Source organism: Saccostrea echinata, unplaced genomic scaffold, assembly GCF_033153115.1.
Source record: "Saccostrea echinata isolate AGI-Se365-2 ecotype Australia unplaced genomic scaffold, CSIRO_AGI_Sech_v1 ptg000022l, whole genome shotgun sequence".
In the NCBI taxonomy this organism is placed as follows: domain Eukaryota; kingdom Metazoa; phylum Mollusca; class Bivalvia; order Ostreida; family Ostreidae; genus Saccostrea; species Saccostrea echinata.
Genome location: NW_026889771.1, coordinates 17379642 through 17523820, shown reverse-complemented (window position 1 = coordinate 17523820; position 144179 = coordinate 17379642). Strand labels below are relative to the sequence as shown.

The 144179-nt window shown below is 33.6% G+C and overlaps 1 protein-coding gene and 1 long non-coding RNA gene across 2 annotated transcripts; one reads left to right on the top strand and one right to left on the bottom strand.

The window, feature by feature from the left end:
• Positions 1–30704: 30704 nt before the first annotated feature.
• Positions 30705–134726, bottom strand: LOC133190573 (uncharacterized). Its single transcript, XM_061326275.1, has 5 exons — positions 134657–134726; positions 72700–72911; positions 65161–65310; positions 36217–36486; positions 30705–33658 (listed from the first exon to the last, which is right to left on the bottom strand). The coding sequence occupies exons 1-5, from the start codon at positions 134677–134679 to the stop codon at positions 33510–33512; spliced, it is 804 nt and encodes a 267-aa protein (XP_061182259.1). The 5' UTR covers positions 134680–134726; the 3' UTR covers positions 30705–33509.
• LOC133190979 (uncharacterized) lies at positions 86862–88826 on the top strand. Its single transcript, XR_009721641.1, has 3 exons — positions 86862–86964; positions 88073–88137; positions 88746–88826. It is a non-coding gene; the product is annotated as an uncharacterized LOC133190979 (long non-coding RNA).
• Positions 134727–144179: the final 9453 nt, after the last annotated feature.

Below are 144179 nucleotides of genomic sequence, written 5' to 3'. Positions count from 1 at the left end.
TAAATGACGACCTGTTGGCTCTTTGTCTCCTGAATACAATGTACAACAAAGTCATTACTACTTTTCTTTCTTGCTGTATAGATGATTCTACCCATTGAAGGAAGTACACGTGCTTTTTGTTTAACTTGCCAATGTCCGTAAAATATAACATGGGTCCTCCAAAAATGCAAGGATTTTTCAGGATTTATTTAAAACAAATGCAAATAGCGCAGGATTCACGCAGAAAAAAAACATCATTTATAAAGATGAAAACGTAAATTAAAGGTAAAAAATGAGAAAGAAAATTCAGACATAATCGGGATTAAGAAGTTTGAGGTTAGTGTGCGAGGTACCAGCCACCCGAGGAGCTCCGAGTACCGACCTGCTCGTCGGAGTTTACGGAAACAGCCGCCATTTTGGACCCGCTTCAAATTTTAAAATGCGAATATCTAGAGTTTGGATTTATCAATTTTTAAACAAATTATATATTAAGCCTTTTTGGAAATGCCTCTATTAACCCTACTAATATCAAAGAAAAATATTGAAAAACAAAAAAGTTAGAAAATTCAATTTTTTTCAATTCGCATACGGTAACGACCGGAAGTACCGACGACGATTTTTCACGATCTATAATCCCTGAAAGTTTCACATTGATATCTTTTACCGTTCATGAGATTAGTTGCGGACAAAATGTCTTTTAAAATTCAGAAAGTGGTCGGTAACTTGGCACCAGAAGTGATTTTCCAAAAAATCTCTCGGATAAAATAACTTCAGATTAAAACACATTGTTCCTGCAAATTTCATTAAATTTCATCAAGTAGTCTTTGAGAAATCGCGTGCACAAAATTAGATGGGCGGAAAAATAATAATAATAATAAGAAACAGTAGAATCACTATAAGGTCTTCCGTGAAGACAGAAGACCTTAAAAAGTGAAAAATCAACAATAGAATAATAGAAGGGTCTTCCGCAGAAGACGGAAGACCCTAATAATAAGAAACAATAGAATCACTATAAGGTCTTCCGTGGAGACGGAAGACCTTAATAACTAGATGAGATCTCGTTGCGAGCAACGAGTAGGTCGTCCGTTAGATTTCTGATAAGATATTGATTGGGAAATTTTGATTGATAAAAGAAAGTAAAAAATTTTGAAATGAAAAAAAATTATTCGTGTCATTTCTTCAAAATATGTTTAGCAACACATGAAAGAGTGAAATCTATCAATTTCAAACAACTTCCGGTCTATTTTATTCACTTCCGGTGTGACCGGAAGTACTCAAACTGACTTTTAACTCCTCACTGAGTGTGGAGGAATCATCCCTCAAAGTTTCGAGGAAAAATGAGCAATTTTTCGAATATTTCGAATATTTCCGGTTTGGAAGAAATCACTTCCGGTGGAAATAATATGACTCGAAACAGTCTATTTGCCTCTACTATAAACATTTCAAAAAGAAAAAAATAAAAATATACATATTTTTAAACTACTTTCGGTGGACAACGGACGTCACGGCAACAAAAACGATACATGTTTCTCAATTCTACGAGTTACAGTCTATCATCCCTGAAAGTTTCAAGACTCAATCTCAAAGCGTTTTTGAGAACACTCGCGGAAAAATGCCACTTTAAAAACGGAAAATTGGCCGTATCTCGCGACCGGAAGTGACGACGGCAAAATAAAAGCGCATAAGTTCAGATGACTTGCCATCACTGATGAAAGTTTCATGAAAATCTGTCCAGGCGTTCTCCAGAAATCGTCTGCACAAAATCGGTAAGAAAAAACAATAATAATAGTGGAAAAGAAACAACAGAATCAGTAGAAGGTCTTCCGTTGGAAACGGAAGACCTTAACTAGAAACTCATTGCGAGCAATGAGAGGTCTTCCGTCCGAATTTGAAAATAAAAACGTAAGTTCAAGCTGAAAAGGTGATAAAAAAAAATTCAGACACTCTGGAGATTTAACCCTGGTTGTCAGCGTGAAAATATAATGTGCTTACCATTAACCATTCACTTTTTTGCATCACTTCCTGTCACGACCGGAAGTAACGGCGATACAAGATTTCCTCGCGATTCAAATAAACTGATGATTGACTATCAGTTCTGAAAGTTTTAGACTTCAGTCGTTTACTGTTGCCGAGCAATATTGTGAGAACAAATTATAATTCTGAGGACAGGTAAACACGCGACCGGAAGTGAATTTTATAAAAAATCTCTGACTTTTCTCTATACATTTGCAGTATCTACAAAATGCATGAAAACATTTCAAGTACTTTGTCGATAAGCAGTATTTATGAGAAAGTTAAATATCGAAATAACGTAGTTTATCACCCAAAACCGGAAGTTGACGTATTTGTTTCCGGTGGAATCTAACATATTTCAAAACAGCGAAAGAGATGCAATAAAGTGATACAAACTTCAATTTAAAATAGAAAAGTTAAAATTTTTGATTTCTTTGATCACTTCCTGTGACGACCGGAAGTGACGACGGATGCGTTTAACCAAAACAGTTTTGCCTACTCCTCAAGGTCTGCTACTCATAAAAATTTGGTGTTTTAATCTTTTACCTGTTTTTGAGATCTCGCTCAGACAATTTTTCATTTTGAGGACAGAAAAACACGCGACCAGAAGTGAATTTTTGAAAGATATTTGAGGTTACTCTAGACCTTTGGACTCTGAATAACATATTTAAAATTCATTTCAAATATATTATCTATAAAGAATATTTATAGGAAAGTAAATTACTCAAATTATGTAGTTTTTCTCTTATAACCGGAAGTTGTCGTTTTTGTTTCCGGTGGGACCAACACCTTTCGAATCTGCGAAAAAGATGCAATAAAGTGATGCAATTTTTAAATAAAAAAAAAGATGAAATTTTTGATTTCTTTGATCACTTCCTGTGACGACCGGAAGTGACGGCTGACGCTCTTATCCCAAATGGTTTTGGCTATATCTTAAGGTCCGTTGCTCACATAAGTCTGGTGTCTTAATCTCTTACCGTTTCCGAGATCTTGCTCAGACAACTTCTCATTTTTAGGACAGAAAAACACGCGACCGGAAGTGAATTTTTGAAAGATATCTGAAGTTACTCTAGACATTTGCTGTCTGAATAACATATTTAAAATTCATTCCAAATACTTTATCTGCAAAAGATATTAATGGGAAAGAAAAATACTCAAATTATGTGGTTTTTCTCTTATAACCGGAAGTTGACGTTTTTGTTTCCGGTGGGACCAACATATTTCAAAACTACAAAAGAGATGCAATATTGTGATGTAAGAATTGATTTAAAAAAAGAAAGTTGAAATTTAACGATTTCTTTGATCACTTCCGTAAGCGACCGGAAGTGCCGACGACGAATGAAAAGGTGCCCTCTCCAATCTAAAAATCATGTTCTATCATCTCTAACAAGTCTCCAGTTAATATCTTAAGCCATTCTTGAGAACACTCAAGGACAAAATTGCATTTTAAAATCAGAAAATTGTCCATAACTTGGCACTGGAACCAAATTTTATATAAAATTCATATAAATACCTTTTATCCTGAAAATTTCAAGGAAATTCATTGAATAGTTTTCGAGAAATCGCGTGCACAAAATTTTGTCTAAAAAAAAAAGAATAATAACTAGAAACTCATTGCGAGCAATGAGAGGTTTTCCGTCCGATTTTGAAAGTAAAAACGTAAATTCAAGCTGAAAAGGTGATAAAAGAAATTCAGACACTCTGGAGATTTAACCCTGGTTGTCAGGGTGAAAATCCAACGTGCTAATCATTAACCATTCACTTTTTTGCATCACTTCCTGTCACGACCGGACGTAACGGCGATACAAGATTTTTCTCGCGATTCAAATAAACTGATGACTGACTATCAGTTCTGAAAGTTTTAGACTTCAGTCATTTACTGTTGCCGAGCAATATTGTGAGAACAAATTCTAATTCTGAGGACAGGTAAACACGCGACCGGAAGTGAATGTTATAAAAAAAAATCTCTGACGTTTCTCTGTACATTTGCAGTATCTACAAAATGCATAAAAACATTTCAAGTACTTTATCGATAAGCAATATTTATGAGAAGGTTAAATATCGAAGTAACGTAGTTTATCACCTAAAACCGGAAGTTGACGTTTTTGTTTTCGGTGCAATCTAACATGTTTCAAAACAGCGAAAGAGATGCAATTAAGTGATGCAAACTTTAATTTAAAAAAAGAAAAATTAAAATTTTTGATTTCTTTGATCACTTCCTGTGACAACCGGAAGTTACGACGGACGCGTTTAACCAAAATGGTTTTGCCTACTCCTCAAGGTCTGCTACTCATAAGAATTTGGTGTTTTAATCTTTTACCTGTTTTTGAGATCTCGCTCAGACAATTTTTCATTTTGAGGACAGAAAAACACGCGACCGGAAGTGAATTTTTGAAAGATATTTAAGGCTACTCTAGACCTTTGCAGTCTGAATAACATATTAAAAATTCATTTAAAATATGTTTACTTATCTACAAAGAATATTTATAGGAAAGTAAAATACTAAAATTTTGTAGTTTTTCTCTTATAACCGGAAGTTGTTGTTTTTGTTTCCGGTGGGACCAACACCTTTCGAATCTGCCAAAAAGATGCAATAAAGTGATGCAATTTTTAAATAAAAAAAGAAAAGTTGAAATTTTCGATTTCTTTGATCACTTCCTGTGACGACCGGAAGTGACGGCTGATGCTCTGAACCCAAGTGGTTTTTGCTACATCTTAAGGTCTGTTGCTCATATAAGTCTGGTGTCTTAATCTCTTACCGTTTCCGAGATCTTGCTCAGACAACTTCTCATTTTTAGGACAGAAAAACATGCGACCGGAAGTGAATTTTTCAAAGATGTTTGAGGTTACTCTAGACATTTGCTGTCTGAATAACATATTTGAAATTCATTCCAAATACTTTATCTACAATAGATATTAATGGGAAAGAAAAATACTCAAATTATGTAGTTTTTCTCTTATAACCGGAAGTTGACGTATTTGTTTCCGGTGGGACCAACATATTTCAAAACTACAAAAGAGATGCAATATTGTGATGTAAGAATTGATTTAAAAAAGGAAAGTTGAAATTTAACAATTTCTTTGATCACTTCCGTAAGCGACCGGAAGTGCCGACGACGAATGAAAAGGTGCCCTCTCCAATCTAAAAATCATGTTCTATCATCTCTAACAAGTCTCCAGTTAATATCTTAAGCCATTCTTGAGAACACTCAAGGACAAAATTGCATTTTAAAATCAGAAAATTGTCCATAACTTGGCACTGGAACCGAGTTTTCCAAAAAACGGAATTTTATATAAAATTCATATAAGGACTTTTTATCCCTGAAAATTTCAAGGAAATTCATTGAATAGTTTTTGAGAAATCGCGTGCACAAAATTTTGTCTAAAAAAAGAATAATAATAATAATAATAATAAGAAACAATAGAATCACTATAAGGTCTTCCGTGGAGACGGAAGACCTTAACTAGATGAGATCTCGTTGCGAGCAACGAGTAGGTCTTCCGTTAGATTTGGGAAATTTTGATTACAAGAAAGTAGAAAAACTTCAAATGAAAAAAAAATATTCATATCAATTCTTCAAAATATGCTTAACAACATATGAAAGAGTAAAATCTATCAATTTCAAACAACTTCCGGTCTTTTATATGCACTTCCGGTATGACCGGAAGTACTCAAATGACTTTTAACTCCTCACTGAGTGTGGAGGAGTCATCCCTCAAAGTTTCGAAGAAAAATGAGCATTTTCTCGTCTACTTCCGGTTTGGAAGAAATAACTTCCGGTGGAAATAGTATGACTTGAAACAGTCTATTTGTCTCTATTATCTCTATTGTAAACATTTAAAAAAGAAAAAAATAAAAATTTGGATTTTTTTTAACTACTTCCGGTGGACAACGGACGTCACGGCAACATACATTAATCAAAAAATTCAAATCTACTTGTCACAATCTATCATCCCTGAAAGTTTCAAGACTCAATCTCAAAGCGTTTTTGAGAACACTTTCGGACAAAATGCAACTTAAAAAAAAGAAAATTGGCCGTATCTCGCGACCGGAAGTGACGACGGCAAAATAAAAAAAAAAACGCCCTAAGTTCAGATGATTTGCCATCATTGCTGAAAGTTTCATAAAAATCTATCGAGGCGTTCTCGAGAAATCGTCTGCACAAAATCGGTAAAAAAAAAAATAACTAGAGGAAAGCTCGTTGCAAAGCAACAAGTAGGTCTTCCGTCCGATTCTCAGTATCCCTGCTTGTAAGATGGGTAAAGGAAGATAAACCATGCGTTAAAAAGAAGGCCTCTAAACCAAAAATGATGTTCATCAGTATTTAGTATATCACTCAGATTGAAATCTACGCTGATTTTCGCAAAATAAAGCAATTTAAGACTACTTCCGGTTTGACCTGAAGTGACGCCAATCGACAAAAAAATTAGGTCGGAAGTGTTGGGTGAAGTAAATCATTTGATTTTATGTAATATCTGCAAAAATAAGTCATTTCTGGCTACTTCCGGTTCAACCGGAAGTGGACGGAAGTGACGTTCCTTGATCGGAAATACAGTCAGACGTCCTCTGTGACATGTATAATTCAAATTCATGCCAATATCTGTGAAAATAAACATTTTTGACTTCTTCCTGTTTGGCCGGAAGTGACGTCATTGGACGTCTTTGACGGTCTCACTAGCTCCTACTTGTCATTTAGAACAACTTTGCTTCTTTGATGTATTACAAATTCTTAATACTTTTTGAGATATTAAGAGAAAACTTTCGGCCCCTCTAGACCCCTTATTTTAGGGAGCAGCCCCTTTTTCAATGATATTGTTGAAAAGATCTTGTAATTCTGCACTACTTTTGTTCTATATGTTTTAACAAAATCCTTACAGGTAAATAGATATTGTTGAAAAAGTGTTAGAAATTTGGAAATTCTGGATAAGCTATTTTTCGGACCATAGCGAGCGTCGTCGTGCAGTTCTCCCGGTGAAAATGAAATGCGTTTGTCACATCTACATATATTGCCCTATCGTCGCTGAGAATCTCAAGTTTCTATCTTAAGCCATTTTTTAGAAAACTCGCGGACAAACTAACACTCTAAAATTCACGAAAATACGGAAATCTCCGAACCGGAAGTGACGTCATCAAAACGAAAAAAGATATATCTAGATTTTTTGATGTTCTATCAGACCTGAAAGTTTCATGAAAATCGAGCAAGCCGTTTCCGAGAACTCGCGTGCACAAAATCGGTAAGAAAAAGAATAATAAAAACTGTGGAAAAGAAACCTAAGAATAACAAGAAGGTCTTCCGCTGAAGACGGAAGACCTTAATAATAATAGTGGAAAAGAAACAACAGAATCAGTAGAAGGTCTTCCGTTGGAAACGGAAGACCTTAATAATAATAAGAAACAATAGAATCACTATAAGGTCTTCCGTGGAGACGGAAGACCTTAATAATAAGAAACAATACAATCACTATAAGGTCTTCCGTGGAGACGAAAGACCTTAATAAGAAACAATAGAATCACTATAAGGTCTTCCGTGGAGACGTAAGACCTTAATAATAAGAAACAATACAATCACTATAAGGTCTTCCGTGAAGACGGAAGACCTTAATAATAAGAAACAGTAGAATCACTATAAGGTCTTTCGTGAAGACGCCAGACCTTAATAAGAAACAGTAGAATCACTATAAGGTGATTTACACAGGTAACTCATCTGTTTAAAGAAAGCAAAATATCTTCCGATAAAAATATCTCTAAGGTTTAAGAAATTAAAATCTTATCAATATGTGAAACTTAAAATGAGTACAAGTAATTTGATGATGCACATTTGGTGCACAGGTTGCATTTGCAGCATTATGCATGTATGTGCTGATACATGAACCTGAATGTGCCTTTTATAGATTATCCCACCACCACCCTCTAGAAATCTCCAGTTCATTTATCTTACAAAAGCTTAGCTATATTGTTGTAAAATTTGCATAAGATAACTCTGTACTCATATAATCTCCCTTTGAAGGACGTAAGAACAACGATCATTGAAATGAAACCAATATTAATGCATGGTCTCAGTGACGAAATGTCGAGACTTTAACATTAAAAACTGCTGTCAAGGACTACAAAAATTACCTTATATTAAACTCTTTATCACAAAAAGGGATAAAATTTTTTTTTTTAAAAATTTCCCGACAAAAGCAATTTTGTTAGAGCATTTCAGTAATTACAAATACATTTTGTAGTATATTAATTGTCAGGAAAGAAAACAAAACAACAATTTAGAGGATCCATAGAGTATAAAATGAACTGGTAGATGAAGATTTGTTGCCCAAAAGCAAGAAAAATAGGGTGATCAGGATCAACAAAATAATTAGTCTATTGTTCATTAACAGTTCATAAATTAGGTTCTAATCCGTTCCCCATTTATCACTATCACCATACAGTATATTAACAAATTATCAGTGATTCTGTACTATTTTAATTCCTTGATGAAATCTCTTACATTGGACTCTCTTGGTCTTTGATGAACATTGAATAAGAGAAGTTATTTTTGTCTCATTTTTGCTATTGCTTACAAGTCTACCTGATCATTTAAACTATAAAAGTACTTTTTGTATTATACAATAAAAAATCTTGCATAATTCTTTCATTCTATAAACCTTTCAAGTACATTATTTACAGTGATTAATTATCAAAAGTAAATGGCAAAGGGGAATAACTCCTGTCAGTTGAATACAAATTAATAGAGCCCTGGCCAGGACCAGAACACTTGACCAAATGGTCCAGATGTTCAAAAATCTTTATTAAAACTTTTACTCTTTTTGCCTCTGATATGCCCAGGTGCAGAGAAGATTTTCAAAGAAATAATGTATTTTTACTACAGATTCATTATATTATATTATCAGTAGAGCCCCCCCCCCCCCCCCAGTCACCCTTGCTTATCATAACTATGTATTCAGTTTGTTTCAATAATACCCAGGAGTAGAGAAGAAGATTTTTCAAAGAAATAATGCATTTTAATTTAATTAAAACAATATTTTATTATGATTAAACATAACTGGATTGGACAGCAGATGCATTTTCACTATATGATCTATATAGCCCCGCCCTAGCACCAGAACCCCTGACCCAGGGGCCATGAATTTCACAATTTTGGAAAAAGTATCCTTGTGCACCATTACTATGCACTTAGTTTGTTTAAATAATACCTAGGAGCAGAGAAGAAGATTTTCAAAGAATTAATGCATTTTCACTATATAATCAATAGAGCCCCGCCCTACCACCAGAATCCCTGACACAGGGACCATGAAATTCACAATTTTGGAAAAGGCATCAGTGCTAATCATAACCATGAACTTAGTTTGTTTATATAATATCCAGGAGGAGAGAAGAAGATTTTCACAGAATTAATGCATTTTCACTATATAATCAATAGAACTCCACCCTAACACCAGAACCCCCGACTATGGGGCCATGAATTTCACAATTTTGGAAAAATCATCCTTGTGCACCATTATCATGCACTTAGTTTGTTTAAATAATACCCAGGAGCAGAGAAGAAGATTTTCAAAGAATTAATGCATTTTCATTATATAATCAACAGAGCCCCGCCCTAACACCAGAACCCCTGACCCAGGGGCCATGAATTTCACAATTTTGGAAAAGGCATCATTGCTTGTCATAACCATGCACTTAGTTTGTTTAAATAATACCCAGGAGAAGAGAAGAAGATTTTCAAAGAAATAATGCACTTTCACTATATGATCTATATAGCCCTACCCTAGCACCAGAACCCCTGACCCTGTGGCCATGAATTTCACAATTTAGGTAGAGGACCCAATGCTTATTACAATCATGTAAACAGTTTGACTGCTTGACGTCCAGGAGTAAAGAAGAAGATTTTTAAAGATTGCATCAATTTTGGTGGTTTTAGCCCCACCCCTGGGGCCCTAGGGGGGCAGGGACCATGAAATTCACAATTATGGTTCCCCTTCACCAAAATTGGTTGAAATTGGTTGAGTGGTTCTAGAGAAGAAGTTGAAAATGTTCAAAAGTTAACGCACGACGCCGACGGACAAAAACGGATAGCAATAGGTCACCTGAGTGACTCAGGTGACCTAATAAATAAGATCTACAAACAAGTCAAAAGTAGTCTGGAAATTTATATCTATTGTGAATTATTGAGGTTTATTGAACTAACTATCTCTCTCTCTCTCTCTCTCCCTGACTTCATTCTTGAATTGTTGCTTAGTAACAAACAAATCAAAGTCTAAATGTGCAATTTTTTTTTCTCTAGAATGAACACTTCAAATCTCTTATGAACTTATATGCAAAATGTAATAACGACGAAAAATGTAATAAACTGAGAATATTAAATTTTGTGTTACTTAGTATTACATTTTGCGTCGAGATCAACGCGGAATGTAATAACGCAAAATGTAAGTACATACTTTTTTTAAATTAAATATTACATTTTGCGTTACTGCATTTTGCGTCGAGGTCAACGCAGAATGTAATAACGCAAAATGAAATAAGGCAATTTTTTGTCATATTACATTTTGCACTATGTTGCGCCGAGGTTATACATTTTTACAAGAGATCAGCGATCATTACTTTAGAGCGATATTGTATGCTGCGTTATCTTCGACGCAAAAAGCAATAATGCAAAATGTATTAATCCAAAAAAGTGCTTTATGAAATTTTGCATTGACCTCGACGCAAAATGTAATAACGGAAACGTAATTATTTCAAAAAGTATGTTATTACATTTAGTAATCTCATTCATTTCATTTTGCCTCGTTATTCCATTAAAAAATAGTTTGTATGTATTTACATAATTAAGAGTCATTTTATATATTTATATGAAAATTGAAAATTATGTCGAATAAACAACTTTTTCAGCAACCCCATGGCCACTTTTTCGCAGCCAAAATTTTTGTCGAAAGTTTTCGTCGATTTTCATTGATGTCTAGAAGTTTCTAGTTTAAGCTTATTATACTTTCGTTAATTTAGACTCAATTGTCTGTTAAAAAATTTTGCCATTTATGAATGAAGTTGTGAATCTCCCCTTTCTGGGGGTATTGATTTGGTCATTTACATTGTCATTTGTTCCACTGATAACTTCTTCACTTACATTTTTCTGGTTGTCATTTATTGAGAGGATTTTTCACCAGTCTCCCCTTCCCTTTACATAAAAAGGCTGAGTGTTTGAGTTCACTTCTTGATCGAGGTTTAGATTCGTCTGTTTGAAGGGTAATTCATATTTAATTATCTACATATATTTATAGATTTTTCATGAATTACACATTTTTTGCAAAACAGTACGAAAAAAACTTACTGAATAACCCATTTCAAACCACTTATTTCGAGAACTTGTGCATGTGATGTAACAGAATTCAACGCGCCATTATTATGGGTCTTGAAAATATGTAAATATTTCAGTTCACCATCTCAAAATCAAACAAGATGCCAAGCTTAAGATCCACATTTCAGTCACAATGTTTCCAACCCACTCCAATATACATCAGCTGACCAAGTGTGATGGTTCTAGGCCTCACAGTGGGAAAGATCCCTGATACGAAAAAGTTAATGGACAGACATATTGATGGACAGGAAATCTTATTAACCGGGTAAAAGACAGGCATGAAAATGCAGTAAACATCACCAATTTGTACTGTTCGTTGATTTTATTAATTGCTACTTATTAAAACAAATAGCTGACAATAAGATATTTTATTGTTTAAGCAAACTATTAATTTCTTACTTAATTATTAAGTCAATTAAGTACGTTGATTACAGTGAAAATATAAACTGTTTCTTTTCAAGGTTTTGAAAAGAACAATGTAACTCGTTGTGAATAGTGTAGTCCATGGGACTTGTTTTCCTCTAGTTTAAGTTATGAAATATTAAATGTTTTGTTGTATAGGAATACTGAATTGTAGAATTAAGTAAATCTCTTTAAATCTTTAACTCATCAGAGGCAATGTTTTCATGCGAATTTTTAAGAATAGATTTAGGTACAGTTTTCATAAATATCCTTGCTCCGTGTTTTTCTTCTGGACTTGGTTCATGTGCTAATGGTAAAATAAAATGTTCATCAATCCACTGAACAGATTTACGTCTGCAATGTAAATGATGCGGTGAAGATTTTCCCGAGTGAAGTTGTCCTACACATACACTGGCTCTACGTTCTTTTGGTGGAGTTCGTGGTAATGTAGATGAGATATCATCCTCATTAAATGATGTTCTTTTTTGTCTAAGGTGACCCACTCCGTCTAAACAATCCATATTATTTAAAGAATCCCTGTTGTTTACATTTAATTGCTCCAAAACTTTCTTGAAGGTTTCGGACATAGATACTTTTTCTTGGGTTGAAGTAAGAGAGACTTCAGAGTCAGCCGTTAATTCCTTTATTTCACTACACATTCTGAGTATCTAGAACGTTTTTTCTGTCTATGCTTAAAAAAACTTGGTTCCTTCGCTGCATTCCGTGATGTACATCTGCTCCCATGCAAAATTATTCACAAAGAAATATTGACATTCACTGTTTCCAAAAACAAGCGATGATAATAATTATAAATATTGAACATGTTGAATGTTCTTATCCATATTCACGCCAGTGTTTTCCTGTTAGAAGAGAGGTATTATAATGATTGTTATTGAAGTCTGACCTGGAATATTGCCAGCATTTTTCAAGGGCATCTTTTGCACAATAGAATATCAAGATTTTCTTTGATAATCTTCTAATACTTCAAGTAAACACTTTAAATAGTTATGGAACGCTATAGCTGCCTTGAGGTATTGCAATCATAGAACATGGCGTGTTCTAAATAATAAAGGGTAGGTTCCGTGTATTAAATGGTCACCACACCTTGTTATAGGGTGAAAGACACATTAGAAATGGTATGTTTCATATAATAAAGGATCGGTTTCGTAGGTTAAATGGTCAGAACTCCTTTAGGGTGAAAGTACATAAGAAATGGTCTGTTCAGTATAATAAAGAGTCGGTTCACTATCATCAAAAAGTCAACAATCCTTGTTATAGGTTTAAATGTACATATGCATTTACAAATACATATGTACTCATGAAGTGTAGCTACTGTGGAATTACTTTAATTCTAACTTCTTGTTTTAATTTTCCAATTATTTTCTTAATTTCATTTTATTTTGACATTTTTACAAACCTCCTAATTTGTTTTTTTGTTTGTTTATTGTTTAACGTCCCTCTCGAGAATTTTTCACTCATGTGGAGACGCCACCACTTGCCGGTGGAGAGCTGCAAATTTTGATCTATACTCGGCACTCAGGGCCATTGAGCAGTGAGGGATCTTTATCGTGTCAGCACCTACTGCGACACGGGACCACGGTTTATACGGTCTCATCCGAAGGACCGGTCTCCACGTCCCACAGTGGGATTCGAACCCGCGACGTAAGGATCAACTCCTTACTCCGCGACTCTAGAGCGAACGCTCTAACCACTGCGCCACGCGGGCGACGCCTCCTTATTTGGATTCGTACTTTTGAAATACTGTTTCAGTATACCTACTTTTATTTTCAGTAGAAGAATGTTAAAAATAAGAAAGTTCGAATAATACCCTAGATTTAATTTTCTCAGTCGCATCTTCTCGAGCCTTTCCGGCAAGATCGGAAAAACACCTCGAATTTATTTACATCACCGGATGTTAAAAATTTATACAAAATGGAGTCGCTTCCTATTTATTAAAGTATTGGATAGACGGAGTTTCAAAGTCCCTTCTGTAGTATATTTTAGGTTATACGTTTACATTTCATGAAGTTAAACTCCATACTCCATAGAAAAGAGGTTTCCCCAGTCCCCACATTTATTTCTAAGTTTATGAAAAGGGCAGTTGTCATGGACGCCTACATAACACATTAGAAGTTGTTTTTCCGCTTGTCGGAAAGGCCAGAGATTTTCCTAGCAAATTAAGACGAATTGGGGCGCTATGACTTCTTATGCACATGTTGAATATACATTAGACTGTCAACGAAATGTACGTATTTTAATATCAATCAGCCTTTCTCGACTTGACGGAAAAGACGGAGTGATGTTCCAGGTGGTAAAACAATATTTCCCCGGAACATTTAAGTGAACGAATATTTCATTCTGGAAAAGGGTGGGCTTGCAATTTTTTTTCGAGTCAGATTATTTATTTTTATGTCAGTAAAGGACGGATTATGTCTAAAATCTCCCAGCAGTGACGATTTCTCTTGTTTACTAAAAGAAAAGCCATAGGAAAAAAAAGAAACAAAAGAAAGAAATGAGTCCAACTCGAAAACTTAATACCAGTATCCTATTTCGTGGGGCCGGGGGAGGGGGGTATTAAGAGACCCATCAAATTTGAATGTCTACAACAATTTCATGGGGGGGGGGGAGTGTACCCAAATTCTATTTTATTAGGGGGAGATATCACCAATTAAGGTAAGATTTTTCAAAATCCACGTGACTCACTTCTAATGCAAAAGAAAGAGCCCCACCCCACCACAACCCCGTACTAAACAATCTGAGGATGCTTCCTTATAAATATGACTGATCATGGCTTTGCTGTTCTTGAGAAGATGTTTAAAGATATTTTCCTATGTAATTCTATGTAAAACTTTGATCCCCCATAGTGGTCCCGCCTTACCCCCGAGGGTCATGGTTTGAACAAATTTGAATGTACACAATCCCCCAAAAGCTTTCATTAAGTTTTATCTTTTCTGGTCCAATGGTTCTTGAGAAGAATATTTTTAAATGACCCCATCCAATCTTCACTTTATCTTAATTATCTCCCCTTGGAAGAAGGAGTGACCCTTTACTTTAATAAATTTGAATCCCCTCTGCCTAGGGATACAGGTCAAGTGGTTCTGGAAAAGAAGACGAAATGTGAAAAGTTTACGAGGACAACAGACAACGGAAAATTTTTATAAGAACAAGAGGCCCAAGAGCCTTAACGGTCACCTGAGTATGATACAACAATTTAAAGGATGCATAGAGAATAAAATGAACTGGAAGGTGAAGCTTTGTTGCCCAAAAGCAAGAAAAACAGGGTGATCGGGATCAGCAAAAAAATTGGTCTTTATATTCATTAACAGTTCATAAATTAGGTTTTAATCTGTTCCCCATTTATCACTATCACCATACAGTATATTAAAAAATTATCAATGCTTCTGTACTATTTTAATCCCTTGTTGAAATCTCTTACATTGGCCTCTCTTGGTCCTTGATGAACATTGAATAAGACAAGTTATTTTTGTCTCATTTTTATTTACCTACTACTTACAAGTCTATCTGATCATTAAAACTATAAAAGTACTTTTTGTATTATACAATAATTCTCTTATTCTATTTACCTTTCAAGTACATTATTTACAGTGATAAATTATCAAAAGTAAATGGAAAAGAGGAATAACTCCTCTCAGTAGAATACAAATTAAAAGAGTCCTGGCCAGGACCAGAACACTTGACCAAATGGTTCAGATGTTCAAAAATCTGGTAAAAATTCCCTTCCTTATAGAAACTTTTCTTCTGTTTGCCTCAGATATGCCCAGGTGTGGAGAAGATTTGTAAAGGAATAATGCATTTTTACTACAGATTCACTATATTATCAATAGAGCCCCCCCCCTCCCGAAACACCAGAGCTTCTGACCCTGGGACCATAAGTTTGCTCATCATAACTAATCACTTTGTTTATCTGCTTAACACTAAGGAGAAACATGATTATTTAATAGAATTAATGTATTTTCACTATATTATCAAGAGCCCCACCCTCACATCAGCACATCTGACCCAGGGGTCATGAAATTCACTACTCTGGAAGAAGCACTCTTGCTCATCATAACTATACACTTAGCTTCTTTGCTTTTTTTAACCAGAAGCAGAAAAGCATATTTTCAAACAAATTTTGCTTTTTCACTTAATAATCAATTGAAGCCCCCCCCCCCCCACCAAAACCCTTAAACCTGGGGTCATAAAATTCACAATTTTGGAAGAGGCATCCTTGCGTATCATAACAATGTACTTTGTTTAAATAATACCCAGGTGCAGAGAAAAAGATTTTTAAAGAATTAAAACATTTTCACTTTATAATCAATAGAGCCCCGCCCTAACACCAGAACCCCTGATCCAGGGGCCACGAAATTCACAATTTTGGAAGAGGCATCTTTGCTTATCATAACTATGTATTTAACTTGTTTCAATAATACCCAGGAGTAGAGAAGAAGATTTTCAAAGAATTAATGCATTTTCACTATATAATCAATAGAGCCCCACCCTAACACCAGAACCCCTGACCCAGGGGCCATGAATTTCACAATTTTGGAAGAGGCACTCTTGCTCATCCTAACTATGTACGTAGTTAGTTCATTTAAAACCCAGGAGCAGAGAAGAAGATTTTTAATGAATTAATGCATTTTCACTATATAATCAATAGAGCCCACCCTAACACCAGAACCCCTGCCCCTGGGGCCATGAAATTCACAATTTTGGAAGAGGCAGCCATGCTCATCATAACTATGTACTTAGTTAGTTTTTTTAATACCTATGAGCAGAGAAGTTTTTCAAAGATTTAATGCATTTTCACTATATAATCAATAGAGCCCTGCCTTAACACCAAAACCCCTGACCCAGGGGCCATGAAATTCATAATTTCTGAGGAGGCAGCCATGCTTATCATAAGTTTGTTTATTAAATACCCAGGAGCAGAGAAGAAGATTTTCAAAGAATTAATGCAATTTTTTTTTTACTATTTAATCAATATAGCCCCACCCTAAAACCAGAACCCCTGACCCTGGGGCCATGAAATTTACAATTTTGGAAGAGGCACTCTTGCTCTTCATAACTATGTACTTAGTTAGTATATTTAATACCCAGGAGCAGAGAAGAAGATTTTCAAAGAAATAATGCACTTTCACTATATGATCTATATAGCCCCACCCTAGCACCAGAACCCCTGACCCTAGGGCCATGAATTTCACAATTTTGGTAGAGGGCTCAATGCTTATTTCAATCATGCCAACAGTTTGACTGCTTGATGTCCAAGAGTGAAGAAGAAGATTTTTAAAGATTGCATTAATTTTGGTGGTTTTAGCCCCACCCCTCAGGCCCCAGGGGAGCAGGGACCACGAAATTCACAACTATTGTTCCCCTTCACCCATAAATGCTATATGCCAAATCTGGTTAAAATTGGTTAAGCTGTTTCAAAGAAGAAATTAAAAATGTTCAAATGTTAACGCACATCGCACGACGACGGACCAAAACAGATAGCAATAGGTCACCTGAGTGACTCAGGTGACCTAAAAATAAATCCCACCATATGGCATGCCTAAACAAAGATTGTGCTAAAATTTCAAGCATCTGTGATGAGTAGTTGCTGAGAAAACTGTGACAAAAATTTGTTACAGAGAGACACACAGACATACAAGGGTAAAACAGTATACCCCCTCTCCTTTGGAGTGGGGGTATAATAAACCTTAGCCATAACTTTTAAACTGTTAGTACTAGGGTATTCATATTTCATAGGTGTATTTCTTGTGAAAACCTTTCCAAAAATATATATATTTTTGACCTTGACATTTGATATGGACCTTGGCCATAACTTTTAAACTGTTAGTACTAGGGTATTCATATTTCATAGGTGTATTTCTTGTGAAAAACTTTCCAAAGATATATTTTTTTTTGACCTTGACATTTGAGATGGACCTACTTTTAAAAAAGTTTAACCCTGGCCATAACTTTTGAAAAGTTCATGCTAGGGGTTAAATATTTCACACGTATATTTCTTATGACAAGGCCTTTCCCTGGGTACCATAATTTTTTTACTCTTTGACCTTGACCTTGGAGTTTGACCCACTTTTAAAAACTTTAACCTTTGTCATAACTTTTGAAAGGTTTTTGCTTGGGCTTTCATATTTCACAGGTATAATTAATGAGACATGTCCTTTTTTGGGTAACAACATTTTTGATCTCGTGACTTTGACTTGCATTTGAGAAACTTTAACCTTTGCCATTTTAGTTGCCATACGGGCGCATCAGTGTTTCACAAACACGTCTTGTTTCTGTTCACGATTTAGTTTCAGGTTAGATAAAACAATATTTTTGCTCATGCAAACTTTTATGAGGCCAATCAGAGAGCTCATTTCTAATCCTGTCAAAGTCATCTACTTACCCCTCGCAAGGGAGTTGGAGGGGATACATTAATGCAATCGTGTGTGTATGTGTTTTTTTTGTGTTACGTCCTGTGCGAAACGGATCGATGTTGAATGCTGTCTTGATTTATAGATATGCTCTTTGTTAGGGAATGCTCCGCCTTGTGATTCCCTTGTTTATCTTGAGTTTATGTGGAGCAGAGTGGGTCACAAACCTTTGACTTTGGAAGATGCTTGCTGAGTTACAGATCGTTTGCGTTTCACTCTACTTCAATGATTTTTGATGGAAAAATGATCTTTTAAAATTTTTAAGGGGAACCAGATTTCCCTTTCGTTTTCAACGCTTTTTCCCTAAACCCTGCAGATATTGAGCCGATTTTTGGTATGCAAGTCTATCTTGATGAGTTATAGATCAAGTGTGCATTTTGTTCTGCCTCAGTAAATTTTGATGGAATTATGGCCTTTTCCATTTTTAAGGGGAACCAGGTTACACTTGCAGATAGTGGATTAATATTGCTAATACAATACTCTCAGAATGCTTGTTGAATTAAAAAAAAAATTGCACTGAATCAAGGATCAGATAAAAATGTAAATATGAGGAAAGACTATTTTGCTTTTTTTTTTTTTTAAATTATGATGATCATTCAGTTAATCTGATTGTGTGATAATTCAAATAAAAACACTGCAGGTGATTTAGCATATGCAACATAACTTATTAATCACATCATAAAATAAAAAAAAAAGTTTTTCCTTAAGTGAATGCCCTTAAAAACCATCCAGTTACTAAACACATTTGCAGATTGTTGTGAGAGAGAAAATAAAAATACATGTACATGTATCTACTAGAAACGGAGGAACTTTGACCTTTGACTAAATAGATGAATTGCATCATCAATACGTAATTTTAAAACCCTTTTATTCAATTGCTTCTACAAGGAAAAAACACACTGGCACCTATCCAAATCTACATAATGTAAATGTGAAATACTAATCCAGATAAACTTTTTATATACATATTTTTTTTAAAAATAATGAAACACATAAAGTACACTGAATTTTGTTTTCCACATAGTTACTGCATTATGTTATAAGTGGTGTCACAGCTATACATAAGTTGCATATAAATGTTTACGTACAGTGCATATAAATTTATATTATTGAGTTAGATTTATGGAGCCTCTTGAAATTATACAAAAAAGAAAAGAATAATCATGTAAACGTAATTTATTTATTTAGATTTATGAAGCCTCTTGAAATCATATAAAGTAAAGTATAATCACTTTGAATTCAGTTAAAATCTAAGCAGTAAAGAAATAGATCTGATAAAACATAAGCAAGAGGCACATTGGCCTTGATGGTCACCTGAGTATCACAAACCTCTCAGGATAGGACCACTCCGTGCCTATCTGGAACTGGTCTGGACTCATGCCACAAAAAAATTACAGCTTGGTTACTTTAGTCATACATCTTGTCTGCTATAAGCTAAGGTGTAAAGAAGATACAGTCCAACCTTGATATCTCGAACTCAATGGGACCAAGAAAAAACTTCAAGATATCAGAGGATTTGAGAAATCCAGAATGAAATACTTTTAAAAGAGGAATAAATGGTTGGACTTAAAAATCACTTTGACATATCCATGGTATAAGCGATATCAGTGTTTGAGATACCAAAGTTCAACTGCAGGTACAATGAATAATAATTTTCAAAAAAGACTTAGCCTCATCCTGGCCATTCTTGAGGCCTGGTCCCTGGAGACATGAAGTTTATCATTTTTGTAAAAGGCAAACTTCTTATTCTAATCATGCAAACAATCTGTCTGCTATATGTTCACAAGTAAAAAGGGTGCAGTTAACAATTTAATTTACTACCAATACATAACCATACATCTTTGCCCAACCCCAAGGCTTGAAGCATGCGTCAATTTTACATTTGTTTAGAGGGCCTACTAAAAATCATTACCATGCAAAATCTGTCTGCAAAGTGTTCACAAATACATAAGATTTTCAAAGGTGTAACCCTAGGTTTTGAACACTGGACATAGGAGACATTAAATTCATAATTCTGATAAAATATTAAGTCATGCATATAAAAATATTGCCCAATATCTGTCCATGAGGTAAAGAAGATGACTTTCAAAGTTGTATTGATTTTTTTTTCAATCTATGACCAACTTAGGAGATAAGTGTAATTAAGGACATACGCAACGTACCTTACCTACTGATAATTTTTCAAGATATTCTTAATTTAAGATTATTGTGCCATCAGATGTTCATAGACAAAAAATCAGCATACATTACCAGGGGTTTGAAAAGATATCAATTGATGAAATTTTTTGTATAATTTAAAGAAAAATGCACAAAAATTACTAAACATATATTCTAGATGTTTTGTTTATCCAAACTCGTTTTAGAAGAAGTGTACAACAGCATATATAGACATTAAAATGTGGCACACAATTCCTTGAGGTATTGGAACTCTTCCACTCCAGGGAAAAAGACAAAAAAGTTCAAACTATGTTGCGTATGTCCTTAAAACCATGTAAACAGTATGTCTTCTGGAAAAAGTTAAAAAGTGTTAAGTATTTTCAATATATGACCAAGCCCCATTTTACAGCCTGAACCATGGACATAGATACCATAAATTTTACAATTTTGATAAAAAATTGAGTACTCATAATTTTGCAAACAATTGGTCTGCTAAGGCAGTAGTGCTGAATTTTCTAAATTTGTTGAAACTGAAGATGATTATAAAGTAAACCATAAGTCTCTGACGAGACTGTAGCTCTACTGGTTTGTACTTATAACAAAGGAAGAGAAAAGTAGCATTTGGACTCGAAACTTTGCAACAGCAATATAATATAGAAAAGTGAACCTTGGTTTAGTCTCTTTTTGTGGCAAGATTTATTGCAATCAGACTAAAACTGTAGGAAGAGAAGCCTTTTGAGAGAATTTTACAGAAATTTCTATTTTTAGTAACCATGGCAACACCATTCTAGTGTAGTCTACTTGCGTGCCAAGTTATACTGAAATCAGTCAAAAACTGTAGGAGGAGTAGCATTTTGAATGTTTTTCACAGAAATTTCTATTTTTAGTAACCATGGCAACACCATTCATTGAAATCAAAAACTGATATACAGAATTCATGATATACACCATTCATTGAAATCAAAAACTGATATACAGAATCATGTATCCAAGTGTAGTCTACTTGTGTGCCACGTAATATTGGAATCAGACTAAATCTGTAGGAGGAGTAGCATTTTGAATGTATTTCACAGAAATATCTATTTTTAGTAACCATGGAAACATTATTCATAGAAATCAGAAACTGATACACAGAATTATGTATCTTAGTGTAGTCTACTTGTGTGCCAAGTAATATTGGAATCTGACTAAATCTTTAGGAGGAGTAGTATTGTGAATGTATATCACAGAAATTTCTATTTTTAGTAACCAAGGCAACACCATTCATCGAAATCAAAAACCGATATACAGAATTATGTATCTTAGTGTTGTCTACTTGTGTGCCAAGTTATACTGAAATCAGACCAAAACTGTAGGAGGAGTAGCATTTTGAAAAATAGTTTACAGTCAGACGGATGGGCAGACAGACAGATGGATGGACACATTACTTACGCATAAGCTCTTCTGGTCTCTGACCAGTAGAGCTAAAAATATTGTTGACATGAAAATGATACTCTTACATTTTGCCAAGAGTGCAATTAGTAATTTGATGGATTGTTTTAGTGAAGAAAGGGAGATGCTTAAAATGGGTGCCCAGTGAAAGTAATTTATGAAAGAGATGTGTCCTTAGTTGAGCAATTTGTAATGAAAGATCGCCAAATCACAGTGAGATAAATAGTTGAATATCCAAACAATAAAATAATTCTTAATCCCCTAAAATGCCCCTTACTTTTAGACTGTTAACAGATCAGATATGATAAAGAGAAAATGCCCATACTTGATTCACACTGGATACACGACGCACCCAAGACAGGGAATTTGGGTTGCGATGCACACCTGCTCTACTCCAGCATGCTAGAGGTTCATGGCAAGATACCTTTGACATGGTGCCGCGTATCCGAGGTATATAAGGAGATTAGGGTTATTAAGTGATGCTCTTACTGAGAAAAATTATCCTAATCCACCCAATACACTGCAATCTAGACAAGGTCTCATCCGAAGGACCCGCAACTTTCACTTCAAAGTGCTGATCGCATGGCGAAGGAACAGTTGCTACCCATTTTTTATCGACTTAGGTCAATCGCGGCCGAGATTCGAACTCACGACCTCCCGATCACAAAGCGAGCGCTCTACCCACTGAGCTGCCGTGAACGGTAGTAGGTCACTGTGACCTATTTTTCAGTCAACCTATCCAAGGACCCAAGATGCATCAACTGACAAATTTTGATGATTCTAAGCCAAATAGTACCCGAAAATATTAAATAGAGCCATAAAATTTCAAAAGTAAGTCACGGTGACCTACTTTTCAGTTGTTGTACTTTGAAGACCCAAGATACATGGACTGAAAAAGTTTGATGATTCAAAGCCAATTAGTACCCAAAATATTTAATAAAAGCCATAAATTATCAAAAGTAGATCACGGTGACCTATTTTTTAGCTGTTGTATTCCAAGGACAAAAGATGCATCAACTGACAAAGTTTGATGATTCTATGCCAATAAGTACCCAAAATATTTAATTAAAGCCATAAATTTTCAAAAGTAGGTCACGGTGACCTACTTTTCAGTTGTTGTACTCCGAGGACCCAAGATGCATCAACTGACAAAGTTTTAATGATTCTAAGCCAATTAGTACCCGAAATATTTAATCAAAGCCATAAATTTTCAATAGTAGGTCACGATGACCCAATTTTCAGCTGTTGTACTTTGAGGACCAAAAAAGCCATAAATTTTCAAAAGTAGGTCACGGTGACCTATTTTTTAGCTGTTGTACTCCAAGGACCCAAGATGCATCAACTGACAAAGTTTGATGATTCTATACCAATAAGTACTCAAAATATTTAATTAAAGACATAAATTTTCAAAAGTAGGTCACGGTGACCTACTTTTTAATCGACCTACTCCGAAGACCCAAGATGCATCAACTGACAAAGTTTGATGATTCTAAGCCGATTAGTACCTGAAATATTTAATTAAAGCCATAAATTTTCAAAAGTAGGTCATGATGACCTACTTTTCAGTCGACCTACTCCGAAGACCCAAGATGCATCAACTGACAAAGTTTGATGATTCTAAGCCAATTAGTACCTGAAATATTTAATTATAATTATACAAATTGAAAAGTAGGTCACGGTGACCTACTTTTCAGTTGACCTTTTTCGAGAACCCAAGATGCATCAACTTCCAAAGTTTTATGATCATAGGCCTTAAAATGTCCAAATTATGCCTCTAAAATGCTTTGAAATCGAATGCCTACTTTTGAGTCAACATGATATGAGGTCCTTAGATGCATCAACTGACAAGATTTGATGATCCTAGTCCTTATAGTAATCAAAATATCAACATTTAATAAAATGTAATTTTTGGTCAACTTTGAAGTGACCTTGAGACCATGCCCTTTGCCCCAGGGTAAATCCCCGTGCAAATTTTAATCTCCAATATATCCTCATCCTTTTGTGTAAGTTTGGTGATAATCTGCCCAGTGGTTCTTGAGAAGAAGATTTTTTAGCAATCAGTACTTTTGTTTCTATTTTCCTAATTATCTCCCCTTGTTTAAGGGTCACAACCCTAGTTTTAGTATAAATGGGAGCCCTTGGGCCAAGGATACCCTGTGACAAATTTGACAATAATTGGCAAAGGGGCTCTTGAGTTATGGCCCATATTCTAAAAAGTTTACGCACACAGCACAAATGGCCATAGCATTAGCTCTTTGAGCCTTTGGCTCAGAAGAGCTAAAAACTGCTTACAAATTCATAATGAAGCAAGATTTATGAGGGACTAATTCTTGTGGTGGAAGGATATTTAGAGGAAAATTCTTCAAATCTACAAATTTGTTAAAGGATGAATCGTTTAAACGTCCAAATCTGGCCCCCGATAATTTACAAAAAATTAAATTAAAGATTTTCTAAATATTTTTGCCTCAATCTTTCCATCAAACATTGTAGTTGATTAATTTCAATTTCAATTTTTACTTCCTTGCGCTGTAATTAGGTATTTATGTGATTAATATAGCAGGGGTATGTTGTTTACATCGATTTCTCATAGACTTTAATAGGCCACACCCCCATTTTGCAAGCCCATTTTTTATATGAGCGCATGGATGTTTCAAGTTGTCGTAAATACGGTCAATGTAAAGAGTTATACTAGTCATTTACATTCATGAAAGAAATTGAAACAGTCTTGCGCTCATTTGTTATTTTCCTAAAAGGTGCAAAATCACGGGTGCTTGTCTCCATAGTAAAGGCGCCTTATTTACAAATTTCAACCCGTCTTTGACCTCATGAATAACAAAGCACTGAACTCATGACTCAAATCTATTCACTTCCACGCTTTGAGCACACCTACGTGACATATTGGGTGTATTCGATTAAGCGACATGAGTTACACGAGTTAATAGAGTTGTAAATAAAATAAGACATCTTCGACACGGATGACCAACCCGTGTTACGCGAGTATACTCCTCAGTTTACCTGGAGTAACAGGTGAAAAAATGGCGGGAAGTGAAGACGCAATGTAAATGTGAAAACTGTTTCTGCATAAATTTCTCAGTGTTTGTATCAGAAATTTACAACATTCATGAAAAAAGTCTACAACATTATTTTGACATCAGTTTATCTTTTTTAGTTTTCAGATCAACTCTTCAATTTACTTTTGTGTAATCATTGGCAGATTTTTTTTTAAAAGTTTACCTTTCTTTTTTGTTTTGACTATGCCTTTTTGTTGGATTAATCATTATAAAAATGTCTATGTATATTGATCAATAAAATTATTCCTATAGATTTAACAATCGTAACATAGATACGTCGTGTTAATTAGTTAAGTAATTCAGTTTCAAAATAATAAACAGACTCCAATGTGAGAGCACTGACATTCATGTGCATGTAATAATCTTATAAATATGGAGGTTGCATCCCCAGAACCAGCTGGTTTGTTGTTTACAATAAATATACACATAAAAAGGTTATATCTATATGGAAATTACCTTGTCAGCCTTCAATCACAGTCATAATATTGTACCATTAATACATACGTAATTTTTTTTTGTAAAGATAAATTTAGTTAAAATATTGAACATAATTTTTAAAGACTCAAAGTTAAAAGCCATGAAAACCATTAGCTCAAGGTTTATTTCCAACCGGCGTCACAATTTTATGTGGTATAGATCTACAAAAATTTACTCAAGTATACGTCTCTCATATCCTATGACTAACACTGGATTAATGAAAAATGTCAGTTTTGGTACTTTTCTGACCAATTATTATACCCCATGCAAAAAGTTAGAGGGGGATATAATATTTAATATTTTTGACACGTCTGTCATCAGATCTGTATTATTCATTATTTGCTTAATACATACGTATTATCACAATTTTCTTACAGTATACACAACAGAAAAATCAGAATGGTGTGGTATGACGCTTCTATACATGATGAATATATCAAACATTGTAACATATAATAAATACATATATACCGATATAAAGGTAGGACATATGAAGAATGAACCACAACTTTTTTTCATTTCTTAACTTAAAAGCTAAATGCAAAAAAATCCGAAATTACAAAGCTCGGAAAAGTTTTGGACACTCAGTAATTGAACTAGTTTGAATGCGGATGATTTTTTCCAGTAATAACATTAAATATATTTACTTCTCAATTCTTTGTATATAAGGGACAAATCAAAACAAAATGAAATTCACCTTCTATGTTGGTACGTACGGTTTTACAAAATTCACAAAATCTTTGTTCCGTTACAATATTTCTATGACGCCCAGTTTCAATTGCAAGGTTATGTGAAGACATTTTTATTCTACTTTTTTGTTTTTTATAAATAAAAGGTATTGACTTTCTTAAATAATATTGCAAGGTTAAATAATCTACAATATGCCTATAAAAACACATTTTGTTGATTAATTAATTTCAGCCATGAGTTTTTTTTTTAATGAAATTATCTGTTATTCTTTGTTTGATACTCCAGTAATTAGAAATTGTTTATTAGTCATTTGTTTGTACTGTTCAAACCAGATAAATCCAAGTCCATTTTCAAAAATTTAAAACCCAGTTGTCAGAGTGTCTGCTGGAATATACACATTTTCAGGATACAATTGTCAGTTTTTGTTTTTGATCTGTTTTTATACACCTGTTGATATACTGTTTTACCCGCCATATCTAAATAAACACTGTACAACACGAGATGTTTTATTTTGATTTCTAGAGTTCAACTAGTAAGCATGCGCATATTGAACACTAGTGTGACACGGGTTGTCTTAATCGAATACACTCATTGTGTCTAGTGTCTGCGAGCTATTGATGGTCAAATCATATTTCAAATGGGTAATTAAAATTCTGGGAGAAAACTTTATTATGATTAAGATGTGTTAATATTTTCAGTCGATTTTGTTTGATTTTTTTTGGTATATATCAATTTATATTGAAGTCCTGTAGCATATAGCTTGCACTTACTGCTTGTGTCTCTTAAATACAGAATTTTAAAATTTAAATTATTGTGGGTATATATAATTCATTTGCCCTTGTTCCTGAAAATATACATCGGTGCTCCGTTCATTGCCTTGGAAGATATGAAAGATTTTTTTCATTCAGTTAAAACTGTCATTAATTTTATAGTCCGTTATTTGAAAAAACACCAATTCATCATATCTTTAGAAAAATAAATTTTGTTAAAAGTGCACAAATGCATCCTTCCAATAGAAGAAACCTTCATGGAAAGAAATTGAAGTATGGAGCGCTAAAAAAACCTGTGTACCGGATGAAAAGTCACTTGATGAATACATTTGCACAAAAAGCACCCCTAATTTGAATAGAAGGAAGCTTCAGGTTTAATCTGAAGCAAATGATATAACTTTTTACATCGGCACAAAATTAATTTCACATTTTTTTTTTTTAAGATCATGTAAAAGAAAGTCCATGTTCGCAGGTATTTTTAAAGCATAATGTTTAAAAGCAAGAACATGCATTTGTATGACCCTTTCACATGTCCGATCTAGATATAAGTAAAAAAAAAAAATCAGTCGAATGAAAAAGGGCGTTAAAAATACCTCGGAGTGATTTATTATTTATCTTACTACAGGGAGAGAGTTTGTTAAAATCAAAAAGTACAGGAGTGGATTTCGACAATTAATGAATTCCGAAACGAGGAAGATCATATTAACTTGTCTGGCATGAATAAACAGGATTTTCTGAAGCAATGCAATTTGGACTGTACAAAGTACACTGACACGGATGTTTCTTTATCCACCAGCGATGATACTGACGTTAAACTGACGTTTAAATTTTCACTTTAACTATCTATTTTTTATACACCGAGTGTAGTTTTATATCGTAATTCAACCGCCTACGTGTATTTGTTGTAGCACTCGGATTTTGCAAAATTATATATGTATGAACAATTTCTAATTATGTACGTAATAAGCTTAAATGGATTAATTATTTCTTTTTCCAAAAAAAAGGGGTTTCTTTAAAGTGTGAAAAATAGTGTATCCTTCGTTTTACGTTCCGTTTCCAAATTCCATTGTGCATTTAATATATAAATAATTTAACGAATTTCTAGTAAATCATTTCAAATACGACTCGTAAGTTAAGCAGAAAAGAAATCAAAGTTAAGCCAGCCAAATTAAAAATGTATGCTCATATTTTGTCGGTCTCTAGCATGAAAAAGGTTTTTTAGGTGTCAGTTAATCATAAAACTTAGTACACTTCGAACACACGCTCATGTATTCATACTAATCGCACGCTTGAGAGACGCTCCGCCTTCTCATTCAAATAATACAATGACCTACCTAGCTGTAATGGCGAAACCGGAATTTTACAGTGAAGTATAAGATTTTATTTAATCGATATAATGTTTATATTGAAAGTGTCTTTCCCCAAAAAATCTTTTACGAGTATCTATACAGACTATGCTCGAAGACTTTAGCTATAATAATATAACAATGTTCTGATTTGAAAATGTAAAATTCTGCATTTAAAAAGGGGCGAGAAAGCAGTGTTATGAGGATTCATTCTTTAATATATTTGAACTCTAGCCCCATTTATTTTTACTTAGAAAATATCTTTCATTATGCTATGCTAGGAATATTAAATATAGGTCTCAATTTATATCTTTAGAACAAATTTTATACATTCACTCAACAGACTTTGCCAAGAAAGGAAGTTATATTAAAGAAGTCAAGATAAAATTTACACCTTTTTTGTCTGCATGAAAATCGCACATTTTGACCAATATCTCAAAATTTACATCACTAACTCCAACTTTTTCTTTCATTATTTTAAACAACACAATACTTCCAATCGATCAGCACTTTAGTCATAAAAAGTTTGATACAAGAAAATATTTTATTGCCTATTTAGATTTTTTATATAACCCAAATATGATACTTTTTTAGTGCAAAAAGGTCATACAATAATTTATGCATATTAATTTGCATGATTTGTTTAATGATAAATATTATTCAAGCTATTTTATGTAACATAAGATTATATTTATTGCCATAATTACATCTGATAAAATATAATAAAGATTTAAGTGATTAACCAATTAGTTACAATTTAAGTGCAAAAAGGTCAACTTAATTGTACCGTAGCTCAGAAAGATGCACACCGACTCCCCATTTTCTTTTCGATTTTGAGTCATGCTATATGAGTCTAAAATACACTTCTCAAAAAATCCTTTATATAACTAATTTCACGAGTGACGTACCTTAACTATGTTAACGTCTTGACATCTGTGTTAAGGACTTCTAGGCCGACTAATAGCTACAACATAACCACTCTTGTTCCTTTTGATAATTATCTCATCCTTTCGTGACAAGTGTTTTTCATGGAATGCAGTAGATTTCAGTTGTGATGTTTATTTATCACTGTTATCGTCATCATTCTTTTAATTTCGATGCCATTTTTCGTGTAAAACAGATTCTAATGTATAAACCTGACCCGAACCGAAATCCGGAAAAATGGAACCGAAACCGAACCGAACAGCTTGGACCGCGGTTTTTGGTTATTTCAGAGAACTGTGACAGCCCTACCTGTGTTGCATCATCCATGAAAGTTTAGATCAAATAGCCCTTATAGTTTACTTTAACCTGGTCACTCATCTTGTAAATGTCGGTCAGAAACAGCATCCAAAGCAAGCCTGGTAGTGTGCATCTTTATATTTATTATCCATGCAAGTTTGGTCAACATAGGGCTTAAAGATACTTAGGAATGAGACCTGCTCTAAAAGCTTTAACCTGGTCACTCATGCAGAAAATGTAGGTCAGATCAAGCATCCTAAGCAAGTCCAGTAGTGTGCATCCTTAGATGTATCATACAAGCAAGTTTAGTCAATACAGGGCTTTTAGTTACTTAGAAATGATACTGCTCTAAAAACTTTATCCTGCTCACTCATCCGGAAAATGTAGGTCAGATCCAGCATCCGAAGCAAGCGTGGTAGTGTGCATCCTTAGATGTATCATCCATGCAACTTTGTTCAATATAGGGCTTATAGTTACTTGGAAATGAGACCTTCTCTAAAAACTTTAACCTGATCACTCATCTGGAAAATGTAGGTCAGATCCAGCATCCAAAACAAGTCCAGTAGTGTGCATTTTTAGATGTATCATCCTTGCAAGTTTGGTCAATATAGGGCTTATATTTACTTGGAAATGAGACCTTCTCTAAAAACTTTAACCTGATCACTCATCTGGAAAATGTAGGTCAGATCCAGCATCCAAAACAAGTCCAGTAGTGTGCATTTTTAGATGTATCATCCTTGCAAGTTTGGTCAATATAGGGCTTATATTTACTTGGAAATGAGACCTGCTCCAAAAACTTTAACCTGCTCCAAGAACTTTAACCTGGCCATTCTTCAGCTTAAATTGCAGCATCTGAAACCTTGACTGGTACAATGAAACATACTAGAAACATCCTCCGTGCATCTCTGATTAATATAGGGCACAGAAGTACTTGAAAAGAAAACTACACCAACACCGATGGTATTACATAAGCTCCCCCATCTTCATTGAGGTGAGCTAAAAAACCTGCATTGTAAGAAATATAAAACCTTTTTGGGAAAATCTTTGTGCTGCTGTGATCAGTATGCTATGGTGCATGTCATGTGACTGCCTGGATCATGTTTCGTGCCTAGGCAGAACAGTGGCACATGTGCATTATAACTAAAGGGACCTACTTTAAAAATTATAAATACTGAAACCCAATTTGATTTCTTTTATGGAAGTTATTCAATTAGTTTGCAAACCATCCCTTGTATAGTTTACTATCAGAGAGAGGGAGGTCCTTGATATTTGTGAAGAATTTATATAAACCTTCTCAGTCTTCACGTTTTATAGTACAACTTGTGCCTTGGCATTGCAACTACTTAAGGGGAGTAAAAAAATGACATTCGTGTGTTTAAAACTAAATTTGTCTTTATTGAACATACAAGCTAATGAAAAATTTTATGCAAAGAAAGTAAACTTGGACAATTACCATAATCAATATTGCGCTTCACGAATTTGCCTACATGACAGATCTACATGCTTTACATATTGCATTCATAAAACCAAAAAAATTCCTTAAGTAACCATAATTTGAAGCAACAATATGTGCAGTGAATTTAGGGACAGTTTTGTCATTGATAACAATATGTACATTTTTATATTTGTACATAAATAACAATATGTACATTTTTATGTTTTCTTCAGCTGGTTACAAAATGCACAATAGATGACAGTTAATGCAGTGGGGGTAGATATATATTGTCCCCAACAATAATATGAAAACCCCTCCCACCCCCTCCAAGGCCATGATTTGAAAAATACATGGTGAATCAGATGCTTGCTTCTAGTTATGACTTCTCATGCCCTTGCTGTTCTTGTAAAAGGCATTTTTATTAAACTATGATCGCCTATTAAGGCCCCACTCTATCCCTCTATGGCATTATTTCAATAAAGTTAAATCTTCATTACCTATTGACACTTGTATAATTGTCAAATGTAGCCCCATTTTTGAGAAAGAAAAAACAAACTAAAACAAGAGGCCCAAGGGCCTTGAATCGCTCTTCCGATAAACTGTACAAACTATCACTTCTATCTGAAGCTTCCAAGTATCTTGAATATTTAGATAAAGCCTTGAAATTCCAAAGGTAGGTCATCATGACCTACATTTTAGATGAAACACTCTGGGAATCCAAGATGATTCTAAGCTAATTAGTACCTGAGAGTAGGTCATGGTGACCCACTTATCACTTGTCATTCTCTGAGGACCCAAGATGCATCAACTAAGTTTGATGATTCTAAGCCAATTAATACCTAAAATAATTTTTAAATTATAACCATAAAATTTCAAAAATAGGTCACAGTGACCTCCTTTTCAGTCGACTAACTATGCGGACCCAAGATGCATCAACTGACAAAGTTTGATGATTCTTAGCCAATTATTACCTAAAAATATTTAAATAAAGTAATAAAATTTCAAAAGTAGGTCATGGTGACCTACATTTCAGTCAACTTACTCCGTGGACCCAAGATGCATCAACTGACAAAGTTTGTTGATTCTAAGCCAATTAGTACCCGAAATATTTAATAAAAGCCATAAATTTTCAAAAGTAGGTCACAGTGACCTACTTTTCAGGTGTTGTACTCCGAGGACCCAAGATGCATCAACTGACAAAGTTTGATGATTCTAAGCCAATTAGTACCTGAAATATTTAACTAAAGTCATAAATTAGGTCAAAGTGACCTACTTTTCAGTCGACCTACTCCGAAGACCCAAGATGCATCAACTGACAAAGTTTGATGATTCTAAGCCAAACAGTACCCGAAATATTTAATTATAGTTTATAAATTGAAAAGAAGGTCAAGGTGACCTACTTTTCAGTCGACCGACTCACAGGACCCAAGATACATCAACTGACAAATTTTGATGATTCTAAGCCAAATAGTGCCAGAAAATATTAAATACAGCCATAAAATTTCAAAAGTAGGTCAAGGTGACCTACCTTTCAGTTGTCATACTCCAAGGACCCAAGATGCATCAACTGACAAAGTTTGATGATTCTAAGCCAATTAATACCTGAAAAATATTTAATTAAAGCCATAAATTTTCAAAAGTAGGTCACGGTGACCTACTTTTCAGTTGACTTACTCCGAGGACCCAAGATGCATCAACTGACAAAGTTTGATGATTCTAAGCCAATTATTACCCGAAAAAATATTTGATTATAGTCATATAAATTGAAAATTAAGTCACCATGACCTACTTTTCAGTTGATGTACTCTGTGGACCCAAGATACATCAACTGACAAATTTTGATGATTCTAAGTCAAAAAGTACCCTAAATATTTAAATATAGCCATAAATTTTCAAAAATAGGTCATGGTGACTTACTTTTCAATTGACGTTTTTCGAGGACTCAAGATGCATCAACTTAGAAAGTTTTATAATCATAGGCCTTAAAATGTCCAAATTATGCCTCTAAAATGCTATGAAATTGAAAGACTGCAAAGTTCAAAAAGAAGGTCACTTTGACCTACTTTTTAATAAATATGTTTCATGGCCCCAAGATGCATCATCTTACAAGATTTAATGATTCTAAACCTCTCAGTATTCGAATTAATGACCTTAATTGTTTTGAAAAACATTAGCCATAAAATTCAAAAAGTAGGTCAAGGTGACCTACTTTTTAGTTGACGTTCTCTGCAGACCCAAGATACATCAACTGACAAAGTTTGATCATAGGCCTTAAATTGTTCAAAATATGCCTCTAAATCATTTTGAAAAAGAATGGCCTCAAAATTTAAAATGCAGGTCACCGTGACCAGCTTTTGAGTCAACATGATACGAGGTCCTTAGATGCATCAACTGACAAGACTTGATGATCCTATTCCTTAAAGTAAGCAAAATATCATCATTTTAATAAAATGTAATTTTTGTATAACTATAAATATATGGGGATGCTTGTCAAATATAACTACAGTAATGTAATTTGTGTAACATTTCTCTGAAAAAGTAGCATGACCATTTTGAACCTCTATGACAAATTTTGGTTGAAACTACTGCAGTGGCACTGAGGAAGATGAATACATGTACATAAGAAGGTAACAGACCAGCAAACTTACACTTTGATGACAGACAAACTTCCATCAGAGAGCCCTGGAACTATGGCTCAGCTTAACTAATGAATGATGAGAAATCCCAAGAAACCATATGCAATTAAGAGTCACGATCCTGTTTGACTTTCTTCTTCACTTTTTTACTTCTTTCATATCGTATAGTTTCTCCCTCAAGTGCACTAAGTTCCATTAGTCTTTGTTGAAATGAAGCAGGAGCACCAACTACTGGATCTGCATATCTTGGATCAACTGTGCAAAAAAAAGTGTTTCATTATACAAATGTCTTGAAATAAGAATGATTTTCAAAAGTGTCATGAATTTTAAATATATGACTTACATTGCCAATCTGGGGCAGGAATTCTTAATATAGGACTATCTAAGTTCTACACTCTTGTCAGATGAGAAAGCTTTCAAAAAAAGTTTTATCTTTTCTGGCTCAGTGCTTTTTAAGAATGTAACAGGAAAGGAGAAAATGGAATGACTGAACCAGGAATTGAACACAGGACCCCAGGCACTCTAGCAAGTGAGCTATCCAAAACAGTATCCACTGCCTTAACTGTTGCATGTATTCCCCCCTCCTTAAATTTTTATTGCCCTTGAAGACATAATCCAAGTTCATATTGCTCCTGGCAGGACTTTCACCTGCGAGTCCAGGGATGGTCAGTGGCACCAAATACCGTAATGTAACAGGAAAGGAGAAAATATATGGCTGAAGCAGGAATCAAACCAAGGACCTCTGCATCACTAGTCAGGTGCTCTACCTTCTGAGCCACCCAGGCTGATATCCACATTCCAAACCATTACATGAAGATTTATGGCCCAATAAGAGAAAAGGTCATAAATGTAACAAGTTTATGAAGGCCAGAAAACTGGTGATCAAAACAACTCAATTAAGCTTAGAGCTCCAGTGACACAACTATCAAAGTATCCATCATTTCTACTTTTCAAAACAATGAGATACTATATCAAGTAAAATAAAAAAACAGAGAAGGATTTTTCCTATGTAAAATATTGCATGTGTACTTTAAAAAGCAGGCTTCATATTTTGGTGGATTTAGCACAGAAAACAAAGTGTTAATTCATGATCACTATTAATAAATATTTTTGACAATTCATACTCTTGTGTCCACTTATCCAGTCCCACATTTTAAAGACATTCAAAATCAAGCCCGTTTCTCATGTGGCTGTGCTAATTTTTGAATATGTCAATTTAAGTATACATACTGTAATAGTTATACATCCATATTAACTTAAGGAAGTCAACTAAAATCATCTCATAAAGGTTATGAATAATAAAGAGAAATTTTCTTTTAATTTTTTGAACACTTTTAGATAAAGATGTGCATAAAGAATTTATCTAGCTCATCTTTAGCATACTAGGTCATCATCTGCCAATTTTTCTAGTAAAGATGTCAGATACAACAAAGTATGTATACATATGAAGATCATTTGACATGGCATGGTATATCATTCACAGTAAAAAGTTTTCTACTAAAGTTAAAATGTTGTCCTTGTTTAGGGTATGGACACTTGTTAGGGCTCCTAATCTTAAAAATAAAAATGTACACATTGTTTATCACCTAAATGAAGTTTTGAAACAGATGAAAGTATGCCAAAAATATTATTAAAAATTCAAAATTCATAAACAGAAAGAGGCAGCCAAAAAATGGCTGACAAATTCTCACCAAGAGGGAATTTCATGTGATCAAGAGTCATAATCTGTGTTATGGTACCTGGAAGGATATTGGAATAAGACAAACATTCATCTTCATGAAAAATATGAAGTCAGAGACTTGAAAACATTATTATGCTTATGATTTACTTGGTCTCTCAAACTCCAGGGGAGCAAGAAAAAACTTCGAGATATCTGAGGACTCAAGATTGGGATTTCAAAATCACTTTGACATATCCATGGTATTTAAGATACCAAAGTTTATTTGACATTTTCACAACAAATGTATCAGAGCTGTTGTTGCAAAAACCTAAAGTCCCCCATGAGAATTTTCAAAAGTTGGCATTTATATATGTTTCTGAAGGTAGTTTCCGCACACCAAGTTTGATTGAAATTGGACTAAAACTGTAGGAAGAGTAGCATATTGAGTTGTTTACAGACAGAAGGTGAACCAAAGGTAATTAATGCTCTCTGGTCTTTGAGCAGTATAGAGCTAAAAATTTCAATAATCATCTATGAAAACCAGGAAATTATAAATAAAATGAAGATGCATATTTTAAAATTCCAGAAAACAAGATGTGTTTGTGAAACACTGATGCCCCCTTATGGCAACTTATAGCAAAGATTAAACTTTCTCAAAAGCAAATCAAATATGTTGGTACCCAAAGTAAGGTCTTGTCTTGAGGAATAAACCTGTGAAATATGAAAGCCCTAGCACCAACCGTTCAAAAGTTATGGCCAAGGTTAAAGTTTTCCAAAAGCAGGTCAAACTCCAAAGTCAAAGGGTCAAAGTTAATGGTATCCAAAGCAAGGTCTTGTCACAAGGATTACACATGTGAAATATGAAAGTCCTAGCACCAATTGTTCAAAAGTTATGGCCTAGGTTAAAGTTTTCCAAAAGTAGGTCAAACTCCAAGGTCAAAGGGTCAAAGTTGTTGGTACCCAAAGAAAGGTCTTGTCACAAGGAATACACATGTAAAATATGAAAGCCATAGCTCCAACCAATCAAAAGTTATAGGCAAGGTTAAAGTTTTTGCGGACAAACAGACGGACGGACAGGGCAAAAACTATATTCCCCCGAATCTTTGATACGGGGGCATAAAAAGACATGTTCATAAAGAAGTTGGATAAATACCATCTTTTACATTGGAGTTTCTTGATGTTTGAACCAGTATTGGTCTCATTCCTGATATGGTGTAGCGCCCTCTACAAGTCTGAGGTATTCCTGTTGAACTATTCGATCCTTGTGTTGTATACATTTGCATATTTCTGCCTGTGACATTTGTAATAGCACTGTTTGTGACAGTACTAGCACTACTTGTGCTGCTGTTTAATTGTTTTGCAGGTGTTTGAGCATTTGGACTCCATATTGTTCCCATTGCAATTAAATCCTCAGTATCTCTTCCTGTGAAAAAAAAGTTTTCTACATCAAAAGTATAATAACACATACCAATAAAGTTATAAGAAACTAGAAGTCTCTGACAAGACTGCAGCTCTACTGGTGTGTACTTAACATAAAAACATAGCATATTATACTGTACTTGTGTAAAAAAGTCTAATCAGACCAAAACCAGCTTCTATTTCACCTTACTTCATTGAATTTGAGAGATTACATACCAAACACATTGTTCTATATTCACATTAAATATTGAGTTGTTTAACACGATTAATAGATGCTTCATATACCGATCTGAATCAAAATGCTTTGACATATAAGTATGTATATCCTAAAACCTTGAAAATAAGCCGCAGCTTATTTTAAGTTTTGGTAAGAAAGTGGGGGCTTATTTTCAAATCGCGGCATATTGTCAAAACAAAAAACCTGTAAGTGACGAGAGCATAATCACGGCTTATCATCAAAACAATAAAAAATTATAATCGATCGATTGTGAACTACAACATTTGGCCAAGTATATTTACATCCACTGAATATTATTTCCTTTATTTCTTATAAAAACCACTGCCGTTAATCAGTCCATAAACAACACTAAGCAAGCCACCTGCATAGATTTCTTAAGCAATGGCTGTTTCATCAATTATGCATACAATGATATACACATCTATAATACAATATTTAACATATTTAATTTACTTTGACTGTTTTTTTTAAAGATATAAATATAAACAATAAAATGTCTTTGGTTGTTAGTGTGGGAATTAACGTCGCAGCTATCGCAGAAAAAATTCACATAACCCGCTTACGCGGGTTATGTATTTTTTCTGCAACAGCTGCGACATTAATTCCCACACTAACAACCAAAGAAAGCATTTTATTGTTTAAATAATACGCACGGCTATCATTCGGACATACTGTAGTATAACCAATTTCGTGATGTTTATAGGTATATTTAAAACCTTACTAGATTATTGTTAGAATGTAAACATGTTGAAAATGTTAGATTTATAATCTGTTGATAGTTAAATAATATTTTAAAGTGATTTAAAATTAATTTTAGCTTCATATTCAAGCCGCCATATAACGATGATATTTATAGACGTTTACACATTCCTTTGCCATGTGCTTGCGTTATCATAGTGCAAATGTATCAAATCAGTCAGACACTCTGTTTAAAAAAAGAAAAGCGATTTTATAATAAAATATAATGAAACTAAATTTATTTTGATTTTAAATAACTCAGTGAAAATTCAATTCAATTTTCAATGTAAACACCCCTGTATACGTCCCAATTAAAGCCATTGTTGTGATGATCTCAACACCCTTATCAATGGCTTTGATTATTTTTATTGATATAATTGAGGGGTCGATTTATAACCTTCGTACGTTAGAGTAATTTAAAAAAGGAAATATCAAGTCTATTAAAACTTAATTGTTAAAATAACTCGAGCTCTGTTGAAAATAAGATATACAGTAGCGCCGCGTTTATCCGGACGCCATTTATCCGGACGCTTCACCATCCGGACGATATTTTTTGGGAACCGATTTTTTCCACGTTAATTTGTCTCATTAATCCGGAAATTCGCGTTCCGTATCCGGACGGTCAATTTCTACTACAAAACATAATAGTTCATTGAAAAATGACTCGTTTATCCGGACGATAATTTTTCAAGAAACGACATTTTCACACTTATTTTGCATTCGTGTTAATTGTTGTAAAAACATTGGCCATGTAGTGCGGTTACCTGTGACCTACAAACAATAGTGTCTATAATTAGCGTGTGTTTACCCCAATTCAATCACACGTTTATCTTTATTATGAAGCTCAAAGAATTTAGTTGACACTGTGCATTAATTAAATAATAATCCGTTCAAAATCATATTGCTAACCGTATATACATCGGTAAATTCAGGAGAATTTTGGAGAGTTGTAAATAAAATGAAAAATAAATAACGAGCGATTTCGTAATGTTCTTTATCATGACGATTGCGTTGGTTTAAAACACGATGCTCCATTTAATTGAAGAAATATCTCTATTTAATGTACTACCGTTTACAAACGTCCATTATAACATATAAAACTGGCGTTACGTACAGAAGTTGATTACGTTTTTCAGGGTATTTTTTAATGATCGAAATTCAAACTTAGCGTCTGTAGAAAAAAATGATATTGATAATCATGAAGATAGCTTGTGTTTACGAATGTCTTTTTTAAATACTTTGTTTGAGTTAGTTTGCAGTGTTCAGTTAATTTTATAGTAACCCTGTGTAATGAATATACGGGAGATATACAGGGTTAGTTTATATTTGAACATTTTCAATGATGGTGCTGAACAGTTCTGTCATATCATATGAGCTTCAATAATTATAATATATGGCAAAATAAAACAACAGTAGATCAAAATTTGCTCAACCCATGAAGTCACATGCCAAAAAGAAGACGAATTAAAAAAGGAGGTTGCGGCATAAAATTGCCCATCCAATTTTTTTATTGTGTAAATTACATTTTAATATATTTTTTCATTAATCAATTACTGCTTTTAAAACAATTAACCAAAATATTATTTAAAAGTTTTTTTTCTTTGCTGTCACATTTGAAACAAGAATGTGCATATATACATGCTTAGAGAGTGCTTTTTGAGATATGATTCAATTATCCGGACGATTCATTTATCCGGACGATTTTGTTGGGGACAGAGGCGTCCGGATAAACGAGGCGCCACTGTATCTGCAAAGATTACCTCGATGTACAAAGTCATGATTACTGTTGCTAAATAAAGATTTAAGTTGATCTGTTCAAACTGAAATTCAACAGTTTCTCGTGCTTTGTTGAAATAAAATTATTTCTGTGAGGATAAAGACAACACGTAATGAATTTCAAGATTTCCATTAGCTAAAAAGAAAAAAAAAATAATGCAATAATATCTCGTGCTTTGTTGAATAAAATCATTTTTGTCATGGAATGTTTATAATAAAGTAAAATAATTAAAATAACACTCTGTTCAATATCTTGCATGTAGAAAAAAGAGAAATACTTTTTAGTTTGAATTTTTTTCCTAAATGGCATTACTTTCAAACAGGCTTATTTTCGAGTAATTTTCAATGCAAGAAATAGGTGGCTTATTTTCAAAACCGGCTTATTGAATCCAGTTTATTTTCAAGGTTTTAGGGTATTGTATATACATTCAGAAGATAAGAAGTAAAATAAACTAGAAATTCCCAAAATGGACAAAAACCCTCAGAAAAGGTACCAAGTCACTAAAAGTATTTTATGGATCCAAGAGATGTTTACAATTTATTTAAAGACTGAGAATAAAAAATCATTGCTCATATATTTTTTAACGAATGATAAACTACAGTACAGGCAACGTGGATCCCGTAGTAGACCACGTCCCTTCCGCGGTGTGTTAATCCTTTCCGCATTACACCATCGCGGGTTTTGATTGTGGTACTACCTAGCTGCGACTGTGTTCACACCGCGGCTGGGCTAGTTACTGTTTTTCTTCAGCTTTGATGTTGCTACCTGTAAAGTGTTGACGTCGATTTTTAATCGCGACGGAAAAAAAGGGGGGGGGGGGTATTTTATTAAAGATCATGGCCTACATTTATATCATGAATACCATTTAATGAATTTCAAATTTAAGTATTATCAGATTGTATAATAATTATCTATTTTCTATGTTTTTTATCAATAGTCACTCAAAATTTATTATTTCAAATTAAAAAAGAGCATATAATTGCCAGTACATCCGGTAAAATTGGATGAAATATCGTCAGCTCATATACCGTATATGTTTATTTAAAAAAACAATAATACCACCATAAATTATCTTAAAATTGCTAAATAATCCACCTTATAATAGTAGCATTAGATTTTTAAAAAATGCCAGCGTTTCTTAATGCATTAAAATGTAGTGTCCACAATTAGCCTATGCAGCAGTTGCGTTCTCAGTTACATGTAGCTAATGCGTTTATTTTTCTGCGAGATTCGATCACAGACTTTGGTTTCTTGAAAAACAATGTGTCTTTGAATATGTATCTGATATAAATATTAGAATGAAAAACAATGACAGATAGAGATTGTGACAGTATTTAACGCATGTACATTTAGGAGTATGTTGCACCATTAACTGTGGTATTATGCGCTATATATTTAAGACTATAAAAGTAATATCAACATGATATTTTTTGCTATTATTGTTGTTAATAAAATCATTACATCCTATATATTGAAGATAATTTCATAGCTAGTTTTTCCATTTTCTTTCTTTTTGAAATTAATATGATCATACTCATAAGTATTTTCATTTACATGTATCGTCAAATTGGAAAGACCCTCTTTTATCAGCTGATTTTGGGCCCTAAAATAATTTGAACATACAACACAGAGACAAAATGTGTTAGAGCAATAGGCTGCGAGTTTTCAGGTGTCTACGTAACTGGCCTATACCCTTATGAGATACCTGCAATACCTTCAGATTGCATAATCTTACATCGTGAAGCAATAGTGGCGATCTAATAAATAAATGTCTTGGAAGCAGTTAGTTTAGTAAAATAGTGTCTGTGACTGTTACTGTTTCCGTGTTTTTCAGAAACTCGATCGTAGAATTAGACAAAGTCCACAACTGGTCAATAAATTGATAAATCAGCTATAGAAATATCTGTTCACAGAAACGATTATTTTGAACTGAAAAAAATATTAATCCAGAAGCAACCCATTTCATTGAAATTTTTTCAAGAATATTTTGTTTTAATAAATGGACTCGATAAATCAATAAACTTATTGAACATGTTGAAGGAAAAACGATGCACGTACCGTAACATTCTGTACGTTTTTTTTTCTTTTCTTTTCTTAAATTCTACTTACGTAATAAACAGAGACATAAATATCAAGCTCGTGGGCATTTAAAGAAAAGAGTGATAAAACATCATTTGATTTATTTTTTTTAATTTCAGCTCTATTAAGTTGTTTTACAAGTATGATTGATCTAATTTTCCTTTTGATATTCACTCAAGGTAAAGAATATATATATATATATATATATATATATATATATATATATATATATATATATATATATATATATATATTTATAAGGAATAACTGTTTAATTTTTTGGTTTCATGATGTGATCAATCGATTGGCTTGCGTGATAATTTGCATAAACGCCGAAGGCGTTTATGCATAAAATTATCACGCAAGCCAATCGATTGATCATCGTCATGAAACCAAAAAATCTGACAGTTATTCCTTATATTTACATGCTCTTGATTCTGCAAAGTCACATGCTACAAGCCCCGCTTCTGTCTCTATTTGTCCTGCCCCGCATGTGATTTTTTTTTTCACCACGCCTTTCGATGAACCAGTAGATTTATGTAGAAATAAAGTATTTTTACTATTTGAAATTTTATCTCGGACAAAGACATTGGAAATGTAAAATATATATATATATATATATATATATATATTGACACGAGTAAATTTTATGGTTGTAATCTCATGTGAAAATGAAGAAATAATGAAACATTGAAGGAACTGGTGTGTTAATGGCTAAACAAAGCCTTGCACATACAGAGAGATTTACCCTAGGACAGGTGTGAAACCCCCCAAGGCATGCCGTACATTTCCTGCTCTTGGTCTGCTAATCCCTATACACAGGAAATGATCGCGACTAATACTTAATACACAAAAAAACAGAATATGTTGAAGTAAACTTGACATTATTTTCTTGAGTATTATTGAGAATAATAATTTTTAGTGATATCCCCCCCCCCCCATCCTCCGTTTTAATTGTTTTGTGGAGTTCATCACCATGCACATCCTATTTTATGTAATTCGAGAAATAAATTGAATCAACAGGCAAGTTGGAGAAAATACATTGTATAGCAGAATTCAAGGAAGTTTCAACTAAAGAAACTTTTTTTTTAATATATAAAACACTACTAAAATGTTTTACTCAAAAAATACCATTTTATATTCTCAATACGATAATATCACGGGGTAAGCCAAGAAGTTCACATGTTCTGATACGTAGTATCTACGTAAGAATCTCTAAAAAATCGATAAACAACGCCTCGTCCTATGTTCCGAATTCGTCCTATCTATGGATTTTTTTAAAATTAGAGCTAAAATTGAGCCTTTCGACCTATATACCCCATCAACGTATACCCCAAAAATTATGGTAGTTATTTAAGACTTTCTTTTAAATAGAATTCCTTGCTGAAACATGCGCCATATATCTCTATTCAGTTGATATAGGGAACATGGATTGTTTTAAGTCTAAACGTTGAGATGCATATATTTCTGCAGAATTAAGGATTAAACATACATATCTTGTGCATTTACACATGTATTTTGATCTGTGGCTCTGGTCTAGCAAGACATATAATGAATTCTAAAACTCTTTAAAAGAGAAGTTACTTGAGTTTTTAAGCAAGATGAGTATAGTCCCTGAAACGTTCTCCTTTCCAATTTTTCCGTTTGCTCACTGTTCGTTCACCGTTTGATCTCCGTTTACAGTTAAGCGCTCAGTGTTCACTGTGCGCGGTGTTCACCGTTCCCAAAGCGTTCAGCGTTTGCTCGTCGTTCGTTCTCTTTGCGATCACCTTGCGTTCAACATTCACTCATCGTTCAGTCTTCACTGTCATTCACAACTCTGAGGTGAAAGGACTTATCTTTTTGTAAGTAAGGATTTATAAGTTTTGAAATTTAATAATTAACATATCATGTTTAAAGAATCATTATTTCAACAACAAAAAAATAACAACAAATTTTTTTTTTATTATTCTAACTTAGCTTTTAGATTATTTATTAAATTACTCTGGAAAATAAATGTTGTTATAAGTATGTACCTATGTAGAACGATGCTGAAAAAATGAATTTAAATAGGGGCAATATACAGACACTTCAAGCACTGCAACATTTTGTTGTTATGTTAAAGACAAGAAATCGTTAATGGAGAGATGATAATCCAAGTCAATTTACCAACTGCAGCAAAATTAAAAAAATATTTTTTTCTAACACTTTTTTTTTCAATTACTATAGAAATAAATATTAGAACTAGTTCTGAGAATTATAAATAGTACTGTGGACATCCAGCTAATCAAATATCTTTGGAGTGAATAAAATTGATAGTGTAGTTTAAAAATATTTATTTAAAAATGTAATACACTACAGATTTTTTTTCTACTTTACATATACATAAAGGCTATAGTTAGAGAGAAAAAATTCCTTCCTTCACCGTAACTTTATGTGTTTGCCATTTGATATGATTAAGAGCCCCCCCCCCCTTTTCCCCCCTTAATCCGTTACTTAGTCAGTATTTCCAGTATATTTACTAAACATTGAAAAAGAAGTTAATGTGTTTTAAGCATAAAAATTTTAGTCTCAAAATAAACTTGCTTCTAAAAAAGTCATTAAACAATAGTGTTTCAAAATATGCACGTGCCTCCAGTGGCATTTTAAATTGGCAGGGAGTATGTTTCAAATTCATGCGGCTTTATCATTCCAAGTGTTTATTCCCATGGGCCAATGTATTTTATTTATTTATTTAGAAATGTTGGAATCAGAACTAGAAATGATTAAAAAAAAAATGTTAAAACTTCTTGGAAATACTAGCACTTCGTCTTTGTTGTGATGAGATTTTCACACCTGCACAGTGTCGAATGATTTTGACTGACAGGACAAGCACGTGGACTTCATATGAACTTAAAGCAGGAAAATAAGAACTGATTATCACTGTCAAACCACAGGTACTTGTGGACAGGACCCCCCCCCCCCCTCCAATATGCCCCACAGGTCAAAAAATATTTTTATGTATTTTTTTCATAAATTATTCTTCTAGTACACATTTACAATGTATTCCATAAGAAAAATCCAAAAAATAACGCAGAATTAACGTTTTACTAAAAAATCATACCCGCGGTATTATAAAATAGAGAAGGTAAGTCACTTCCATTTGTTTACACTGGACCCCTCTTGGATATCAGGCCCGAAATATCATTTACCTAATACATGTCACCGAAATGTGTCATGATATCTTGTTTCGGTAGATATTTTTGTCTTTAATCGTGCTATTTAATTGCCCAGGCATCCCATAATAATCCGAGTATTCATCGTCAAACGTGAAAAATGCTACAAGATTTGGAAATGTCAGAGTAGAAATTACGGAAGTGATGCAAAAACGACACCTAGCGTGTAACTCTCGAGTTCCGAGTGTTATAGAACTAAGGGAAAAGTCAGAGGTCTACGAAAAAGTTCGGGAAAATTTTAATAAAGAAGTCGAAATTGATTCATTAGAATTAAATTCTGCTTAAGATTTTCGAGATGAGCGAGGGTAGTCGTCAATATTCCCTTTAAAGGATGTTATCATTGATACCAAGTAGCGGTTTAAAAATCGCTTAAACATTATAAACTTGACATGTAACACCCCCCCCCCCACTCCACCTCGACCGCCTTCCCCATCTGCGTGGACATGGAATTTTCATTAAATTGTGTCTGCGGTGGATATCCGTTACACTCGGAACTCGAGAGTTACACGCTAGGTGTCGTTTTTGCATCACTTCCGTAATTTCTACTCTGACATTTCCAAATCTTGTAGCATTTTTCACGTTTGACGATGAATACTCGGATTATTTTGGGATGCCTGGGCAATTAAATAGCATGATTAAAGACAAAAATATCTACCGAAACAAGATATCATGACACATTTCGGTGACATGTATTAGGTAAATGATTTTTCGGGCCTGATATCCAAGAGGGGTCCAGTGTAAACAAATGGAAGTGACTTACCTTCTCTATTTTATAATACCGCGGGTATGATTTTTTAGTAAAACGTTAATTCTGCGTTATTTTTTGGATTTTTCTTATGGAATACATTGTAAATGTGTACTAGAAGAATAATTTATGAAAAAAATACATAAAAATATTTTTTGACCTGTGGGGCATATTGGAGGGGGGGGGGGTCCTGTTCACAAGTACCTGTGTGTCAAACAAATGGATTTGTTGATAAAAAAAAAGGGTTACTTTCACTGTCTGATATATTTAGAAAAAATTTAAGAGTTTTTGTTTGATACAGGTACAAACATTGGGGGGGGGGGGGGGGGGGGGGCTAAAACGGAATCTCTTCTTCTCTCATTTGTCTGTTTAATAAAAACTATGACAGCATATTAATTCAAATATCAAGTTCTGATAATTTAATCTATAACAAATAATATGAATGCCTCCTTTGTATCATCTTGTCCGAGTATAATCATGGGGAAATGTCCACAGATACATGTAGAAGTGCTGCTCAATAAATCATCATAAAAAATAGAAATGACACATAAATATATTATTGCATTCATATTTTAAAATACGAATGTTTTTATCTAATATGTCCACAGACCTTTGTAAAATATTTTAATTAAGGTCTTCCGTCCTCATGGAAGACCTTATAGTGATTCTACTGTTTCTTATTAAGGTCTTCCGTTTTCACGGAAGACCTTATAGTGATTCTACTGTTTCTTCTTCTTCTTCTTCTTATTATTTTTCTGCCCATCTAATTTTGTGCACGCTATTTCTCAAAGACTACTGATTGGAATTCTATGAAATTTGCAGGAACAATGTCTTGTAATCTGAAGTTATTTTATCCTAGAGATTTTTTGGAAAATCACTTCCGGTGCCAAGTTACAGACTATTTTCTGAATTTGAAAAGACATTTTGTCCGCGGATAATCTCGAGAACGGTAAAAGATATCAATATGAAACTTTCAGGGATTATATATTGTGATAAGTACTAGCCAGGACGTGACCTTTCGTTCGTCGTCAGTTCTTCCGGTCGTTACCGGATGCGAATTTAAAAAGTCAAATTTTTAAACTTTTCTGTTTTTCAATATTTTTCTTTGATATTAGTAGGGTTAATAGAGGCATTTCCGAAAAAGGCTTAATATATAGTTTGTTTAAAAATTTATAATTCCAAACTCTAGATATTCGCATTTTAAAATCTGAAGCGGTTCCAAGATGGTGACTGTCTCCGTAAACTCCGACGAGCAGGTCAGCACTCGGAGCTTCTCAGGTGGTTGGTACCTCGCACACTAACCTTGAACGTCAACGGTGTTCTACCATTTCAGGTTTAATCCGATTATGTCTGAATTTTCTTTCTCATTTTTTAGCTTTAATTTATGTTTTCATCTTTATAAATGATGTGTTTTTCTGTGTGAATCCTGCACTATTTTCATTTGTTTTAAATAAATCTAAAAATCCTTGCATTTTTGAAGGACCCATGTTATATTTTAAGGATATTGCCAAGTCAGAGTTTTCCGGAGAAAAAAGGTTAAATACGTGGGTTTTTTCACTTATGAAATAGTGATTGAGAGTGATCTCCCGTGCTGAATTCTCTTAGCGGTGAAAATCAATAAAATGTATGTTTACAGAGGTAAACAAAAAGCATGTGTACTTCCTTCATTGGGTAGAATCATCCATTCAGCAAGAAAGAAAAGTAGTAATGGCTTTGTTGTACATTGTATTCAGGAGACAAAGAGCCAACAGGTCGTCATTCACCATAATTATGCTCAGTATGCTGGGAAAGGCAAAGATGTGACATAAGCTGAAAGGTAGACCGACTGAGATCAGTTTCTAGGTTGTATGAAGGAAGCAGCATTTAGTAACTATGAATAGAAATTGAAATAAATCCATGCCAATATTTTTATGACAATGTGTTTCAATCAATTCAGTCAATAACATGATAGAATCAAACAACCAGTCTGACTGTCTTGACCCTTAAATTATGAATAATATGTAATTATAGCTGTTAAGGGAAGTAATTCAAAAATAAAGATCGGTACCAGTATGTCCTTGTCTTGTTTCTATATTTACATTTCCAGCTAAAATATCTAGAAGTCATAGGAAATGAAAATACAATAATGTATATAATACAAAAACTATATGAAAAAAGTGGATTTTGGAGAAATATTATGGTGAAAAATTATGTAGGTCCCTTTTATCAACATTTTACATAGGAAATGCATTGGGAATTGCAAAAACACTGATTTGACAAAATCTAAAAAAAGAAGGTTGGCTTGGTAGGTTAAACAATCCAGAATATAGCCTGTTTATTACAATTAAAACTACTCAAGAGATCTTGAAAAATTCTATACGATAACCAGAAGCCTTGCCAATGTCCTCAAGGCATCTTTACTATAGCATATATAAATGTAAATGATTATGCAAAGAATATCACATATAAGGATGGTTATTTGGACAGAAGACCTCTCGTTGCTCGCAACGAGTATCTAGTTATTATTCTTATTTTTTTGACTTTCTTATTTTGTGCACGTGATTTCTCAAAGACTATTGGATGGATTTACATGAAATTTTCAGGAGAGATGTGTCGTAAGATGAACTTGATCTGGAGAGGAAATTTGGAAATTCGCAGACCATTTTCTGAATTTAAAATGTGAAACTTTCAGGGATTATAGATCGTGATAGGTACAAGCCTGGTCGCTACTTTTCGTTCATCGTAGGCACTTCTGGTCGCTTACGGAAGTGATTAAAGAAGTCGTAAAATTTCAACTTTCCTTTTCTTAAATTAATACTTATATCAAATTTTTGCATCTCTTTTGTAGTTTCGAAATATGTAGGTCCCACCGGTTATAAGAGAAAAACTACATAATTTGAGTATTTTTCTTTCCCATTAATATCTTTTGTAGATAAAGGATTTGAAATGAATTTTAAATATGTTATTCAGACTGCAAATGTCTAGAGTAACATCATATATCTTTGTAAAATTCACTTCCGGTCATGTGTTTTTCTGTACTCAAAATGAGAAGTTGTCTGAGCAAGATCTCGAAACGGTAAGAGATTAAGACATCAAACAGACCTTAAGATGTACGCAAAACCATTTGGGTTCAGAGTGTCAGCCATCACTTCCAGTGTCACAGGAAGTGATCAAAAAATCAAAAATTTCAACTTTTCTTTTTTTGATTAAAAATTGCATCACTTTATTGCATCTTTTTCGCAGATTCGAAAGATGTTGGTCCCACCGGAAACAAAAACGACAACTTCTGGTTATAAGAGAAAAACTAAATAGTTTGAGTATTTTACTTTCCCATAAATATTCTTATAAATAAAGTATTTGAAATGAATTTTAAATATGTTATTCAGAGTGCGAATGTCTAGAGGAACCTTAATTATCTTTCAATGATTCACTTCTGGACGCGTGTTTTTCTGGCCTCAAAATGAGAAGTCTGAGCGAGATCTCAAAAACAGGTAAAAGATTAAAACACCAATCTTTTATGAGTAATAGACTTTGAGGAGTAGGCAAAACCATTTGGGTTAAATGCGTCAGTCGTCACTTCCGCTTGTCATAGGAAGTGATCAAAGATATAAAAAATTTCAACTTTTCTTTTTAAATTAAAACTTGCTAAAATTTTTAGAAAATTCACTTCTGATTGCGTGTTTACCTGTCCTAAAAATAAGAATTTGTTCTCACAATATTGCTCGGCAACAGTAAATGACTGAAGTTTAAAAGTTTCAGGACTGATAGTCAGTCATCAGTTTATTTGAATCGTGAGAAAATCTTGTATCGCCACTACTTTTGGTCGTGACAAGAAGTGATGCAAAAAAGTGAATGGTTAATGGCTAGCACGTTGGATTTTCACGCTGACGACCAGGGTTAAATCCCCCCAGAGTGTCTAAATTTCTTTTATCACTTTTTCAGCTTGAATTTTTGTTTTTATTTCCAGAATCAGACGGAAGACATCTCATTGCTCGCAATGAGTTTCTAGTTTTTTTTTCTTTTCATTTTACACGGAATTGCCTTTGCACATTAATATGCATGGTTGTTACAACCATTGTAATTCATTCTATAAATCTGTAGTTTTCTCTTCTAAAATCCACATTATTTGTAATGAGTTTATATATCAAATAAGAATAAACATATTTATTTTACATCTAGAATAATTTTATCTTTTTTACTACATGTACAGCATTCGGTAACAATTACAATGTTTTACAGTGATAAAAATCGTGTGATTAAAAGGCTGCATGAATTTAAACATCACGTATATGTGCAGAAAATATTGTAGGAAACTTAAATTAATAGTTTTACTTAATGTGCATGTATCGTCTTTCTTAGGACAATTTTGGAACATTTATTTTTCTTTATTTATTTATTCATTGATTTGTTTATTTTATTTTTCTTTTTTGGCACCTGACATTAGAATACAAGAGAATAGTTTCAATGCAAGGAAAAGATCAGAGGCATTCCGAATAAATCGTTCATCTTGCATTCACCGTTCACTTTGCGCTCGCGTTTGCGCTTCCAGTGCGTTCTGTGTTTGCTCACCGTTCACCAACTGTTCACCAAGTTGTGTTCAGCATTCAGACATCGTTCACTAACCGTTCGTTCAGCGTTCATTCACTGTTCATTCAGTGTTCCCACACTGTTCAAGTGGGAAAGTAGAACGTTTCAGGGACTGTATCTATGGAGAGTTGGGAAGTGGGAGGAAATGTCTCAATTGTGCTGGAAACATATTGCAGATCTATGAGAGCAAATACTTCTAACTTTTATAATAAAAAGGAAACACTCGATGTACTCTAAACTTTTTTTATCATTTGGCTATTCATAAAATTACTTATCATGATAAAATATTTTGACTGTGATTAATACTATTGATATTTTCAGAATACATTGCAATATCAATATGATGCTTTTATATATATTTAAACCTTTTATTTATTCATGTATATTTAGCTGCATCTATATTTTAATTGCACTGATTTTAAAACATTTTTTTAATTCAATTTGATGATATTTAGGTATATTTTTTTTAATCACAGTCAAAATATTTTATCATGGTAAGTAATTTTATGAATAGCCAAATGATTGATTGATTGATTGTATATTGTTTTAGGTCCCATTCGAGAATTTTTCACTCATATAGAGGCGTCACCATATACCGGTGAAGGGCTTCAAATTTTGACCTTTACTCAGCACTCAGGGCCATTGAGCAGTGAGGGATCTTTATCGTGCCAACGCCTGCCATGACACGGGGCCTCGGTTTTTAAGGTCTCATCCGAAGGAAACGCAACTTTCAATTCAAAGTGCCGAGCGCATGGCGAAGGAACAGTTGCTACCCATTTTTTATCGACTTAGGTCTGTCGCGGCCGAGATTTGAACTCACGACCTCCCGATCACGGAGCGAGCGCTCTACCGACTGAGCTACCGTGAACGGTAATAGCCAAATCATAAAAAAAGTTCAGAATACATTGAGTGTTTCCTTTTTATTATAAAAGTTTTAAGTATTTTAAAAATGTGGTTTTATAATTTAGAGATAAAAATGTATTGCAGAAACCTGTATGTACATGTATGAACATTTTGACTTTTACCTAATCTCATGTCTACATATCTTTTCATTTGCATTTTTGTAGGGAAAATGTTATATATTGATTAAATAAATATAAACTTTATGATTTATTCTAATATTTAAATCTTCCATTTACGTTTTTCAAGTTAAATAGATCCTCATTTAAAGAAAAGTAACATTTAGGACACCAGAAAAATATTGCACCTTAAAAACATTTGCAAAAAACCAGAAGTAACTGATGAGACTGTAGCTCTACTGGTTGTACTTATAAAGGAAAATAAAAGTAGCATTTGGACTTGAAACTTTGCAACAGCAATAAATAGAATAATGATCCTTGGTTTAGTCTGTTTTTGAGGCAAGATTTATTGCAATCAGAATAAAACTGTAGGAGGAGTATACTTTTAAAATAATTTTACAGAAATTTCGATTTAAGTAACAGTGGCAACATCATTCAACAAAATCAAAAAGCAACAATGACAATTGTGTATCTAAGTGTAGTCTACTTGTATGTCAAGTTATACTGAAATCAGACAAAACATGTAGGAGGAGTAGCATTTTGAAAGTATTTCAATAAAAATTCTATTTTTAGTAACCATGGCAACACTGTTAATCAAAATTCAAAACTGGTACAGAGAATTATGTATCTTAGTGTAGTCACTTGTGTTTCAAGTTATACTAAAATCAGACCAAAACTGTAGGAGGAGTAGCATTTTGAAAGTATTTCAAGCAAATTTCTATTTTTTGTAACCATGACAACACCGTTCATCAATATCAAAAACGGATACACAGAATTATGTACCTTAGTGTAGTCTACTTGTGTGCCAAGTTATTTTGAAAAGAGATCAAAATTGTAGAAGGAGTAGCGTTTTGAACTTCTTTCACAGAAATTTCTGTTTTTAGTAACCATGGCAACACCATTCATTGAAATCAAAAACCGATAGATAGAATTATGTATCTTAGTGTAGTCTACTTGTGTGCCAAGTTATAATGAAATCAGATAAAAAATGTAGGAGGACTAGCATTTTGAAAGTATTTCACAGAAATCTTTATTTTTAGTAACCATGGCAACACTGTTCATTGAAATCAAAAACCGAAACACAGAATTATGTATCTTAGTGTAGTCTACTTGTGTACCAAGTTATATTGAAATCAGAACAAAACTGTAGGAGGAGTGGCATTTTGAAAAATTGTTTACAGACGGACGAACAGACAGACAGACGGATGACAGACACCTTACTATCGCATAAGCTCTTCTGGTCTCTGACCAGTAGAGTTAATAAAGACCATTTTCTGTTTAAAAAAAAATAAATAAATGTAAATAACAAGAGGCCCTAGGGCCTTAACAGTCACCTGAGTATTACACAACACTGTATAGGATCCACAGAAGTATAAAACAAAATGAACTGATAGACAAAGCAATGTTGACCTAGAATTTCAAAAATCTGGTAAAAAATACCCTTGCTTATTGTGGTGCATTAGATCTGATTGATCTCCTTGGGATCATACTTGGTTTTCCCAAGTCTTACAGGGATGGTAATGAATGCAGAATATACAAATACAATGGACACTTGCCCATTGTGTAAGGTATTCAATATATACAGACATGTTTTTGTCCATTGCCTAGTACTACAATTCAGTACACAGAGACTTGGCTATACAATGTGGCTATTTGCCACTTGTCACTAATTACAAGTCACTCTTGCTCTCTGTGATTCTTTGTTCACTTTGATTAAGTATAAAACATCTTTATCCAGTCTCGTGTAAACCATGACTTTACCTGACAATAACTCATCTACTGTCATAGAGATCACCATAGTGTAAGTATACTGTATACAATTATAACTTCTATTAAATATATAAATTATCTTTATGTCAATCTTTTATATTGCTTTCCAGTCAAGAATCTGACATTGAGCATGCTTTGCTCATTTAAACCAAACATTCATTTTTATTTTGTTTAACATTCTTTCTTGTATTCTCAATCAATCAAATAACCTGTTAATTAAATTATATACAAGGATTTCCTTATTAAAACAATCTAGCAAAGGGGAATAACTCTCATTTGCTTCACTTATTACAATCATGTACTCTGTTTGCCTCCTAAGATACCCAGGAGCAAAGAAAAAGCACATTTAATTATAATTATATTTAATATATTTACATGGATATTATTGCATTTAGTTTGATTGCTTAGTACTCAGGGGCAGAGGAGAAGATTTTCAAAGCATTAATGCATTTTTGCTAATTAATCAATAGAGCCCCACCCAAGCACCAGAACCCAGGGGCCATGAAATTCACAATTTTGGAAGAGGCACCCTTTCTCATCGTAAATATTATTTAGTTTGTTTGCTTAATATCATGGGGCAGAGGAGAAGATTTTCAAAGCATTAATTCATTTTCAGCATATAATAAATAAGCCCCCCAGAACCCCTGACCCATGGGCCATGAAATTCACAATTTTGGAAGAGGCACTCTTGCTCATCATAACAATGTACTTAGTTCATCGGCTTAGTTACCAGGAGCAGAGAAGAAGATTTTTAAAGAATTAATGCATATTCACTACATAATCATTAGAGCCCCACCCTAACACCAGAACCCCTGAAAAATAGCCTTATGGAAACTGTTTGAATGTAAGGAAGTACAGTAAAACACACTTATAGCAAGCATGCTTATAATGAATTGGCACTTACAGCAAAATGATTTTCATTCCCTGTGGCTTTAAAACATATTGTGAGCCTTATGGATAAAACAAATTACGTTTATAATGAAGCAAAATCGTCCATCTCTGGCACTTCATTATAAGCATGTTTTACTGTATAGCTAGTCTAACTACTGAAAGCAGAACCAGAATGTATTTTGATTCTTAAAAATTATCTATGACTCCCCAAAAGTTTACTTCAAAGAGTCATAATGGCTTTCAAAGTTAGCAGAAATGCTATGTTGCAGATAGAATATTAGAAATTTTAACTCACTTGTGTGTGATTTGTACCACAAAAGGTGTTTAATAACACTAGCATTGATTCTAGGCAGATGAAACTCATCTTGTTCCTCTAAATCCCTCAAGACAATACTAAAATTGGCCATGATATGCATAAACACTCAAACATATAATCACAATAAAATGTTTCTATTCCTGTTTTAAATCTGAAGGAGAGCCTACACATTGTTTGATTCTAGAAAAGATTTAATTGTTATGTTCTACAAACTAAAGACGCAACATATAAATATGTCTTGTAGTGTCATTTGTTGAAATTTAATACTTGATGAGAATTTAATCAACCATGTAGCATTTAAATTCTCAAACAATTGAATCAATAAATGGTTTCTTAATTGCTGGCTGCACAGTTTTAAAGTATTAAGTAAACCTTTTATCATTAGTGATTAGAATAAGTTGACCATAATACTGCTGTTAACCATACACCACATCTTTCCCCTTTACTTTGATCACAGTCAAAAAGTATATGAGAAACTGTTATTAATCCAAACTTTCATTTTCCAAGTTGTGATATTTAAATTTTTACATCATTTTTACATCATAGTTTAAATTTGTCCTAAGTTGATAAATGATGTCTAGAACGGGTTGTTTAACAGTAAATAAGATCGAGGCTCAATGGCCATATAAGAGTCACCTAAGTATATTACAACCCTGTAATGGACATTTGCGGAATAGCGGATAATGGACTACAGACTTCAGACTTTGGACTTCAAATAAGGGGAACATGTCACAGTGTAGAACTTATTAATCACCTTTTTATTTCTTCAAGGGTATACTTAATTTAATGATTATCGATAGACTGCAAACTTCTGTGACATTTATGAATAGGAATAAATGCGGAACATGACGTTAACTTCTACGTTTCACAAACAGAAGTCACAGCGAGAGCCTAAAATTGTATGAAACTTTTTGCTTATAAAAGCGTTGTATGCCCCACCCCCTTAAACACACAATGTCAGAATGTGAATTTGTTGAACTTCTTTTTTCTCTCTTACTTGTTTAGTTATTTATTTTATTTTACTTAAATTTTCTTTACTTATTTTTTAAATCTTATTACATGTATATTATTATTTGATTATTAAGATTTAATTTTTTTGTTTGGTCTGTGTATTTAACCCCCCCCCCCCCCCCAAGAAAAAGAAGGAAAAATAAGAAATGATGATATGTGCCCTAATATATATTGAATTTGAATTAAATAGAGATATACAATTATACTTTGCAGGAAACATGGATTCCTGATCTCTTTAGATTTTCTATAAATATAGTGAATTTTTTGTAGTGATTTTGATATCCCCGCTCGATTCATTTAATAGATGTCAGCCGCCTTTTATATACAGACGGAGTATCTGATCCAATCTTAAAATAAATATTTTTAATTTATATTAAAATGTTCATTAAAAAGCCGTTGCCTCCCTCTCCCTCCATTCTTTTGATACAGTACATGTAAAGTGAAATCCTCCAATGCAAATATATTTAAACCTTTTTTAGTTGGGCCCCCCCCCCCTAAAAAAACACACTTTCAACATCAATGCTACGTGCCTGTCCATTACATGTACGGATTTTATTAAAAAGATTGAGAAGATTTTGGTATCTACAACATTAAGTATTGAGCAAAAGGAAGCCAAAAACATAACAGGGCATATTTTTGTTTCCGAGAAAAGGTTTTTTATTTATTTTCATTAAATTTGGTTTCGAAATTATCCATTGTGTCTAAAATAGGACATTTTAGTATCAGTGCTTCTACAGCGAGTATGAAGAAATGCATCCCATGCTGTTCATAATCTAACGTAAAATGGTCAAGCATAGAAGAATACAGAGAGGCATGTTGCACAAGGCCCCAAAACATGCAGTAGGAGTAGTTGATAGAACGTCTGTTATAACAGATATTCTTTACTGATACCTCAATGCCCATTTAATTTGGGGCATCGAAACTACCATGCCATACATGTTGAAATAATAACTGATAATTAAGGAAGAATACGTCACATAGACTGTATGTGTTTTCTTGGCTAAATGATGCACATGAGTATATCTGATGGGGAAAAAACTTACCAAGATCTGAATGATTGTGTACTTTTCGACTTGAGATTTTTAATCAAAATTGAGTAGTTTTTTTCCCTCGCCATCAAATTAACAACAAACCATGCAGGACATGCAAAAATATATGGTTTTCTCATCATTGGAAGTTGTGTGTTCAGTTTGAAAATTAAAAATGTACAGAATGTGAAATTGAACCTCTGTACCAATCTTTGCTGAAATTAAAGCAGGACTTATTAGTACATCATATATATAAATTTTCTGCAAACTTTCTAATCAAACCAATCAAAATAAGAATTTCAACAGGATCCTTTGATTAAAATAATACTAAAACAAGAGGCCCAGGGGCCACATCGCTCACCTGAGCACTCATAATGGCTAGGAAAAAGCAGAAATCACTTCAGTCTTGAAAGGTTGAAAAGTTTAAATATAAAAGTGGTTTGTGGGGGGGGGGGGGGGGGGGTGTCATGAATTGAACATATTTGAATATACATTATCTGAGGATGCTTCCATTTAAATATGACCAATCGTGGCTTTGCTGTTCTTCAGTAGAAGATTTTTAAAGATTTAACCTATGTATTCCTATGTAAAACTTTGATCACCCATTGTGGCCCCACCCGACCCCCAGGGCTCATGTTTGAACGAACTTGAATGTACACTATCTAAGAATGCTTCCATATAAATATGACCAATCATGGCTTTGCTGTTCTTAAGAAATAGTTTTTTTTTAAAGATTTTTACTATGTGTTCCTTTGTAAAACTTTGATCGCCCATTGTGGCCCCACCCTACCCCCGGGGGTCATGATTCGAACAAATTTGAATGTACACTATCTGAGGATGCTTCCATATAAATATGACCAATCATGGCTTTGCTGTTCTTGAGAAGAAGATTTTTAAAGATTTTTCTTATATATTCCTATGTAAAATTTTGATCACCCATTGTGGCCCCACCCGACCCCCGGGGGTCATGATTTGAACAAACTTGAATGTACACTATCTAAGAATACTTCCATATAAATATGACCAATCATGGCTTTGTTGTTCTTAAGAAATAGTTTTTTTTTTAAAGATTTTTACTATGTGTTCCTATGTAAAATTTTCATCGCCCATTGTGGCCCCACCCTACCCCTGGGGGTCATGATTTGAAGAAATTTGAACGTACACTATCTGAGGATGCTTCCATGTAAATATGACCAATCATGGCTTTGATGTTCTTGTGAAGAAGATTTTTAAAGATTTCTACTATGTTTTCCTATGTAAAACTTTGATTCTCCATTGTGGCCCCACCCGACCCCCAGGGGTCATGATTCAAACAAACTTGAATCTACACTACCTGAGGATGCTACCATATAAATATGATCCATTATGGCTTTGTTGTTCTTGAGAAGAAGATTTCTTAAGATTTTTCCTATATATTCCTATGTAAAACTTTGGTCGCCCATTGTAGCCCCACCCGACCCCCAGGGGTCATGATTTGTACAAACTTGAATATACACTACCTGAGGATGCTTCCATGTAAATATGACCAATTATAGCTTTGCTGTTCTTGAGAAGAAGATTTTTAAAGATTTTCCCTATATATTCCTACATGTATGTAAAACGTTGATCGCCCATTGTGGCCCCACCTGACTCCCGGGGGTCATGATTTGAAAAAACTTGAATCTACACTACTTGAGGATGCTTCCATGTAAATATGACCAATTATGGCTTTGCTGTTCTTGAGAAAAAGATTTTTAAAGATTTTCCCTATATATTCCTATGTAAAACTTTGATCGCCCATTGTGGCCCCATCCGACCCCTGGGGGTCATGGTTTGAACAAACTTGAATCTACACTACCTGAGGATGCTTCCACATAAGTTTCATATTTTCAAGCACAGTGGTTCTTGAGAAGAAGATTTTAATGATGCCATTAATTTTTCACGAATTCCTAATTATCTCCCCTTGGAAGAAGGTGTGGACCTTCATTTAAACAAACTTGAATCCCCTTTACCCAAGGATACTTTGTGGCAAGTTTGGTTGAAATTGGCCCAGTGGTTCTGGAGAAGAAGATGAAAATGTGAAAAGTTTACGACGATGCCAACGACGACAACAGACAACGGACAAATTTTGATCAGAAAAGCTCACTTGAACCTTTGGCTCAGGTGAGCTAAAAATAGTTATTAGAGCCCTATACAATTTCAGATGATTTGTTATAATTTGAACTTTTTCAATTTTTATACTGGTCCTTTTGTATTCTGGTCCCTTTGAAAAGTCTGCTTGTACAGTCCGAAGTCCGCTGTACACTATTTTGCAAATGTCCAATAGGTCCATAGAATAATGAGGATTTTAATAACTATATACAGTACTGCAGATTCTTGAATATATGCGAAGAATAAATCATCACTCAATTTCATGAGAAGCATAACTCATGAAATAAAATAACTCACTTTTATTTTTATGGCACTTAGTTGGGGGGGGGGGGGGGGCAGGGAGTAATAACCCCATACCTGCCAAACAAGAGGCCCATGGGCCTAATCGCTCACCTGAGCACATTGGCTAAGAAAAAGCACGAATCAGTTTGGTATTGAAAAGTTTACATGGGGAGGGGGACTTTAATTTTATACTACCTGAGGATGCTTCTAGATCAATATAACTAATGGTTTTGCTGTTCTTGAACAGAAGATTTCTTTTATATATTCCTTTGTAAAACTTTGATCCCCAATTGTGGCCCCACCCTACCTCTTGGGGTCATGATTTAAACAAACTGAAATTTACAATACCTGAGGATGCTATCATTATAAAATGAATAATCAAGGCTCTCTGCAGTTCTTGAAAAAAGATTTTTTGTCCCCCGCTTTCACTGAAAGTGGGGGATATTAATTTGGGTCCGTCCGTCCGTCTGTATTTCTGTCTGTCTGTAACACTTTCGTTTCCGCGCGATATCTCGAGAACCCTTTGAGCATTCGCAATGAAATTTTGCATAGCAACTCCCTATCGCCTAAAGAAGAACTGTATTGATTTTGAGGTCAAAAGGTCGAAGGTCAAGGTCATAACTTCATAAATTCTGTCTGTTTTAACACTTTCGTTTCCGCGCGATATCTCGCGAATTCTTTGAGCTTTTCTAATGAAATTTTACATGACAACACCCTGTGGCCTAAGGAAGACCTCTATAGATTTTGAGGTCAATAGGTCAAAGTTCAAGGTCATAAATTCCGTCTGTGTGTAACACTTTTGTTTCCGGGCCATATCTCAAGAAGCTTTTGAGCTTTTGCAAAGAAATTTTATACCATAACTCCCTATAGCCTCTCTCACCCCTCTCGAAGTGTCCCACCCCTAGACAGAAAATGATAAATATCCTACGGACCCGGTTTAACGATAGAATGCGTTTTGTGTATTGTCAATGTAGCAGAAGAAAATACGGGAGATAACTCTAACTCAGTTCATTTACTATGAAAAATCCCAAGAGTTCCAAATGTCAACATGGTGTGTAAATTTGAAGCGAGTAAAAAACGTTGGTGGAAAAAGTGTTGAATTCTTCCATAATATGGATTAAATTTTTAGATGAAAGGTATTTACAGTCTCAAAAAGGTTTGTTATGATTAATTTGACTGTTATTTTCAATGCAACTTCATTATTTTTCTCCAAAATCGTTTCGGAGCGATTCTGCAATTTTCTGCTACATTACGGGTATATGGGGGGGCATTCTAACTGTGGTGAGGGTCATCCCGAGACACAGTTAGATTATTCTAACTATGCACCCCATTTTTTATTTTATTTATTTATTGTATTAAAAGTCGTTTAGCACAGGGGCATGTGGAGTGTTATTACGTATAATACAGGTTGTCGGCGGACTTTATCTGTTTATATTCTAATTACATATATTAGAACTGTTTTGTAAAGGCTAAATTAGACACCCTGTATTGATTAAAATTTTGACAATATCGAACATGAAAATAAACATTATATGTGACTTAATGTTTGCATTTAATTTATTGTATATTCAAGTGCCTCTGTGGTCTAGTGGTATGATGCTCGCTTGGCAAGCGAGAGGCCCGGGTTCAATCCCTGGATGGTTCTCTTTTTTTTTTTTAAATGTTTTTTTTTTTCTTTTTTTTGGATTTACTAAATGATACTATTCAACATGTGAAATGAAAAAGTTACGATGTCTGGCGTGTACAAACTCATAAAATCATTATTACAATGTGATAAATATTCTGTATATATTAAAAAGAATCTTCTATGTACACATATTAAAGAATAAGCAATCAAATCTTTATATCCATATTGGCTTTTTTTAAATTTAAATTTGCTTCAATATACATGTATACATTTAATAATTCTACAAATACAGGGGGGCAGTGTGACCCCCCCCCCCCCCCCGAACTGGGTATGCTCTTCTTTTTTCCCTAAGCAGGGGACACAAATTCTCTGAATTAGCTTGCTCTTGTATGTTCCTTTGTAAAAATTTGATCTGCCATTGAGGCCTAACCCCCCCCCCCCCCCCAGCCCCCCAGTGTCAACATTTGAACAATTTTGAATCTACTCTAGGTAAAGAAGATTTCCTATAAGTTTGAACTTTTTGGGCCCAGTGGTCTTGAGAAGAAGATTTTTAAAAGATGCCACCAAATTTTCACTATTTCTGAGTTACCTCCCCTTGAAAAAGGGTAAGGCCCTTCATTTGAACAAATTTGAATACCCTTTAGTTTACACAAGAATGCTTTGTTGCAAGTTTGGTTGAAATTGGCCCAGTGGTTCTGGAGAAGAAGTTGAAAAGTTTACAGATGGACTACAGACAAAATGTGATCAGAAAAGCTCACTTGAACTTTTAGCACAAGTAAGCTGAAAATGACATTGTTGGGATGTTAAATGTAGGGTCATAATATGTTACAACATTTTAAAGTCATATATGGCATATTTTTTGATAAGTTCAGGTCACCAAAATCAAAAAGATCTTTCTATTTGTTTTAAAACTTTACATAAAGATAGGACTTTCATGTAAATTACACAATTTAAATCAATCGCATTTTAAAGATAATAAAAATTTAAAACAATAACCAATTTATTAACCAACTCCACATTTAAATAACTGACAAATTTAAAGTCAATTTAACTATAGACACGCAAGGTTATTCAAGCTCAAAATCGGTGAAAATTTTATTTTGAATGTAAATAACATACTGTACGTGTACATAAATTGGCATATTCAAAATTTAGCGCAATCACTAGGTATTGAGCTGTTGGCGTATTTTTGAATTAGCACTACACACTAACGTGCTGTATATTGTATTAATAAATGATTTCTTAGCGGTATTTATTAAATTAGCGCATTTTTGTCCACACCAAAGCCGTTAAAATATGAAGCCCACTTTCTTAAGTACACATACAGCATATCATGTATATTTTCACTCAATCTCGTATATTTATTTTTCAAGGTCAGATACGCCATACATAGCTTTAAAGCTGCCTTTAAGAAAACATTTTCAAAGAACAAGGATCAGTAAGAAGCAAAATATGCCCCAAGCATATTAAACAAATGTCAAAGCATACTAATTTTTGTGTAAAACATTCTTTGTTTGTATCATTTTATTCATTTTTTTTTCTTGAAATGTCATATTTTTGTTATTTTTGGGGCAAAAACATAAAAATGAACAAAAAATCACAGATTTCTGGAAATTTTTTATAACATTAATTTTTAGCTTCCCACCAAGTATTTAGAAGTAGTTAAAATTATAATTATGCATGATCTTTTATATGAAATTCATTTACTAACAAAATAATTGAAGAAAACCTCAAAGTTGGGGTAAAATGTCTTTTTTTTATTATTATTAAAAAATCACAGATTTCTGGATTTTTTTTAATAACTTTTAATTTCAACACCTTACTAGGGATTCAGAAATACTGTAGACATACTTTTTTTCCATGTGGGATTAATTTCTGGAATAAAGTACATTTACAGTAGTTAAAATTACAATTATACATCACCTTTAATATTTAATTACAAAATAGTTGATAATAACCTTAATTTTGGGGTAAAAAATAGTCATCTTTGTTTACATATCATCTGCTGACACAAAGTAAAACATGAAACCGAAAGCTAACAATTGGTACACTGAAAAACTATGTAATTTAATTTTTTTATGGTGGCCACACTCTAACAACAGAATAATTTTTTGAGAAAATGATTTTTTCATAATCTTGCGGCCACATCTAATTCTTTTTGTGAAAGTGGCTATATAATGGAAACAAGAGGCCCATGGGCCACATCGCTCACCTGAGCACATTGGCTTGGCAAAAGCACAAATCAGTCCAGTATTGAAAAGATTACCCGGGGGGGAGGGGGGGGGGGGTTGAATTTTAAACTTCCTGATGATGCTTCCATGCCAATATAACAAATGGCTTTGTTATTTTAAAAAAAAAATTCCCATATATTCCTTTGTAAAAATTTGATTCCCTATTGTGGCTCCTCCCTATCCCAGGGGTCATCATTTGAACAAACATGAATCTACACTACCTGAGGATGCTTCCATATAAATATGACTCATCATGGCTTTGCTGTTCCTGAGAAGAAGATTTTTAAAGGTTTTTCCTATATATTTTTATGTAAAACTTTGATCCTCCTTTGTGGCCCCGCCCTACCCCAGGGGGTCATGATTTGAACAAACTTGAATTTACACTACCTGAGGATGCTTCCATATAAATATGACCAATCATGGCTTTGTTATTCTTGAGAAGAAGATTTTGAAAGGTTTTTCCTATATATTTCTATGTAAAACTTTGATCCTCCATTGTGGCCCCACCCTACCCCCAGGGGTCATGATTTGAACAAACTTGAATCTACACTACCTGAGGATGCTTCCACATGAGTTTCATCTTTCCTGGCCCAGTGGTTCTTGAGAAGATTTTTAAAAGATGCTATTAATTTTTCACTAATTCTTTATTATCTCCCCTTCAAAGAGGGCGTGGCCCTTCATTTGAACAAATTTGAATCCCCTTCACCCACAGATACTCTGTGCCAAGTTTGGTTGAAACTGGCCCAGTAGTTTTGGAGAAGAAGATGAAATTGTGAAAAGTTTACAACGACAACAACAACGCCGACGACGAAGACAACGACGACAGACAATGGACAAATTTTGATCAGAAAAGCTCGAGCCTTCGGCCCAGGTGAGCTAAAAAGGCTATTTCTGGAAAATAACACAGAATCAAAGACGAATAACTCTAATAGAAAAAATAACTCTAATAGAAAAAATGTTGATGACATTTCAAACCTGTGAGTAACAATGAGAATATCTAATCATTAGAATAAATAAAGTAAACAAAGACTGGCACTTATTTAAAAATCAAAAAAATATCAGGCATATATGCCTGCTTACCACCCCTGGCTCTTTGTAATTTCAGTTTATTTCAGGTTCCTGTTATTTAGCCTCCCATCTTGCCTTCTTTAAACATTTTCTTAGAAGGATTGTACTCATATCAATCAGAATTTTATCCTGTTTGATAGACAACAAAGCACAGATAGTGTCATTTCTCAATTGAGATCTACAATTTGTCTGAATTTTTTAGTCATGGAAAATATATTTCATATTTTAAGTAGGGTGAAATTGGGGGAGATAATTATGATCCAGGGGAGGTGATCAGTAATGGGGTGAAATGATTTTGGAGATGCAAACTGTTAACTGGGGGTCAGTTGGCAGGTATGTGACCCACAGGGCACTATCCACTGCTTTATTCAATCTATTGGTCATGAAACTAATGCCCTGTTCACACGGAGAGTTTATTTCGAATTAAACGTAAGTTACTGCGAATTAAATTTGAACCGCGTTCACACAGAGAATTTAATGCGAATTAGTTTAATTCGAATTAATTTACTGCGCATTAAATTACTTCGCATTAGCTCCGTGTGAACGCTAAGCCAAGCTAATTCGAATTAAATTTTGACGCATGCGTAAGGGCAGAATTAAGTCAAAGACCACTTGTCGGTGGTCAGATATAGTAACTTGTGCTATTTTTGAGTGGAAAACCAAAGAAAATTATGTTAATCAATAAAATGTGTACAGACATTATGACATTATGTAAAATGTACCTGCTCTGCACAATGTGACGTGATTTGAAAATGACGTCACAATAGGCTTACAGAATAGTCTTACTGTAGAAATATAATTTTAATTCGCATTAGTTTACTTCGCAGTAGCTCTCGTGTGAACGCAATCTAATTCGCATTAGTTTAATTCGCATTAGTTTACTTCGAATTAATTTACTGCGAATTAAACTCTCCATGTGAAGAGGGCATAAATATGTAAATATGAGGTGAATGCCTCACTAACAGGTTAACAAGAGGCCCATGAACTACATTGCTCAACTGAGCACGTCTAGGAAAAATGCCAATCTTATTAAAATCAGATCCTTCATCTGCTCCTCCATTTTTTATATTGCTACATGAGGATCGGAAGAAACTCCTATAAGGGTCATCTCCAAGTAAACTTTTGCACAATGGCCTTTTGTTTGTTTGTTTGTTTATTGTTTAATGTCCCTCTCGAGAATTTTTCACTCATATGGAGATGCCACCACTTGCCAGTGGAGAGCTGCAAATTTTGACCTATACTCGGCACTCAGGGCCATTGAGCAGTGAGGGATCTTTTTCATGCCAGCACCTACTGCGACACTGGACCTCAGTTTATACGGTCTCATCAGAAGGACTGGTCTCTACGTCCCCCAGTGGGATTCGAACCCACGATGTAAGGATCAACTCCTTACTCCAAGACTCTAACCACTGTGCCATGCGGGCGACTTGCACAATGGGCAATCAAATTCTTACAGGAAAAATCTTCTCAAGAACAGCAAAGCGACGGTTTTATTCAAGTTTGTTAAAATTATGACCCTCAGGGTTAGAATGGGACTACAATCTTATCTATAGGGGAAAAATCTGCTGATGAAGAACTTAAGGGCCATAACTACCGAGGGGAGCGTTGATGTCCCTGGGAAACTTGGTTAATTATGCCTCCAAATTTTCACCCATTCTTAATTATCTCCCCCTTGAAAGGGTATGTAGTTCTTCTTTAAGGAAAAATTTGAATTCCCTTTACCCAAGATTACTTTGTGGCAAGTTTGGTTAAAATTGGTCCATTGGTTCTGGAGAATCCCTGTTTTGACCTTGACATTTTGCCAAAAAATTTTAATTAATGTTTTTGTAATTTTTTTACTGTGACACTTGAGCGTTAAGCCCAAATGGGTCAAAGATGGACAAACAAATCACTGGATTATGGACAAACTTACTGGTATTAATTGCATAGAGCCCTTTGAATAGATTATGAAACCTTGATCTTAAATACCTGAAGCAAGACTGTTTGTCCTCATACTGTACATAGGATCTCCTCTAATAATACTGCTCCTAACTGCATTTGGTCTACACTGGATATGTTTTGTTGAAGGAAAAAATTGATGAGGTCCAAAATTATCATCAGTTTCCTTGCAGAAATTTACTGAAAAGATAAGAGATCAAATATAAAAACAAGATTTCATCAAATTTAATTTAGTTCAGTGTATATAAAATTAAAATATAGTAAGATCATTATGCTTGAAAAAATTGAGCAAAAGGTCCATACATCATAACACTAACCCTGGACCTTTTTTTTTTTTTAAATTTTAATATATATATATATATATATATATATATATATATATATATATATATATATATATATATATATATATATATTTATATATATATAGGATAAATAACACAATGTTTTTCTTCCAAATTTTAAATATCTTTGCCTAGTAAATAGATGCCTCTCAGACTAAAGAAGTAATATCTACGAGGGTTGTTCGAAAAGTTCGTGGACTACCATCATAACTTCTTTACTTAAGGAGTCTGGGGGGTCAACAAATTAACCACAAATTAACCACCAGATTTAACTTAATTTTTTAGATATGATATCTTAAGATGTCAACTATCATTTGGCAAAGAAAAATTTCAAAAATTTTAGTTTTAAAATTTGATCATTTTCTATATCTTCATATGGAGCTCTTCTTCTAAAGGAGATCAATATAGTCTAAAAATGGCCACAACCCCCCAGCCTCTTTAATGTCATAATATGTCCAAATTTGGAAGAAATATTTCAACAGTAAATTTAAATGATGTGAATTAAATATTTTTAAAATATCATGGTTTATTTCAAACTTATTTAGACTTTAGACTTAAAAAATGCGAAAATTCGATCACGGAGCAGGTCAAAATTTCGTAATTTACTATCAAGACACTAAATAATGTCTGAGGTCATATCTTCTGTAAAACAAAAAAAAAAATTCTACAAATTATACAAATTAAGAATTGTTTCATCTCTTCTAATTCCAAATCATGAGTTAATATTTTGCTTCGTCGAAAAGAAATCAGTTTCAGAAGATAGGTAGTCCTCATTGAAAAAGCCCAAAAAGATGATGTCATAGAACGTCACGGAGCAGCAGTTAACCATACAATTTTGTGTTGTACTCTGGAAAACTCCATAAAAAACTCTAAAAATGCCAGAGGAAGAAGGTAATATATGTCAAAAGCGAGCCATACATGTGTGTGTACATGGTACAAGTGGTATTTGAATGATAGACTACTCTGCTTAGACAATGGTGATCTCTGAGAAAATGGATCCTCTGTAAACATTGAAAAGTTTGTAACGTCATGCTAAGAGTCTGGCGCTTCACAGATGCTGATCTTGTGAAAACACACTTATGCAGTGAAAAAATATAACAATGACAAACAAAATAATGCTACTGGGACAATTGTTAGCAAAATAGATTTCAAGTGATAGAAAAACATTTTAAATGAGTGCACTGGTATTGGGCAATACTGTGTGAAATGTATAGGGATAGTATTTTTGAGAACCTAATGTCAGTATGTTTTTGACATTACAGTGTTTTTGACTTTGCTCCGTGGTTAAAAAACATGTTGATTTTAAAATTGAATAACATGAATTCTATTAAATCACATGCAATGAAAATTCACACTTAAACAAAATAAATATTTTTACATATGATAATGTGCTCATTTTAACTTTCCTGAAGATAGTATAATGAAGATTGGCATAGTCCACGAACTTTCCGAACAACCCTTGTACCTAGTTAAACAACATTTTAATGCTTGACAAAACATAATAATGTGGTGAAAAGTGGGAAAAGGTAACTTTTAAGTCCAGTATATGTTTTGAAAAGTTTTAGAAATATACAAAATTTTGATACTGTACAGTTTCTGGGAACATATTCTAGAAATAAAATTTATTTTCTAATTAGATTAATCTTTCAAGATATTGAAAAAAATATCAATGTACTGGTAACTCTTCTGTGTGGGAGATGAGAAAATATTTTTGTGGTATCTGTCTTTAAGGATATAAAATCTTTAAGGACATAAAATATTCAAACTAGAATTATGTCCATAGGACATCAATGCCCTGCCCAGGGTTCATTAGAAATGGAACATGTACATTTGTATTAATGTTTGAAGTTTGATGAAAATGTATTGATTAGTTTCTTTAACACTGAACTTAATGCACATTACACAAAAAAAGAGGTCAAAGTAAAGGTCAAGGTAAAACAAGAGGCCCATGGACCACAACACTCACCTGAGTCACTTTGTCCCTGCTGTTCATCACATTTTTTCCTTTGTAATATTTTGATTCCTTATTGTGTCCCATCCTACCCCCAGGGCCATTATTTGAACAATTTAGAATCTACACTATCCTAGGAAGCTCTCACACAAGTTTCACCTTTTTGGCCCAGTGGTTCTTGAGAAGAGGATTTTTCCTATATATTTCAATGTAAAGCTTTGATTCCTTGTTGTGATGATTTGAAAAATTTGTTTGTTTGTTTGTTGTTTAACATCCCTCTCAAGAATTTTTCACTCATATGGAGACGCCACCACTTGCCGGTGGAGTGCTGCAAATTTATACCTATACTCAGCACTCAGGGCCATTGAGCAGTGAGGGATCTTTTTCATGCCAACACCTACTGTGACACTGGACCTCAGTTTATACAGTCTCATCCGAAAGACTTCTCCATGTCCCACAGTGGATTTGAACCCGCAATGTAAGGATCAGCTCCTTACTCTGCGACTCTAGAGCAGATACTCTAACCACTGATCCACACGGGCGACTTAGAACAATTTAGAATCTAAACTACCTCAAGAACCTTCCACATAAGTTTCACTATTTCTTACCCAGTGGCTATTAATGACTCTGATATGATGTCAATGCCATTGTTAAATATCAAAACCTTAATTGCTACATACACGTATATTTTGTGCATGCTCTGCCATTGCATTTCTTAATTGCTCCCAAAGACCTCACCATATCTCTGCAAAGCCCTTTCATTAGTCAGCCCATGGGCTGACTAATTATCTTACGAAGAACTTCAAATGCACTTGCGTGTTCTTGAATTCTGGGAGGTAGACTGGTACCACTTTGGTTAACAGGTGCAAGCAATTCTCGGAGGTGGACGTAGAGTAACTCCTGTTGATTTCGTTTCAATAAAATCAATATTGATTAAACAACGAAATCGCTATTTTGACACATATACTAATAAAATGTAATAACAGCTTAAAACAGGAAGGCCTTTGGTGTTGATTTCTTTGAAAAAAAATGCCTATTTTGAAATTTTCTAGTTTGCACTTTCAAAAGTTTTATAATCTGGTTTGCAGAAATTTAACTGGTTTGCATCTAGTCATAAAACGTGTGTTCTATGCAAGAAGCATAAAATTGTATAAATTCATTTTACATAATGTTTTGCTCATCAGTTGAAACTCTTTTTTAAAGTATCTTAAATCTATTTTACATGTGTATTCAAATCTGCAGCATAAATACTGGATTATTTCAGATTTTGAAGTTGTTCAGTTTTTGTCGGTTTTACTTTCATTTTCATTTTAAAAAAGCATTTCGGTCCCAATGTTAATTACCAAATAGACTAACATGATTTGTAAAGGCATGCAACGGACACAGCAGTTTAAAAGTTGAGTTTGTCTATCACTCCTTCCAGTAATTTTATTTTTATTGCACAATATTACATTAGTTTTCACTGTTTTTTATCACTTCACTCTTTTAAATTTTAATTTTTACCCTCTTTTTATAATACCAACTTCTCGGGTGCTCCATAGGAGGGAATTCCTGTGCTGAATTGAACTGAGCAGGCTTCACCTGCTACATTCTTTTTTTTTTATATTTGAATCCTTATTTGTTTGTCTGTTTATCATTAAATTAGACTATTAGGCTATGGAAATTCAGGTTCTGGAATTTATAGGCCTGTAATTTTATAATTATAAGCATGATAAGTATGGTAATAAAGTAAAAGTGTTTTATTCTGTTTTCAAATTCTTCATTATTTCAAATGTCAAGTAAAAGATTACATGTAGTTATAGGTAAAATTAGAAAAGTTAATTGACTGAAATATAAAATATAACGCAAAGTAAAGGCTTTAACAAAGCTTACACGTGCACGTTTATGATATTACATGATGCCAGTGTTGTTCAGTAAATATTTAGTTTTTATATTCTAAAAGTTACAAGAAATTGTATTGCAACTGTCGTTTATTCATAATCATACTTAGGGGGTTCAGTATGGCTGTTAAGGATAAGGGTGTCTATTCCTTTGCCTGGATGCAGTTGACCGAGACTGTGCAATTTCTACCAGAGGGCACTCCGCAAGTTTCACTTCCATTAGTGAAGTTTGCAAAGCTCCCCAGACATGATTCTAAGGTCAAATGAAAAAAGTGGATTTAAAGACGACCCCAAATAGGCAGGGTGTCTGGGGGCTGCCTAGGCCCACAGAAGCTGTGGAGTAAATGGTGCAAAATCCTGGTTTTTGAATTTTAAACTACCTGATGATGCTTGCATGTCAATATAACAAATGGCTTTGTTGTACTTTAGCAGATTTTAAAAAAAATTTCCCATATATTCCTTTGTATAAATGTGATCCCCCATTGGGGCTCCTCCCTATCCAAGGGGTCATCATTTGAACAAACTTGAATCTTCACTACCTGAGGATGCTTCCATATCAATATGACTTAACAAAGCTTTTCTGTTCTTGAGAAGAATTTTTTTTCTATATGTTCTTATGTAAAACTTTCAATCCCCCATTAGGCACCACCCTACCCCCGGGGGTCATCATTTGAACAAAAAATGAATCAACACTACCTGAGGATGCTTCCACATCAAAATGACTAAACATGATTTTCTGTTCTTCAGAAGAAGATATTTTCCTATATGTTCCTATGTAAAATTTTCGACCCCCCATTGTGGCCCAACCCTATCCCTGGGGGTCATCACTTTAACAAACTTGAATCTACACTACCTGAGGATGCCTCCATATCAAAATGACTAATCATGGCATTGCAGCTCTTCAGAAGAAGATATTTTCCTATATATTTCTATTTAAGACTTTGATCCTCCATTGTGGCTCCACCCTACCCCCAGGGGGTTATGATTTGAACAAAATTGAATCTACACTACCTGAGGATGCTTCCACATAAATATGACCAATAAGGGCTTTGCTATTCCTGAGAAGAAGATTTTAAAAAAATTTCCTATATATTTCTATGTAAAACTTTGATCCTCCATTGTGGCCCCGCCCTACCCCCAGGGGTCATGATTTGAATAAACTTGAATCTACACTACCTGAGGATGCATATAAATATGACTCATCATGGCTTTGCTGTTCTTGAGAAGAAGATTTTTAAAGAATTTTCCTGTATATTTCTATATAAAACTTTGATCTTCCATTGTGACCCCGCCTTTCCACCGGGGGTCATGATTTGAACAAACTTGAATCTACACTACCTGAGGATGTTTCCAAATGAGTATCATATTTCCTGGCCCTGTGGTTCTTGAGAAGAAGATTTTTATAAGATGCTATTAATTTTTCACTAATTCTTAATTATCTCCCCTTGAAAGAGGGTGCGGCCCTTCATTTGAACAAACTTGAATCCCCTTCATCCAAGGATACTTTGTGGCAAGTTTGGTTGAAATTGGCCAAGTGGTTCTGGAGAAGAAGTCGAAAATGTGAAAAGTTTACAAACAGACGGACAGACAGACAGACGGACTACATACAAAATGATCAGAAAAGCTCACCTGAGCTACAAACATTCCTTATATTTACATTTTACATGCTTAAATCCACCAAAACTATACTCAATGTTTGAATTTTTCACTGCTCTATATCTTCATATTTTTATTAACGTCTCTGTAGCCTCCTTGTGACGTCACTTCAGTGCGAGTTGCTCTGTGTATATTTCTACGCATGAGTATGCACAAAAATGGCTTTCAAATCAATTTCACAGTTGGCTTAGTAGAAAAACACAGCAAAACTAAATATATATCTTTGAACAGCATCTTTAACAATTTCCTACATGTATTATGAATCCCTAAACTTTGTTCACATTTTACAATTTTCGCATCCATTGCCGCGATCGATGTTTCTAGTAAAACCTCCAACAAATGGCTGAATTAATTTTACTAAAATCCATGAACCAATGAAATTGCATGTTACATGACATCAATAAAGTAGGTATAAAGTGAGCTAACACAGATTTATCAGATAAAAACGGTTAAATACGAAAACATCCAAAGAATTTTTTTTTAAAATGCGGAATACAAATTTTAAAGCAGATTGAGCAAACTTTAATAGCAGAAATCTGCTTTAAAGCGGAAAATAACCAAGTCTGGCTCCCTCTGGAAGAAAATGCCGATGTGAAAACTTCAACCTCTTTGAGTTAACCTTTTCCCTAAGTAAAAATGTAAAGTTTGAGTTAATGTCTTTGACAACATTATAGGGCAGATCCAGAGGGGTAGTGGTCCAGGGGATTCAGACTTATGAAAGTCTTTAATCAACGAAAGTTGTCAAAAAAAAACAACAAAAAAAAACAACTTAACAGAAAATTGTAAAACTTGGTACAAAATGTAACATATTAATGCAAAAGTAGTGTAAATGGGGTGTGAGGTTAGTGTAGGGGGTTTTGAAATCTATCTGAATGTCTTTGTGGCAAACACCCCCCCTTTTAATAAAATCCTAGATAAGCCTGATGTGAACGGATACTTACTTTTAATGAAATTATGCTATGTGAATTTGAAATTAAATAATTAAACTTTTTCGTTTTTGTCTTCAATTCACAAAACCGTGATCGGGAGGTCGTGAGTTCGAATCTCAGCCGCGACAGACCCAAGTCGATAAAAAATGGGTAGCAACTGTTCTTTCGCCATGTGTTCGGCACTTTGAAGTGAAAGTTGCGGGTCCTTCGGATGAGACCTTAAAAACCGAGGCCCCGTGTCACGGCAGGCGTTGGCACGATAAAGATCCCTCACTGCTCAATGGCCCTGAGTGCCGAGTAAAGGTCAAAATTTGAAGCCCTTCACCAATATATGGTGACGTCTCTATATGAGTGAAAAATTCTCGAATGGGACGTAAAACAACATACAATCAATCAATCAATTCACAAAATAATGCAAGAACCTGCATGCATGGTATCGTTTTAACCCCAAACTCTCCACTCCCATGCTGAAAAACTAGCAAGACATAGGTGTCAACTGGCCAAATCAGCTAAAGATAAGGCTGAAATCATCTTTCCTTCAACAAAAATTTTGGTTTTCTAATGCTTTTAAACATTATCTCTAAAAAAAAATCCACTGGCTGACTCTCTATGCTTTCTTTAAAAGCTAAACTTGTGATTTAACTAGACTTAAAGATGTAGCACTATCTTGGTCCAGGGTGAAGGATGTTTAAATAATGACATTTCCTAAGCTGCGTAGAAATTACACACATTGTATTAAATTAAGGAAATATATTTCAATACACATATTTTATGAATAGGAACCAGTTATATTCTATGAAATGACCTACCTTTTTCAATAGATACAGATTTTCCAGGTCTTCCTCTGCCACTTGAATGTCTGTAATCTGATTCTTTTAGTTCACAAGATGAGACTCTTGATTCTCTTCCAGCTACATCAACAAAACTATTGCATCTCCCTTCAACTATGTCAGATTGACTGGTTTCAACACCATACACAAGATCAGCAGTGGAATAAGGCACTGTGTGGGTCGAGGAAGAACTAAATTGAAAAGTAAATAAGTGTCTAGATTAAGAGAAGAAAAAGGACATCTTCCATCAGATTTTTACAATGCAGCTAGTTCTAGTCTTGAGCACAAGGATATCTCTTTAGGGGAACAACAGACAGAAAACTGGAAAAAAACTGTCCTGAAAGAGAACACCAACTATCGAGTTTAAATCCAATGTACTACTGTCCAAAGAATACAAGTTTGTTCATTTTTCTCAATCACCAGAAGCATGTCTGAGAGTGTCCATCCCTTGATACACCATTCATGAAAGTTTGGTAGAGGTAGGGCTTGAAGTTACACTGGAATGAACCTGCTCCAAACACTTTCACAAGGTCACTCATCTGGAAAATGTACGGTAAGTTAAATTCAGCATCTGAAGCAACTTTCGAAGTGAGCATTATCTATGCAAGTTTTATTCAGGTAAGCCATATAGTTAATTGGAAATAAATCTACTCCAATAACTTTAATCTGGTCACTCATCTGCATATTATAGGTCAGATCCAGCATCCAAAAAAGGTCCAAATATACATCAAATCCAGCATCCGAAGCAATCTTGGTAGTGTGCACCCTTAGATGTATCATCCACGCAAGTTTGGTCATCCTAGGGCTTATAGTTACTTTAAAATGAACCTGCTCCAAAAACTTTAACCTGATCACTCATGCAGAAAATGTAGGTCATATTCAGCATCCAAAGCAAGCCTGGTAGTGTGTATCCTTAGATGTATCATCCCAGTGATTCATTTTGCTCTGCATCCTTAATTTTGCTCAGGATGCATTATTTCAATAAATGTGCATCCAAATGGATGCAATAAATTTAAAGAATAAAGGATATTATTTTAAATTATTTTGGTACATTCTGATTCAAAACTTGGCTGATTGCATCATATCCACGTGCTAATTGATATGCATGAGCAATTTAACATGATTGTGCAAGGTCAGCAAGAACAGGTCAGATTTCACATTTCACTGTTAAACTCCAGCTAATAAGCAATTATCAGAAAATATTTGAAAGTTAGATACCATAGTTCGATTATCAGTAATTATGTCTACTGTGGAACAGTTCTGAAGCATATACATATTTAAAGAACAAGGTACAGTTTCAATACAAATCTGGCTCTTCATTTTTCGAACATATGAAAGTGATGAAATTAAAATTCATGCTTTCTGAAATGTTGAAACTCCATGCACTAAGATCAAACAAATCATTTTTCTCAATTGACTTCCTAAATGCTAATTGTGATGTCATAAACTTTGCATTTTCCTGTATTTTCTTAAAAAGTCGCAGAAGACATCAATTTTCAGTGAAATTTTCTTTCTGATCAGATAATATAGACCACATGCATCGCCCACAAAGATTTTGAGAAGTGTGATTTTTCAAAGAATTTTACACAACATATTCGAATATTGAAATGGACGATGGCTGTGGACATGATTTTCTCAAGGAAAATAACCAATGGAATAAGTAATTTTGAGGCTTTTTCTGCTTAAAACTTACAGAAAAATACAAAATTAATAACGTCATATTTCAAGATTGGTCCTCCTTCATGCCATATTCTTTCATGAATTATCACACTCAAATAATCAACTCATATTTATGCCAATTTCAACACTTTTTGAAAACATTTAATGTTTAGGGCACAATAAAGCCAAAACAGTATCTTCTTCTTTGTATTTTAACCATAACATGTATCATTTTAATTTTTTCCTTATAATCTAATAAGTATTTGATCATTCTCATTCTTCTTTCAACTATTTTTCTTTTTTTTCTTTTAAACTTTCTTTACTTCTGTGCATTTTATGACAAATACAATGTGTGAGATCGTATTTACGATCTAAAAAAAGAACCAAGGTGCACAGTTCACAATATATTACTTTCGTGCCACAAAATCATGTACTCTTAATTCTAATTGATAGTATAAACCACTCACAGATGCAACAAAACATTTGCACCTTTGTGCAATACCCTTTTATATTTCACCAGAATTTCCTCTGTAATACAGTTAAACTTCATTATCTCGAAGTTGACGGGACCGTTGATGAACTTCGAGATATCCAGGGGTTTGACATATCGAGGGTCATAATTCAAATGAACTTCAAATAAACTTAGTGCAGTGAACATGAACTTAATAATAAAAACATGTCCAATTCCTTCTTGTTTGAAATTCTGTATAAGATTTCTTTAATATACAGTACCAACCAGACCCAACCTGACACCAAAGCAGTCCCAGAAAGCAGTCCCCGGGACTGCTTTGGGACTGCTGTGGGACCGCTGTGGGACTGCTCTGGGACCGCTATGGGACTGCTCTGGGACTGCTGTGGGACTGCTCTAGAAAGCAGACCCAGCAGTCCCAGCAGTCCCTGGGACTGCTTTCTGGGACTGCTTTGTTCACTCATGCATGAAAAAGGTTCTGAGTGACATGATAGCTCCGCCCCTTGTGTATTCTGAATTTGCAGCTCCTTGTTGTTGTTTTGTTTACTTTCTGCAGAGAGGTGTTTAAGATAAAAGCAAATATAAAAAAGCAAGTATTAATTTCTTACAAAAATTAAATAAATAGAGATAGTTATACATGTAATTACTAAATGTCTTCAGAGGTCTGTAAATTTACACAATTATAGTCTAGAATTAATTTTAAGAAAATAAAAGTAGTTAAAAAGGGAAGTCAGGGGATAATTTTTATCCCTTAAATTAAACTTCAATACAGATGTTTGAAAAAAAAAATTATCTAGGCCTATTTAATAAATTAATGCTGTCAAATTACATATGTACTCAAAGTTTGCATTAGCACTATTTAAAAAAAAAAAAAAAAAAAAAAAAAAACAAACAAACTTGTCATTTAGTAAGATACATGTATTAAGAGGAACGTACTGTACTGGATTTTTTCTTATTTGAAAAAGCTAATACCATGCTTTAAAAAAAGCACTCCGTGCTATTTTTTACCACCCTCAAATAAAACCTAATAATTTATTTAATGACCATGAAATAAAATTATTCTACCATTCTTCTGTCACATAAACAATGTGAACAACAATTAGTTTTTAATTTATAAACAAGTCATTAAAAGAGTACATTTATTTAAAAAATAAACATTTGAAAATATCGGGAATTGTGACTTGTTTCTTATTTCTTTTGTTTGTGTTTACCTGGCCGGTTAATACAATGGGATTGTATAAAATGGTGTCAACACCTGAGGTTTCAATCGCCTTTGGGCATAATAAGCAGAAAGTCAATGCATGTTATTTGGGTATCAGTGTTACACATCACTGAACACGCTGGTCAACACTGACACCAATTTCAATCTATGTCCTGCAAAAAATCTTAGTTTCAATAATTGTGTATAAATTTATTTCGGGATTAATTAATTTTGAACATAATCTGAGGGGTCCATTTGCGTGATTTACAGATGCACACTCGAACATTTATATAATAAAACACTTAAAACTGAGAATCTAAAGATAATTAAATTGGAAAGTCATTGAAAATAATCATGACTGAAATATAATACTCGGCAATGTTTAACAAAGAATTTTTCAAAAGCTCCAATACTTAAGAAAAATGCATTCAGAGTATAGTATGGGAATCGGCCTTGCTCTATAATTATTATTATCTATTTAAAGCTAATTCTGGTATAAAATAAACAATTCAAGTTTAATTTTCTATGTAAAAAATAAATATGAAAACCAATATCAATCACAAAAAATAAAGAAATTGGTTTATTTTGGTTAAAAATTAATATACCAAATAATTGTGTTTAAATATTCATGTTATTAATAGGTGTGAACGTCTTCTTCATTCAATAATTATAATTTTTTCTATACGCGTACTGTGATTTTCTTAACAGTTCAGAAATGACTGTCGCGTAAGAATTGTAAATATTTGTTGATACTACTCAGAAAGAATTGCTCATCAATTTCAACTGCCTTTTATATAGTTACATTGTTTATTGGTAATCTCATTCTGAATAAGCTCCGCCCATTAAATTAATTAACCCCGCCCACTGGGACTGCTGGGACTGCTTTCTGGGACTGCTGGGACTGCTTTCTGGGACCGCTGGGACTGCTGGGACCGCTGTGGGACTGCTCTGGGACCGCTCTGGGACTGCTTTAGCAGTCCCAGAAAGCAGTCCCCGGGACTGCTCTGGGACTGCTTTGTGTCAGGTTGGGTCTGGTTGGTACTGTACATGTATTTAGCATAAAAAGATTTTTACATCCTCTTTATAATTCACAAAATAAAAACGTTGTATAATATGCACAGAAGTATAATCCTTCTACCAACCCGGCAAGTCAACTGCTAGCATCGATTCCCAAGTATACATAACTGGATATCGTCTATGCATCGTAAATTTCAAACGGGTCTCTGTCAGAATAACAAAACGAAATATACATTTTTTTTTATTGGATAAATTATATGTTGTTTTACGTCCATTTGGGAATTTTTCACTCATACAGAGACGTCTTTTTATTGGAAAAACATGTTCATATATGTATAATCAGTTAAAAGAAAATTATTTTACCATAATGAAATCAAATGCAAAAGAAGAAACCAGCACTTTTGTGACTTTTGAACATTGAATCACAGGGCACTATAGCACAAGTTTTCACTGCAACACATGCTCACATGATGGTGTGTACTGGCGATGGTAAATCCTGCACGCTCATATAGGAAAAATGAATTCTAATTGCATTAAATTACAGAATTTTGTTTCACTTTGATGTTCATAGTTTTCACTTTCATATGCACAAACTATGCAAGCGTGAATATTACACATAGCATTAAAGAGGGATTATCAAGATAAACATACCCCAGCTTCAAAACAATTAACATGTCATTCATGCGTATGCATTAGCCTAATACACTCAACCTTTGGCTTGCATAATTAAAATCAAGGTAAGCCATACATACACCTCGTATAATTATCGCGCTATTATCTGTTGATCACAGGAACACAGGTAACTCGTGCGTGACAGACTGGTGGTTTTTATCAATACAGCATTCAGTTTACCTAACGGACTTGATCATCAGAGCGGAAAATTATCCTGACTTCGAGATAACACATGTGATTTTAATGAATGGGTACACAATTTTACTTTGAGATAACCGAGGTATTTGACATTACTGTGTTCGACATACAATGTAGAGGGGGTTTATTTTAATCATTTATAAAGCAAATTTCATCGTTACCGCAGCCTTACTTCGACATATCTGGGGTATTCGAGATATCCGTGTTCAAGATTTCCAAGTTTAGCTGTATCTAATATACGGTACCCTTGGTTATCGATACATTGATTTTGGCATGGGACTCATTGTTGTCACTAAGAGGGGTCCTTTGGAACCATGATAACCATTTTAAAAATGAATCACTGTCATCCATGCAAGTGTGGTCAACATAAGGATTATATTATTATGCCCCCGGATTGAAAGATCCCGGGGGTATATTGTTTTTGTCCTGTCTGTTTATCTGTTTGTCTGTTTATCTGTTGTCAACTTTAACCTTGCCCATAACTTTTGATTGGTTGGAGCTATGACTTTCATATTTCACATGTGTATTCCTTGTGACAAGACCTTTCTTTGGGTACCATCATATTTGACCTTTTGACCTTGACCTTGGAGTTTGACCCACTTTTGCAAAATTTTATGAAACTTTAACCTTGGCCATAACTTCTGAACAGTTGATGCTTGGGGTTTCAAACTTCACATGTGTATTCTTTGTGACAAGGCCTTCCTTTGGATACCAACAACTTTGACCTTTTGACCTTGACCTTGGAGTTTGACCCACTTTTGCAAAATTTTATGAAACTTTAACTTTTGCCATAACTTCTGAACAGTTGGTGCTTGGGGTTTCAAACTTCACAGGTGTATTCCTTGTGACAAGACCTTCCTCTGGATATCAACCTCTTTGAACCTTTGACCTTGACCTAGGAGTTTGACCTACTTTTGAAAAACTTTAAACTTGGCCATAACTTCTGAACAGTTAGAGCTAGGGCTTTCATACTTCACACATTTAATCCTTGTGACAAGACCTTTGTTTGGATACCAACCACTTTGACCTTTTGACCTTGACCTAGGAGTTTGACCCACGTTTGAAAAACTTTAACCTTGGCCATAACTTTTGAATGGTTGATGCTAGGGCTTTCATACTTCACATATGAAATCCTTGTGACATCACCTTCCTTTGGATACCAACCACTTTGACCCTTTGACCTTGACATAGGAGTTTGACCTACTTTCGAAAAACTTTAACCTTGGCCATAACTTTTGAATGGTTGGTGCTAGGGCTTTCATACTTTACATATGTAATCCTTGTGACAAGACCTTCCTTTGGATACCAACAACTTTGACCTTGACCTTGATGTTTTACCTACTTTTAAAAACTTTAACCTTTGCCATAACTTTTGAACAGTTGCAGCTAGGGCTTTCAAATTAAACATTTTTTATCTTTTGGCCTGGATTTTGACTTGCATTTGAGAAACTTTAACCTTCACCATAAGTGCCATATGGGGGCATCAGTGTTTCACAAACACATCTTGTTTTACTTTAGAATGAACTTGCTCCAAAAATTTTAAACTGGTCACTCATCCATAAAATGTAGGTCAGATCCAGCATTCGAAGTAATTAAGCCTGGTAGAGTGCATCCTTAAATGATCATCCATGTAGGTTTGGTCATCATAGAGCTTATAGTTACTTGGAAATGAGACCTGCTTCAAAAACTTTTACCTGCTCCAAAAACATTAACCTGGTCATTCCTTAGCTGAAATTGCAGCATCTGAAACCTTGACTGGAACAAGGAAACACACTAAAAACATCTTCCATGCATTTCTAATTAATGTAGGGCACAGAAGTACACGTACTTAAAAAGAAAACTGCTCCAAAAACGGATGCTGATGCCAAGGGTATCACATAAGCTCCCCCTTACTTTGTTGAGATGAGCTAAAAATCTAATATTTTTTTTCCCAATCAATAATGCATTTTGTAAATTCAAATTTATTATATAAAACATTTGTAATTGTGCACATTTCAAGATATTTTCAAAATTTGACCTTAAGGGAAGCAGGGATATGCCTTTACTGAATAAAGTTCTGTCACAATTTTGGAAGAGGCATTGTTGCTCAACACAACCATGCAATTAGTTTGCCTGCAAAAATATCAAGGGACAGGGAAGGGCTATTTAAAGAATTTAGGCATTTTCAATATCTTTTCTAGAGAGCCCTGCCCTTACACAAGAGCCCCTGAGCCAGGGGCCATGTAATTCACAATTTTGGAAAAAGCAGTCTCGTTCATCATAACCATGCACTTAGTTTTTCTATTAAATATCCAGGAGCAGAGAAGATTTTTGAAGAATTAATGCGTTTTTACTACATGTAATCGAAAAAGCTCTACCCTTCAACCAGAAATCTAACCCCAGGTGCAATGAAATTCACAATTTTTCTTGCTCATCATAACTATGCATTTACATTGTTTGCTCAATACCTCAGAAAACAAAAGATTTTCAAAGAAATAATGCATTTTCTTTCTTCTTTGAAAGAGCCCCCACTTCCCACTACCCCTCCCCCCTCCCAAACACCAAAAACCCTGACCTTGGGGCCAAAAATTTCACAACTATGGGAGAAGCACCCTAATGCTAACCATAACTAAGCATTTAATTTATCTGCTACATACACAGGAGCAGAGAAGAAGATTTTCAAACAATTACTGGATTTTCCTTTTATATTAGGCCTAATCAGAGGAGCTCACCTCTTACTCCAGAATCTATGAACTTGGGGCCACAATATTCAAAATTTTAGATGTACATGTAGTATCCTTGCTCATCATAACCGAGAACTTATTATGTTCCCCAAACGAAGTTTGGGAACATATTGTTTTTACTCTGTTTCTTATTATTAAGGTCTTCCGTCTCCACGGAAGACCTTATAGTGATTCTATTGTTTCTTCTTATTAAGGTCTTCCGTCTTCACGGAAGACCTTATAGTGATTCTACTGTTTCTTATTATTATTATTATTCTTTTTTTTGACAAAATTTTGTGCACGCGATTTCTCGAAAATTATTCAGTCGTTTTCAATGAAACTTTCAGGAAAAATTAGTCATTGTATGAACTTTGTTCATCACAAGGAAAATTTGGAAAATTCCATTTTGGTTCCAAGTTACGGGCAATTTCCTGATTTTAAAATGAAGTTTTGTCGCCCCTTTTTCTCAAGAATGGCTAAAGATATGAACTGGAGACTTATTGGAGAGCATAGAACGTGACTTCTAAATTTGCAGAATCGCCTTTTCGTTCGTCGTCGGCACTTCCGGTCGTTTACGGAAGTGATCAAAGAAATCGTAAAATTTCAACTTTCTTTTTTTAAATCAATACTTACATCACATTATTGCATCTCTTTTGTAGTTTCAAAATATGTTGGTCCCACCGGAAACAAAAACGTCAACTTCCGGTTATAAGAGAAAAACTACATAATTTGAGTATTTTTCTTTCCCATTAATATCCTTTGTAGATAAAGTATTTGAAATGAATTTTAAATATGTTATTTAGACTGCAAATATCTAGAGTAACCTCAAATATCTTTGTAAAATTCACTTCCGGTCGCATGTTTTCCTGTCCTCAAAATGAGAAGTTGTCTGAGCAAGATCTCAGAAACGGTGAGAGATTAAGACACCAAAGTTATATGAGCAACAGACCTTAAGACGTAAGTAAAACCACTTGGGTTCAGAGCGTCAGCCGTCACTTCCGGTCGTCACAGGAAGTGATCAAAGAAATCGAAAATTTCAACAATTCTTTTTTTAATTAAAAATTGCATCACTTTATTGCATCTTTTTCTCAGATTCGAAAGATGTTGGTCCCACCGGAAATAAAAACGACAACTTCCGGTTATAAGAGAAAAACTACATAATTTGAGTATTTTTCTTTCCCATTAATATCTTCTGTAGATAAAGTATTTGAAATGAATTTTAAATATGTTATTCAGACTAAAAATGTCTAGAGTAACGTCAAATATCTTTGTAAAATTCACTTCCGGTCGCTTGTTTTCCTGTCCTCAAAATGAGAAGTTGTGTGAGCAAGATCTCAGAAACGGTAAGAGATTAAGACACCAAACTTTTATGCCTATCACTTTTTCAGCTTGAATTTTCATTTTTATTTTCAGAATCGGACAGAAGACCTCTCATTGCTCGCAATGAGTTTCTAGTTATTATTAAGGTCTTCCGTCTTCACGGAAGACCTTATAGTGATTCTACTGTTTCTTATTAAGGTCTTCTGTTTCAGTCGGAAGAACTTATAGGGATTGTACTGTTTATTAAGGTCTTCCGTTTCAGACGGAAGACCTTATAGTGATTCTACTGTTTTTTCTTATTAAGGTCTTCCGTCTCCACGGAAGACCTTATAGTGATTCTATTGTTTCTTCTTCTTATTAAGGTCTTCCGTCTCCACGGAAGACCTTATAGTGATTCTATTGTTTCTTATTATTATTATTATTATTATTATTCTTTTTTTTTAGACAAAATTTTGTGCACGCGATTTCTCAAAAACTATTCAATGAATTTCCTTGAAATTTTCAGGGATAAAAGGTCCTTATATGAATTTTATATAAAATTCCGTTTTTTGGAAAACTCGGTTCCAGTGCCAAGTTATGGACAATTTTCTGATTTTAAAATGCAATTTTGTCCTTGAGTGTTCTCAAGAATGGCTTAAGATATTAACTGGAGACTTGTTAGAGATGATAGAACATGATTTTTAGATTGGAGAGGGCACCTTTTCATTCGTCGTCGGCACTTCCGGTCGCTTACGGAAGTGATCAAAGAAATTGTTAAATTTCAACTTTCCTTTTTTAAATCAATTCTTACATCACATTATTGCATCTCTTTTGTAGTTTTGAAATATGTTGGTCCCACCGGAAACAAATACGTCAACTTCCGGTTATAAGAGAAAAACTACATAATTTGAGTATTTTTCTTTCCCATTAATATCTATTGTAGATAAAGTATTTGGAATGAATTTCAAATATGTTATTCAGACAGCAAATGTCTAGAGTAACCTCAAACATCTTTGAAAAATTCACTTCCGGTCGCATGTTTTTCTGTCCTAAAAATGAGAAGTTGTCTGAGCAAGATCTCGGAAACGGTAAGAGATTAAGACACCAGACTTATATGAGCAACAGACCTTAAGATGTAGCAAAAACCACTTGGGTTCAGAGCATCAGCCGTCACTTCCGGTCGTCACAGGAAGTGATCAAAGAAATCGAAAATTTCAACTTTTTTTTTTTTATTTAAAAATTGCATCACTTTATTGCATCTTTTTCGCAGATTTGAAAGATGTTGGTCCCACCGGAAACAAAAACAACAACTTCCGGTTATAAGAGAAAAACTACAAAATTTTAGTATTTTACTTTCCTATAAATATTCTTTATAGATAAGTAAACGTATTTGAAATGAATTTTTAATATGTTATTCAGACTGCAAAGGTCTAGAGTAGCCTTAAATATCTTTCAAAAATTCACTTCCGGTCGTGTGTTTTTCTGTTCTCAAAATGAAAAATTGTCTGAGCGAGATCTCAAAAACAGGTAAAAGATTAAAACACCAAATTCTTATGAGTAGCAGACCTTGAGGAGTAGGCAAAACCATTTTGGTTAAACTCGTCCGTCGTAACTTCCGGTTGTCACAGGAAGTGATCAAAGAAATCAAAAATTTTAATTTTTCTTTTTTTAAATTAAAGTTTGCATCACTTATTTGCATCTCTTTCGCTGTTTTGAAACATGTTAGATTGCACCGAAAACAAAAACGTCAACTTCCGGTTTTAGGTGATAAACTACGTTACTTCGATATTTAACCTTCTCATAAATATTGCTTATCGATAAAGTACTTGAAATGTTTTTATGCATTTTGTAGATACTGCAAATGTACAGAGAAACGTCAGAGATTTTTTTTTATAACATTCACTTCCGGTCGCGTGTTTACCTGTCCTCAGAATTAGAATTTGTTCTCACAATATTGCTCGGCAACAGTAAATGACTGAAGTCTAAAACTTTCAGAACTGATAGTCAGTCATCAGTTTATTTGAATCGCGAGAAAAATCTTGTATCGCCGTTACGTCCGGTCGTGACAGGAAGTGATGCAAAAAAGTGAATGGTTAATGATTAGCACGTTGGATTTTCACCCTGACAACCAGGGTTAAATCTCCAGAGTGTCTGAATTTCTTTTATCACCTTTTCAGCTTGAATTTACGTTTTTACTTTCAAAATCGGACGGAAAACCTCTCATTGCTCGCAATGAGTTTCTAGTTATTATTCTTTTTTTTTTAGACAAAATTTTGTGCACGCGATTTCTCAAAAACTATTCAATGAATTTCCTTGAAATTTTCAGGATAAAAGGTATTTATATGAATTTTATATAAAATTTGGTTCCAGTGCCAAGTTATGGACAATTTTCTGATTTTAAAATGCAATTTTGTCCTTGAGTGTTCCCAAGAATGGCTTAAGATATTAACTGGAGACTTGTTAGAGATGATAGAACATGATTTTTAGATTGGAGAGGGCACCTTTTCATTCGTCGTCGGCACTTCCGGTCGCTTACGGAAGTGATCAAAGAAATCGTTAAATTTCAACTTTCTTTTTTTAAATCAATTCTTACATCACAATATTGCATCTCTTTTGTAGTTTTGAAATATGTTGGTCCCACCGGAAACAAAAACGTCAACTTCCGGTTATAAGAGAAAAACTACAAAATTTGCGTATTTTACTTTCCTATAAATATTCTTTATACATAATGTATTTGTTATGAATTTTAAATATGTTATTCAGAATGCAAAGGTCTAGAATAACCTCAAATATCTTTCAAACATTCACTTCCGGTCGCGTGTTTTTTTGTCCTCAAAATGAGAATATTGTCTGAGCGAGATCTCAAAAACAGGTAAAAGATTAAAACACCATACTTATATGAGCAGCAGACCTTGAGGAGTAGGCAAAACCATTTTGGTTAAACGCGTCAGTCGTAACTTCCGGTCGTCACAGGAAGTGATCAAAGAAATCAAAAATTTTAACTTTTTTTTTTTAAATTGAAGTTAGCATCACTTTATTGCATCTCTTTCGCCGTATTGAAATATGTTAGTTTCCACCGGAAACAAAAACGTCAACTTCCGGTTTTAGATGATAAACTATGTTATTTCGATATTTAACTTTCTCATAAATATTGCTTAACGATAAAGTACTTGAAATGTTTTTTATGCATTTTGTAGATACTGCAAATGTATAGAGAAACGTCAGGTTTTTTTTTTTTATAAAATTCACTTTCGGTCGCGTGTTTACCTGTCCTCAGAATTAGAATTTGTTCTCACGATATTGCTCGGCAACAGTAAACGACTGAAGTCTAAAACTTTCAGAACTGATAGTCAGTCATCATTTTATTTGAATTGCGAGGAAATCTTGTATTGTCGTTACTTCCGGTCGTGACAGGAAGTGATGCAAAAAAGTGAATGGTTAATGGTTAGCACGTTGGATTTCACGCTGACAACCAGGGTTAAATCTCCAGAGTGTCTGAATTTCTTTTATCACCTTTTCAGCTTGGATTTACGTTTTTATTTTCAAAATCAGACGGAAGACCTCTCATTGCTCGCAATGAGTTTCTAGTTAAGGTCTTCCGTCTTCAGCGGAAGACCTTCTTGTTATTCTTCGGTTTCTTTTCCACTGTTTTTCTTATTATTTTTTTTCTTACCGATTTTGTGCACGCAATTTCTCGAAAACGGTTCGCTCCATTTTTATGAAACTTTCAGGGCTGATAGAACATTAAAAAATCGTGATACATATTTTTTTTATTTTGATGACGTCACTTCCGGTCCGAAGATTTTTGCGATTTAGTGATTTTTGGAGGGTCAGTTTGTCCGCAGGTTTTCTAAGAAAGCACTAATCATAGGAACGTGAAACTTTTAGGGAAGACAGAGCAATATATGTAGATCTGTAATACGTAGTTAACTTTCACCGGAAGTGCCACACGTCCACGCTCGCTATGGCCTGAAAAAAGTCGTATCGAAAGTTTCAAAATTTTGAACACTTTCTGTACGATATCTTTTTACTTAGAAATATTTTGTTAAAACATATATTACAAAATTTGTGCAGAGTTATAAGATCTTTTAAATGATATCTCGAAAAAAGGGCTGGCCCCTAAAATAAGGAATCTAAAGGGGTCAAAATATTTTTCCTGATATCTCAAAAAGTATTTAGAATTTGTAATACTTCAAAGAAGCAAAGTTGTTCAACATGACAAGTAGCAGCTTGCGAGATCATCAAAATGCGTCGAATGATGTCACTTCCGGCCAAACAGGAAGTAGTAGAAAAAAAGCTTATTTTCACAGATATTGGTACAGTGCTGCTATCCCACAAGTTGACATGCGAGCGAGAATGAGAGGAAAATGGCGGCATTTAGCGAGAAATTCAAAATACTGTACAAATTTTCATATTCCGTGACTTTTGGTGTCCCGCCGGTACACGATGAATGGGCTCAAAAAACTGTACATTTTGCGTACAGCCTGTACATATCACATGTATGTCATGGGATGGGATTGGATAGGATTCAGGATTGAGGATTCACGATAGAAAGATATAGTAGTTAATCCAACCCTATCCTATCCTATCCTATCCTGTATCCTACAGCCTTCAGATTGGAGTAAATGTTAATTCATATTTCAAAATAAATTACAGAAACGCAAAAGGACATAGAACGTTTACAAAAGAAATATTTATAAAATCACAAAAGAAAATAAACATTTTTTTTTTCTTAACACATATTTATTCAATTACTTTCGAGTAATATGGCGTACGATCTAACCGTGAACGATCACCGGAAGAAGTTTCGCATGTAAACAAAGCAGAGATCGGACATCAAATTCATGATGATCAAAAGATCGTATTTCTTCAGCATGTTAGGATGATTAACTCGATTCCTACCCGTGTTACAGTTCAAATAACATGTTTCTCTGTTAAATGTGCTCTGTTTGTCTGGATAATTCCACTTGAACCGTCAGCGGCGGACTATAACAGATCATAATCGCAGTTGTTTGGTGCAAGACCATGTAAGTATACTACACACTGTAAATGTGTGCATGTTTATACATATCTCTCCCTTTAGGCAATGTTTTAATGACTTGAACTATTAAAATTTTATTCTATTGTAATATACACAGAAATCGGATGCGGAAAAAAGAGGTTGTGTAGAAAGGGGACGGGTAGGGGGGTTAAATACTTTGTCACATGATCAGATGTATTACACCTTTTTTCAGTTTGTTATTGCTATAAAATCATTTCCCTACTGTGGTTAAAAAATATTTTTTCTTATCTGATTGCAATTTAGAATAATTAAATGCAGAATCATCATGATCATTTCTTATGCTACTGTCAGGTCTGGTACAATCACTAGATTTAGCTATGTAGCTTGAATTACCTACATAGCTTTATTTACCTACCTGAAGTAGCTTTATTTAGCTACTAAATCAAACTTATTTCTTAAATAAGAATTTTTCCCAGAAAGTGCAGAAAATTGCACTTTGATGCAGTGATAATTTTCAACTTTGAACTCATCTGAAAACAATTCCTGAAAAAATCACTCTTGGAGATGTGTCTTTTTTTGCACGATTGCAATCAAAGTTCTAAAAGTTTTGGGGCTATATACAACAGTTAATTTGTGACCTAACAGTTACTTCTTGAGTGTAATAACAAAGAAAACCAGTTTTGGTTAACATGAGCACAATGTGAAGTAATCATACTTATCCAGCCTCATCGCGCACAAGGAGTGTACAGTTACTCAAACAATGGGAATACATATTTTCCTTAAAGTGATAAAACGCAGCAATGTTAAAACCATCTCTGCTTTAGATTGCTTTTTAAATGATACCTAGAATAAATATTAGTTGATATTTTCTTGCGACTTTTTGTCTTTTTAAAATAAAAAGCAAAATTGTGAAAAGTTGCCTTGAAATAGCTAAATAAAGCTACCTGAGGTAGGTAAATAAAGCTACGGTAGGTAATTTTAGCTACGTAGCTAAATGTACTGATTGTACTGGACCTGACTGTGTATAATAAGCTCACTCAGCACTTGCATGTACATTGTATGTATGACCTATTGTGAGTTGAACATAAAACATGTAACATAAATTAATCATTTATTATTCTTCTTCATTCTAGAGAATGGTACCCAGTTTTGCCTGCCCTCATCAGTCATCACAATATAAAGGATTTTACATTTAGAAGTAGGTATGATTAGATTATTTTTCTTTGTGTGTTTATGTGTGTATCATTAAAATACATATAAATCATTATCTAAGTTGAGATGAAGTGTCTGCAGATTTTATGAATAAGTGATTTTCTTCTTTTTAAAATGTTGACAGTAAAACTGAAATTAAAATATAATTGTTCTGGTCATCATGGTCATGTTATATGTGTTTTCTTTTTTTCATATTCAAATTTTGAGCAAAAATGAAAAGAAATTAACAAACAACATATTTAATAGATTAATACAAGCAGAAAATAGAGAGGAAAAAAACATCCAAACATGTACTCATACTAGTTAGCAAGTCGATGAGATGAAATGAATTATAATCTACAAGTAAATTATGTAAGTTATGATTGTTTAATTAAGATATGAGTTACGACTATGAAGTTGCAGTATAAGATTTGATTTTGCTTGATTTCTTTAAAATTAATGCATTACTCTGGGAGAGAAAAAGGTGAAATTAATTAAAGACAATTGTACTTGAAATGAGAAAGATAATCACAATCAAATACAGTTTTAATGTATAATGTGTATGACAAAATTTACAATCTACATGCATATAATGGTGTGTGTTTTTTTCTTCAGGACAATCCTGCAAATTTGCAGCTGTAGAAATTGCACTTCATCTCATCTGCTGCTGGAATAAATAATGAGAGATTTTCAAACTAGTGTCCAAGAGCCCCCTAGAGTTTGAAATGAAGGTGTTCTTTACTAAGGAGATCAGTGTGTGATGTATTTGTTTTCTGTGCATTGACGACATTTGTGAAACTGTTCGGTTACTTTATGACCATCTCTCTGACAACTACTTTGACATTTGAAATTCAATTTGAGCAACGGACAAGTAGACCAAATAATATGTATGTAAAACATTATACAATTGTAATAAGACATTGATAAACTTCAATTTAAACAAACTAGATGTACATGTATCTTTGAGCTTGGCATTGAAATACATGTATACTTTACATGAACACTTTTAATGAATTTGTCTCTTGATAATGAACATTCAATTGTTATACATTGTAAATATAAATTGTAGATAATATGTATTTGGTCCAATATATATAATTATATTTATATTCACTGAAAACAGGAATTACCCTGAATAAATATTGTGAACTTGGTCAATTATTTTTATTCCTCATTTAGACACTGAATAACATTCAAGATCAAATGTCAAGGTCAAAAACAAGATTTACTTAAATTTGGGTTATAAATACTGTAACAACTGTGGACTCTTATGCATGTTTTATAAGATCTAAGGAATATGTGTGAGCTGACTACAAAAAATTATTGCTGTCACCCTGTCTGACTATGACTATGAAGATTTAGGAAAATGTTTTCTGTTAAACATAAATTGATTAAATTCTCACACATAAATATATTTTTTTTTTAATTAAGATACACTTTTACGGCACTGAACTGACCATAAATTGAAAACAAACTGAAGCGAAATAAGAAATTTTAACATTTTGAATATCTTGATTTTTATTTAGCAAACATGATGAAAATGTTGCATGTTTGTAAAATATTCACATACAAACAAATGATGAACTGAACATTTCAAACAAGAATAACTTTAATAATAAATATAAAACAAATTTTTATCATACATTTAAAATTGAATATAATAAGACAATTTAACTTATTTAATAAATGAAAGTCAACATATTCTAGATCTAAATTTTGACTTGTCTGTTCTCGGTTTATGGTCTTGTCATATCTTGAAGTTCTTATTTAGATTTACGTCAAAAGTAAAATCTAATATACAGTTGATATACTCAGTAGGTGCAGTTAGATCTATATGTTATTTTCATGATGCCCAGTTAAGGGAAAAGTAAAGTTTTGCATAAATTTTATATGAACAGATGAAACATACACTTGTTAAAACATCAAACAAATCCTACTTTTTTCATTATTTAGTATGTGTAGACATGATAGGGAAATTGTACGGTTATAATTCAGTGTACCTACCCCGCATGAAAGATTTGGTATTCGTGGTCTGATTCTTATAAAGAGTTTAAATTTTGTTCCTTTTGTCTACTTTGTCATAACATTAGAAAAGTATCTGCAATCTTTATTGTTTCCCCCTTTTTCTCTCTCTAATTTTAACTCCATTTACTTTTCATAGAAAACAAATTAGAAAAGAAATCACAAATACCTTGACGTCTCCCGATCATTGTTAGTATGTAAAATTAAACACAAATAAAGTTTAATTATATTTTTTTCTTCAATTTTTCTGAAGTTCCAATTTCTTCACATGTTCGCTAGATCAATACTTGCCTACGTTTTATTACAATCCTTTTGTTTACATTTTAACTGGTTACTCGCAAATTAATCCGTGAGAGGTGTCGGAAATTAATGGATGTCGATCTCAATTATTTTTTCTCCATGAAAATTTATAACATTTAAATTAATAACATAACTGTAACTGATTTTTATTTGATGGTCATTTTATATTTTTTTTTTTCGTTTTGTCAAATTAACTCTTTCATATTAAAAAAAAGTGAGAGCAGCAGGATAGGATAAGATAGGATTAGACTGAAGTCACAGGATAGGATTGTGGATGCAGGATTCATGATAGGATAGGATAGGATTGTCAACTTGTAGGATAGCAGCACTGTATTGAATTGAATTATGCATGTCACAGAGGACGTCTGTTGTATTTCCTGTCGAGTATCGTCTCTTTTTTCAACTTCCGGCTAAATTGGAAGTAACTATAAATGACGTATTTCTGCAGATATCAACATAAAAGCAAATGATTGAATTCAACCAAGACTTTTGACCCAATTTTCTGTCGATTGGGGTCACTTCCAGTCATACCGGAAGTAGTTGCTTTATTTAAAGAAAATCAGCATAAAAATCATAAAAAACTAAATACAGATCGACATAATTTTTGGTCTGGAGGCCTTCTTTTTAACGAATACTTTACTTTCATTTATCCATCTTACAAGCAGTGCTTCTGAAAATCGGACGGAAGACCTACTCGTTGCTTTGCAACGAGCTTTGCTCTAGTTATTATTATTATTTTTCTTCCTGGGTACTTTTTTGTCTGTGAGTGATCTCCGAAACTACACATCCGATTGAGGTGAAACCTTTTTAGGGTTAATAGGAATGTTATGTAGATTTGCGGAACGAAGGTCATTTTGCTTGCACAAGCATGCACGTGTGTGCGCGTGCAATGCGTAAAATGACCAATATACTTGTTATAGCTGTAACTTTTATATTTTTTGATGAAAAGCTTTGATACTCAGAATATAAGGATGTATTAATAGTGTAGACAAGATGACATGGTCAGAATGCGCATGCATGCATGTGCGCGCATGCGCATTGATTGAAATAACCAATACAATCGATATAGACTTAACTTGTACATTTTTCGATGAATTGCATTGAAACTCAGAATATAAATATATACTAGACGCGTTTCTTGTTGCTAGGGCAACAAGTGGTCTTCCAACCAAACTTTTCTCCAGATCGCTATGCTACCTCACTTCATTTAATACTTTATTGAAGGTATTTTTTGTTTGCTTTTACGTAACACAGTCTTTCAACATAGATCATGATTATTAAAGGATTTCTGTAGAATCTCTGTTAAAAAAGCTTTAAAAAATAAGCAAAAACTATCATACATGTCTTCACAGAGAAAAATATCATTTACAACTGAAAAAAGAGAGAAACAATCTCCCGCCCCAGCAGGATTCGAACCCGCAACAATACGAGAAAGTTTGGATCGGTCATATCTTTGCAATAAATGCATCAATAAAAATGATGAAAACATACTTAGAACTCTTGGAAGACTCTCTATTAACCCTGTAAATCCCAGAGAAAAATATTGAAAAACAAAAAAGTTGCAAATTTAACATTTTTGAATTCACTTCCGTTTGCGACCGGAAGTACGAACGACGAAAAATAATGGTCGATCACCATATCTACATTTGATGCTCTATCACCTCAGCAAGTTTCATATTCATGTCATCATATATATTGGAAGACCTTAATAATAACTAGTAAACTATTTGTTCAGAGAACAATTAGAGGCCTTTCCACCTTTTTAAGTGTTTCCGTGTCATTTGGGCTGAAAAAAAGGAAAAGTGCCAATAAAATGCAATGAAGATAAAAATCTCAAAACCCTTGATTTGAAAGGCAGGTGCGCTAACCACTGCGCTACACATTGCGATAAAATTGGTAAGTTAATTGTTCAAGACTATAGAATAAATACAAGCGTATTTTTAGAATCGGTAGGGGAAGAAAGAAGTTCCGTAAAAGGAAATAGTTCCTGAACTTGCAAGCAGTATATAAAATAACAAGGAATGGGCTGCGTGAGAAAACGTTAACACTGTTCCCTAATGAAAATGTAAAGGTTTTCTACAGAATCTCAGACAAAAAAGCTTTTAAAAATCAGCAAAAATTACCATACATGTTTTCAAAGAGAGAGAAGTCATTAGCAACTGAAAAAAGAGAAAAACAAAGAAAAAAAAATTAACTGCCTCCAGCAGGATTCGAACCCCAGACAGTGGGACAAAGTTTGGATCGGTCATATCTTTGCAATAAATGCACACATCAAAATATTGAATACATATTTAGAATTCTTTTAAGACACTCTATAAACCCTGTAAATCCAAAGGAAAAATAGTGAAAAACAAAAAAGTTGAAAAAATGGACTTTTTGAATTCACTTCCGTTTGCGACTGAAAGTGCCGATGAAGAAAAATAAAGGTCGTTCCCCATATTGGAATTTGATGTTCTATCTATTCATTGAGTTTCAATTTCATATCTTTAGCCGTTCTCGAGAAAAATTCTGGACAAAATGCCATTTAAAAAATACAAATTTCCCCAAAAAATCGCGAATGGAAGTGAATATTGAAAAAATGAAATATACGTCTGGAGATATTTACATGATGCATCTTCCCTTAAAAAATCTCTGAAATCTGCTTACTCACAGCTGAGTTATCGCAATAACTATAAAAAAAGAATAATAATAATAATAATAATAATAGAAAACAGACGGAAAACAATAACGTCTTCCGAAGGAAGTCGGAAGACCTTAATAATTAGAAGTGTACACAAGAAGACTTGATCAGCGCACACATGCATGCACGTGCGTGCACGTGTGCGCGCGTGCAATGAGTAAAATGACAGATATACTTGATATAGCTATAACTTTCATATCCTTTGATGAAATGCTTTGATACTCAGGAGATCAGGATATATTAAAAGTGTAGACAAGATGACATGGTCAGAATGCACATGCATGCACATGTGCGCATGCGCAATGATTGAAATAACCAATGCAAATGATATAGACTTAACTTGTACATTTTTTGATGAATTGCATTGAAGCTCAGAATATAAATATATATTAGAAGTGTACACAAGAAGACTTGATCAGCGCATACATGCATGCACGTGCGCGCGCGTGCAATGAGTAAAATGACAGATATACTTGATATAGCTATAACTTTCATATCCTTTGATGAAATGCTTTGATACTTAGGATATAAGGATATATTAAAAGTGTAGACAAGATAACATGGTCAGAATGCACATGCATGCACGTGTGCACATGCGCAATGATTGAAATAAACAATGCAAATGATATAGACTTAATTTTTTGATGAATTGCTTTGAAACTCAGAATATAAATAAATATTAGAAGGGTACACAAGATGACATGATCAGCGCACACATGCATGCACTTGCAAGCACGTGCGTGCGCGTGCAATGAGTAGAATGACCAATATACTTGATATAGCCAAAACTTTCATATCTTTTGATGAAATACTTTAATACTCAGAATATAAGGATATATTAATAGTGTAGACAAGATGACATGGTCAGCATGCACATGCATGCACGTGCGTATGCATGCAATGAGTAAAATTACCAATATACTTGATATAACCATAACTTTTACATTTTTTGATGTAATGCTTTGATACTCGGAATATTTAGACCCTTTATAGATGTAGACAAGACGACATTGTCAACATGCACATGCACGCGCATGCAATGCTAAAATGACCAATTTACTTGATATAGCTGTAACTTTTACACTTTTTGATGAAATGCTTTGATACTCAAAATATGTAGATATATTAATAGTGTTGACAAGATGACATGGTCATCATGGACATGCATACACGTGCGCGCGCTTGCAATGCGTAAAATGACAGATATACAGGTAAACTTCGTTATCTCGACATCGACGGGACCATCGGAAAATGTCGAGATATCCGAGGTGTCGAGATATCAGAGTTGAGACTTGACGTCCAAGATTTCATTGCATAGCAAAACAGACAAGCTTATTATATGTACATGACTTTAATATAGATTGTAACTCAACATATTTCAGAAGTCCCTCTATTTTTATTAGAAATCTAAGAAGTTATTTTAAAAATCTTGTTTATAAAACGTGTTCCTTATCGAAATCTTTCTAAATTCACAAACTTTCAGCACAAAGTTACAGCATTGAGCTGCATTCGAGTGTAACTTGCCTTTTCGTCAGAACAGGATACGAAATGCGCTCTATAAACGAACCGTATAAAGTCGACATCCGATATACGGTAAAAAAAAAAATAAATGCGGATTATTTTTTTCTTATTTCATTCAGAAAGAATGTACAATAAAATTAATTTTTTTAAAGAGATTTGTGTATCTAAACTAACGCAGTGATGTTACGGATGCACGAATTACGACTGATTCTGACAATCGTGTCGTTAATTGGATTGTTTCCTGTTAAATATATTTTAACTACAAAATATCATTAAAACCTTTTTTTTAATTCCTTAGTATGAATTTTTCAGTGTGTTTTTGTTATTCATTGTAATTTAATTATCTTTTTCAAATTTAAAAGTTATGTTACGTTTCGATATAAATAACATTCTGTACATTTACGCAGAATCGTGTAGATTTAGCAATGATATTACCCAAGCTCAATTAACTTCTCAAAGACGCCGAAGGGGCTTGAGATTCACCTACAAACACAGTCTATAAAATTAATTAAGCAGCGTGCAGTCAAAACATGGGTGTGAAAGGTGTGAAACTTTGACGACGTCGAGATACCCGGAGTCGTCCGTGCGTGACGAGCGACCCTGTCTGACAAACAGTTAGGTTCAGTGCAGCAGAAAATTGCCGATGTCGACATATGCCAGGTAAATTTTGCTCTTGGGACTGTGAATATACGTCGAGATAACCCGGGTTGTCGACATTACCGAGGTCGACATATATCAGAGTTTTTGCAAATCATTTATATAGTAAATACTGCCGGGACCGCGGAAGGATGTCGACATATCCCAGGTTGTCGACATATCCGATGTCGAGATACCGAAGTTTACTGGTACTTAATATAGCCGAATTTTTTTTATCTTTTGATGAAATTTGAATATAAAGATGTATTAAAAGTGTAGACAAGTTGACATGGTCATTTTTTTACATGCATGCCCGTGCACCCACGTGTAATGCGTAAAAAAACCCAATATACTTGATTGCCTTTTTTAATGAAGCTTACAGGGAATAAGACACCAAAAGGAAGTTGGGGAGCATTTGGGGAACATCTGTAAGGTCCCCGTTACAATTAATACTAGTTTTGTTTGCTTTATACCCAGGAAAAGAAAGATTTTCAAAGAAACTATATATATTCAATAGAGTCCCCCCAACACACCTCAGTATCCCTGACCCTAGGGGCACAAATTTCACAACTTTGGAAGACATAACTAAGCACTTAGTTTATGTGCCTAATATGCAGGAGCAAAGATCTAGAGGAAGCTTTTTATTTTTCCTACATAATAATGCCAGAACCCCTGGCCCAGTGGCCATGAAATTCAGAATTTTAAAAGAGCTCATCATATCTATGTTTCTTGTTTGTTTGTTTAATACCCAGGAGCAGAGACGATATTCAAAAAAATTATTCACTTTCACTATATAATCAATAAAGCCTGACTCCCCTTCCTGCAGAACCCTTTGCCCTGGTGCCAAAAATTTCACAAATTTGGAAGAGGCACACTTGATCAATGAAACCATGCACCTAATTTGTCTGTATTATATATAGGGAGAGAGAAAAAGATTTTTAAAGAATTTTACGCATTTTCACTATAGTGAAACTTGTGAAAGAGGAACTAATATATATGCAGTGAATTTATGGATATACAGTCAAACTTGTCATAGCGGTCACCTTTATCCAGCTGTCCTATGCGGTCATTTTATTTCCTCCCAATAATTTTCCTATATAATGTAACTCTATTAAGCGGTCACCTGCGTAACGCGGTCATCAGATTTCATGTAAAATTGCCATTTTACCTCGTATATAGCGGCCATTTTGTCCAATCACGTGACCAGATCTTAAGTCATGTGACTCCCAATTTTTGTCACTATAATGTAAATAATTGGTCTTGTGTAGCGAGATCATGGAAAAAATAACTGGCCTTATTAAAACCATTTAAAATATTGGGTAATTTAATTTATTTTTTTAACAAAACTAATCACAGGTGCTAGTGACCGTAAAGGTTTTCGGGAAAACGGACTTACAAAAATCTTAATCTTATTGAATTGGAATCTCAGCCGGTTTAAAAAATTCTGAGTGATACACAAGGCATTTCTATTTATCTATTAATGGATACAATAATTACCGTATATACTCGCCTATAAGTCAGTCCGCCTATAAGTCGGTTGTATTTTTTAAGCTTAAATTAGAGGGACTGACCTACTAAAATACCAATCTTTTTATAACTCGCATATAAGTTGGATAAAGAGTTTCGGACCAAAGTTTAACTCCCAAAAAATCGACTTATAGGCGAGTATATACGGTAGGTGTTTCCTAATTATTAGTTCACGTTTGGCATGCCCTACTCCGATAGGTGTAATTGTGTAAACGCATGACAGGCTGTTTTTAATAACACATAGGAAACATATTATTTGTAGAAACCCTAACTAACTGTTTGTATACTAAATGTGTCCTGATTATCTAATGATTTTCAACTAAGTAAGACGACTGTTAGGATTAGTCACGCTTCATTGCTCACAACACTTGTGAATTTGATATCAATTTGTATTAAGCACTGCTTTGATAAACTGAGAATATTATGACTTGTCTGTTTATTACGCTACTATTTATGTATTATTAAACATGCAATTATCAGGACTAACTTAACTTTTTTTAGAGGCAGTTTAGATTTAAAAAAAATTATATTCTATTCATGGCACAACATGATAATGTTAAGTTATCTTATAATAAAAGAAAGTTTTGTTGTTGTTAAGAGGAGGATAATGCAATTGCCCTATTAAACTCCATATATTTTTTGTTGGAGTCATCAAATTTATGTTGAACTTAATCTTGAGACTATTTAAATTAAAAAAAAATCCGAGACCATTGATGTCCAAAACACATCTTTCTTTAAAATTCTATGATGTAGTATTTTAAAACACAGAATTTTTCTGAAACACAGAACCTCTTTTCAAAGGTCACCTCTCTATAAAGGTCACTTTTAATCGTTCCCGCAGGTGACTGCTTAATACAGGTTTGACTATACACATGTAGTGAAATATGGAGATAATAAACCATAATCAAGCTCAAAGGTCCAATGAAACAATGGATTTTTTCCTATATATTCCTATATAAAACTTTGGTCCCCCACTGTGGCCCAACCATATCCTGAGGGTTCACAGATTAGAACAACTTGAGTCTACACTAGCTGAGGATGCTTCCATATTATAATGACTTGACAAGGCATTGTTGTTCTTGAAAAGACGACTTTTGAAGATTTTTTCCTAGATATTCCTCCATAAAACTTTGCTCCTCCATTGTGGCCCCATTCAACCCCTTCGGGTCATGATGGAAACAATTTGAATGTACACTATATATTGAAGGACTCACCCAAATTTTAACTTTTTTGGTCCAGTGAATCTTGAGAAGAAGATTTTTAAAAGATGCCTCCAAATTTTCACTAATTCTTAATGATATCCCATTGAAAGAGAGCATGGCCCGTTTATTTGAACAAATATGAGTTTCATCCTTCCCTGAACATATTCTATAGACATACTTTAAAGAAAACCTTTTTTGCGAGTTTGCTATACATATTTCTATAAGAATTTGATATATGGATATAACGAATTACAGATATAGTGAAGTAAATTCACAAGCCCCCAGGATTTCACTATAACCAAATTTGACTGTATACAGTGACAGGGAAGGACTTGTGCCTGTGCACCACAGAAGTGAAAATTGACACACATTATATCAACCATTGCCAGGGCCAAGGTGTGCATTCAATTTTTAGCCATCTTTGTTGGGAATATTTTGCACACGACTATCTTACATGTTCTACTTTTTTATGTTCCCCAAATGAAGTTTGGGAACATACTGTTTTACTTTCTTTTTTTTCAAATTTCTTTTCCGGTACGTGTACTTTTTTGTCTGTGAGTGTTCTTGGAAACTGCTCATCCTAATGAGATGAAACCTTTTTAGGGTAAACAGGCATGTTGTGTAGATGTGCAGAACGACGGTCATTTTGCACGCACATGCATGCACATGAGTGCACCTGCAATAAGTTAAATGACTGATATACTTAATATATCCATAACTTTTACATTTTTTGATGAAATGTTTTTAAATTCAAAACATAAATATATATATTAGTAGTGTAGATAAGATGACATGGTCAAATTAGCATGAACTCACGCACATGCACATCGCTCTGATTGGCTGAAACAAAAATCTCAATTTCTTCCTTGATTTTTGACAAAATCCTTTGAAATTTAAGATATAGGTATATTTATAAAAGGTTCTACAATATGTTATATACAGAAATTCTTGAAAACATGCGCATGCACAGTTCTGCAATTTGATTGGCTGAAACTATCAATAGTTATAACTTCTTTAGTTTTCAACAAAACAGAATGAAATTTGAAATATAGATAGGTATAATGGATTCCTACATCATACTACTATCAAAATTGAATGCAAGGACATGCATGCACGTTTGCTGAAATCTGATTGGCTAAATACTTTATAGGCTGTATCTCTCTTACAATTCAATATAATTCTTTGAAATTTAAGACATTGGCATATGTTATAAGGCACTATAATAATTCTAATTGGCTAAGGTGTTAGTATTTATAACGTGCTTAATTGTTGACGAAAGAAGATGGATTTCAGAGTATATATAAATAATACAAGTTCCTACATTATTCAATCATCAGAAATGAATATGAGGACATGCATGCACGCACGCTGATATCTGATTTTGATATTTGTGTTGCTGTAACATTCTATGTTTTCAGTGAAGTTCTTTGAAATTTAAAATGGAGCTTTTTATTACGGCATTCTATCAGATTTTGTACATGTCTGTCGTGTATATAATGGTAATTTTCGAAATCATGTGCCTGCACTTGTACTTAAATCTGATTTGATTATGCTCACTGTGCTATATTTGCATTAATTGTTATTTCTTTAAAATACTTTTGAAAATAAGTTGTTGAAGTCTATGATATAAAGGTTTTGCTTAATTTGTTGAAGCATATAGTGAACGTGGCCCCAAAGGGAGTAGGGGAGGACATCTGTAACGGTCTCCATTACAATTAGAACTAGTTTTAAATTTCAGTGATTATAATACAATAAATCTCATGAGTTAAACCCATCAAAAGCTGTTTCCTATTAAATGTAACACTTAGAAGGACAGCACTAGAGTGTTCCAAGGAACGCATGATAGCTCCATTAAAGTTAAGTTAAGGACTGATGAATGGCGCACGTTGCAAGTCCATAGCAATAGGTCCACCTTCGTGACTCAGGTGACCTATAAATGCAACATTTCCATTTATTTTAATTCTGCTAGTTCTATGCAGCACTTCAAACTTGAAAATAAAATACATTTTATATTTTATATTTAATGTTAATCATAAAATGCAAATTCATTGGCTTATATTTAGAAATGAGTACAAGAAAACTTGACATCCAGTGAATTGGACACCTGCAGACATCTAGTGATTTTGCAATCAGAATAATCTTGTGAACTCAGCACCTTTTATCCCCTCATTATAAAATTACAGGGGATGGAGATTTCACTAGTGCATGTAAGTGAATGTGTGTGTTTTAATTTGTGTGAGTGCATCCATAATGGAAGTAATTATTGTGCTCTTTTGCATGGAATGGAGATCCCCTTTTTGGTGGCCTTTTTATCCCCTCGCAACAGAGTTGAAGGGGATATAGTAATGGGCTTGTGTGTGAGTGTTTGTTAGTTTATCCTGTGCAAAATGGTAGTGATGTAATTTGCATCTGGATCGATGTCGAATGCTAGCTGTTTCGATTTATAGATATGCTCTTTGCGAGTGGATGCTCCGCTTTGCGGTATCCTTGTTATTTTTGAAATTGAAATTGACATAGCTTGCATTGGGATCGATGTCAAATGCTGTCTTGATTTATAGATATGCTATTTGCGAGGGGATGCTCCATTTTGCGGTGCCCTTGTTAAAGTTTTTTTCTACTGTTGAAATTTATTTAAATATAATATTATTTTAAATCAAAGAAGAGGCCCATGGGCCACAACACTCACCTGAGTAACTTTGGCCTTTTCACCTGATTTCCTCCCTTGTAGTACTTATTGTGGTCCCGCCCTACCCCCAGGGGTCATGATTTGAACAATTAGAATCTACACTACCCCAGGATGCTTCCACATAAGTTTCAGTTTTTCTGGCCCAGTGGTTCTTGAGAAGAGGATTTTTAAAGATTTTTTCTACATATTTCAATGCAAAACTTTGATTCCCTATTGTGGCCCCGCCCTATCCCTGGGGACCAAAATTTGAAAAAATTTAGAATCTACACTACCCCAGAATGCTACCACATAAGTTTCAGCTTTTTTGACCCTGTGGTTCTTGAGAAGATTTTTTAACTACCCCACCCTATTTTTGTCTTTTCTTGATTATCTCCCCTTGTAAGAGGGGTTGGCCCTTCATTTCAACAATTTAAACTCCCCTTCACCCAAGGATGCTCTGTACTAACTTTGGTTAAAATTGGCTCAATGGTTCTTGAGAAGAAGTTGAAATGCGAAAAGTTTACAGACAGCTAGACTGACAGACAGACGGATGACGGAAAACAGGTGATCAGAAAAGCTCACTTAATTGAGCTTTCAGCTCAGGTGAGCTATAAACTAGAAATATGTCCATAGGACATGAATGCCCCACTAGGACATGAATGCCCCACCAGGGTATATTAGTACTGCAACATGAAAATTTGTATTAGTGTATGAAATTTGATGAGAATATCTTGAATAGTTTCTTTAAAATTGAAATCTAACAAGAGGCCCATGGGCCACAACGCTCACCTGAGTAACTTTGGCCTTAATGTGTTTCATCTGATTATCCCCCCTGGTAGTACTTATTGTGGCCCCACCCTACCCCCAGGGGTCATGATTTGAAAAATTTATAATCTACACTACCCAAGGACGCTTCCACATAAGTTTCAGCTATTCTGGCCCAGTGGTTCTTAAGAAGAAGATTTTTAAAAATTGTTCCTATATGTTTCAATGTAAAACTTTGATTCCCTATTGTGGCCTCGCCCTACCCCTGGGGGTCATGATCTGAACAATTTAGAATCTGCACTACCCCCAGGATGCTTCCACATAAGTTTCAGCTTTTCAGGCCCAGTGGATTTTCAAAGATTGTTCCAATATATTTCGATGTAAAACTTGGAATCCCTATTTTGGCCCCGCCTTACCCCCAAGGGTCATGATTTTACCAATTTAGAATCTGCACTACCCCAGGATGCTTCAACATAAGTTTCAGCTTTTCAGGCCCAGTGGTTCTTGAATAGAAGATTTTTAAAGATTGTTCCTATATATTTCGATGTAAAACTTGGATTCCTTATTGTGGCCCCCCTCTTCCCCCGGGGGTCATGATTTGAACAATTTAGAATCTACACTACCCCAGAATGCTACCACATAAGTTTCAGCTTTTCTGGCCCAGTGCTTCTTGAGAAGAAGATTTTTTAATGACCCCACCCTATTTTTGTCTTTCTTGATTATCTCCCCTTGGAAGGGGGCTTGGTCCTTCATTTTAACAATTTAAACTCCCCTTTACCCAAGGATGCTTTGTACCAAGTTTGGTTAAAATTACCCAGTGGTTCTTCATCAGAAGTTGAAAATGTGAAAAGTTTACAGACGGACGGACGGATGATGGACATCAGGTGATCAGAAAAGCTCACTTGAGTTTTCAGCTCAGGTGAGCTAAAAAGTTGGATATAGATGATAAATTCTCACCAAATCATGTACAAGTGCATAAGCTTACATAAATATATATCTTAAATGATTTCTTTAAAACTACGCAAAATGCAAATTTATGAAAAATGAGGTCAAGGTCACAGAAAAAGTTCAAGGTCAAACATTTTTGATGGAGTTGAATAGTTCTCACAAATACGTATCAGCAAATCAAGTTTAATAAAAGTATTTTGAATGGTTTATTTGAAACAGAACTATACACTAAGTAATTTAAAATAAATGAAGTTAAGGTCAAAGGAAAGGTCAAGGTCAAAAAATGTTGATGCAGTTGAAAAGCTTACATCAGTATGTATTAGCATATGAAGTTTGATAAAAATATTATGAATGGTTTCTTTAAAAATGAGTTAAACACAAATTGAGAAAAGTGAGGTCAGGGTCAAATGAAAGGTCAAGGTCAAAAATGTTGATGCAGTTGAATAGCTTACATCAGTATGTATCAGCATATGAAGTTTGACACAAATTTAAGAAAAATGAGGTCAAGGTCAAAGGAAAGGTCAAGGTCAAAAAATGTTGATGCAGTCGAATAGCTCTCATCAGTATATACAGTATAATTTCGTTTATTATCATAGTTTATTTGTCAGGCCAAAACTTTATAATAACAACTATTATAATAACCATAGTCGGCTGAAATTCATGTCGGACGTCTGACATGAAATGACGTGTGTGTAAATTATTTTATGTATTATACATGTTATGTTACATATAATTTCAATTTTTTAAGGTTTATTTGAAGTGCAAGTTAACTAACATATCATTTCACAATATTTACTTACTGTTTCAACTTTTTGTTATAAATAAATTCACTTAATTGAAGCTTAATACTCTTCAAACTCAATCTTCTAGATCCCTTGGCATCCAACTTGTTTATGGAAAAACACCTACATAACCTTATACATGGGCACGGACATTTTGGACACCTATTAAGCTGTGAGGAGAAGAAAATGCTACATGGCACATGATTGGCCATTAAGAGAAAAGACTTGTTATGTATTTGACAAGTGATATAAAGGTGATAAAAATTTCAGACTTAGGCTTCTTTGAGATATATAGGAGTTACAGGTAAAAATTTGAAGGAAGGGGTGCACTTTGGTTAGAGATTTTCATTAGGTGCTGAACGCACCTAGTTGTAAACAAATGGAATTTGAAAGTAAAAGTGCAGCGGTGCGGTATACATGTATTTTTTCTGGCATGTTTTGTTTTGCAAGATCTCGACCTTTCATGGCAAGAAAGTCATTTGCCCAAAATTGAATATATGAATCAGTGACAGGGGCTCAACTTTGTATGGAAGTCAATGGGAAAACATTTGGTGGTGTATGTTGTCCTTATTTTGATCTACTTTCATTTTAAATGCATGATCAATTCAAACTATCAAGTTTCGATTTTTTTATGTCACATATTAGGCCAGGTAAAATTAATCTTTAGATTCTCATCCCCGCCCGCCCCTCTCAAAGTGCCCCGCCCCGTTGTTTTTTATTTTGCTTTTTGGGTGCCAAACGTATTATTTTCATGTAGAATCTGGGTCAAAATTAAAGAGTTATCTCCCGTCTGTATTAAAAGTCGCGTGGCCCTATTTATAGCAAAAAAAACTATGTGAAGAATGGAGAAAAATCGGTAATAAAAGCAGTTTAAATATGTAAGGAAAAGATAATTTGTTAGTAAAGAGAAGGCAGAAAAGCAAAAATAACATATAAACACATCTAGATACCATCAATGGCATGGGCAAGTTTTTAAAGAGATTTTAATCAAGTAAAAACAGACGAAGAAAATACACATGGTCAAGTTTTAAATAACAATCTCCAGATGTATGTGATTTTGCATTAAAAAAATAAAACATAGTCCAAAGACTTTAGAGAATAATAGTGCTAAGTAAATGTTAAATCTTAAAACTGTTCAGGCCTAGGCTTTTCAGTAGAATATTTTACAGATTTACACAATCCTGTTTTGCAAATATGATATATTTTAATGTCGAACATGTCAAGTCTCAAGAACGATTGAATGTATCAGGACAGTGTAAATCTGTGATATCTGTATATCACACAGAACAGGAGTTGTTGGTAAAACTATAAGGTATTTTGGAAAAGGCCGATGAGAAAACATGCATATGCAATTTATTAGGATCAGCACCTCATTTTGTTTGGCGTGTGCCGTATCCGTGTACTTGATAATTTGTTAATAAAACTAACGTTATATATATTTTTAATTTTCTATAACAAGAATCTTCTGTAGATATTTAAAAGAATATGAAAACAATAAAATATATTCATATTGGCATTAACATATGTAAAATTTACGTGTACGAATGTTTTGTTGATACTTTCAATTATAAAAAATAAAAAATAAAATCCGCCCACCCGCCCCAATTTTTTAGCAAATTAGGATGAGAATCTAAATTTTAAATTTATATGGCCTTAAATCAAATAACACAGCAACAGAGCATGCATTCAAATTGTTTCTTTTATTCATCCAAAGTAGACATAAATTTTTTTTACCGATTTACACCTAATGTCGCCATATAATTAAAATTAATTGATACACTGATGAGCATATAAATTCAAAGCCGCTTGGATAGACTGATGAAAGAGTTAATTTCACTTAATTATTTCTTAATTAATCAGGTAGTTTTGTAAATGTAATTAACTATGAACATTGATCCAGACACCAAGCATAAGAATGCTTGGGTAAATTGACACTAAATTTAGTTTCAACACATTTGGTAAAACATATTCATTACAAACATACAATTCAGGATAAGCATAAGGAGAAAATAAGTTATGAAAAAAAAAGTTCATGTTATCCTGTCATGTACTTCATGAAATAAACAAACTTCTTGTAAATCGCTCAGGTAAGTGCATTGAAGTGTGACTATTCTCCCTAGTCTTTCACTATCGGCAAATTTCAAAGTGAAAATCAAGCCATTGTGTATAGACAAGCCAGAGTGCATGAACCACAGGTGTAGATAGGTGTTATCTTTTGTTTTGTTGATTGTCCCAAGAGTGAAAATGTGTGAAAAAAATATTACGGACAAAAATTTTCTATAATAGTAAGCGAAGTGTATACTTTTACCTATGATAATAACAGATGAAATTTATGATGAATTATTAAGAAATGGTTTTGTGTTTCAAATATCTATGATAAATCAAAGTACTGAAAGTACTGAAAAGTGGTTAGCATGCTTTCAACTAATATTCTAAGATTTAAAAAAAACACCTTTGCAAGAAATGATATTAAAGTCTGTTAGCTGTTGTTCAATGTCATCAGAGAAAAAGCAGACATTCTTAACTTTGAAATATTTACCAAGTGACAAAACCAGTAACATCCCATTCATACCCCAAGACATCATTTTTTTATCGATTGATGTCACAAATGCATGTTTAAAAATACCAAAACGTGATTTCTTGAGTTTGAAAGACAGAAAGTGCAATTTTCAAAATTTACTTTTGGTGGCGACTGGAAGTGCTTAGGATGAAAAAAGAAAATTGATGTAGATTTATCCGTCATGCTTTATGGTTTCTGAAATCAGGCGATTGTTAGGTTGCTATCACACAATTAAAGAAAAATCTTTAAAATTTTTAGATTTATGAATTTGGAATAGCTGCAGATCTTTAGCTTCCTGGTCTGAAAAAAAATTAGGATAGACAAAGAGATTTTGTCAATATTTTTTCAGAGAGCTTCGGTTCTGTAGCTATAATTTGAAGAAAAGGTAAACTAGTCAGATCAAAACAAAACAAATACATCAGGTCTCCTAGGCACCTGATCCCACCTCTGGAATTTTCAGGGGTCCGTGTTTTCTGTCATCTTAACATATTTGTATTGTTTATATTGTTGATATTTTGAGATCGATCACTGTTTGTTAATCTTAACCTTTCCGCTTTTGAACAAATAATAATATAACTTATAAGGGAAATATTCACATCCGTTTGAAGAATACTCACGATGTCGTACGATTAAATCTCATCTTACTCCTGTCTGCAGCACTAAAGGACCGAATTTTTTTTGTCAGTGAGGTTGGTTTAATAAAGTTTAAACACATCACATCATATTTTTCATGACTTTTTATTTAATAAACGGATTTGGGGCATTAATTATTTTAAAAATATGACGAAAATTCCTGTATACAGTAATGTTTTTATTACTGAGAAGAGGAATAATCCCGTTTTATAGTAATACTTTTTTGAAAAAGGAACTGCATGTGCCCAACCTGTTAATATGTCAACAAAACAATATACATAGATAGTTTTCATTAATAACAAGTATGTGAATTTCTATCAATATACCTACACCTGTATTTTCATTTTTATTCTCAAAGACTCAAAATAAAAATCATAATCAACAGTTTGAACAAATTTAAAAATATGTTTACAACTTACATATTTTTCAAAAGACACTTAAAAATAATGTTTACAACTTACATATTTTTCAAAAGACATTCTTCAAGTTTTCAAATAATCATTATTATTTAAAACCTTTGTTGATCAACAAGATTTTTATTTTTACACTTTCATTATTTTTTTTTTAAAGAACAAGGTACGGTTTCAATACAAATCTTGCCCTGTGTTTTTCTTAAAAATGAAAGTGATGTAAAAAATTAAAACTCATGCTTTCTGAATCATTGAAATTCCATGGAGAAAGATATCTTGTAAATCATTTTTCTCACATGACCTTCTCAATGCTAATTGTGACGTCATAAACGTGCATTTTCCCGTATTTTCTTCAAAAGTTGCAGAAAACACCAATTTTCCATGGAAATTTCTTTCAGATAATATTGTCCACAGGCATCGCACAAAAAGATTTTGAGATATGTGATTTTTCAAAGAATTTTACACAACATATCCAAAAAATATGGTGGGCGATGGCTGTGGACATTATTTTCTTAAGGAAAATAACCCTTAAAATGGGTCATTTTGAGGCTTTTTCTGTTAATAATAGAGAAATGCATCAAATTAATGACGTCATATTTCCAGAATGGTACTCCTTCATGCTATATTCTTTCCTGATTTATCACATTCATATACTCTATTAATATTTAAGCTAGTTTCAAAACTTTTTGAAGACATTAAATTTTTAAGGCAAAATAAAGTCAAAAGTGTACCCTCTTCTTTTCTAGGCTAAATCTTGGGATATTTTTATAAAGGTTGATGAATTTAAGAAGAGGATCACGATGGCGATTAAAGTTTTTATATGTTTTCTAAATTCTTTAAATATTGATTTTACTATTTTCAGTTTCCCATTAATTTTTTTCTTCCAAAAATAAAAGTATGTTATCGTTTATATAATTGTTTGTAATTAAAAAAGAGTACAGAATGAACCTATGTGAGCTATAAACTTTTATAATCTTTTAATTAGAGAAGAAATACCTTTTCATTATGAAAGTAATTCCATTGTTTCTATTAAAACAGTTGTACAATTTACAGAAACTTAAAATGTATTTAATGCTCTTTAAAAAAAACTTTTCATATATTACTCCACTTAATAAAAGGGGTGTCTAAATACTTTGGGGTAAACTCGTACTTGAGAAAATCAAACTCGAGAGTCTCGCCGATGTTTTGCTGTCATTGATAACATTTAACCCCTTTAGTCAGCAATGAACCCGTCCATCCAGTGCCAATTGTGGCATAATTAGGTCAAATAATTATGGCAGTCTATAAATTGTTCATGAGGGTGCTGTAAGATTTATACAAAATCATTCAACTCCCAAAATAAACACTAACTATAAATCACAATTGCAGGATTTACCGACGAGTCTATACTCTGCAGGGTAATCCCTAAAATTCAAGCCAAGCGATTATCTTGGGTATTAGCCTGTCAGAGTCAGAAAGGCAGTAGAGGTAGCGATGGTAAACAGATCATAGGTAGCGCTTTGATGCTTCCGGTGTAGCATAGGTAGCACTTTGATGAAGCTTCCGGTGTCGACAAAAATTGCGTAAGATAAGACCTTTGGTTCGGCGTATACGCTAACCGCTTAAAAAAGAAGTATGATATATAAAACCGGTATGATAAAAAATGAATTGTATTGTATCAGCATATGAAGTTTGATAACACTATCCTGAATGGTTTCTTTAAAACTGAGCTAAACAATAATTTAAGAAAAGTGAAGTTAAGGTCAAAGGAAAGGTCAAGGTCAAAAATGTTGATGCAGTTGAATAGCTCTCATCAGTATGTATCAGCATATGAAGTTTGATAAAAATATCTTAGATAGTTTCTTTTAAAACTGAGCTAAACACTAATTTAAGAAAATGAGGTCAAGGTCAAAATGTTGATGTAGTTGAATAGCTCTCATCAGTATGTATCAACATATGAAGTTTGATCTTGAATGGTATCTGTAAAACTGTGCTAAACACTAATTTAGGAAAAGTGAGGTCAAGGCCAAAGGAAAGGTCAAGGTCAAAAAATGTTGATGCAGTTGCATAGCTCTCATCAATATTTATCAGCATAAGAAGTTTGATATAAAAAATATCTTGGATAGTTTCTTTGAAACTGAGCTTTGAACTGAGCTAAACGCAAAACGGGATGGAAGGACAGACGGAAGGACGTAAAACGGACATGGCAAACACTACATGCCCCAGCCATATTCATTGTGGGGCATAAAAAATGCTTGCTTCTTGTAACCCGCCCGACCCATTCAAATTACCCCCAAGGCAGTTTTTTTTCCTGCAAAATCTGTGTTTGCTCTTTGGTTTGATCAATCGGCTGATTATATATTTATTAAAAAAATATTAATTGTAGCTTTATTTGAGAATTTGAGAAATAAAATATGTCAACCTAGTCAACATTTACCTTAAATACAAAGAGTAATCGTTATTGTAAGAACAATTTCCCCCAAACTTTTTGAAGTCGTTTTCTGCCTCTAAGCAGCCATGTTGGGTGTCCACTGTAAATACAACACCTGACTAATTCAGTCCAGGGATGGTTGACCCCATTATTCATAAGCAAAAAAAAAATCCTGACCTACCAACCCTCCATTTTTTGGGAATGTTACAGGAAACAAACAAAATTCTTTAGATTTTACCATCCTGAATCTTCAACCCATTAATGTCCCAGATTCAGTCTGCAGTAAACACATATTCATCATAAGTAGAAACAATTATATATGTTTATAAAGTTAACAATAATGGATGCATAAATAAAAAGTCAAATAATGTTTTATGTAGTACTCAATTGATGTAAGACTAAAGTAGTGAATTCTACAACTAAGTATCAATTTCACAAGTGTCATGTGCAATCAAGTGTGTCTAATCCCTGTCAATTGTCAAAAGTGGGTAAAATTCATGAGATAATCAAGCCTCATATGCTGTGTTTAAAACAAGCAGTAATTGGGGATTTTACATAGGATCTAAGTTTCCTAGGCATGAAAAACTGAATACCAATATCTCTTTAAATAGCTATATTTTGAAGTGTTGAATGCGGCAGATTCAAAGTCAAAGTTAAAGTATGTTTTATTATATAGTTTTGAATACATGAACATGGACTTGAAGTTTTGATAAGTGATTCGGTATTTGGAGTCTTAAAGGACTTTGGATCAGAAAATAACAGATGTTTTGTTACTATTAACATGATTAATAAAATAATAAAAAAAAAGATAAATATTTTAAAAATAAACATATACCAAAAATGTTGAAGGGTTAATAACAATGAAGAGCAATTTCTTCTGCTTTCAAGTGCTAATTTCAATACCCCATAATAATGCCAACCCCGTTTTAATGCCAAAATTGCTGAGGCAGAAATTTTGGTGATAAAACAGGGAAACACTGTATTTACATTTTCCGATGTTAAGACATGATATACCTATAACAGGCAGGGGAAAAATGTCAGCCAGACTGGGACTTCAACGTGGGACCTCCCGCTAACTGTGCGAGTGCTCTACCATTGAGCTACCGGGCCAACGTACTTAAACCCCAAAACACTCTTCCTCCTTTTTCTTGAGGTTTTCCCTCCTTCAAACCTCACTCAGAGTCTTCTAAACTACCCGTGGGTTTTGTTGTTGGGTGCGAAATATAACAGGGAGGGAAAAATGTCTGCCTGACTGTGACTCAAACCAGGGACCTCCTGCTGACCGTGCAGGTGCTCTATCACAGAGCTACCAGGCTGATGTATGCAATACCTGTTACATACCTTTTAGATTTGAAAGTCTTGTACTGTCCCTGCAATGTTCTACTTTCCCATTTTTCCGTTCGCTCACCGTTCGTTTACCGTATGCTCTCCGTTCAAAGTTTTGCGTTCAGCGTTCACCGTGCGCTTGCGTTCACCGTTCATAAAGCGTTCAGCTTTCGCTCTTCGTTTATTCACTTTGTGTTCACCTTGCGTTCAGCGTTCACTTATCATTCAGTCTTCATGTCATTTGGAACTCGGGTGTGAAAGGACTTATCTATTAATGGAGAAAGAATGAAAATGCGAGCATCTACAGGTTTTGAAATTTTATGAAAGACATATCGTGTTTAAAAAATTGTCATTTTATGAAAAAAAAATTATTTAATTAACTTTATTATTATGTTATTTAATGATTTAATATACAAAATAAATGTTGTAATAATACTGTATGTGTACTTAAAAAACCGGGCTTCATATTTTAGCAGCTTTGGCGTGGACAACGATGTGCTAATTCATGAATACTGCTAAGAAATCATTTACTAATACAATATATGGCACGGACATGTGTAGAGCTAATTCATGATTATGTCAACAACTACATACCCCTTGATTGTGCTAAATTTTGAATACCCAATTTATGTACACGTATAGTTACAGCCAACATCAGAACCATTATTTCGTCTCCTATTCCGTCGCGGTTTTAATATTTAGTGTGTCCAACTAGATCTTGTTTTGGACGTGAACTTGGGCAACATTTTGTAAACAAGGACGCTTAAATTGTCATGTCAGATAAATAGGCGCGTCTTACATGAAAATATTATGGTGAATTACCATTGTATTGCTGTGGGTTGTAAAAATGATTCCAGGAAATCTAACAAACTTAGTAAATACCCACATATGGTGGACAAAAATGGAAATTCTGTCAATTTTTATGTGTTGCCTTCCACTACAAAAACTTCGCCACCAGTGGATTAAAGCGTCACGTCGGAAAAATTTCAGGCCAAGTAATACAGATCATTGGCATGCTGTGTGCTCAAGACATCTCGTATATGGCAGACCTACGGACACAAATCCAGTACAAACTTTGTTTGAGTATAACAACTAATATGTATGACCAGGGTCAGGGAAAAAGGAAAACAGTGACTTCAAAATACAACAGTGGTTCATCTTCTCAAGGGTTTGTAATTTAGCTTCTCGATCAAGGATAATTTTACATATCAATGCATGAAATATATGTACTATAGGTAAATAAATGCAATAGTGCCTTGTTCAAGAGTCCAAAAGGAATAAGAGAGGGGGCGACACTCCTTTCCAATGATTTTTTTAATTGCTTTGTCGAAAATACTGTGCATGTGCAGTAAAACATGCTTATAGTGAATATACTTATAATGAATTGACGTTTACCGAGAAGTGATTTTCATTCCCCATGACTTTAAAATATATTGTAAACTTAACAGATATATTAACATGATTAATATAACAAATTACACTTATAAGAAGCTGGCACTTTGTTATAACTAAAGCATGTTTTACTGTACCCTGTTAAGTATTTGAACAAATTCTGACATGAAAATCTTGTTGCTGCATATCTAGTCAGTAATGTAATTAGTGTCAATAAACTTTGAAAATAACACATATGTATATTCTCCTTGAAATCTTAGTTTAAAAAATGTAATGTGTGCTTAACTTTGTAGGTTCATTGGAACAACTAGAGGGAAAAAAAAGACAAACACAGGAAGTAGAATCTAAACTTTGAAACAGAGACAAACTCTTCCGAGACATTTTAATTGAAGAATTAACCAAGTGTGACAACCATGTAAGACTGATTCTTAGGCTGCCTTCTCTTCTGTTTTTAAAGTTTTTTTTTGACATCATGGATGACTCGGTTTTCAGTATAAAGTATCGGACTCGTAGATCATCTAGTCATGAAAAAAAGTGGCACACAGAAAACTTGAGGAGACTTGGGAAATAAAAAAAACTGCAGTTATTTGAAGAGTTCATTTAAAAACTAGTTTGTTTGCTTTTAGGCCTGAACACCATGTTCTATTCAGTATTGTTTGGTGTTTCTCAGTCCACAGTTTCTTCCATATTCACCACATGGATGTGTTATCTAGATCAGCAATTAAAAATCATTATTTAAGTGGCCATCAAGACAAAAAATAAAACAAGAGGCCCATGGGCCACATCGCTCACCTGAGCACATTGGCTAGGCAAAAGCACAATCAGTTCAGTATTGAAAAGACCGGGGGGGGGGGGGGGGGGGGGGGGAAGGGGGGGGCTTGAATTTTAAACTACCTGATGATGCTTCCATGTCAATATAACAAATGGCTTTGTTGTACTTGAGAAGATTTTTTTTAAAAAATTCCCATATTTTCCTTTGTAAAAATTTGATCCCTCATTGTGGCTCCTCCCTATCCCAGGGGTCATCATTTGAACAAACTTGAATCTACACTACCTGAGGATGCTTCCATATCAATATGACTAAACATAGCTTTTCTGTTCTTGAGAAGAAATATTTTTTCTATATGTTCTTATGTAAAACTTTCCATCCCCCATTGGGCCCTATCCTACCCCTGGGGGTCATCATTTGAACAAAATTGAATCTACACTACCTGAGGATGCTTCCATATCAATATGACTAAACATAGCTTTTCTGTTCTTCAGAAGAAGATATTTTCCTTTATATTTCTATGTAAAACTTTGATCCTCCATTGTAGCTCCGCCCTACCCCCGGTTTGAACAAACTTGAATCTACACTACCTGAGGATGCTTCCATATCAATATGACTAAACATAGCTTTTCTGTTCTTGAGAAGAAATATTTTTTCTATATGTTCTTATGTAAAACTTTCCTTCCCCCATTGGGCCCCACCCTACCCCTGGGGGTCATCATTTGAACAAAATTGAATCTACACTACCTGAGGATGCTTCCATATCAAAATGACTAATCATGGTTTGCAGTTCTTCAGAAGAAGATATTTTCCTTTATATTTCTATGTAAAACTTTGATCCTCCATTGTGGCCCCACCCTACCCCCGGGGGTCATGGTTTGAACAAACTTGAATCTACACTACCTGAGGATGCTTCCATATAAATATGACTCATCATGGCTTGCTTTTCTAGAGAAGAAGATTTTTAAAGATTTTTCCTATATATTTCTATGTAAAACTTTGATCCTCCATTGCGGCCCCGCTCTACCCCCGGGGGTCATGGTTTGAACAAACTTGAATCTACACTACCTCAGGTTGCTTCCATATAAATATGCCTCATCATGGCTTTGCTGTTCTTGAGAAGAAGATTTTTAAAGATTTTTCCTATATATTTCTATGTAAAACTTTGATCCTCCATTGCGGCCCCGCCCTACCCCCCGGGGTCATGATTTGAACAAACTTGAATCTACACTACCTGAGGATGCTTCCATATAAATATGACCAATCATGGCTTTGCTGTTCTTGAGAAGAAGATTTTTAAAGATTTTTCCTATATATTTCTATGTAAAACTTTGATCCTCCATTGCGACCCCGCCCTACCCCCCGGGGTCATGATTTGAACAAACTTGAATCTACACTACCTGAGGATGCTTCCATATAAATATGACTCATCATGGCTTGGCTGTTCTTGAGAAGAAGATTTTTAAAGATTTTTCCTATATATTTCTATGTAAAACTTTGATCCTCCATTGTGGCCCCGCCCTACCCCCGGGGGTCACGATTTGAACAAATTTGAATCTACACTAACTCAGGATGCTTCCATATAAATATGACTCATCATGGCTTGGCTGTTCTTGAGAAGAAGATTTTTAAAGATTTTTCCTATATATTTCTATGTAAAACTTTGATCCTCCATTGTGGCCCCGCCCTACCCCCGGGGGTCATGATTTGAACAAACTTGAATGTACACTACCTAAGGATGCTTCCACATGAGTTTCATCTTTCCTGGCCCTATGGTTCTTGAGAAGAAGATTTTTAAATGATGCCATTATTTTTCAGTAATTCCTAATTATCTCCCCTTGAAAGAGGGTGTGGCCCTTCATTTGAACAAACTTGAATCCCCTTTACCCAAGGATACTTTGTGGCAAGTTTGGTTGAAATTGGCCCTGTGGTTCTTGAGAAGAAGTCGAAAATGTGAAAAGTTTACAGACAGACAGACAGACAGACAGACAGACGGACGGACAGACAGACGGACGCCGGACAAAATGTGATCAGAAAAGCTCACTTGAGCTTTCAGCTCAGGTGAGCTAAAAAGCATATGCCTCTTTCCTTCTGTTTAAAATACCCAAATACAAGAGTCATAATTGATGCATTAGAGTTGTTTGTTCAACGTTCAAGGAATCCTTCAGCTCAGAGCAGAACTTGGTCAAATTACAAGAACAAGAACACTTTTAAAGCACTGGTTGGGATTTCACAAAATGGGATCTGTACATGTACATTCATATCTGAATTATGGTCTGGAAACATTTCCGATCACAGCATTACTCTGAGAAGTGGATTTCTAGATCTCATTCAGTGAGGTGATCATGTTATGATATGATTCCTAATTAATGACCTCCTTCTTCAAAGGGAGCCCAGCTAAATATGCCACCATTTTGTTGGCCATGTCAATATGGAAAAGGCAAATACTTGACATCTAAACAAATTAAAGAGTAAAGAACATTGCCACTTTACGCATTCATGTGGAACGTGCTATTCAGAGACTGAAAAGGTACAAATTCTTCGATGGTATTATGTACATCAAATCATTGTTTGTTGCATATCAAGCCTTATAGGTAGCCGGTATTTTTTTTTGTAATTTATGGCTCCCCTTGTCAGCAAAGTTCCAAAAAGTAAGATTTTCTAACTAAGGTCATACAAGAGGCCCAAGGGCCTTAACGGTCACCTGAGTATAATACAACAATTTAGAAGTTAAATACACTGATAGTTGAAGCTTTGTTGCCCTAAAGCAAGAGAAGTAGGAAGATCAGGATCAACAAAATAATTAGTCTAGTATTCAGTATCAACTCATAAATTAAGTTCTAATCTGTCCCCCACTTAACACTGTGCAGACTATTAACAAACTATCAGTGCTTCTGTACTATTTTTAAACCCATATTAAGACCTCTAGCATTGACCTCTCTTATGGTCTTTGAAGAACTTTTAATAAGATAAGTTATTTTTGTCTCATTTTTATTTATCTATTACTTACAGGTCTACCTGTTTATTAAAACTAAGAAAGTACTTTTTTAATTATACGATAAACATTCTTGCATAATTATCTTATTCTATTAACCTTTCATATACATTATTTACAGTGATTAACTATCAAAGGTGAATGGAAAAGGGGAATAACTTCTCTCAGTAGAATACAAATTAATAGAGCCCTGCCCAGGACCAGAATGCTTAGACCAATGGTCCAGGGGCTCGTTTCTCAAAAAGGCCTACGACCAGGCGTAAGCTTAGTCCGGACTAAGTCAGTGACTAAACCCCAAAATCGGACTAAGGAGCGTTTCACAAAAAGGCGCAGACTTAGTCGAGACTAAAGTTAAGCTTAAATCTAGGCCTGCTCGTGAGTAGGCGTAAGTTCTTAGTCTGTACACAACTTGAAAAAAGTGGCAAGTGTTTTGATCATAAAGAGATAAAAGAATAATTATTTTGTACGTAAACGATATAATACCTATTCATGTACATACACGACATGCGAAAAATCGTGAAATATACAATTATTATGTAGGTAAATAGAAAGGTAGTAAAAATCCAGCTGGGATGCAGATTTTTTTTCCGTAAAAAGGTTTGATGAGCTAGACATTTGTAAGTAAGAAATTTGAATTGTGAAACTAGGTAAGCTTAAGATATTAAGAAGTGCCTGAGTTTAAAAAAAAAGCAGGTGCGTGTGCTGCAACCCTCCCGCTTTCTCCAGTAATGGTGTTTTCTGTTAAAAATTAAGTTGTAATTTAGGCTGATCTACACTTTCAGCATTTGTTTTCTTGTACTGTCAAAGTTTGCTGAATATTTTTTTTTTCTGGTTACTCAATTACCTACCCCCCCCCCCCTTCCCCATCTCCCCCAGACACTGGGTCCCTGTTTTTTTGTTTTTTTTTAATGGATAATGTTTTTGAAAAAAAAAACTCCACAAACAATATACATTTAATATGTTTACTATAATAAGAAATATTCGGTAATTATGCCAAGTTAATGAACCTTTTACCTTAATTTCCCTTTTAATTCAATATAAAATTTATAGAACAGAAAAATATGAATTTGTAAAATGTTCCAGTAATTAATTATCTTGTCCGTAATACTGTTTTTTCCTATTCAAAGGAGTAACTGCCATGGCGTATAAGATGTGCAGATTGGTCTATCATTTTTTTCAAAATAGGTACTTGTTTTTAATTAATTTACAATCCATCGTACATTTCTCAGACGAATTTTGTTTGAGAGTGTCTTTTGATGGATTTATGAACAGATAAACACTTTATATTACATGCATTTGAAAAGAAAGTGGTCAATAACGTGTTAAAAATGTTTTTATGAGTAAATGAGAAACAGAGTTTCAAATTTGCTGTCATTTAATGCATTATACTCATAAAACATATCAAGAAGAAATTTTGCTTATCTAAAAATATTTATGAATATGAAAATCATGACTTGGTAATATCTCTATATCGAGATAAAATCTTCAAGAAATATTCTGCATCTATAAAAGAAATATTACATGATCATATTCTTAATAGAAATTGAAACGGAATTACATTGTACTAGATTTAAAATAAGAAGATGGTGATGTTGACATTTATACCTTTCCCGATCTAAATAAATCTGATCCCGACTGGAAATATATTAAATGAAAATATTTCAGAAATTTATAAAAATACTAGATTGCTTGCCTGTAATATGGATTACAAGAAATTGATTAAAAACTAATTAAGCTTTTGCAGACGTTTATTGAGAATGCGTGTGATAATGGAAATGTTGTATGTGCGTATTTTTACATGGACTGTGTAAATTATATCGATATCAATGTTATACTGTATGTCTAAAGTGTAATGCATGTATTATAATACATGTATCAGCATAATGCCAAAAAAAAAATTATTTCAGTTAGAATTGATTATTTTGAAATTATAAATTCAACACAACTGATAAATTTTCAAAAACCTCATATCCATATTTTGATAATATATGATTTCATAATTGTTAAATTTTCCACAGGTCCGTAGAAGGCGAAGGGGCCAGGGGCCAGGGGCCCCGGTCCTCCACTTTTTCTGAGTGTAGTTTTTTTGCTATTTAAATTTTCCTTCAGATGCTGGTCCCCCCCCCTTCCCCCTCCTTCCCCTTTCTGTCGCTGTAAGGTCGAGAACTGGCAAATTCCATGACTTGGACAGTTCATTAGAGTTTTGACTTGTACGGTTAATGAAGGTTTTTTTTTGTCAAATTAATTTAGGAAGCCCCCCCCCCCCAGCAACCCCCAATTTTTGGTAGTTTAGGTTTTTTGGATTGTCAGATTGTGTGTGTGTGTGGGGGGGGGGGGGGGGGGGGGGTCCCCACTTTTTAAACCGTAGCTACAAACGCGTTCCATGGCTTTGCCACTACCGTATGTGTATTTATTTTAATGTAAAACATAAGTGAAAAGACAATATGGCTTATTTTCAAAGGAAATTACTTCAGTAAAATTCTTCATGCTTAATGTATTCCAATTTTTTCCTAAGTACGTATGCTATGTACATCGTTTGGGTTTTAATGTACGATTGTGTATCGAAATATCACAATCGAGTACATGCACGTTTACGCTTTTCTAATGTAATTTGTACCTATATAGATTTTTTTTAATTTATCTGAGCATACAAAAATAGTTATTTAATTTTAATGCTTTGACCTTGAAAATACAGATAGGTTTGCGTAATATATCTGTTATAAAGATGGTCAAGAGAGAAAAAAATGCACGCGCGCTAATGCTTTCCGTGCCTTACTTCTGTATTTTAGTTTAAGTTTGATATTAATTTGATCCGCCACATGTAATTGTAGTCTCTAAACCAAATAAAATACGATCTGCGCATGCTTAGTACTTAGCGGAGATGTCTTAGTCTTAGACCTATTCTTACGCCGCTTTCTGAAATGCAATTTAGACCTGTCTAAATTTTGGCGTAACTTACTTAGTCGGACTAACTTAGGCCAAAATCTATGACTTTTTGAGAAACGAGCCCCTGATGTTTAAAAATCTGGTAGAAATACGCTTACTCATATCATTTAAACTTTTACTCAGTTTGCTTCCAATATGCCCAGAAGCAGAGAAGAATTTCACAGGTACAATGCATTTTCACTACATGCACTACAGATTCAACAAAGCCTTACCCTAACACCAGAACCCAAGACCAAGGGTCAAGAAATTTACAAATTTGGAAGAGTTTCCCTCATCATCATAACTATGGACTTCAAAGAATTCACACTTTTCCACTATATTATCAAAAGCCCCCCCCCCCCCTCGTTATGCCAGAACCCCTGACCCTAGGACCACAAGATTTAAAAATTCTGTTCGAAGCTCCCATTTTCATCATAGCTAAGCAATTTATTTATCAGCTCAACACTAAGGAGCAGACAGGATTAATTAATGATTAATAGAATTAATGCTTTTTCACTATATAATCAATAGAGCCCCCCCCCCTCCTCAAGAACCCCAAAAACTGAGGCCATATATTTAAAAATTTTGGAAGAGGCATCCTTGTCTATCATAATCATGCACTTAGTTTGTTTATATAATCTCCAGTAGCAGAGAAGACGATTTTCAAAGAATCAATGCATTTTCACTATATAATCTATAGAGCCCCGCCCTAACACCTGAACCCCTGACCCTGGGGCCAAGAAATTCACAATTTTTGAAAAGGCATCCTTATGCATCATAACCATGTACTTAGTTTGTTTAAATAATACCCAGGAGCAGAGAAGAAGATTTTCAAAGAATTAAAGCATTTTCACTATATAATCAATAGAGCCCCGCCCTAACACCAGAGCCCCTGTCCCAGGGGCCATGGCTTTCACAACTCTGGAAGAGGCCCACCTCCTCATCATAAATGTGTACTTAGTTTATCACCTTAATGCCCAGGAGCAGAGGAGAAGATTTTCAAAGAATTAATGCATTTTCACCATATAGTCGATAGAGCCCCGCCCTAACACCAGAACCTCTGACCCTGGGGCCATGAAATTCACAATTTTGGAAGAGGTACTCTTGCTCATCATAACTATGTACTTAGTTACTTTATTTAATATCCAGAAGCAGAGAAGAAGATTTTCAAAGAATTAATGCATTTTCACTATATAATCTATAGAGCCCCGCCCTAACACCAGAACCCCTGACCCTGGGGCCATGAAATTCATAATTTTTGAAAAGGCACTTTTGCTCATGATAACTATGTACTTAGTTACTTTATTTAATACCCAGGAGCAAAGAAGAAGATTTTCAAAGAATTAATGCTTTTTCACTATATAATCTATAGAGCCCCGCCCTAACACCAGAACCCCTAACCCTGGGGCCATGAATTTCACAATTTTGGAAGAGGCACTCTTGCTCATCATAACTATGTACTAAGTAACTTTATTTAATACCCAGGAGCAGAGAAGAAGATTTTCAAAGAAATATTGCACTTTCACTATATGATCTATATTGCCCCACCCTGGGGCCAGAACCCCTGACCCTGGGGCCATGAATTTCACAATTTTGGTAGAGGGCTCCATGCTTATTACAATGATGCCAACAGTTTGACTGCTTGATGTCCAGGAGTAAAGAAGAAGATTTTTAAAGATTGCATTATTTTTGGTGGTTTTAGCCCCACCCCTCAGGCCCCAGGGGAGCAGGGACCATGAAATTCAAAATTTTTGTTCCCCTTCACCCATAGATGCTATATACCAAATTTGGTTGAAATTGGTTGAGCGGTTCTAGAGAAGAAGTTAAAAATGTTCAAAAGTTAACGCACGACGGACGAAAACAGATAGCAATAGGTCACCTGAGTGACTCAGGTGATCTAAAAATACCATGATTATTGTTTACTACAAATGCTATAACATTAAAAGTGCAAGAACATATTAATAAATTTTGTTGCATGCTGCAAAAGTTCATTGTTTGAGTTTCACATTATTTTTGACAATGAACATTTTGAATAGTTCACTGTTTTGGATGAAGAGGTTATGTCAGTGTTATATACTGGTACAGATTGTAGTGTATATTGTCCAAGCATATATTACCAAAGATTTCTATAGTATTCTATACATCGGCAAAATTATTGGGGGGGGGGGGGCGGTTCCTACAGCCATGAAAATCACAATAGGTATGTTTTGTTACAGCCATTTGACACAGCATTTGACAATAATATGGTGAATTACTGTTTTTCCTTAAAACAGGACATCCATTTCTTAACTCAGTTTTTTAAAATCACATGCTGCTGCCTTCTTTGGATTTTTATCTTTATACTTATATCGACATTTAATTTCTAGGCACACTGGTAGACAACAATCACTCTCTAATACTGTAAACCGTCTGGTGAGGCACCAATGAAAGGAAGCTCATCATCGATTATTAGGCCTGCAGCGGAATATCTTAGATTTGTGTGAATTTCATATATATATGTTATAGTACAAACCCAACATTTCTAAATTTATTTTACTACTTCCTGGTCATTTTCTTTATTAAAATTTTGATTTTTGTTAACACATACACACACACAAATTCAAATAAACTAGCTACATGTAATATCCAATTAATGTATGGACTAATGTTGTGCGCTAATTATTATGTTCATTGCCAAGTTTGTAGTATTTCTGTATGCTTATTGAACTATGTACAGAATTATTGCTAATTGAAAACAATATATGAAATCTACATGCATTGTTTAACTAAAACTGAAACTGATTTATTTGATTAAACGCCTATTTTTACACAAACGTATTCAATGGCGTTGTACAGTAAAGCTGTAAAAAATATTTACATATTATATACAAATATACATGGAGAGTAATCATTAAAATAAAGCATCCCTAAAGAAGTAATTTTTTAAGTTGTTTTTGAAATCATCAATAGATTTTGATTGTTTAATATTCAAAGGCAGTTCATTCCACAATTTTGGTCCGATGGTACTAAAACTCCTGTCGCTGAAAGTTTTTCTTTTATTAAATGGGACTGTGTAACAGCTTTCGGAATTTCGGGAAGAGCGCAATTTTTGATTTGAAGTTTGTTTTGACAGAAGTTCAATTAAATATTCTGGTGCTTGGCCCACTGAACAGTTATACATGAATGTCAGAATCTTGAATGATATTCTAGTTTTGATCGGTAGCAGTGGAGATCAAATAGAGATTCTTTTGAACTGTCAAATTTCCTCCGATTTAAAACCAATTTGGCACACGTTTTGAATTCGTTGCATTTTATTAATTTCGTATTGTGCTATGCCGAATAAAATAACATTGCAATAGTCTAAATGTGAAATAACTAATGATAGAACTAAAATTTCCGTAGCTTCCTTCGTTAAATATTTGCGGATGCTTTTGATCCTTAAATAATTTAACATTGCTGTTCGACATTTCCTATTTACATGTTCTTTGAAATTAAGATTTTCATCTAAAAATGCACCCAAATATCGTACACATTCTACGGACTTTATTTCATTTTCATTAATGTTAATCACTTTTGTAGCACATTTTTCTAGTTGTTTTTTACTGCCAAATAGAATAAATTCTGTTTTTGATGCATTCATTTTAAGTTTATTAGCGTTCATCCAGTTGTTAATAATCTTTGCACAATCCTCAAGCGCGCGAATAGCCTCAATTTCGCTGTGTTTCGACGTTGGATTAAAGCGTGTAATTGCGGTATGGTCATCTGCAAAGCCGAAAACTGATATGGAAGGAGGAATGACATCAAATATAGTTCCTGCATACGCCAGATACAACCAGGGTCCTAAGCAGCTACCTTGTGGAACGCTGCATTGCAGCTGACACACAGATGATAAAATGGAATTTACACATACTTGGCAGCCACGAGGTCGCAAGTATGAATCTACCCATTTTAATGCCAAGCCACAGATTCCATATTGTTTTTGAAGTACTTTTATTAATATATCGTGGTCTACAGTATCGAGTGCGGCGCTGAGATCGATTGCTATAAGAGCCGTTACGTCTTGTTTCTCCTTGTCATTTACGAGTCTTAAAAGCGAAGATTCACAAGAATGGAAACGTCTGTATGCCGACTGATTTTTGGGAAGTAGATTGTTTTCATTAACATGCGAATTGAGTCTACAAAGAGCGGATTTTTCGATAAGTTTTGAATGAAATGACAGATTACTCACTGGTCGGTAGTTCGCTAACTCCAATTCCAAACCTATTTTCTTTAAAAAAGGTCTAACGATCGCCTGCTTCCATTTTGCTGGAAAGATACCATGTTTCAATGAAAGGTTAACAATTTTCGTAATGTTTGGTAAAAGGTCATTTAAAAAAGATTTCAAAATATTGGTTGGTAAGATGTCTAATTCGCAAGATTTAGTTTGGAGTTCCATAATAAGATTTTTTATTTCATCTTGCGAGAGTTCTTGAAATTCACTAAATGAAGGAACATCTTTATGCCTTGGTTCAAAATTATCAAAATGTTTTAATGATTGTCTAATCTTGTCTATTTTATCCATGAAATAGTCGGCAAAATTTTCCGCAAGCGCTGCGTCGCTTTTAGCATTCGGCATTGGAATTTCTATCTTAGTACCGGAAAGTTCCGAAACGAACCTATATAGCTTTTTGGAATCTCCTTTAAAGTTGAGTACTTTTTCACTCAAAACTTGTTTTTTCTCCCGATTTAACTCATAATTATACTTGTTGCGCGCTGTTTTCATGGCCATGTACTGATGCGGTTGTTTATAAGTTTTCCATGTTCTCTCTGCCTTGCGTGAAACACATTTAAGATGATGAATATTTTCAGTAAACCATGGTTTTGGTGTTCGTACTATCCGCATTTTTTCCTTTATTGGGGCATGAATGTCTAAAATATCCCTTACTGCAGTTTCAAACTTATCGACAGATTGATTAACATCTTCACAATCAATTACGATTTCACTTAGATCCTGCCCAAATTCCGCACTATCAATTTCTTTAAAGTTCCGTCGCGCAGTTGTTTGACTTTTGATGTACTCTTTGTTCACATTTAGGATAATTTTAACAATACAGTGATCCGAAACAAATACTCCAGGTTGACATAGAAGTACTTTTATACCATCAACAGCCTCTGTTATAACCAAATCTAGGCTGTTTCCGCCGACATGTGTACTAAAATTGACGTGCTGCTCTAAACACATTGCAAACAGTGAATCTTTAAAGTCAGATATTGCACTGTTTTCATCATGAATATGCAAATTGAAATCACCCATGATCATTAAATTAGAGTACTTTGGTATAACTTCTTCCATAAACTGAAAGAACTCTGCATTAAATTGTGCTGGTGTTGACAAAGATGGGGGTCTATAAATTCCTACTATATGCACGGTAATGTTTTTAAAAATAAGCCTCCAAATGCCAAATTCGAACCTGAGTAAGCAGTACTTCAGTTAACTAATTAAATTTTTTACAGTATATTGCAAGCTAAATTAAAAAAAAAATAGCAAATCTAAATTATTCTATGAAATATATGGAGATAACGAACAGTATTCAAGCTCAAAAGTCCATAAAACAATACAAAATAGGAGCAGAGCAAACACAGACCTCAAAAACATCAGAGGTGGGATCAGGTGCCATTTCGCCCCATTTCTGTTTAACTTAAAATTAAATCTATAATTATTACACCCCATTCCAAATATGCATTTAATTAAATTAATTGTTTATTCCCCTTCCCTTTCATTTCATTTTGTGTTAAACCTATCAGAGCTCCAGATAATTTTTTACCTCAAAGTGTATTTACTCTCTGATTTTCAAATCAATGCAGATTTTGCTTTTCAGCAAAATAATCAAAAAGTATTTTTTGTTAATCTATTGCTCTTTTGACATCCAATGTGATTTTCAGCTTGTTATCAAAATAACCGTTTTTGAAAGAGGAATGTAAAAAAGGACAGTTTCTGCATTTATCAATTAGGTTAATGAAATATATTCGGTTTTGCTATATAAATTGTTAGCATCGATCGAGGGAAAAGTTTTAGAGTTACTCCCCGTTTGCATTAAAAGTCGCGTGGCGCTATTTATAGCAAAGGAGTCATGTGGAAAGCAAAAAAGCATTTATTTTCATACAATTAATAAAGGTTGTCGGTGGACTTTAGATGATATTATTGCTACAGAAAATGGTAAATATATAAGAACTGTTTAATAAACAGTGATAAAGGATAAATTAGACACCATGCATGTTTTTGCGGAATTTTGACAATATCGACGCGAACGCGACAAGAACGAAAATTTGGATGTTATATGAACAGTGGAAATCTGTGATATTTTCAGACAAAATACGAGTATTTAATATTCAAATCTTTCTCCCGAACTGGAAAACCGCCAAGGTTATTCCGAATACGCTTATAAATTAAAATTTCATCTTGACAAAAATTCAAACACTGAGCTGACCTCAATTCACATAATTAGTACTTGTATCATTCAATCGGTCATACATGTACGCAGTACTTTCATAGTGTAATGCTTATTTATGATTGCTAATGCGTACATGTACACCCTGTTTTAATTTTCAATGCGTATTTTGTAAAAATCAATGCATATTTCTGCAAATACGCACCTTATCTGGAGCTCTGACCTATAATTTATGATCAGCAATTATTGAAGAATTAAATACACTCCCCCCCCCCCTTTTTGTTAATATTTGTAATTTTATCTCAACCCTCATCTGTATTTTCTCTATTTTATTAAGTTGACAGTACTCCATGTATAGTCGGCCTACAAAAAAAAAAAAAAAAAGATAGGCCTAGCTTCAGTCTCCTTGGCTGGGTAACATGGTGGTTATTTATTTATTTATTTTTAAAAAAATAATAAGTAGATGTACTACGTATATCTACACGATCATATATACAGAGGCCTGTTCATCTCTGCTTCACTTGAAAAGTGTTGAGAGGGAACGGAGATTTTGAGACTGGAAGCACAAGGTGAAAAATAAGAATAATATATACACCATCGTCGCAAACCACGGTTTTGAGTCCACAAGCTACCTCGTGATGATAGAGAGAATTGATGTGAATCACCCATGGGTTACCGACGATGTATATACACATTAAATTTTGTTTAAGCGCTTAACGAGCTAAATATAACAACTCATGTTTTCGATAGCCTGATACTCGTACACCATGATCTGCCAAAAATTTCTTTAAATCAGGCAAAGATTTTTGCGCAAGGAATGAATCGTCCACAGCCATTAGATTGGCATACCGATTTGTTTGCAAAAGTTGCCCAAGTTACGCATCATTTTTGTAACTTCTTTTTTTAAAGAGTTCTACAATTTTAGAGTTCCGATATTCGCTTATAATGTGCGGATATTTCAACATTTTGTTGTTATGTCAAAGATGACAAATCATTGATAGAATTAATAATTCACGCCGATTGAATAACCACCTGCAGCATAATTACGAAAATATTCATTTCTAACACATTTTTCAGTTACTACAGAAATTCATGCAAGAGCTAGTTTTGAGAATAATTATAGATACCATTATGGATTAAATATCTACCATGTGATGTACATTGATAGTGTGATTAAAAAATATCTATTTTAATTGTAATCACGAAAAAAAAGAACTAGCAAAGTTTTGGCGGAAGTGAAAGGGAATAAGCTTTTCTACTTTATATATAGTCATATAGTAGTTTATGGTTAGAGAAAAAAAAATGCTTTTCTACACTGTAACTATATATGTACGCCGTTCGATATAATTAAGAGCCCCCCCCCCTTTTTTTTTTAAATCAACCACTAACGCAATATTTGTAGTATATATTTAATTAACATTAAACAAGAAATCAATGAGTTTTATGACATAAAAATGCCAGTCTCAAAACAAATACTTCTATCTAAGAATTTTATTTGGGAATCGTAGTTCAAAATACATGTGCTGGCAGTGGTATTAGAAATTGGCATAAAGTGTGTATCAAATTCATGCATCTTATCATTACAAGTGTTTATGTCCAATGTAGTTTCGGGTTTTTTTAATAAATGATGGATTCTGGACTAGAAATGATCAGGAAAATGTATAAAACTTCTTGAAAGTACTAGGACTTCGTCTTCAGTGTGATGAGACTTACAAAGCTATGCAAAGTATTTCTAATTGAGGGGGGTGGGGGTGGGGGGTAAGGATAGTAGTCTTCCTAATAAATGATCAACAAAAATATTTTCACATAAGTATATAATATTGCATGAAAATTTTAGAACACATGTATATTTATGAGACACATCCACAGACCTATGCAAAGTATTTCTAATTGAGACATTTTTCTATTATTTCACAAGGAATCGCCTTTTTATGGAAATACATGATTCCATAAATTGGTCATTTCCTCTTCTAAAAGCTACAACATTTGAAATGGTTTTAGAGACCAAACAAGAATAACCATATCTATTTTACAGAATAATTTTCACTATTGCAATTACAGAGTTCGATACCATTGCAATGTTTAAACAGCGATCGCTTTTCTGTGTCTTAACAGCTTAATTTAAAGATAATAATATGTGCAGAAAATACTGTAAGAAACATAAATAATGTGCATGCATCATCATTCTTAGGACAATGTGGGAACCTAGCCCTTACAGAAATTTCTGATAAGTGACTTATAAGTGATTTATTCTTTTACTTATAAGTTGTTTATACTGGACTTATACTTCACTGATACATTTAACTTATAAGTGACTGATTAGTGACTCATTAGGATTTTATATGCAAATGAGGTGCTTGACTAATAAGTGACTTATAAGCCAAGTATTAGCCACTTTTGCTTTATGCAAGTATAGTCACTTATAAGTGACCTATAAGTCAAGTATAAGCCCTTTATACTTTATCAAGTATGAGTCACTTATAAGTCACTTATAAGTGAAGTCCAGCACTGCCTCTAAAATCTTCATTTAGAACAGAGCTTCAAATCATGCAGCAGTTGCATGATGTTCAAAGTTTTTTTTACATATATACATATGCATCTTCACCTACGATGAAATAATTATGTGGATATTTTATGGAGAAAAAAAATTCCCTCTCATATGACATTCTTTGATGAAGCAAACTTTATATATCATTTCATTTCATTTCACAAACAAAAATGTTGGACAAAAAGAAATCAATTAAGATTTAATGACCTTGAGGTTTCCTCAAATTTATGAAATCTGAAAGCAACTGAGTCAATTGATTCTAAATTTCAGGCAAAGGAAGTTAAAATAAAAAGATGATGTGAATAGAACCTACTTGTTGAACCTGATGTGAAGGCATACTCAAAATAAATTTGAAATCTCCAACAACATCCTTTCACAGAGACTAACTTAGTTTCAAATTCTTGTTGTTTATCTCTTCAGAGACAAAGTTTCTGATTGGTTAGCTTGAATACCCACAATGCAACTCAAGAAAAGTCTAGTATAGTGTAAAAATTCCAAGTCCATACTTATTCTGGCTAATACCATACTGATCTTCACTTATAAGTGAAGTATAAGTGAAATATTCACTGATATGTGGCTAATCTTCACTTATAAGTGAAGTATTAACAAAATCTGTTCCTCACTTATACTTACTTTGACTTATAGTACACTTATAGGTAAATTTCAAAACTTATAGGTGACTTATAAGTGGCTTATAAGTGAAGTATAAAACACTTATAAGTTTCTATTGGTTTTTTCTGTAAGGGTAAATTAATTTATTTAATTATTTATTTATTTTTATATATTTATTCTGGAGATGTTCAGAACAAAAAATTAATATGGTCTGGTAATGTCAGCACCTCAAAATTTATTTATTCATGAGATTTATTTATCTATTTATTTAATCATGTACTTATTTACATATTGAAAATAGAATGCATACAACGCAAGGAAAAATCAGAGAGATTCCGAATAAATCATTCATCTTGCGTTCACCGATCACTTTGCGCTTGCATTTGTGCTCCGTTCGCATTCTGCATTCGTTCACCGTTTACCAACTATTCACCAAATTGCGTTCAGCGTTCACTCACCGTACGCTCTGCGTTCATTGACCGTTCGTTCACCGTTCAAGTGGGAAAGTAGAACACTTCAGGGACTGTAAGCTAGCTAATAGATGATATGTCATTGTTCATGTATTTTGATAGCTATAAGCTATTTTGTTGACTACAAAGTTTTTCTATTTGTTTCATATGTAAATAAAAGAAATTATAGAATGATATTATCTTTTTTCATTCCAAAATTAAAAAGGGGAAAAAATTAAGAAAGGCTCCCCCCCCCCATCATTCACATATATGTTCTGAATCAAAATTACTTGACTGCAGCCATGAGAAAATGGCCCTTATCTTTTGACATCACAATGCGCAGAAAACGATGTCAAAGTTGCATGGTATTGTAAACAGTAGTTTTTGTAGACTTTTGTGAACAAAAAATAAAATTGGATTTCCAGGTGTAACAAGAAAAACATCAAATTATATGAAAATTGATGCGGAAATTTTTAATAAATAATATTATTACATACTAGTACATGCATTTATTAATTATTCTGTTTAAGTATTTAACTTGATATCATATATACGATTAATCTAAATGTGACTTTGAACTCATTGTCAATTGTTAATTACGACTATTTATAGCGATGTGTATATATTATGCATGGATAAAGATACTGTATATTTGTTTTCTGAGCAATTTGCAAATTTTAAATTTGACTCATATTAAGTAGATAAGTCTTAATATTAAATGGTATTCTACATACATGTATATTTTTTTTCAGAGAGGGAGAGAGAGAGAGATGCGCATATACACTTCTTTATTCTAAAAAAAAGCTTCATGTAAAAGTCAAATGTATTTAGCCATTTTAATTTCAATCCAATGTTAATCTTATCATTATGCGCAAATAGACCAGCTCAGGGTGAAGCGTCGATATCCAGATGTGTGTGTGAGGGGGAGAGGTCGGGCAGAGATCATTGAAAAACAAAAAATAAAATAATTTTTTAAAAATCTCCGAAAAAAAAGCAATCAGTAAAAGTTCTATCTTTTTTGGGGGGATATAGATACTGGTATCATGGGAGATTCGAACCTCCTACTACAACAACAAATGAAAAAGGGGATGGGGCAAATGGCCCATATATAAATAATTCATTGCTAAATTAACAGCAAGAGAATATGCTAAGGGGAAAAACGGAAGAGGGGATGCCACGAAAATTTTGCAAAAAAATAAAATATAATAAAAAGCATTTTGAAATGATCAAACAAATACATAAAAAGGAGTCTCTAATAAATATTACTATTGTACCAATTTTCTTAAATTGTTCTGATAAAAGCAGGCTTGAAATTGAATTGCAATATGTTTAGGAAATAAATACAACTAATGAGGACTTTTTCCAAAAGCATTATGATCAATGTTGAGAAAACTAACAATTACATCGACGGTGATATTAGGATTAAAAATATTTATGAAAGAGAAGAAACAACAGATTAAACAATAGATTAGGCTGTAAAGAAATTACAAACTTCTGATAAATGTTGACATGGTGACATCTTTTGAGAATAAATCACTGATAGAGGAAAAAGTACTAGTAACAAGTGGTTATGAGTGTCATATTCAAATACATGTATACTGAAACGCAAAAAGAAACGCAACAAGCAGTAATCTACAAATACTTGAATTTTTTATATGCTAATTTTCAAAAATGAATACAGTAAGGTAAAACTCGATTTAAAAACATCAGAGATTTGATAAATATGTTAAAGGATTATCTTTAAATTTAGAAAGTAACACATGACTGTTAAACACCCCCCACCCCGGCCACTCAATTACAGCGTGCAAGACTGCCATGCACAACAATTGCAGCTTGATTTCTACGATGCAGTAGGTTCATCAATCTTGAGATCTGAGCGAAGGAAATATTCTCTGCCATTTTTAAATGCCTGTTTTTCAGATGATGAGGTCGAATTTTCTCTAGCCTAGCGCAGTGTAGTAACCCTTGGACTTCAGGTCCAAGGACTGTCATTCACACTAATGATACGCAAGAGCCTGTTTTGGCGTAATGTAGTGCATATTTGCATCTGCAAATCTCTATCACCTTTATTTTGAGATTTTCCAGCTAGAGCAATGGAAATGCGTACTTAAGTCATTTTCAGGAAGCCTTGGCAATTCTTACGGAAAAGAAAGGAGAATTTATTTTTTCGGATTAATCCTGCATTACTTATGATGAACAGATACAAACCCTTAAAACCCCATATTATTGCCAAATCTTTTGTTAAACATGCAGTTTTTGATTTTTGTTAAGGGGACTCAAACTTAACCTCCGGTAATGGCATGAAAATCATTCAACCGTTAAATTACCGATATTTACTAAGTTGAAAATATCCTTACTTTTTAGATACAAAATTATATTCTGTATATAAAACTTCCCCCTAAAATAGGATGTTGCGTTTCTTTTGCATTTCAGTGTAAAGAAAATGTTCAAAATCATTAACCATACCTATTGTTAAACAACAAAGACAGTCAAGAAATCTAAATTTTGATAAAGATGAAAACTAAAAACATTGGGGATGTTTCGAGCGGGAAAAAACGGAGGTTCTGGCAAAACTTTGATTACCATAAAATATGTTAAAAAAAAAAAAGCATTTTTTTTTTTTATGACTGTTGAATTCATGTATGTAATAAATTAGTCACATTTCATGTTGAAATGTTGGACATCGAGTCTCAGCTCTGATATCTCGATACCCCGGATATCTGGACATTTTTTGAAAGTTCCATTGATGTCGGGATACTGAAGGAAAAGGATTAAACAAACACACACATCTTTCTGACTTAAAGAAAAAAAATGTTTCTATTTCAGTCGTGTGGTAATAGGCAAAAATAAGAGTCATGTTCTTTAATTTCGAGATTTTGACAAATTGGTATTTTTTGAAACAATAACTAAGAAAAAAAGTGGTTTGTCTATTTTATCTTATATATATAATATATGTATAAATAATATATTTTTTTTATATCGATATTGGTGTTGCTTTTTTGCGAGGGGATACCCTGCTTTGCAAAAGGTGCCCTTTTGGGACATCTATAATATAGATTCTATATAGATCTTCTTTTTTTATATTTTAATGTTACAAGTGCTTTTTATCTTTTATAAATTGAGCTAGAGTATTAAATATAAAAAGAATAACTTGCGTGGAATTCAACAAGTATTAATTTTTTGACTGAATGAAAACCATTCCTAGATCCTGTCTAGACCCCCACTCCTCCCTTTACGAAATAACAAAAATAGTATGCGACTTTCCTTATGAATAATTACATACTTATTGCTTGAAAAAAAATATTTTCTCATGTTTATATGTGTCAAAACGATTGAGGTCATTTAAAAAATGGAGTTTTTTAAAGAATGTTTGGAAGCTGAATTTGACGCATGCGATGTCATTACGTTTTCAGTAAGTAACATCAACGTTGTTTTGAAGCGGCCTTACTAAAATGCTCATAAAATACTGAAAAGGTGAGATATTTTTAAAAAAATATGTATATTTGCATTCAGAAAGAGTTATGCTATCAAAATTTACCAAAAAATCAATTTGTGAAATTTTGACCTTAAGGATTGACCTTAAGGGCCCTTTTCTCATGACAGCAGTCACTTCAGTTCCTAGCTGTGTTAAATGTGTCTGTGGTAGTATACTCCATTCCTATGATACCGGTGGTTCTACGGTACGGGGGTATCCCTTTATTCATAAAAACACTCGCTATAGGCATCACCTAGCAGCAAGATATTTTTAGAAAAAGATTGGTGATACCTCGTTGTCATTACTGTATTGCTTTAGATCTTAAAATGTTGCAAAGTCTGGTAAGTTATCAAAAGTTAAATTGGATTGTGACATTTTTAAACTTTACCTGTAAAAGTCCTCATACCCTATATTTTTTTTTATATGACTGCAAATAGCATGAAGATTTTTTAACCTCACTTATCCCCCAATTATTTTTTATATTATTTGCTATCTGATAAAAAAGTAATAATCTTTTGTTTTAAGGGTGCAGCAAAAAAAATCAAAAGAATTAAAATTAAATGCAATAGACAAAATCTGAATATTTAAAAAGGCATAATGCTACTTAATGGAAGGAGTGTCAAGCAACATATGAAACATCTGAATCAACAGCCTTGACCTCCAGTCACAAAAATCAAAGATTATGGAGCAAATCAAGAATTACAATAGATCTTTAACATCAAAAATAATAAAAAAGAAGGGTTCCTATATGTGTTAAAAAAAGTGAAATTTGACATTTAAAAAAAAAATGGTAATGTAAGTATGATGTTTATTGTGTATGTAGATTGATGGAGCCAAAGAAGCTAAGAAAGATTCCAACTTTAACTTTTGTTTAAAATGTTATTTGTGTGGACATTGGTCCCATTTACTTCTCTGCTATTATGTAAAGGAGGTGAAAGAAGGAGTTACCTTCAAGTGTCCACTTTCCTATGTGTGAAAAGAAAGAATTGGTTTCTTGACAATTGTGAAATAAAACATTTCATAAATGTAAATCTTTCAGAAAAATATCTTTTAAAAAAAATGGTACCTTACCAGGTACAGATGTGTGCCAAAAGTGAAGATAATTTTATTTTTTCTCTATATATTTCATTGAAAACAACATTTTGTAAAATCACTGGAATGACAACATTTCTTGACAGATTTTACCACAAATTTCTTGATAATCCAAGAAATTGTTTTATTTTATAAAAACAATAGTTTTTATCTGATCAGCATCAATATTTAAAAAATATTGTAATTTAAGTGCGACGTGAAAATTTAAGTCATACGCACATTGAATTATATAGTCACTATTGATCTTAAATTTTAGAACTGATGTAAATGATGAACTATTTTTTTCTAAAAACTAAATATGTGATGATCTTTTAGAAAAAGATAACTACACATTTTCTGGTTTAAGTACTGAAATAAATAATGAAATTGGACAAAAAATGAAAATATGCCAGCAATTTAACTATAGATGGTTTTCCATTGAGACGATTTAAGCAAGAGTTATTTCCCCATGGCTGCCATATTGTAGGTCAACATCCCCAGATCCCTTAATTATTCAACCATGTTCAATTTGTTATACTGGGTACCGAGGTGAAGATAACACTGTTTTTCTTATGAATATACATTTGTTAAAGCCTCTTTTAATTCATAATTTCAATATTGTAGATATTTTTTCCCATATATTTCTGGCATGCATGTATAAAATTGGTTGTTCAAAGAGGAAAATTCACTACTTTGACCTTCAAGATGGCGGCCAAGGGGAATAACTCCGAGGCAAAATATGTCATAGGAAAACTATCTATAGGTTTTCAATAAAATATATAGAGAAAAAATAAAATTATCTTCACTTTTGGCATAGATCTGTACCTTACCACTTATAAGATATTTAATCTCAAAATGATTTAGAGTTGGTATAACTTAATTTGTTCACTGAATTTTATTACAAATTTTGCTTAATTGTAACGCTAATGGCACACCATACGTATACACCTGTATCACACCTACCGACGATATAATTTTTATATTCATTTCAAAGTTTACGGAGTAAACAAAACGATTTCAAGCTGATGCATCATTGAAACACGTGTTTTATTGTTGTTGAGTCACATTTATTGTTCAAAATTCTAAGTATTTAGATTTCTTTTCAACCTTTATCCATAAGTATACCGGTACCCCGGCATACAGGGGATGTTTTCAAAGCTCAAAAAACGCCTTCTTGTTGCCATGGTTACTACTTTTATTGTAATATTACACAGGCTTTATATTGATTTGACTATTTTTTACTCATTAAAAAGACACGTGTTTTGCCAACATTTCTTACACAAGTGCAAATATTCATTTTTACCTTTTTACAACTCTTATTATTATTTATTTATTTAACAGTTACTTATTTATTGTTGGCCCTCGTCGTAATAATTCTTTAGGCCGACTTTAGTTACGCTAGTCCCCTGTTTGGAAAAAATACCATACGATTTGTAATTCGTCATTCAAAGAATACAAACAATTATTCGATATACATAGACAAACGGTACACTTACATAAATTTAATCCTTAGCTGCATTTCGCTGGGGTTCAACAATAATAGAATGGGTGTTCGTTCCCAAAGGTTTCGATCCTTTGCATGTTCGACCCCAGAGATTTCGTTCCAAACCGAAAATAAGACAAGTACAACATGACTCTGAGTCATGAAATGATTTCTTTTCCTAAGAAACAAGAAAAGCTCAAATCAGTGGCATCAACATAAAATAAAACAAATGGAATAAGAATGTATCAAACAAATGTCCGTATTGTGAAACACTAGAAGATACAAATTTTTGAATGTAGAAATGTACAACTGATTTGGGCTAATCTAGAAAATTGTCTGAATTTGAATATAAAATGGAAAAATATTGTATTGGGATTTTTCTATGAAGAAAACAAAACTACTGTTTCACTTAATTATTTATTATCTTACATATAGCATTTCTTATATATAAGATAAAAATGAAGCTAAGATATGAAAACAAAGAAGAAAATATGAATGATACTTTATACTATGTAAAGACAAACCTAATGTATCAATATGAGACCTATAAAAGATTGGATGTTAGCTTTACATATAAATGGTTTTATGATATTGCTTTAGCTTTGTAATAATAACAATACAGTCTGATTATCTGAAGGGGTCTGTCCTTCAGTAGTGCTGCCATGTTGGGGTACTTATTATTGACTTTGTAAGACGAAGGGTGTGCCCCACTGGCAGCGAGACTTAATTCTCGAGAAATCAATTATTAATTCTAACAAATATTTGTATTTTTTTTCTATATATAAAGAAAATGATATTCAGATTTAAAAAAAATATTAGTGATGAATGTTTATGTTTATATGTATATGACACATCTATAATATAATATAATATAATATATCCAATCCAATGGGCCCCTGGCACCATAGGTGAGGATTAGCCGGGAATATCCTTGGATATTTTATCCCAATTCCTGTTGTATTTTTTGAAAATAAAGAATGGAGAAAAAAAACATAAAATAAAATTTGGACATGAATTTATTTTATATACACTATATTACTTGAAATTTCTTCTTTTTTTTTCATGGACGTAGGAACTGGGACGTAAGGGGGGGGGGGGGCGTGCCCCACAAAACTGGATGAATGCAAATTTGCTTAAACTTAACCAGGAAAAAACGGAACTCATGATATTTGCGCCTAAGACCAGATCAGTTGAAATTGAAGGTTTCAGTCTTTCATTTGGAAACAACATCATCCATAACACCCCCTTTGTTAAAAATCTTGGGACATCTTTCGATACGTCGTTAACAATGGAAAAACAATGCAATGCACTATCTAAATCATGTTATTTCCACCTAAGAAACATTGGACGTATTAGAAACTACATCGCCGAAGATGCATGCAAAACGATTGTTAATGCATTAATTACATCCCGTTTGGATTACGGGAATGCTTTACTTGTCGGAACTAACAAACCAGCTTCAACGTGTACAAAACAAAACACAGCTGCGCGCATAATAACATTGTCTAAGTCGAAATTTGACCATATTACTCCTGTTTTGATCAGTCTTCACTGGCTGCTGGTCGAGTTTCGTTGCCAATTTAAGACTCTTGTCTATGCATACAAAGCACTCCACGGACAAGCTCCAACATATATTTGCGAACTAATTGAGCCGTACACACCTTCGCGTAGCCTACGCTCAGAATCATCAAATCTTTTAGTGGTTCCGTCAACAAGGACTGTGACATATGGGAATAGACGATTCGACAGAGCTGCGTCTACCTTATGGAACTCTCTTCCTTTGTATCTTAGAAAATGTGACTCAATAGAACTTTTTAAGAAAAAGCTAAAAACTTTTCTTTTTAAAAAAGCATATGACTTGTAAATAGACTGTGTATTTAATCCTTTAATTACATTAGGGTGACTGCATTTTAAATATTCATCCTATTTATCTTATTTTTAGTATTTTATGTATAGTGTTGACACTGAAATTTTATATATTCATCTTATAATTTCATATATGATTGCTGTAAATTTTTAAATTTTATTGTATTATATAATATGCTTGTACAGCGCCTTAGAGTTTAATATATAGGGCGCTCTATAAATGTTTAATAATAATAATAATGTTTAATAATAATAATAATTTTCCCATTTATACATAGCTACTTTATGCGTGTGTCCCCTAAATCATGTAAATATTAACGTCTGATAACTCTTTTATGCTCTATAAGGAATTTTTACTTGATAGTGTCCACCCTTAACTGAAAATTTCTTAAATTTCTTCCAACGGGCCTGTTCATGGATACAAAGATAACCAGTGCTTTTGAAAGAAAAATTTATAACGCTTAAAATGAATAATTTTGATAATTAAGAAATTTTTTTATTAAAAAAATAAACATGTTACAAATGAGGCTTAATGAGCTAACATCTTTGCATTTATTGACAGATGATACAAAAAACATGGATGCCTGGATTGGTACAGTATGTATTTTGGGCCTATTTTTGTTGTAAATGATGCAAAAAAAAAAAAATCTAAAATCTTAAATTGTAAACCTACTTTGATGTTCAAAATTCTACCTTTCTGCAACAATCCTTATTAATCTATACAAATTCTTATCTCTTCTAATTCCATTATTGTGAAATTTTGAATGAAAAATTAAAAACTATGCGGATAAACTTGTTCATTTTACGCATATAAACAGGACTCAACTTGTTATTTTCAAATTTTGGGATAAAGGTTTGTTTATATCATCTGTCCTTAAGTAAAAGAATATTCAACATCTTTCCTTCACTTTGATATTTTTTTTTTAACTATGAATAAATTAAACGTCTGCAAGTTATGAATATGCGTAGATTTGTAAAAATTCTAAATGTAGAGAGACTTGGTATGCATTGAAAATAAACACCCATTATAGTTAATCTGATAAAGATAATCAACAAGTGTTGACCTGGCCAGCTTCTTTCCTTCTGTTTTGCTGGAATGAATGATGCATTCGAGAATGGCCAAATGTTATGCAACCTCTAATGTATAATGTGATAATAATGACATCAGTGGCAATGCTCTGGATTGTTTGGGTGTTTAGCATGTTTGCTCTTCAATTGATAGTTACAGACCCTGAAACGTGCTACTACCCCACACGCACGCTGCACGAACGGTACACGCTCGCTACACGATTTGCACGAAACGCTACACGGTTTGCACGAAACGCTACACGGTTTACACGAAACGCTTTGCACGAAAGGCTTCACGGTTTACACGAAAGCCTGCACGAAACGCTTTCTACACGTTTCTCACACGCTTTGTACACGATTCTCGCACGCTTTGGCCTCGATCTGGATTTTCTATTCGGAATCTCTTGGACTTTATTTCAGTTATTACGGATTAATCAACGAGTAGTTAAGAATTACAATCATTCAGAAGAAGTTATGATTAAAACTCGCTACACCAGAACTATATTAACAGATAAAATACTCAATGTTCAGTTGTAATTAATTAATAGTTGTCGATGAGTATGTGACCCGCCCGATGAAATGCTCATCATCGTCAAACTTTTTTTCACTAGACTCTAAATTATGCACTGAAAAAAAATTATATTTGTAATTCATCATTTTTTACAGCATTTAATGTTTTTACAATTATAGTTTGATACTAAAAAGACGTTCCATTACTGACTTTATTACTGACAAATAAACTCAGTTTCACAGTTATATTTGAAAAAAAAAAATTGATTAAATTGCGTATGATTTCTGTTAACGGATTGATTTTCTTTTCCTTTTTTATTATTGATTGATTTATACATTTTTTTTTGTTTTGATTTAGTAAAGAAAATAATTTCATTTGATTAAATTAGGCTCTGTTTAAAATTTTCAAATGTAATGTGTACACTGCTTCAAATAGGAACATTGTGCAGGAAAGGGGGGGGGGGGTAGATTACCGAGATCTTACTGTTGTATCTTCAAATCTGTACATGGCTAAATATAACGGGCACTTGGTTTAGTAAGTAAACAATCGGGAAAAAAATTATTATAGAAACAAGTGCCCGTTCTAAGAAAAAAAAAGATATTCATGTCTTCAGCGGGACCCGATACATGTAATTCATTAATATGCACTTTATTCAGAATGGTAAATATATCTTTTCATTACAGAGGTAAACTTTAATTTATCATTAAAATCTTATATGGTAGTGAAGCCGGGGGATATGTATTGTAATTCTTTCGTTCTCTCTTCCGGTATTGTGTTTATTAAATATCAATATACAATGTCCAACCGCCTTTTAAAATCCTTGATTTCAAACCCCGTCTAGAAAAAAAAATCAATAATTATGTAATCAATAGTCGCGGCTCTTAACAATACATTCAATATATATGTATACATGTCCTATGTCCTAGAACTGCATGACTAATAAATTATATAGGATTTATTTCTTTATATTATTTTATTCACGAATTCACTGGCAAATTAATTCACTGTTTACAGACAATCGGATAAATTTAAGAAATAAAATCAACGGGTATTACCGTTTAATTAATCGATCGTTATTGTCGGGTGTCATCTTAGCTATGATTGACAAGAGATAATAGCAGAACAAGTTTTCAATCCCGGCACGCGGAGTCCGTGATCGCTGTCGTAAATGACCTTGATCGCAGTCGTAAGTAGAGTGTTGAAAGTGTAAAGAAGAATCCAATATATTTTTTAAGGGTGAATTGGGCGCACCCCATCGAAAAAAGCAATAATTTTCTTACAAAAGAAAAATATCAATAAAACACTTGTTTACAACAAAAACTCAGTTTTTGCTTTCATTTGATCACCCACCCACCCCTTGAAATATTTAACCTTGTATTTGCTGATGTATGTGAATTATAATTCATTTACAAGACTTTTATTAATCAACCGATTTTATGCATAGAAAGACAATAAATGACTCATCAATTTCAAAATTATTTGTATCACAATCTTGTAATATAAGAAAAATATGTTCGTTCATAAAGAAAATCAATTAACTGTGCTCCCCGGCCTACACTGTAAAAAATAAGTGTTTTAAAAATAAACACCAAATTGCCACAGATAATAAACACTTTAATACGTTTAAAATTTAAACACTTCGTGAAGTGTTTAAGAAATAAACACGTTAGAATGTTTAAATTCTAAACACATGATGTTTAATATTTAAACACTTCCTTCTCATTCTGTTTAAATACCAAACACTTCAAAAACACAAACCGTTTAAAGATTAAACACTGAATAAACACAAGGAGTTTACTAAATAAACACCGTACGTGTTTAAAATTTAAACATTTCATGTTTTATTAATAAACACGTTCAACCTAAACACTTAAACACTTAAACATGTTTATTCGATGCAACAGATAATAATCACTTAAACATGTTTATACGTCATTTTTTAAACACTTCAACGTGTTTAATTTACAAAATAAATAAACACTTAAACGTGTTTATAAGTTTTCAACATTTTTATTTGAAACAAACATACAACAGTACAAAACACACTGTGCTTGATGATGAACATGTACATAAAGCTTAATTAATAAATGATTTAATGTTGAATAGAGATTCAAACTTTATAAACAAGTATAACATTTATCAACACGTTTTGGTAACACATACATGTAGATACATAATTCAATTCAAGTTGAAAGATAGAATTACCAAAAAAAAAAAACTAGCTTGAACATGTAAAACCTGCATGTGAACTAAAATTCAATAAAATTGGTGGCGGGGGGTTGAAATAGGAAAATCGCTTAATAAAATGATTTTGAAATATTATTTTTCAGGAATAAAATTTTTAAACTTTATTTTAAAAAAAGAGACAGGGCGTCCATTACATCTTTTTTAATAAAACAAATAAATTCATAATTGAATATAACGCACAAAGACTGAAAATATTATTTATTTTCTGGGTACGGGATATATACATTGTGTATGTATTGCAGTTAATAAAACCAGTTGTACTTGTATAATTTTACTTTCACTAATATTCAGAGTTTTAACCAAATGAAAATTTTCAGTTTTTGCCTGTAAACGACTAATTCATTAAATATTCTTGCAACCTCACAAGAGCTGCCGGGGTATCACTCACTAAATTTCATATAATATTCTAACCGAGTTAAACAGTCTCCTCTACTTGTGTGTAAAATTCAGGTTCTTCTGCCACGGATGATGATCTCCAGTTTTCCATTCTCCAAAATTTTATTCAACCTTAGTATTTCTAATTCCTTCTTCTTATCAGAAATATCCTGAAAAATAGATAGATAAAAAATATTCACTATGCAAATTCAGAAAATTATCTGTAAAAGAATACAATGAGATTAAAAAAAAATTGTTATCCTTCACGCCAATCTTAATTAATAATATAACACATACTGAGAAACAAGTTTGAAATAAAAATCTGCAATACAAATAAATCATATAAGCATACAAATAGTGTATACACTAAAAAATTAAATATTAATGTACCTGCAGGAGCAGCCCAACAGCAACAATTAAGAGAAGGGGGAGGGGGGCTACCCAAGGCATTTTCTATCATGTAAACAACATTCCCCCAAAATGTAAAGTCTCCTTAAAGAATACATGCGCGGGCAGGGGATGAAAAGTGTTGTTGTTAACGCTTATGTGTTAAGTTATGTATGGTCAGCAAATAATCATAATAATGCGTGATAGGGAGCATAAATTTTATCAAGGGCAGGTAATTGGATTACATTTACTTAAATTTCATGTTACTGGGAGACCCAAAACTAGTGTAGGCTAGGAAACAATGATGTTTGTGTTTGTGTGTGTGTGAGGGGTGTGTGTGTGAGGATGTGTGTGAAGGGGGGGGACCCTTTTTCTTTGAAATGCCCTTTAAACTCACCTCTCAAGGTTGAGTGTGATCTTCGTTTAAAATCACTTTCCTTTATCAAGTAATGTATTCTTCTCAGGATTCACAATAAAAGATGAACGTCCCTGCAAATTAATTAGATATCGCAATATAAAGACTACAAATATTTTATGCCGACCTCTGCACATAGCCGCATTTGCACTCAGACGATATGCCTAACAATCCTGCATTTCGTAAATGAAAAGCAGTATAAATCTCTAATGTATTAAGCATTCAATTTTTTCAGATTTCATATAAAGAAATGTATAAATACCTCCTGTTTCCTTGTTAGATATGGTGTTTTTGCCAGTATATGCGTGATTCTGCATCTTCTGCGTTCAAATGGCATGTTATGACATAATCAATTGCGTCATTTTCTATCATAACGCATTAAACACAGGTGTTTAATTTGCAATTTCTATATATATACCGTGTGTTTAATTTTTAAATATATGATGGTTAAGAAATGAACACTCGTGTTAAACACCGGTGATTAAAATATTGATAAAATTATAAAAGTCATCATAATATATGTTTCTCTTTCCCCTTTAACAGTTTGTGAAATTTATGAATTTTTGGCACAAAATTACCGTAAATTAATGTTAATTGTAATTGCTTTTGGTATGATCTAAAGTCAACGTATTGCCTGGCTATTCGTATTTTTTCTGTGTCAAAAAATATCTACTACTATGTACGGAATTACTTCATAAATTAAGAAATTGTACAAATGGCAAATGCACACAGCAATACTGAGAAGCAACACCTAATTTATTTTTTTGATTTGATGCATATGAACATTGCGTGTTTAAAATGGATGATTAAACACCCTACTTATTGAACACCAATTTAAATAGTCGTGTTTATATGTTAAGCGCTAATGTTTTGTATTTAAACCCACCATGTTTAATTGTAAAACACGACTGTTTAAAAATTAAACACAAGTTAAACATCATTTTTTACAGTGTAGAAATCTTATACTTCACATTTATAGCAAAGCACTAAATTTTGCATTTTATTTTTCATGCCTGCCATACATGTATGTACATGTATCTATTATTTTGTATGAATCGCCGATATGTTCTTGTAATCTCTATATCCCATGTACAATGGTGAAGGTATTCAAATAACTGAATGAAAAGGACAAGACCGCATTCCTAATGAATTTTCTTTTAAAAAAATATATTAAGTATTGCTCCCTTTTAAAAAATGTATATTAATTACCTTTAAATTGATGTGCATATAATTAATTACTTTTAACACATTTTCTGTCCATCTTTATATAAATAAATAAAGAAAATCAAACAAATATGTAATACATTACCGAATAATTTTATTTTTTTGTTTCCGTATTTTTTTTTACTCTTAAAATACCACCGGTATGATATATCCGAATAATATTAGCTATAAACAACACAGAATGACATGTTGATCCAACAATAGTCATATTCAAAATAAGAGGACTTCCGAATGAATCCTACACGTTTCTCACACGGTTCTTACACGAAAGTCGCACGTTTCTCACACGCTTCTCGCACGCTCGCTACACGGTTTGCACGAAACGCTTTGGAGATTACACGAAACGCTGCACGGTTTACACGAAACGCTACACGGTTTGCACGAAACGCTGCACGGTTTACACGAAACGCTACACGGTTTGCACGAAACGAAAAGCGCACGAAAGTCACACGCTTTTTTGGGGTAGTAGCACGTTTCAGGGTCTGTAAGATAGTATGAACCTTAATCGTTTTGACACATATAAACTTGAGGATTTTTTTCTTCCGAGCAACTAGTATGTAATTATTTATGAGGGAAGTCGCATACTATTTTCATACTGTATTAGAGCAGATCTACTTGTAGTAATTTGTAAAGGGAGGGGTGGGGGGTCTAGACAGGATCTAGGAACGGTTTTTATTGAGTCGAAAAATTAATACTTGTTGAATTCCACACAAGGTATTCTTTTTATAATCAATATACTCTATTTCAATTTATAAAAGAGCATATCGATCCCGATCTTAAAAAATATTTTGGGATATAAGCACGCATTCACTCACCCACATACACGCACGTTATTTATCTCCTATAACTTTGTTACGAAGGGATTATAACACCTCATGTATTTTCTGTATCACCGAAAAATTCTAATGGGAAATAAATTCAGATACAACATGATGTGAAACCTTTTTTTTTGTAAAGTTTCACAAAAAAAATTATAATTGAAAAAAAAAATCTGTTCACTACCTTCAAGGGGATTATCCTTTAACTTTTTAGGAACACTTTATTAAAAATGTTTAAATAATTAAGTTTTTATTGTTTATACAATTCAATTTTATCTCCTGTCTTATATATGATATGATGTAGAAACAGCAAAGAGGCACATAATGATGTCAAAGGATTGTTTTATGAACGTTTATTCCGTATATGAAAATTTAAATTTTTGCCAACTTCTTACTTTTTAAACAAATCACACTTAATCAAAAGTGGTTATAAACGTTTCTATACTTTGATCTCCCCCCGTTTTTTTTTGTTTTTTTTTTTTATTATTTTGAGGCACTTGTGCCCTCTACGCTACTGCTGTATCACATGAACACACAATTATTGTTCATCATTTCTTAAAAGGGCCGTTAATCTAAAAAAAAATATATGGTTTATGTATATATTGTATAGTTTGATCAAAGAGAT

Excerpts from the sequence above, each read along its gene's own strand:
- LOC133190573 (XM_061326275.1), bottom strand. The coding sequence starts at position 134,679 with ATGCAGCTAAGGATTAAATTTAT. Across the intron at positions 65,311-72,699 it reads ATCTGTATCTATTGAAAAAG|TAAATTTCTGCAAGGAAACT; the intron begins GTAGGTCATTTC and ends TTATCTTTTCAG. Across the intron at positions 33,659-36,216 it reads AAACTCCAATGTAAAAGATG|TTGATCCAAGATATGCAGAT; the intron begins GTATTTATCCAA and ends TTTTTTGCACAG.